This window comes from Neopsephotus bourkii, unplaced genomic scaffold (genome assembly GCF_033783945.1).
Source record: "Neopsephotus bourkii isolate Nb327-2 ecotype Australia unplaced genomic scaffold, CSIRO-AGI_Nbou_v1 NB_611, whole genome shotgun sequence".
In the NCBI taxonomy this organism is placed as follows: domain Eukaryota; kingdom Metazoa; phylum Chordata; class Aves; order Psittaciformes; family Psittacidae; genus Neopsephotus; species Neopsephotus bourkii.
In genome coordinates this window covers 28,422-141,097 of record NW_026901111.1, presented here as the reverse complement: position 1 = coordinate 141,097, position 112,676 = coordinate 28,422, and the positions used below count along the sequence as shown (strand labels likewise).

The 112,676-nt window shown below is 45.8% G+C and overlaps 4 protein-coding genes across 9 annotated transcripts; 1 reads left to right on the top strand and 3 right to left on the bottom strand.

The window, feature by feature from the left end:
- Positions 1–4,483: 4,483 nt before the first annotated feature.
- Positions 4,484–11,882, bottom strand: CLEC3B (C-type lectin domain family 3 member B). Its single transcript, XM_061351851.1, has 3 exons — positions 11,560–11,882; positions 7,965–8,063; positions 4,484–6,368 (listed from the first exon to the last, which is right to left on the bottom strand). Exons 1-3 carry the CDS (start codon positions 11,663–11,665, stop codon positions 5,968–5,970), a joined length of 606 nt encoding a protein of 201 aa, XP_061207835.1. The 5' UTR covers positions 11,666–11,882; the 3' UTR covers positions 4,484–5,967.
- Positions 11,883–19,902: 8,020 nt separating this feature from the next.
- EXOSC7 (exosome component 7) lies at positions 19,903–42,437 on the bottom strand. Of its 2 annotated transcripts, none has more exons than XM_061351850.1 (8): positions 42,319–42,437; positions 40,972–41,073; positions 40,213–40,307; positions 33,019–33,184; positions 29,429–29,499; positions 24,748–24,871; positions 23,647–23,816; positions 19,903–20,487 (listed from the first exon to the last, which is right to left on the bottom strand). In XM_061351850.1, exons 1-8 carry the CDS (start codon positions 42,373–42,375, stop codon positions 20,445–20,447), a joined length of 828 nt encoding a protein of 275 aa, XP_061207834.1. In that variant the 5' UTR covers positions 42,376–42,437; the 3' UTR covers positions 19,903–20,444. The 2 variants fall into 2 exon arrangements, with proteins under 2 accessions (XP_061207834.1, XP_061207833.1); XM_061351849.1 differs by having other exon boundaries at positions 19,903–20,500; positions 23,661–23,816.
- A 77-nt stretch (positions 42,438–42,514) lies between these two features.
- ZDHHC3 (zinc finger DHHC-type palmitoyltransferase 3) lies at positions 42,515–77,326 on the top strand. 4 transcript variants are annotated; one of them, XM_061351847.1, is made up of 8 exons: positions 42,515–42,704; positions 44,197–44,548; positions 56,584–56,914; positions 59,954–60,078; positions 63,249–63,345; positions 65,187–65,268; positions 67,200–67,330; positions 76,443–77,326. In XM_061351847.1, the coding sequence occupies exons 3-8, from the start codon at positions 56,609–56,611 to the stop codon at positions 76,683–76,685; spliced, it is 984 nt and encodes a 327-aa protein (XP_061207831.1). In that variant the 5' UTR covers positions 42,515–42,704; positions 44,197–44,548; positions 56,584–56,608; the 3' UTR covers positions 76,686–77,326. The 4 variants fall into 4 exon arrangements, with proteins under 4 accessions (XP_061207831.1, XP_061207830.1, XP_061207829.1 ...); XM_061351846.1 differs by lacking the exon at positions 44,197–44,548 and having other exon boundaries at positions 56,585–56,914; XM_061351845.1 differs by lacking the exons at positions 42,515–42,704; positions 44,197–44,548 and adding an exon at positions 44,732–44,868 and having other exon boundaries at positions 56,585–56,914.
- Positions 77,327–80,986: 3,660 nt separating this feature from the next.
- On the bottom strand, positions 80,987–98,190 carry TGM4 (transglutaminase 4). 2 transcript variants are annotated; one of them, XM_061351843.1, is made up of 15 exons: positions 97,916–98,190; positions 96,003–96,187; positions 90,650–90,838; positions 90,437–90,543; positions 89,992–90,121; positions 89,116–89,234; positions 87,621–87,728; positions 86,957–87,131; positions 86,601–86,739; positions 86,247–86,350; positions 85,212–85,463; positions 83,728–84,075; positions 82,613–82,782; positions 82,139–82,275; positions 80,987–81,323 (listed from the first exon to the last, which is right to left on the bottom strand). In XM_061351843.1, exons 2-15 carry the CDS (start codon positions 96,016–96,018, stop codon positions 81,182–81,184), a joined length of 2,136 nt encoding a protein of 711 aa, XP_061207827.1. In that variant the 5' UTR covers positions 96,019–96,187; positions 97,916–98,190; the 3' UTR covers positions 80,987–81,181. The 2 variants fall into 2 exon arrangements, with proteins under 2 accessions (XP_061207827.1, XP_061207828.1); XM_061351844.1 differs by lacking the exon at positions 97,916–98,190 and having other exon boundaries at positions 96,003–96,197.
- Positions 98,191–112,676: the final 14,486 nt, after the last annotated feature.

The following is a 112,676-nucleotide window of genomic DNA, read 5'->3' as shown; positions in this document are numbered from 1 at the left end:
TAAGTTTGAGCTTGGGCTCTTCTAGTTCAGAAGTAGAGTTATGGGTTTTCTCTCATTTCCAGCTGACTTTGTTATACGGGGTTAGCCTGCACCAAAGCCTGTTTCTCTGAAATGCAAAGAATGAGAGTGAATCCATAAGGAAAGCCTTGATTGTTTAATTAGGGTTTTGTTTAATCAGTGTGGATTTAACAACTGTGCTGAAATGATGGTGGGAACAGCTCTTGATTTCTAGTGGGACTTACACTTAGGGTGTCTGGCTGCCTTTGACAAGCACCTCTTGAACTCAGGTAAACCACAGGTCTCATTTATAAGTGCTGTACTTAGGATGCCACTGGGTGTCTGTGCCTTTTAACACTTGAGGGTCAGGTCTTTGTGCATAGGATTACGGGTACATGAATAAAGTTGCCTTTTACATAGAGACACCTGGCTTGTCCAGCTGTGCAGTTCCTGAGGATGTTTGCCATTCTGCATGCAGCACTAGACCCAAGGAGTTCTCTCCAGATGTCTTCTTATGACTGTTTCTTGCCTAGTGATACACAGTGGTGCCATAAAACTTTTAGTGTTGCATGCAATAATGTTCAACATATATTGATGTCTAAAATGAGAATGTCCTTACTAGATACCTTATTGTTTACATGTTTTACAATGTGGATTTCTTCCTGTGTTAACGATGCTGGCATTGCAGATTGCCTATTTATTTGGTGAAGTGTGTGTATTTTAAGTGTGTGCTATTATACTGCTTGGACCGCTATAACATTCACTATAATGTTGTATCTGGCTCAGTTTTGTGTAGCATATAGCAAACCACGTGCCAGCTAAAAGTGCCTTTTAATTGTTTCATGTATTTTCATGCTTATCATTTTTAATAGAGAAGTATGTATTCCTAAATCTCTGGCAAGTCACTGGGAACCACGCATTTCAAAGTGTACTGGGTCATTTTAATGCCATTTGAGAACTGAAAAAGAGATTTCTGCAATACTGGCATCTGTTTTTCTCAGGTAACTGAATTGCCACAGTGCATTTTGATCAGAGTAGTCCAGTTGTGCCTTTGTCTGCTCAGTGTTTCTCACTTTTATTGAAAAGGAATAAGCGTAAGAGCAATTCAGGGCTGTCTCATCCCTCTGGCTCGGTTTCTGCAGTTGCTTAGACGGACATTCTCCTTCTAACCAACAGAAGAAATCGTAATGGAGGTCAGGCTTGTGTTCACAGCATCTTCGTCTCTGAAGGAAGAGCATGATGCTTGTTGGCTGGTGGTTTTATGTGTTGTATTTTAACTCATCGTCCGGTACGGCAGTATGAACCTTAGTTTACGGGTGTTTCCAGTCTAAGGTTGACTTTCACTGTGCTCATTTTGGTTAGAGTGAGAGTTCAGGCACAAATCCCCCCCAGTTTGCTTTTCATTAAGTTGTGACTTGGGTTTATTTTTAATAAATATATAAAACACAATGATACTGCCAGCTGGAATAAGTAGTGCATGTCTCATGTGTGTGTAAACTCAGCCTTGGGTATTTTGATGCTTGACTGTCGGTAGCTGCACCATCGATGATGGAAGATACCGCTGACCGTGTGTGTCCTTTTTCTCCCATAGCCTACTATAACCTGCTATTAATTGCTGGTTTTAGAGGCATGTGTTTAGATCACTGGGGAGAAGGGGTTTAAGGTATTTGAAGCTTTCATTTAAACATAAATGGTTCAGTGGCTTCTTGGCAGGGTCACGATGCCGGTAATTCATTCAACTGACACACACAATTGAATTCCAAATTCATTTCCTTTCAGGGATAATAGCATAAAAGCGCATTTTATGATCAGTCCTTCAGCCCAAGAGAGATCCTTATGAGAATGATCCTTATGAAGCCCTTTTTTGTTCATACCACAACACGTTGTGGCCAGTATAGAAACTGGAGGGAGGGTCCAGGAGCCACCGATGGCTGCTTGGGATGGGCTCAGTATCGGTCAGTGGGCTGTGAGCAGTTGTGTTGTGCATCACTTGTCTGTCTTGGGTTTTATTCCTCTCTCTAGCTGTCCTTATTTCCTTATTTCCTGTATCTCAGTTATTACACTGTTCTTATCTCAACCCATGCATTTTATCTTTTCCAGTTCTCATCCCACCAAGGGGGGTGAGAAGATGCATGTAAGCCAGTAGCTGCGTGGTACTTAAGTTACCAGCTGGGGTGAAACCACAGAAGTATGTTTGCCCTTTATTCATTTCCTTAAATTAGTGAGAGTTTATTTAATAAGTGTTAAACCCTAAAATGTAAGCAAAGGCATAATGAAACCTTTTAGTATGGTTGTTTGGTGAACATTTTATAGCTTATTCTTGCTGAGCACATAGAAGGCAGCAAGCCTTAGATCTTCTTCCCTAATTTCTTTTATTTGGATTAACAGAGAGTAAGCTTCTAAATACCTTAAACCAGCTGGCAACACAGATGATTTCATGCCTATGTCTGATACCCCTGAAGACAATTCAGTGGTTTTCCTTCCCAGTGAAGACTCAAAGGCTCAAAACCAGCTTTTGACTCGTGAGTCCCAGATTCTCACCCACTTTTGCCTATCTGGCCCTTCTACTGAAGCCCAAAGCAAGCTGGGTGCTAGCTGGGTGCTGAGGTGTGTTAACAGTGTGCTGCTGTGGCCCTTGCTCTGAGGGATGCTTCAGAAAGGTATTATCTATGGTAAACCACTTCTAGCCACTTGGTCTGTACTTGGTAGACAGGGAGGTGAGTGCATTAGCCTAGCTCTGTGGATAGGGTAATACTGGGGTGACTCCTTCAGTGGGCTCACCCAGTAACCTTCCTTCATTTATATAAACAGATGCACATTTCATGCCTCACCTTTCTTCTGCTGCGTTACAGAGCCACAGGCAGCTGGGCAGCACCAGCAGTGGCACCAGGATCTTACACATCTCCTGTTTCAATAGCACGGGGTTCATTTGCTATTGCAGGTGTCGCAATACGTTGGTTCAGGCCTGATCACTTCCACATTCCTTTTTTTGGGGGGAAAAGCTGAGATTTCTTCCCATTATCCTGTGTGCCTTCGGTTGGGACTGCACTATGTGAGCAGCAGATGTTTCTCTCTGGCTTGAGTGCCAAAAGGATTTAATGGAGGATCCAAAAAGTGATGCTTGTGCCAGCCCCCAGCAGATGGACCACATCCCACAGCTGGATGGACCACAGTTCCCTCTGGAGTAGGGGCAGCCACAGACAAAGAGTGCTGTGGTAAGCAAGGATGAGGAATCTTCTTGAGCTTCTTCTTTGGCTTTTAAAAGGGGGTTTGTAGTTCATAACATAGCGCAGGGAGCAGCGTGTTGAGTAATACTAAACTCGTAAATGCAACCATGGAAGTGCAAGGCCAGTTTTGGCAGCCTGGATCCAACAACTACAGCGGGAACAAAGCCACCCTTTCCCTGTGCTCCTCCCAGCTCCAGAAGAGGAAAACAGCTATGAAGGGTGGTGCTGGCAGGGAGGTGGCTGAGTGGAAATAGGGAGCAAGAGAGATGCAAGTAAGAAGTCTGCTAGATTTCAACAGATTGACTCTTTAATATCCTATCTGGGAATATCCTTTGGCATCCCTCTCCCTGGCTGTTTTCCAGGTTCACATTCCATGTAGGGATGGCCCAGCTACAGCACCCCCATCTTCCCCAAAGCTCAGCATCACCAGGAGCCATGGCTTTTGCATTGTTCCTCTTTAGTTCTTGGGCTCCCATAAAAGCCCTCTATTTCTCTGACCACACATTTGTGTTTTAAGGCTTTGTGGTTTATGACCAGTCAGGATCAAAGCCAGCAACGCTTCCAGCTCCTCAACACATGGAGGGATCGTCTGCCAAGGGAACTGGAGGGTTTATATAGAGACAAGCTGGTTTGTAGGGTGTAACCATGACCTACAGCAAAGAGCCTTGGAAACCTTGTGGATTAGGGTCTAGATTAAAGTTTGGCAAAGGGCTGACCTCTTATGCAAAACAGACCTAATTCCATGTGCAGTTCTGCAGCACTTGAACCCTCCCAGCCTGCTTTGGAGCTGTGTCCTCCTCATGTATGGTCTCTCCCCTGCAGGATGCTGAGGAGGAGGATGAGGAGGGGGAAGCCATCACCACCTTAGGGAGGGAAGGAGTGGGATGCTCTGCTTGTTGTGGAGGAGGTGGGAGGCAGCCTGGGACCCAAGATGCCACCTCCCCCAGCACTGCTACCACTGCCAAGCAGGGGTGAGGGAAGGACCTTTCTTATGGGGTGGCTTTTATTTCAGTATGAAATTCCCCAACAGCAAGGGGAGGGGAGGAAGGGAATCTTATTTTCCTATGTGTATCCCATACGTATGGCATGTGACGAGGATGATAACAGGGAAGCGGGGTTATCCTACAAACCATCGCACAGCGGAGGAGGCTCTCCCTTTCTGCTTTCCCCCTCTGCCTTTGATATCTCTGACCTGAGAGATCCCTGGAGCTGCTCTGAAGGGAAATGCAAGGAGAAAAAAGCACTCTGACCACGCTGACTCAACTCCATTCCTTCAGCAAGCTCTATAAGTATCTTTATTTTATAGTCATTTGAACAGCGGAGAGGTTGGCAATAGTGACAGCCTTGGAAGTGTGCACTCTGTGTTTGTGTGTCTGTTTTGATCCCTCCAGCTTGGTTCCCACTTATGTCCTGGAAGACCCACAATCGAGCTGCTTTTACACAAAGCAGCACATGGAAATACCTCTCCCATGGGCTCCCCAAAGCATCATGCCTCAACACCCCCAATTTGGACTGGAGGGGTAATACCAAGCACGGGACTGCAAAGAACCACTGCTACCTTCCAGCCAACAGCCCTCCAAGCTTCATTACACTGCTGGTGTAGCCGTCACCTCTTTCCCATCATTGCTGGTTCTTTGGTTTTTATTGTCTTTAACCTTCTTCTCAGCAAAAAAAACTGCCTTCAGGTTTATATTTGCTGAGGACTGTGCATGGCCCAACAAAGACAGGAATATTTCAGCTGGTTTTCTATCCCTTAAAGGGGTTAGATGATTCCTAAAGCTGGAAAAGTGAGTTGTCCTGGAGTTTGTTTTCAATACACAGTTGTTTTTCATAAGGCAGAGTATTCCCTAATAGCATTAAGTTTCTGTTTATTTACGTAATGCTTTCATCTTCTGTTTCCATTAATATAGTTGACTGACTATACTGCAAGTCATCACTGCTTCCCCCATGATGCTGGAGCATAAATAAAGCTTCCAGTGGGTCTGGCAGTGGGTCTTGCTCTCCCACAGGAATCAGTGAAACTGGCTTCTGGCTGATGAGAAAAGGACCAGGAAAGCAGGGAATGCTTCTGGAAAGGACACCCACCTTCTCAGTAAGTCAATGGTAAGTAATGAATGAATTAGTAAGAACCATGCCTGGTACTTGCTATTTCATTCATGCACATAACTGGACTAGTCGGACAACCCATTGAGCAGCTGCTACTCAGCCAATAAGCCCAATTGTATCTCTTATGCAAAGCAGGAGTAACTCCCTCTGCTTAAGACAGGACCTCCATCCCCAGGAGCCTGTGGTACTGTGAGGAACACAGAGCTCCCATGGGTTTCTGCCAGGGCTTATGGGGAACCAAAACAAGAGAAGAAGGCAGGAACTAGCCATGCTGGTGTCCCAGCAAAGCTCAGCAAGATGGGAGCGACAGCCTTAACTGGTTGCTGGACTGCTGCACTGGTTCTTTGCCAAAACAGCCGAGTCTATATAGTCCTAATAAATTCCCTGTGTAAAAAAATATATCTATAGATCGTGCCTTAGGAAGAACGCTGCAGCTGCTAACGGGGCTGGATGTGGCCAAACGGAATGCTCTAACGCTCTCTAATTCCACATGGAGCTGTGACAACTCTCTTTGCAAAGAGTGGCTCTACTCAAACATGTGTGTGTGCAAACATACATGTACACACACACATATACACATACCTACAGCTTTATAATCCCAGGGGGAAGGCCATGGGTTGTGGGGGGCCCCAAACCGCTACACGATCATGAACTGGCAGACATAGGGCAGCTGCTCTTTGCACCTCTTGTCGAACCACTTCCCGATGGCAGCTCCCGACAAGGCCGCGCAGTTTTCCAGCTTGCCGCCGTCGGGCTGGGTGGTGATTTCAGTCTCCCAGTTCTTGTAGCGGATGGGGCCACCCGTCATGTCGACCCACTTGCCCTCCATGGCCATGTCGTTGAGGCCCAGCCAGATCTCGGTCTCGGAGCCGATGCTCTTGCGCATGTAGTCGTAGAGAGCATCGTTCTCCTCGCCGCCCTGCGGGGTGCTGAGCGTGCCGCCCTGCGAGATGCAGTTCTCACTGGCCTCGTGGTAGGTCTTGGCCTCTGGGAATGCCAGGAAGCATTTTAGGTGGATTTTGGTGCCTTTCAGGCAAACTGAGAGGTCACGGCGCGAACAGAGCAAAAAAAGAAGACAGAAAAGGGAATTGGGGTTAAAACCAGTGCACGGGAAGAGGCAGCGGTAGCAAATGTAGTGGCCAGACTAGAGAGTTCGTTTCTTAGGCTGTGCAGTGACCCTCAGCAGCACGGGAGTCCCAGGGCCCTGTTGCTCCTTTGCAGGACACAGCTACCAGAGATGAAACTCTTCATCAGGGACTAGAGATAGGGCAAGGGGTGATGGGTTCAAACTGAAACAGGGGAAGTTCAGGTTAGATCTAAGGCAGAAGCTCTTCCCTGTGAGGGTGCTGAGGCGCTGGCACAGGGTGCCCAGAGAAGCTGTGGCTGCCCCATCCCTGGCAGTGTTCAAGGCCAGGTTGGACACAGGGGCTTGGAGAAAGCTGGTCTGGTGTGAGGTGTCCTTGCCCATGGCAGGGGGTTGGAACTGGATGAGCTTTAAGGTCCTTTCCAACCCAAACCAGTCTGGGATTCTGTGATTCTATGAACTGGGGGGATGTGGCCCCCCTGTCTGCAAACCACTGGGATAAATAGATCTTGAGGTGCCCCTTCTGCCCTCCTGGGCTCTGCCAGAGCAGAGGCACAGCCTGGTCCTCCTGCCCTGGCCATGCTCTTCCCCAGCTTTCTCTGATGCGTTTGCTGGAGGCATGGTGTGTGATGGGTATTGCTGAGGGTCTGGGGAACAAGTCTGCAATGCCAGTTACATCACCTTAAGTAGGCAAGATGAAGAAAGTGTCTTTTTCAGTAAGCTTTGCTCAGCAGCATTGTGCTTGCATCGCTTGAGGCCTTCAGAGGGAATTTGTTTGCCTCTGACTTTATTGTTAGGGGTAGCAATTTGTTTTGCTTTCCTTTCAAGCTCTAAACCTTGGCAGCGCAGGGTACTGTGGCCAAACAAGAACTAATCAGAGCCACACATTAATATCCAAACCGCCTTCATCTTAATGAATATGAGCTTGGATCTAAAACCTTGATTTTGCTTGTGTTGCTTTTCTGTGAAGGAGAAAGTTCTCCTTGACTTGTATTTTCATCTCATTTCTGTTTCGTGTTCTGTAAGTCCTTCTCCTATTGATGTCAGTGGTGTTTGTGGAAAGTAACTGCGAGGCATGGCTGGAAGATGGACATTTTGGGACTGTCCTCTGTACATGTTCAATGAAGCACAATGGGATTGAGCTCTAGTGAGCTTGGTATATATAAGAGACCAGGTCACCATTTCACTGGAGTCAGACAAAAAAGCAAGCTACATTTGACTAAAGCACAGACTAATCCATTATTCATCCCTCTAACTCATAAAGGAAAATGAACATCTAGCTTAGTGTCATCAGAGTGCCACAGCTTTACAATGTAAAGCTCTAGTAACATCAAGAGGGGGACTTCATGCCATTAACTGCCTGAGGGGTTTCATCTGCTTGGAGGAACTGCATTTTGATACCCCAACCTCTCCCTGTGATGGACTCTGTCCATCTTCGCATCTTGGGTGTCTGGGCATCTCTTGTCAAAATGTGTGGAGCAATTATAGCCACCTTATAAGCAGCTCCTCTCTCAAAGCAAAAGCCATGCCTTCTTCAGCAAGTCCTTTACCTGTCTGGAGGGCTTGCTTTTCCTTCAGTAGAGCAACCTCCTGAGAGATGTTGTCAATCATGGCCTTCAGGTCTTCAATCATTTTGAGGTTCACAACATCTGGTGGGGAAATCAAGGGAGGAACATAAATATTGGTTGCATGCCCAGGGGAGGAACAAAGCCATTTCTATCATCAATACTTTCTCTGCCTGCCTGCAGAGAATGACAAACAAAAGGAATCCACAGTGTCAACACCCAGGCCCCCTTGCACATCCATCAGAGGGATCATCATGTGCTCTCTAGCCTGGTTCCACCATCAACCCAGTTTCCCTAGTTTGGGTTTCAGGGCTTTGCACCCCATGGAGCTTCCTACCACAGAGGTGCTCCTTAGGCTGCTGCTGTGGTGGGATGGGGTCACACACACAAGCATCACAAGGTGCAGGCTCATGTCTGGAGCTCCTGTCTATGGCACTTGCCTGGAGTGCTGATCTGATGGTGCTGCCACGTGTGAATGCTTTGTGGGGAACTTAAGGCTGATGATGAACAGCTCCTTGGCCAGTTGCAGCCTTTTAAAGCCCATGTCTTGCTAGGTATGTTGCCTCTGCAGTGGATCTAAGCAGCTATTAATCACTACTTGGATTTCTCCTACCTAAGAGCAAAAGGTGGTGGGACATCAGATGCTGAGGCAGAGGCACCAAGCGGGGAAGCAGCTTAGATGGCGATCAAACCTACCAGCTTGAAGACTACATGGTGCCACGGGTATGAAAAGCCAGACACATCAGGAGGAGGGCATTGGGCTGCTTTACTTATTGCTTCATTAACTTTAATAGGTTCACTTAACACTGAGGCACTAGTTATTATTCTTCTGCCTTTGATGAAAACACTGTGGGAAACAGCTGATTAAAGCCATTTATTGTGGGGTTTTTTTCTCATGCAAGCCTGTCTTGCAGCAGAACAAATGTCACTTTCAGGTTTAAGTAACATCCAAGGGCCACAGCAGGAAACTGCCAAGGAATCTTTATATTTAAATATCTCTTTATATAGTTCCAGCCAGGTTTCCTGGTGGGTTCCCATCAAGGTGACACATCTCCTTGATAACTACCTAAGCACCCTGTCCCATATATATATACCCATATATGTTATACCACCTTCTGTCCAAATCCTGGGCCACAAGATGCTGCTACAGCAGCACGTTCAGCAGGACATCACAGTGAGACTGGTGACTGTAGCACTCCAGCTACAAAGGGAGCACTGTGGCTCCATCACCAGACACCGAGTTCCTATTTTATTGCCAGAGGGTTTTGCTCTCTGTGCTGTCATTTCCCTGAGGCTCTCCTTCCTGAAGCAAGGCTATTTATGGCTTGAGTCTGTGGAAGGTGTCCCTGCCCATGGCAGGGGCTGGAACTGGATGAGCATCAAGGTCCCTTCATCCCAAACCAGTCTGGGATTCCATGATTTTCAGGGAAGAGCACCCAGACTACAAGATTACACCAAAATTCTGGGCAGCATCAGGAGTGGACCCCAAATCGGTCCCTATCCACTGATTTAAGCATCCAGACTCCAGTTTCCATCTCTATTTACCTTCAAAACACATGTGAGAGCTACACAGAGACGTTTCCTCCTTGTGCCCCCAGCAACATCACTGCAGCTCCTACCAAGGCCTGTGTCCCCATGTGGAGGGGTGCCATTGCCCACCTCCCCTGGGCACCCTTGTGGGCAAGTCCCACTTGTCTCCAAGACACTGGGGTTCAGGGATTGTTTCCTGAATCCCTGTGCCTGGAAAAATCACTGGGGAGCAATTTGAGGGGACCCCCCCCCTCCCCAACAGCAGGCCAAGTGAATGTGCTGTCTCAGTGTTTTCTACATGCTATGGTTTGGCTTTTTCATGTTGAAACAGCAGCATTTTCATCCTGAAACAGATCCAAATGTAAGCAATAATTACCAAAAAAGAAAAGAAGAAGAAAAAAAGGAAAAATGCAGATAAAGAAATGAAAAGCTTGGCTCGAATCAGCGCTTTCTTTTCTAACATTTGTGGTTTGGCTGCACAGATTGAAAAGAAAGAAAACCAGGCAGAAAACCCCGACCCTCCAGTGGCTTCACCCTGCCTGAACCTCCCTGGGAAAGAGTAAGGGGTGAGCAGGGATGGGGCAGTGGAGGCCAGGGATGGGATGGGATGGGATGGGACGGGATGGGGCCATCCTCGCCCCTGCAGCGGGTGGGCATCTGCAGGCTTGGATGTGGCAAGGGGTTGGGGACAAAGAGGAGCCTCACGGGGGTGTTTTAGCCCTTTCCTCCTTCTTTTCCCACCCCCTGGCATGGACAAAAGTCCAAGGAATGTTAGCCAAGGGACACTGGAAGTTTCCAGTAAAGGCAGTGCAGCTGATGTGGCTGCCCAAAACATGCCAAGTTGTTGGGTGTTTTCCTTTTCCCCCACAGAAAACTTGACTTTGAAAAGGAGCTCTGAAGCTCCCAGTAAAAGCTGCCAGCAGAGGATTGGATTTGCAGGACAAACCTGCAAATGGTTTTAAATCAGAGCCCGATTTTCCTGTCAAAAAGGTGATTTCTCTCCCACCTTCTTGTCACCAATGGGTGACTTACTTAGAGAAAACCAGGATTTCTCTAAGTAATCTCTCTCCTGGTGCCTCCAGTGAGTTCCATGCACTTCTGTGCCCAGTATGAAGCCACGGGGGTATTTTTTGCTCTAGAGAACGACCACGCACCAAGATCTAGAATAAGCAGCTATGCCATGATTCCATAGAGAAATCTAATGGGAGAGAAAGGAAAAACTTCTCAAGGATCCAAGATCTATGATGAAAACAGCCCCTGGGTGAGCAGAGAGCAGCCAGGCCAAGCAAATTCCTGGGATGCTTCTCCCTTGCTCCCTGCTTCATTCCAAGCAGGAAAGCGCTTGCCAGAAGTGGTCCAAGTCAGACACAGCAGGCAGGTTCTCACGCCACTGGGATGGATGCAAGCTGCTTCCTTACCTGCCTTCTAGGATTAATATGCATTGAGCTGGAGGGAATAAGAGTGGGACAGTGGCAAAAGAGGAGAAGAGAGGGAAAAACCAAACACACAAGGGAAAACTTCAGCATCTTTTCATGTTCATTGCCCTCTGGTAAGCGTGAGAGGTCGGAGTTTGTGTACAGTTTGACATGCACCAGGGGTAAGTGTTTAAAAACCAAGATCCATGTTGCTGTTTAAGGGATTCTGTATGATCTGCCTACTCCTGTCTCCAAATCTACAACAGTTTTCTGTCATCTGCCACTTGGTTCTGAAAACAAATGAATGAGGGGTAGGGGGTGTAGAAATGGAGAGTTTAATAGACAAGAAGTTTGGGGAGAAGCACAGATAACATGGAAAAGGGGTTGCCCTCTGGAATTCAGACCAAGCCGTCCCACCACTTATTTAAGGTAGGAACCCACCTAAAATACTTCACTGTGTTACAGAAGAGCTTCACAATCATCCGACAGGAGGGGAAAATAACTCTCTGTTAGGGTTTTAGCTGCTTACTTGAAAGCTTCATTAAAGCACTGTAAAATCCCCAAACACCGGAGCCAACAGCATCCCCCCAAGCCCCGCAAGGTTTCCCACAGGGAACACGCCAAAGCTCCTTTACCTTTCCTGGAAGGTGCTGGTTTCTGCCGGGCTTTCCCGTTTTGCTGGCTGGAGATGTGGGCAAGGGAGAGGAGGCAGAGGAGCAGGCAGGCTCCCCGCAGCGCCATGCCGAGCAGGGCTGCAGTGGCTCTGCTCTGCCCTCACACAGCCGGCTTGGATCCCAAAGCACTGTCCCACAGAGCCGCCCGCTGAGCTGCAGCCAGAGGCAGCCTCCTGGCCCCGGGGGGGGCTCAGCGGCTCCAGCCAAGGCTGGGAGCATCCCAGAGGGGTTGTGTTTCTTAGCACATTGCTTGGGTTTGCTTAGAAATAAAAGGGGATGAATACGCTGAGAGTCTGCTAAGCTAAACATAAAGAAAGGCTGGGAGTAAAGTGGAAATGATTTCCTATGGCTTTTTAGTGAAATAAATAGCATGAGTTTGGGAATTGGAGTCACCATCCCTGGAAGTGCTCACAAACTATATAAATGAGGCCCTCAGTGACATGGGTTAGTGGTGGCCTTGGCAGTGCTGGGATAAGGGTCACGATCTTAAGGGTCTCTTCTGACCTGGTCGAGTCTATGATTCTATGTGTCACAACATGAAGTGTGAAATGGTGTTTGGGTGGCCAAGGAGCAGAAAGGGGCCCAGGCAGCCCTGCAGGGGATGCTGCCTGCAGGAATGCTGCCTGCAAGGGATGCTGTCCGCAAGAGATGCTGTCAGCAAGGGATGCTGCCTGCAAGGGATGCTGTCCGCAAGAGATGCTGTCCGCAAGGAATGTTGCCTGAAGGAATGCTGTCTGCAAGAGATGCTGAACACAAGGGATGTTGCCTGCAAGGGATGCTGTCCGAAAGGGATGTTGCCTGCAGGAATGCTGTCTGCAAGGGATTCTGCCAGTGGAACAGGGGCAGAGGCAGCAAACAGGAGGATGCGAGGCCCTGCATGGAGATTCCTGGTTTATCCCCACTGCAAGGGGCTGCTGTGGTCCCCCCAGCCTGTGTGCAGCCACAGGGAGAGCAGAATGGGGAGAATGTGTTCCACAAAAAGCCCCCTGTCCCTGAGGCCACCTTGCAGGGTCCCAGCATGACTTCTTGAAGCAGTTGGGCTGTGCTGAGCAGCCCTGAAGCCTAAACCAAGGCCTCTGCCTGATGGTTTTGGGTGCTACAGCACAAGCAGGTGAGTCCTTCCTGCAGGAGGAACAGGAACAACCTGAGCAAGTGGAGGAAAATTCATGCAGAGAAAGGAGAGGAGGGGAAATGGGCATTTGGGAGAACAAAGTGTTCTTTGTTGGATATTGGCCATTAACCTCAAATCTTTCCTGAAGAACCAGGGCAAGATGCCACCCAGCACAAGGTGAACCACTGAAGTCCTAGGAGCATAAAAGGTCTGAGATAAACAGGGGTGTAGCTGGGAAAAGAACGCTGTTGATTTAGTTTGGCCACAGCTGCGTTACCCTGCCTTGCACCTCTGCTGAATAAGGGAAACCTTGCCCTTATATCCTATCTGAATAGAGCTCCCTTGCATTCGCAGCCCAAACTTTTGAAGCCAAGGAGAAATGGGTTTGATTTTCACTCCCCTTCACCACACACACCCAAACCCACTCAGGTGCAGGCCAAAGGATATGTATTTTGAGGATTTACTGTTCTCCTGCCTGGACTATCCCCAAATGGGATGGAGCTCAAAGAGATGCCAAACACCTACATACATGTTCCCTTCTCCTGGCATTTAAGTAGCATTTACTTACCCAAAGTACTTTGGTAACTCAGCACCTCCCAGTTTTCCTTGGCTCCAGATCTGCTCGCCTGCCTTTGCTTTGATTCATGTCCTGCCACGCTGGGGACAAAACCAAAAAGCTCCTTTTGCTGCTGTGTGTGAAATGGATGGATCTGGCATGGAGTCTGACAGCAATCCCTAACCACAGGTTTCTGGGTAGCTGGGATTCTCCAGAACATTGCATTTCTCCAGTTCCTCAGCTGAAATGAGGAGGGCAGCTTTCCATTAACACCATAGGACAGGTCTGCAACCAAGGGGCCTCTCCCTGTACCAGCCAGCAGGTCCTGTGCTAAACACCACCATCACTTGAAAAGAAGAAAAATGGAAAGAAGCAGACTCAAAACACCTGTATCTGGCTGTAACCACTGTTCACAGGGGGCTTTGCTCCAGTTCTGCCCTATGTAGATTGAAAATAAATCCTTCATATTATAGAAGTTCATAAACCCCTGCAAATGCACCCAACAGGAGCAAGCTGAAGTGTTGCTGCAATCAGCCCTGAACAGGGATGTTACAGGGCACGGCCACCTAAAGGCAGGAAGGTGCATCCCTGACTGGTTTGTGTTGGAAGGCACCGTAAAGCTCCTCCAGTTCCAACCCCTGCCATGGGCAGGGACACCTTCCACTGGAGCAGCTTGCTCCAAACCCCAGCCTTGAACACTGCCAGGGATGGGGCAGCCACAGCTTCTCTGGGCACCCTGTGCCAGCGCCTCAGCACCCTCACACTTCTTCCTTTGATCTAACCTGAACTTCCCCTGTTTCAGTTCGAACCCATTATCCATACCCAGCCCATCCCCTGCCTGGGCTCCTGCTGATGCCTGAGGCTGCAGTTCCAGTTAAATAATGGGGTCTCAAAGGTCCTTTGTAATGTGGCTTTTTGAGCAGACATCATGCTTTTGAGGTCCTGATGATTCACACTTCTTGATTCACAGCTGGAGGGCTCATTAGGCACACACAGCCCATCAGAGAGAAACAGCAGGCACAGGGGGAAAGAGAGCAACAGCTAATTCATGGAAGGGTTAATGGGAAGCAGAAAGACTGTAATTACACGAAGCAACCAGGGGTTTGTCCATGATTGTTTTAAATCTGGCCAATTACAGATTCTACTTCTCTATAAAAGCACTTTACTCCCTGGTTTCAAGCCTGGTCTCCTGCTCAGACAGAGAGTAGCTCCTGCTAGCTGTAAAAAACTAATTCAAGATGAAAAGAAGAGGGCAGAAGAACCTATGCTTACAGAAACTGCCCCAGCACCTTTACATGGCTTTGGGAATGATGCTGAATTTCGAAGGCTTTCAGTTAGTAAAACAGTGGCTGGAATAAGCCCACAAAAGGAAGCTGGATGCTCCTGGCAGTAACGCAGACCTGTGATTTCATGCCCAGCTAGGCAAGGAAATGGGCAGGGAGATCAGAGGCTGTTGATTCAGCTCCTAGGAAATAAGCAGGTATCGCCAAGCCAAGAAATGAGGCAGTGCCACCACACAATGGCTGGAAAGTGGAAGGGTGGACTAGAAAACAGCATTCACACAGTTATTATCAAGATCAGCAGTTACCAGAGCTGGCTTTTCAAGGCTCAGTTACTAGTTCAAAGACAGGCCATCACTATGGTGAATGGTGCCTGCCCTTTGCCTGCAGCCCTTCTTCTCTAGGGAGGCCCCAGCCTTCCTCACTGGTAACAACAGCAGGAGAGCAAAGGGAGACCCAAAACCATAGAATCACAAAATCATAGAACCAACCAGGTTGGAAAAGCCCTTTAAGCTCACCCAGTCCAACCGTTCCCAGCACTGCCAAGGCCACCACTAACCCATGGCACTGAGGCCTCGTCTCCACGCTGTGTGAACACTTGCAGGGACGGTGACTGCAGCCCTGCCCTGGGCAGCCTGTTCCAATGCCTGAGCACCCTCTGGGGAAGGAATTGTTCCTCAGCTCCATCTAAACCTCCTTCCATGTGGGACTGTGCAGCTTGGTGGTTTGACCCATGGCTGGGGCAGCATTCTGGGTTTCATTCCTCTGCTGCCTCGACCAAATCTGCTCTGCAGGAGGAGGATCTGTCTCTCAGCCACATCACAGCAACCTCAAAGAGGAATAGGAGAGAAAGGGGGTGGACAATAAAATACATGCTGTGAGGAAGTGGGGTGAGCAGAAAAAACCTCTCTGATATTAATTAGCTGCTGCCCAAACTCGTGCTGGCATCATTCCTGCTTTCCACCAGCATAAACAACATCACAACAGGTTAAAATGGAAAAAGGCAAATCTGTGCATCATTGTTTTTGAGACCAATGGAGAAGAAATGCCATAATAGCTCAGGAAAGGGTGGTTTTCCTAAGCACAATGATAGGGAAAACCAAAGAGTCAGCACTTTGCCAAAATGTTATCCTCAGCACCAACATCAGGAAACTGGCTCTGAGCCTAAGGAAGGAGCACTCCAATCACATCCCACTGCAAGCACGGCTCGCATCCCTACCCCACAGTCACCCAGGGTCCCAGCACAGAAGGATCTGTGCTATCAGAGACCCTCAGGCCTTAAACCTGACCCAAAAGTAGAGAACTTGAGTTCAAGTGCTATCAGCTACTCAAAATCCTCCCATTTCCAAAAGGAGCTGCACTGAAGGACTCACCCCTCCCTTCTGTTCACAGCATCCATGTGGGTTAGGGGTGTATCCATCTGTCTTCACTGTTTTCCTTTTCTGCCTGTCATCCATGTTCCAAAGCCCAACCAGCCAAAGGAAAAGAGGAGTCAAGAACCTAAATCTAACACCAAAACTCTGGAGACAATCTTAATTGTGCAGGTTCACTGAGCAGGCTGCACAAAATCCATCTTGGCATCAGCTCAAGGGAAGTCATGGTTGAAATTGAAGTCAGTATTTTAGGCAAGAAGATGGTGGTTTTGCCAGTTTATGATCTTGTTGCGTGTTGTTCTCACCTTTGAGTGACTGGTTTGCTTCCATAGGGGTATGGACGCTGAATTGGGGAAAGAATTTTAATGTCAGCCTCATGAATTCCTTCATTTTATAATTTAGAGAAACATGATCAGACAGCAGAAAGCAAGCAATCCACGCCTTGAAAAGCCTCATCAGATTAAAGCTGGTCTCTCTCTAGTGGGAAAGAAGAGAGGTAGGGCTTAAATCATTACTTTTCAACCCACAGGTTTCTATGGAAATATCAAAACTTACCAAAACACAGTGGGAACACGTAGTGAGAGAGCTCCTCTGGAAGGGAGGTCCTGCAGGCTGGTGGCTCCAACACCCAAGCACAACTGGCTTGGTTGCAGTCTCCTCCATGCTGTCTTGGTGCACAACACCTCTGTACAGCTGAGGCTTCATTTCCTTTTTCCTCTCTGAAGGTATCAGTTTGGGGCCACAGTAATTATGATCTTCTCAAGTCTGAATCAGGGAGATCAAATCTCACCTACAAACAGTGTGACGTGAAAACTCAGGTGTGCCTGTGCTGCTGTTCTTATCCTCATCTTGAGGAGAGCAAGAGATCTTCAAAGAGCTTGGAAGATAACCACAGCCTTATTAAAGTGTTCCAGCCGATGAAATTGAGGTTGAAGCCATCACCAAGAAGTCATTAACAGCAGCATGTCTGAGATCCTAAAATGGTCTTATTTTTACCTTGGATCAACTGCATTTCTGGCTATACAGTAACAGAGGCACCACAGTCTCTCCGTGGGGAGATGGGTACCAAAGTGCCCTGCTACGGCCAAGCACTATCCCTGGGAGTCAGGGACACTACCAAAGGGAAAGGAATGAGGGACCAGGCATTTAAAGCACCAGCCTGACTGCAGGTGGCACAGTACCTCCTCCCCACTGCTTCCACTCCCACCCCCAGGGCAGAACAAGCTCCCTTCTCTTCCCCAAACCACACAGCTGCAAGGTTGAACCACTACTGTAGGTGCAAAACACTGGCTGATGGGATCCTTGCGCTTGGTAAATCTGCTGTACATCACCCTGAGTGCAAACACAGATCTGGAGGAACATGAGTACAAACCAGACAGATCCAGCCCTGCTCTAAGGGACGTGCCCCTGTCAAACAGGCCTTTCAGCTGGGATACACAGGGGAAGACAAAAAACCCAAATAGGTAAATTGCAGCTGGGTGCTTTTCAGGCAACACAAGCAGAAGCCTAGCAGAAGCTGCTAGATTCCTCATCTCTAGTGCACAGCTTTCAGCCTCTCGACACTCCCAGCAGAAGCAATTAATTTCTGGGACAAACAGAGAGCTATCCTGCTCCGCAGATGTTTCCTCTTAGTGGCACTGGACTCCAGTCAATGAAAACGTGGCAATATCTGCACAGCAACACATGGAACTTTCCACCAGCCCAGATGGGAACAGGAGCAGGCTCAGTTGAAGGCTCTGTTAAAAATCTAACTGCTATTTTTGCTTGGAATGGAAGGGAGGGGTTAAAGAGAGTTACGAAAATAGAAATGGGCAGCATAGCCCTTAGCATGCCTGAGAACCACAGATCTCAAAGATTCCTTGGCAGATGCTCTATCAGCTGGGAGAGCTGCAGGCCCTTTTACCCCTCTCAGAGCTTTGTTTATCCATCTGGGATGTGAGCTGGTAGCAACAAACCTCCAGGGGCAGCTGAGATCAACTAGCAGCTGTATAATACTTCTGGCCAAGCTCATTATTTATATTTCAGGGGTAGAAGCAGCCCCAGTCTGAACTGGGGTTGCACTCCACCCCGCTGCTTTGCCATGCCAACAGATGGGAGGTAGCAAGTGTGGAAGGAACAGGACCCCTTGAAGACCCCCAATTCATTCCATGCCTAGCTACATAGCTACAGAAGACCTGGGGGAAGGACATGCATGGTTAGAAGAAGCACTGCAGATACTTGCACTGTATTAACTTACAGGGATGCTCTCAAAGTCCTTGGAGTCAAGTATTTGGTGACCAAGTTAGCCAATTTTGTACACACAGATGCTCAGGTACCAAGAGTTTGCTTTATAGGTATCTTGAGCATAGCCGAGATCTCAGATGGTGGGCTAAGTATTTTCTACCCTTAGTAAGAAGTGGAGAGGGAATGAGCATACATTCACCTCCACAAAGGAGTCAGTTAACATGCTTGCAACATAAGTTTCTCTCCCATTGCCAGCTCTCATAGCAATCAATTGAAAATTAAAAGGCTCTGGAGAGGTGACAAGCAGCACCTTAAATGATGTAACTTGCAAAACACTTGGAGATCCTTCAGCTGGAAGGCTACGTAGACATACACTATTATTATCATGTTATAAAATTCAGCCTGGAAGTAATTCTGGGCAGCCCTTTGGTATCCAACCACTAATCTGTAATAAAACAAGCAACAACTATTCAGCTGTGGTCTGACTTGCAATCCTCATAGGGATGAAGCATTTCTGAAATGTTAAACAACACATGACCAAACAAATACTGCCTGTGGTTAAGTCTAGGACAGTGTAAATGTTTACTCTCCCTTCAGTCTTCTTTCTACATTTTTTTACCTAGCTCTGTGCTGCAAGGACTTTGGATCACAGCAAGGAATGTGGATCACAGCTGCTGCAAGCTGATGGCAAGTTAACCTTTGCCTCACATAGAATAACTCTACTGGAGTGATTAAAGATATATATATATATAAAGCTATGTATAATGATTGGCACTACTTGGTGTGTTACTACATGGCACTATCACAACCTACCTTACTTAAGGTACTGAAAAAAATCCCACCTTTTCAAAATAGATATCTTGGGCAAATTTTGTGGGACTTTTTTAATGCATTTTTTATTTGAACCTGCCTGCTCCTTGTAGTAGTAGCTACACATACTGAAATACACAGTAGTACTGTACCTTGAATGGTTATGAGAGTCAGCTCCAGAAAAAGGGCTGATTGAACCTGCCTGCTCCTTGTAGTAGTAGCTACACATACTGAAATACACAGTAGTACTGTACTTTGAATAGTCATGAGAGTGAGCTCCAGGCAAAGGGCTGAAGCCACTTGGGAACCTTAAATACACTATACATTTTCATGTGATCATGACTATTTGTTTTGAGTTTTGTCCTGTATCTACAGCTCTTCCACACAAAAGCCTTCCCTTTCTTCTAACTAGACATGTTCAGGTCAAAAGAATGTTCTTATTCTGGTATTAGGAAATGAAACCAGAAAACACTGCCTGAGTAAGATCTAAATGATTCCTGGGATATGGTAGTAAATTTTAACATAATGTTTGTTCAAAACAGTCCTAACACAGCTAAAATACCACCTTCTTGAAAATCAACCTTTTCCTTTGACTTCTTCCATCTGTTGTCTCTTTCTACCCTGCCAAATAAACATTCTTATTCTTTGCTGGGCCAGCCAATTGATGTAAGGAGAGAATGCACTGCTTTGAAGACCTGGAGATACAATTTGATTGCCTACCTTATTTGCCATCTTCTGTCTTTCCCTGGAAAGGATTATTACTGACAGCCACTATGCTTTTCCAGCTGAATTATCAAACTCCTACAAATTCACTTATTTTTCCCTTCTCCTTAGCCACCATGAGAGGTTTTGGCTAGGTTACTGTTGTACCTGTTGGCAAAAGGGATAAGCAGAGCTCTAGTGAGTAAAGAAATCTTGGTTTAAAATACAAATTGGAAACTTGGAACCATGTTGTATTTATAGTAAAATCTAACCATGTTTTATTCAATGAAAAGTAAGATAACTTGATGAAAGAATTCCACCAAATGCTGTTCTCATCTGGCTGGTGAACAAAAAACCAAAGTCAAAAGGCCCAAAACCTGGCTTGTGCTGTACCAAGGACAACCCCATACACACTCTAGAACACAGGAGCTGGTCTGGAGAAGTGGAACACATTGAAACAGAATTAAGTGGAACCTCCACCAGTCACTCTTGAAAACAGACTCAAGCACTTCCCAGGCAACTGCATCAATTGCTGGTAGCGCATCTTCTATGTGCAGACAGTTACTCACACAAAAAGCATCTCAGATTTGCTTATTCACATTGAACTGTAGCCTTCTTTTCTTGGGAACATTTTAAAAGCCTCTTAGCCAGAAGGATAAAGGTACTGAAGCAAAAAATACTATATACAAACTGACAAGATTGGACCACCAGTTAAAACCAGTTTTGAACATTTAATAAAAACTCATCCTAGAAATCCAACTTTCTGCCGTGACGTCCCCAAACTCTCTTCTTCATCCAGAATCTTCTGAAGGGCCACGTGCAACGCCTTGCCTACTTTCTTCCCCGTCTGCAATGCAAAAGCAGCAAACCAAATCTGAGACATATGCTTATTAACAGGAAGGCAAGTCTCACAGAACACTTCCTTTTGACAAATAGCTTCCCTTTAATGATTCATACGCACCAGCTGGTGTAACAAAAATATGCTTTTAATTAAGAAAAATAATGGCAGTGGAAGTTTCATTTTAATTTGATTCAGATTCAGAAAAATCTACACATAAAAGCAGTGCTCACGCTGATCAGAAAAGTGTTCCCTGATCATTAATATTGGATCTGTGCGGTGCCTGATCACTCAGGAATACGAATTAAATCGCATCAAGCACAAGCACACATTCAAACTAGGCAGCACATGTGCAGAAGGACTTGGGGGTGCTGATCAATGAGAAACTAAACATGAGCCACTTCAGTGTGCACCTGAGCCCAGAAACCCCCTGTCTGCTGGGCTGTATCAAAAGCAGTGTGAGCAGCAGGTCAAGGGAGGTGATCCTGCCCCTCTGCTCTGCTCTTGTGAGACCCCACTTGCAGCACTGTGTGCAGATCTGGTGTCCGCAGCATAAGAAGGACATGGAGCTGTTGGAGCAAGTCCAGAGGAGGCCATGAGGATGCTCAGGGGCTGGAGCACCTCCTGTATGGAGACAGGTTGAGAACATTGGAGCTGTTCAGCCTGGAGAAGAGAAGCTGCGTGGAGACCTCAGAGCAGCTTCCAGTGTCTGAAGGGGGCTACAAGGATGCTGGAGAGGGACTCTTCATCAGGGACTGTAGCAATAGGACAAGGGGTGATGGGTTCAAACTGAAACAGGGGAAGTTCAGGTTAGATCTAAGGAAGAAGTTCTTCCCTGTGAGGGTGGTGAGGATTAGCTCCAATACCAGCCTCTTCCCACATACACGTACTGTGGAAGCTACAGGATAAGAAACCATTGGGCAATGAAGAAATGAAGATCTTATGGCAGTGCCTATAAGGCCTTTCCAAGGGTTTCCCTGAATGATGTGAAATAGTGACTCCATATGGAGATGAAGAGAACCCAGCTCTCCCTAAAGAGCTACAGATTAAAGTAAATCTGTGTTTATTAGCTCCTGATGTATGCAACAAAGCCTGTGCCTGCCATACAAATGACCACAAAGCTCTGTGTCATCTCTTGATGACAACTGCCAACACCATGAGCACACAGACCTTAAAGTAAGGTACATTTCTCATCGAAGAATCAGGTGACAGAATACAGCCCAGACTTTGGACAGATTATGGCCAAAGGAAAATGGCAAGAGCTTTGATGCAGCTGGGTAGCTGCCTAGCTTAGACACTCTGAGTCATGCTAAATAAAGGGGAGAACATGGAAGCACTGCTACAGCTCTGCACTGGGACAATGATCACAACAGCAGTCTGGAGTCCTGAGAGGTCATACACTTTATGCACTCTTCTCCTCAAAGGCAGGACAACATCACTCACCCCAGGTCAAAGTGAATGGGAACTGGGCAGAGCTTTGGTATCGACATAACGCTGTTGCCATCTTATTCCTACTTGCCTCCCTTATGGCTTGGATCATGAACTCAGTAATGCTGCCAGCTTCCCAAACTTTCCCATGAAGCTGCCTTCCTAAGAGATTCGTCCTAGAACATCTGTTCACCACCAGGCAGGGAGGGCTGAACACCCTCTGACATGCAGCCAAATCCTTATGGAATGGAGGTGTCAAGCAAGGGTTACACAGCTCCTCCACTGGACATTCCCAGGCCTTTTTGTTTTTCTTGGTATCCTAACCAGGATGTGGAGTTTTGAGGCAGGGCCAAACAGATAATGTTTGACCTCCCAGAAAGCATCTTGTTTTATCCCTCACTCCTTCAAGCTGCTTAACAGCCAGGAGGGAAGACTTCTTCCAAAGCAAGTGAGAGACATCACAACTCAGCTTAAGCTTCTAACTCCTTGCACCAGAGGTAGGGACAAGTTCACTAAAGCTCTCCAGCAGAGTAGGGCAGTTTCAAGATTTCCCATGGTTACCATCTGCAAGCATCTGATCAGTGTTTAGATCAGAGCATCACAGAATCCCAAGCACAGCCTTTGGGGGCAGGCTACACAAGGGAACTGCACAAGTTTATTTCCTATTTAGGGCTCAGTACAGAGCAAAATTAGTAATCAGTTGGCTCTGATCAAAGCAGCCATCTCAACCTCAAGTCTTCTAAGACACTGAGTTAGAACTGGATTTGAAATCCATTAAGGAAGAGAAATCAGATGTCCATGGGAAGTTTGGTTTCTTTAGGATGCCAGATTAATGATAACAACTCTACCAAGCTAAAGGGGTGACATCTCTGAATGCAAATAAAAAGCCCACTGGTACTACCAAGATTAGCACTCTGATCTCATGAAACAGTTGAAGTGCCACATACTCAGCATGTAATTTCCACTTGAGATCAATTGTTTTCAAACTTGGCTCCAATTTCTGCATTCCTCAATGCAGCCGTGCTGAAACTAGCTCTGGATCTTTAGGAAACAGAGCCAGTTTGAAGTGCTTAGTTTTCATTCTTACTCCAAGTTCAAACCCCACTTCTGTCTCATGTTCAAGGCCAAACATGAGAATTTATACTGGAGAACAGATTCAAAAAGAGCCAGAAAAGAGGTTTAAAATGGAACTTCTATGTGGATGTGAACAACATCCAGGTACTAATATTTTCATGGAGTGGGGGCAGATTAGAAACCCAGTAAAGGAGCAAAGAAAAATAACAGTAAGATGAGAACAGTAAGTTTATCACAAAAATAACTGAGTTGTGCTAGGAGAGAATACCATGCACTGGCAATTCAAAGTACCACTCTACTCTAAAGAGACTACTTCTATAAAGATTTCACCATGTTAGAAGGTTTGCTCTTTCTGTCTTAAGGGAAACAATGAGAGAGGGAACATGCTCTTTAAAAATACTCTTAAAGTTTATCAACTTAAGCTTTACAGTCTTACAGCTGTGAAGTACTTATCTGAAACAAATGTGAGCATCATACGTTTCAGGTATCTAAAAGTTCTGGCTAACACCCATTCATAGTAGATTCTGTTTCATAGGGTCTGCGACCTTCAGCATGTCCCTTGTGCACTTAATCAAAGCATAAAGATCTCTGCTCTTTAAGGCCTTGCTGCAGCTTTTCATATACACAAGTTCCAGTTCATCCAAGACAGTAACTGCTCAAAACTTACCTCCATCATTTCAAAGATACTCTCAGGCTCCAGGCTGCCCCTGCCCACTTTCTTTATAGAAGTCAGGGCACCTTTACTGGTCACAGAAACAAGCAGGCTAGCCAAAGAACAGGCTTCTTCCTCAAGGGTAGCATCCACCACATGCCTATAGCCAATCTGTAAGTTAGTGACAAGATGACATAGATGACATATTAGTTTGCAACTGTCTAAGCTCTTTATTAAGATGTTAAACTGTGAGTGGCAGCTCTGTTATCTATAGCCTCCCATCCTAATATCATGTGGCCTCTAGCAGCTGTCAGAGACTGACTTGACAGCAGAGTATTTAAACAGCCTCTGACCTCAAACTGTGTACGTACATAAGAGAGGTGAGATAAGCACGCCACTATTTCACACTGGTTTTCTATCTGACCATCCTTTCATCTATTCCTTTCCTCCCCCAACTCCAAGCCCAGACTTTCCTCTCCTTTAAGTGAAAACTGTACATCCTAACACCCAGGTGAGCCCTCACTTCAGTGATGGCTTTTCTACTATTTAGGCAGCGTGCTTAAAAGAAACATCAAACTTTCAGGTAACTAAGCAAATGGCTCACTCTTGCAATGGAAAATGCAGCATCCAGCAAACCAACTGTATTAGCTGTGTGCTATGTACGGAGAAGGGAAACAAAAACCCGTTTAAAGGACAGTAATGCACCCATGAAAATGGAGCTCTCTCCCCAGAAACAAACACTCGTCGTGTAACTCCAGGCAGATCACACAACCTCTGCCCCTTGCAACAATGACCATTTGTTTTACCATACTAGAGGATCTGCTGCTCTGGGTACTGAGCAAGAATCAGATGAAAAATAATCAACAATTCTTCTGCATGCAAGAAGATGCATCAAGTAAAAACTGCAAATCTCTGACTGCAAGTCAGAGATGGGGAAAAATAAAACCTTATTCAGTTCTTCTTAATTAGGAAGCTCGAGATGAACAAATGCGTACACAGTGGACACTGACTGCATCTGTGATACAAGTTTTATCTCCAGGGAGAAAAATAAACAGCAGGTGAAGTTAACAGAAACTGTAGGTCAGGAATTTGTTCGGCTTACTTTGCTTAATGTGACAATTAAGGGCACATTCTCCACATTAAGTCGAATGCAATCGTAAGGGTCATCGGAGAGCTCAATCTCTTTAGAGCCCTCTTCATCCTCCATAACACGCACTTTGGGTATTCTGTGGAAACAAAACATGCACAATCACTGCCAGAACAGGTAAGGAATGTGGTTGTCACTCATCTCAACTCCAGGAAGTGCCCTTTCCTCTAAATGAGGCTAAGTGTTTAGGAACAATATCCATAAAGTTATCAAAGTATTAACAACTCAAACCCTGAGACTAGGAAGAAAACACTGGAAGTGGGAAGATCTCTAGGATAAGAGCATCAGATTTACATCAATCAAACCTCTGGAATATGAATTGGGTTTAACACTAATATATGGGGAAATATATGATGCACAAATCAATTCTGAACAATTCTTTATCCATCTACCTGGATGTACAAGAGAGAAATTACCAAGATTGAATCCTTTCACACTGTGGTTCCCAACCTTGCAGACAACAGTAAAGTTGTCAGAATTACAGCAACTGCCCTGCTTGCCAAAGCTGTGACATCAATACTAAATACAACTAGTGAAGCTGTTCAGGAAAGAATGACACTAACTAAGGAGACTTGGGCTAAAGGGGAAAGATGACATTAGTAATATCCTATTTCTTTAGTGAGATGGGAAGACTGGCAAGATATTCTCATTCTTTAAGAGGCATAGACTCTACTGTTCTAAGGACAGATACACACAAGCAATAACCAGGGCTAAAAAACCCAGGCAGAAATCCAAGAGATGCTTTCCTTTCAATTGTGAGTGATGAGCTCTTGTGCAAATGAGCTTGTCAGACTCCTTACCAGCGGTACATATATTGTATTGGTGATAGCCACTTAATGGGAGTTTTATAGGATGATTTAATGCAGCTTTCTTAGCACAATGAGTAAAGCAATTTAAACCAATTTACTACAAGATGGTATCTCAAGTAGCCAAGAATGTCAGCATCTCATATACTCTCATTTATCCAGGTGCTCACTAGGATGGAGTACTGACTGAGAGACTTGGCTGTACCAGCCAGTAAAACCTACACGCCATAATACTCTCACTCTTACACATTTGCACTTGGAAACAGAATGTATTTCAAGCCTAGCAAGCTAACCTCAGTAACCATGTGGAATGTAACCACAATCTGGTTTCATATTAGTATTTTTACAGTCGTGCTGTGTTTTATAACTACACTCTGGAGGTTACATTGGTTTACGCATTCTGTATCAAATCTCTTTTAAAGGAGGAGGAGGCAGGGACTGATTTAGTGAACATTCCCCCCTCAACACAAAGTGGTTTTTTGCTGTTCCCTGGAAGAGTATTTTAGCTATTTGTTGCTGAAAGTCCTAGAGGCAAGTCTTCATAACAGCTAAGCCTGCCTCGGTGCGAACAAATTGCCTACAAGCCTGAGCCAAGCTAAAACTATAACTTTCAGTAAGCAGAACAACTCTAATGTGTTCTTTTTCCTGAGATGAAACTCGGAATGCTTTGAAGCTCATTGGAAATGCATCAAAGCCTATTTTCAAGTTTAAAATACCCCATTAAAACCTGATGAAATAAAGTTACAAGTTGACTAACTCTCAAGCTGCCCAGAACAATGGACAACATTGGACAACAGCCTAGACAAGAAGTGGATATGCCAGAGCAGCATTTAAAAAAGAAGGAGTATTTCAGGAAAACCTCTGAGATCAAGCAATTTTTAACTCCATCCTAAACCAGCTGTGACACCAGAGCAATGTTTGGTGTGCAAGAAAAAGCTGCTAGAATTAATACCTGAAAAAAGCCTGCAAGGAGCTGTTTGGCCAAGAACAGATGAAAGAAGTACAAATTTGAACTACTACAGAAGCAAGACAAATGATCCAACACAATATCACAGTTACATAAAAAGGGGGTGTATACATACACATAAAAACTAACATAGAGAGTGTAGCACAAAGCACTTCCAAAAGACAGATTTTCTCCCCCAGCTTCTGAAGACTTCCCTTAAGAACCAGCTGGACACATTTACATTGCAAAAGATGGCAATGGAGCTGGTGCAGGGCCTGGAGCACAAGTGTGATGGGGAACGGCTGAGGGACCTGGGGGGTTCAGTCTGGAGAAGAGAAGGCTCAGGGGGGACCTGATGGCTCCCTACAAGTGCCTGACAGGAGGTTGGAGTGAGGTGGGGTCGGTCTCTGCTCCCAAGGAACAAGGGACAGGACAAGAGGAAACGGCCTCAAGCTGCACCAGGGCAGGTTTAGATGGAGCTGAGGAACAATTCCTTCCCCAGAGGGTGCTCAGGCATTGGAACAGGCTGCCCAGGGCAGGGCTGCAGTCACCGTCCCTGCAAGTGTTCACACAGCGTGGAGGCTACGCCTCAGTCCCATGGGTTAGTGGTGGCCTTGGAGTGCTGGGGAATGGCTGGACTTGATGATCTTGAAGGTCTTTTCCAACCTGGTTGATGCTGATTCTGTTTACTTTTCTATTTTGATTCCTGCAACTAATTAGGGCAGAAATCTGTACAGCAGGACTTAAGTCACATAATGAACACTGCAGATCCAGGTTTCACAACTATAAAACCAGTTCTCCTCTTGGAAGTAGGTATTAGTTCTGCTTCTACCATGCTGCCTGGCAATCTGCAAAGCTATTGTGTTAGAAACTAGCTTTTGTAACTTGCTTGCTTTCTGTTGCCTTGGTTGCAAGTAGGCACATTCCACAGGATCAAGATTAATGCTAAATCCTAACTTAGCTACTTGCACATTTTGCAATATCTGGCAGATAAATCTAGCCTCAAGCACCTTGGAGACACAGAAAAGAAGAAAGTTTGATATCTGCTACCTTTTGCATGCAATCCTGAAATGTATTTTTTATAACACAATGAACAATACAAAACTTTGAGGAGTAAATGTTCCCCCCAAAACAGTCGTATCTGTTGTAGACAGATTATGAAAGGCAAGTAAGTCTCAGAAGCAAACACATGTGAAGTCCAGAACACTTAATCCAAAGTGATCTTCAAACTGACATCTTGTCTCACTTGGACAGTAATATTTCATGGAGAGTGGGCAGCTACTTTAAGCAACCTTGTGTTAATCCAAATAAAATTTAGTAGGTACCAAGGGAAAGGAAGCAGGAGTGTGAATGAGGACAACAGGTTTTCACTTTGAATTTCACCCCTTGACTTTCTGAGGTCATACGAGATGAGATGTACTGCATTCCCTGCTCACGCCAACAGATGGGATTTATACAGGTGAAAGATCAACAGGCTCTGCATTGTGTCATGTTGTACCACATTCTGATTTGATACCTTCCAAAAGACACTGGATGCTTGCCCATAGATCAGATTATATGAAGGCTACAGTTGTCAGAAGAATGAAAATAAAGGAGAATCATGAAAATTATTTCTGGGAACATGTTGCCCATGTTCCCAAGGCAACAGGTTTTCTTTATTTATTTAATTACTTTCATATGATCCCTCTCTTTATCCAGAACCAGGATTCTGGCTGATGTAAGGAAAAAAAAAACCTATTTATCTTGTAAATAAAGCACATGCCTTGGATCTGCAAAACAACTCACATGGGAGCAACTATTTTTACTGTATGACTTTTGCATCCTGGCAGACACAGGCATTTCTGAATTTCAGTGCATTGTCAACCGTGCTGTTGACAGTGAAAAGTTACTGCTGAGAACTTGATTAACATGGGAAGTTTCTCAGCAATATGCACAAGCTGTAGTCTCAGATGGATTCTCCCTTATTCCCTTTTAAAGTGTTTCTAACCTGATATACTGCCTGCCTTCAAAAGTGTATTTTCCTCTTCTTGCATGTACTTTTCCAGCTCTAGTACCGTATGCTAAGTCCCTGATGAATAACCCAGAACTATAGAAGATCTCTAATTTACAGCTGAAGAACCATTTCAAAACACTTTCAAACCAATATATATTATTGAATATTATATTACTGAATGTTCTCAATATAGATATTAAAAATGTTATTGAATGTTTTCATTAACACACACACAGAGCACTTGCATCATTCATTCTACCAGATTTTCTTTCATTCTCCGAATTAAAATGCATGGGGTAATGTTCTTTTAAAGACAAATCATTTCCCTCTCCTCACAATCTCTCGCTACCATTTTTTCCTTCTTAGTTTTAAAAGAACTCTAGACTAACAGTTAATGAGAAAGAACATCAGAAGTGAGAAATCACACTTTTTATAGCTACAAATCACACCTTTTTTTAGTTACAAATGAGTAGTCACACTGACAGAGGGCTTCTTACTCAGGAGCATCACACATCAGTAAATCCTTCTTGTTTTAAACCTACAAGGCATCCACACAAAGGCCTCCAATGACTTGCAACTAAACCATATGGTCAAAGACAATTTTTGGTGGATCTGGCTACAGATATATACAGGTATACTGTGAGCCTAATTGTGTATATAATGCAATATAACACTTGATTCATTTTCTAATAACATTAGTTCCTGTTACTTGCATGCAAATGGACTGCCTTGTATCTGAATAAAAGTTGCCTTGTATCTGAATAAAAGTTGCCTTGTGCATTTCTTATTTAAATACTTAAGCATCAAAAACTATTAGCTCACAGAGTAAGTGATTAGCTCTTCCCATTCCCATGACACTTCTGTTCACATGAAAGGAGATCTGTGCTTTACCTTGTGTTAAAGAGAGCTGCCTTCACTGCGATAGAGATTGCATCAAAGAGGTTCCCACCACATACCAATAACTGGGGAAGAAAAAAAAGAGTCTCTTTAAAAGAAAATCAGGCTAGTGCCTTTAAACCAAGTCTTTATTTTACTTCAGCCTACTTGAAAAGGCACAAAATTAAGAACCAGAGCAGATTTTGAATACACAAAGTTGTCTTTAAAGCCTGTCTATGAAAAGAAACAGATAGGAAATTAAGATTTCAGCTAACTGTATTACACATGCAAAATAGAAGAGTTAATGCACTTCATAATAAAATTCATGATAAAATTTAATAATAGAAGCTGAAATGAAACCACTGCTGTTCTTACTCTTCTTGTGCTAAGGCTCTGCTCTAGACTATGACCAAAATACTCGTTATCAACCCACGCAATTCATTCTTTAATGTTAAATCAAGCCAATCCACTTTCTGTCCTTTATTTCAAAGAGGAATAGTTTTAAAATATCAACTGGAAAACCAATTGGTAGAACTGTTTCTGAAGAAGCAATGCAAATTGTCACCCACAACATGGCATAAAAAAAATAGATACTGAAGGTCTAGTCAGGATGGCACATCATGATTTATCCTCTATTCTTTATGGAAATGGAGTCATCAGCAGGTTTGCCTTGCAGCTGAAAAAGATCTAAGGAAATCTTGATGTCACATTCTACTTGTTTGTAGCACTGTCATTTGAATCAAAGTGTGCGGAGGCCAGCTTCTTCTCATGAAGATCAGGAGAACAACAACTAGAACAGCAGCACTGCACACTATATAAGAATGGAGGGCTCCCATAACCACTAATACCATCTCTAGCCTGACTTATACCTCAAAGATGTACGTAGCCATAGCCTAGCGCTAGATGTCTGCAAAGCTCCAGTCTCAGCTGCCAGTACTATTCTACAAACACACACACATCCCCACCAAGCATTTGAGACTACTTCAGCAAGAAGATACAGGTGCTTCTACATTACATCAAGCTATGTTGTATGAGATCAAAACAAGTTTTGCAACATTGATTTCATTGACTGACTTTCAAAATCTACTTAAGAATGAGATAAGCTCCCATGCTGGGAGCAAATCACAAATCAGATATTCTGGAAAGACAGTTTATTTTTATGAATACAGACTGAACTGTGTAAAAAGAATGACAAAAAGTTGGGATAGAAAACTAAATACAAAGGTGATCAGATTATTTCTCTGCAAACAGCTGCAGGATACAGAGAGGTTAACTTGCCACTTTCAGTTATTATTGGATTTTACTGGCTAACACAATAAGCCCCACAGTATCTTTGTTATTAAAACACAATCATGGGATGTGCCTGCACTGTTGCTAGGCTTATGTTCAGGTTGCTATTCTAAAGCCTCATTTGTATTACAGTGGCACCTACAGGCTAAGAACACAGCCTGTATCAAGCATGGTTATGACCATTCCTCCCAAGAAGAAGTGAACACTCTTTTCTCAGCTGAAGCATCTTGTACTGAGAGCCCACACTTCTTTAATTTATTCTTTTTAAGAGCTAAGAAAATCTGCATAACTGTGAGTTATGGGAAGCAAAGGAGTCTTTAGAAGACTGCTTTTAATTTACTGATATGCAAATGAAAACATTAGTTGGGATGGGGAAAAAGGAAACATTCTAGATCTTGCCTTATTCTAAGAAGCTTCTCCTCCAAAAGGACAGATTTCTAATAGTTTTTTTTTCCCAACTGGGAGGAAATAGAAAAGATGAGGAAATCCTGTAAGGGATGCTCAGCAGTGAACTGCTAAAATTCCAACTAAACCTAAGGCACCCCCTCAATACACAATGTACTGTGATTGGGTATGGAGTGAAGAGATTGGAGAGATTGCACACTTTGATTTTCCTTGTGCAGCACAGCAAGCTGCTGGGGCAAATTACATGGAGAAGGCTACATACATATATAAACATATTTATATATATATATATATATATATAAAATACATTTCTATATATCACACCATCAAAAATGCCTAAAAGCTTATCTCTGACATCAGTGGCTTAGAAGGGAAAAGAAATGGAAGGAAAGACAGAGAGGGGGAGAACACACTTCAGAGTTTTGCAGTACTGTGTATCTCCACATTCATGAGCTGTTCTTTGGAAGTGGAATGCCTTCTATTGTTAAGAATGAATCCATTTTGAAAGGTCAAAGTATATATTCTTGACCTCTGATACGTGTGTCCTTATGTCTGCATCTTTGCGGTACCTATAGTTGAAGTTATTTTCATAAAAATGCCAAGACTTTCTTTCTCTGTGGCTGTGGATAATCAACAAATTTGCCCAGGAAGAATCAAATACTGACCAGTTATACCTCATACAAAAGCTATACAGAACTACTTCTGCAGCAGCCAGCTTTATGGAAGTCTTTGTTTATGCAGGGTTTATGCAATGTTAAGTAATGTGTTCCTTAAATAAGCACAGCATTTAATATTCTGTACCTCTGCTTGTAATTACCTAGTAACTAAAGGCCCCAGTGTGATTTCCCAGAACTAACACTTCATTCTCTATTAAACTATGCCAAGCTCCCAATAAGCCAGTGACTAGAACTGTTAAAGCACTCAGCAGTGGTACATATTTGATCATTCTGTATGTGCATTAAGTCACACATGGTGGTCTGTACCATATCTACTATAATTAGGCTAATGCTACTGCTTTTAAACACCTAATGGACTAGTTTTCACATTCATTTAAGTCTTAGTCTAAATGTACCTGTTTTGTTAAACAAACCCCAGTATTTGTTTTTCCAGTACAGCTTAGCATTCTGCAAATCATTTCATAGATGTTAATGGATTCCTGTGAATAAAATCCCTTGACATATTTTCAGTTACAAATTTGAGAAACAGAAACTCAACTTTGGACCAATAGGACTTGGCAATAATGCTCAGGAGAGTCTGACTTGCAGACTTCTATTAAATTTCCATGACAGAGTGCTTTAGATACAGCATAGTTTGGAAATTAAGCTGCTGCATGCACAAGATTTATATGCATACCATTCAGGTTCCATTTTTTAAATGAGAACAAATACTCAGTTTCTCTTCTACATTCAATACATGTACACAACTTCCACCAGAAAGTGCCTACCAAATGCTAACTTCTGCCAGAGAAGTTTCTATTGCACTTCATGGAATTAGTACTGATAGTAGTGCAAGGAGGTAGAGAGGATGGATGATTATGTTAGGGCTAACATACACCCATGCTAAATTACACCCATTGGAACAATACATTTGCTGTTCTATCTAGCTTGGAAAACAGTTTAGCTTTCTTTAGTGGCAATTTCCTTGTCAGTTTAAGATTACTGATTTTTATGAGACAGATCTGGAGTATTCAGTAGTTTATTAGCTCTGCAGTGGAGCAGCAGCATTAAGAAAAGAATAAAAGAGCAAGCTAGAGGTAGTGATTATATCTAGAATCACAAGAAAATGGCCATCCATGCTGTGAAGCATTATATCATAATATGACTTTTTATATGAAAATATACATGGTTATGACAAGTCAATCAGTGCTTTGAAAAACCTCCTTCAATCTTAGTTTTTATTCCCTTACTTACCAACACATCAACGTAGAGAACCCAGCAGTGCTCTCTGGGATTAATACAAAGTGATTTCAAGTCTACAGTGTTCTCGCTGCTAAATACCGTGTAGAATGTACTTGTTATCTCTGCGCCAAGTTCTTCTCCTCCCCGGCCTTCAAATTCAGGAGTAGCATTTGCAGAACTAGATAAAGAAAGAAAACATACTTTCACTTCTGAAGCAGCCAATATGCAAAGAACATTCCTTAAATATAAAACACTGGACATATCTAAGGATTTCTTTGTACAATAAGCACCCTATCTGTGAAGAAATTGTTTCTATTTTCCATAAGAAAATGTCTTGAGGCAGATAATATACCTACATTTTGCTACAAACTCTGATGCTAATTAAATTCCACTATCTTCAGTTTAGGTTACAATATTGAAGTTGGTGAATCCTCTCAGGGATTATTTCTTAAGCCCTGTCATCTTCTGTCACCTCAGCCCTTTCAAAAATAAAGAAGTGAGAGAAATCTGGATGAAGTTCAGAACAGCTAACAAGACAGCCTGTTAGAGCTGAATGTTACATTAATAAGAGGGTGGCTAAGAGGAGAAAGATGTGATGATGTGACAAGTAGGACATGCTTTATTTTCCAAGCTCCATGACTGTCTGACCTTAAATGGTAATTTCTTTACTGAGTGTACTCTCTGCTATCAAGCTCATTATTTTCAGCAACTGCAGCTTAGGGAGAGCAGCAGCTAAAAACCATTTTTTCCAGAAGGGATCTGGCAAAAGTGAGTGCTTTGCACTTCCCTGATTCCAACATAATAACAAACTTTGTTTATGAGCAGTCATGCAAGAAAGCCCTTCAGTGCTGGGCCTTGTACACAGCTAAGAGCAAAACAGAACAATTAACAATAAAAGGTAACAGGCTTATAAAACAAAGTTTCCATCACCAAGTCACAGTACAATAGAGCAGAAACGTGCAGAAGTGCATATATAGCAAATTAACAAATATTCTGAACTCAAACCTCTGATTTATAGCGAGGGCAAAAGCATTCTCAAGCAGTGGACCTATGACACACACAGCAGATCCTGGTTTTAAATAAACTAGTCAGACCTCCCCAAATCAATTTCTCATTACAGAACATAGGAAAGGTAGTTATTCCATAGGAGTAGTTATGATGGGTTCAAAATCTAGAATAGCAAAGCCTTGTATTCTCCTGGCTGGGCAACTCCCAGTGCCAGTTTCTCATGTACATATTCTCTACACATGATGATACACAATTTTAGCTCTTCCAACAGGCAGGCTGCAGGAACACACACATACAGTATAAAACAAAGTCTTAGAATATAATCCCTTAGAAAAACCCCACAACTAAAGATCCACATTACCTAGGTATGACTTAATCCATCACGTGAACTGTATCAACAAGACTGGGTTTAAACTTAAACAGGGGAAGTTCAGTTTAGATATAAGGAAGAAGTTCTTCCCTGAGGGTGCCGGCACAGGTTGCCCAGAGAAGCTGTGGCTGCCTCATCCCTGGCAGTGTTCAAGGCCAGGTTGGACAGGGCTTGGAGCAATCTGCTCTAGTGTAAGGTGTCCCTGCCTACGGCATGGGTTTGGAACTAGATGATCTTATGGTCCTTTCCAACCCAAATCATCCTATGAGTCTATGTCTGCAGAGCCTATATAATTACCTATTATTATTCTTACCTCACAGTATTTCTCCCAACTTGTTCTTTTGCAGAACTGATGAAAACTCAGAATGCCAAGAAGAGCTACTGGATTTTACAGAAATTATATGCTGCGACTATAAACAGACAGCATTATACATGCTTTTTAAACAAATAAATTACTGCCAATCAACCACTGATCTCTGCTTCCAGACAACACTTGCAACTCAAATAGGCATTACAAGTGTGACACACAATATCGGACACCAATTTTGTAAGACAGGACCATATCTAAGTATAACTTAATTCTGGAAGCATGCCCAGTCAGGTCTTCAGGTTACATTAAACAAGCACTTATCCACAGAAGTAGCTTTTATGCAAGTTATTCTGTTTACAGTACAGTTACATAAGCATTATGATTCCTATAAACTGAAAATAATTATACAAACCTCAAGCTATACCTCATTATTATTTCTAAACAGAAATTATTCTTTCTAAGCAAAGTTAAAAGTTGTATTTTTGAATTATAAAGAAATGATTTCTTTGACAGTTAAAGGAAGAACATAAGACTCAATTGGAATATCACTGCAAATGCACCTTAATTCCATTATCCTTTTAACACTTCAGTTCCTTGCAATCCAAGTGAAATAAAAAAGGAGGGTACTATTATATTGACTATATGGTAAATACTGCCACCTAATGCTGACAGACTCTTGCAGTAATTTACACTGGATAAATCTAGCACACTAGTAAGAGAAAAAGACAACACATTTGTTTTATGGCGCACAGAAAGAATTTAGTAGTGGCCAGACAGAGCACAGAATTTCTGCTCCTACACAGAATGTAATTTTAAATACTTTCAAAACCATTTCAGTGTCACACTGCAGAACAATTAAGACTCTTCAAGCATAATGATGCTTCTATCACAGATCTCTACTGAATTTCAAAACTGATGATGTTACAGCCAAAACCTTCCTCTTACAGTAGTTAAGTACTCCCTATTTGTTGCTCAGGACATTAGAAAATCACAGGATCAATCATTAGGGCTGGAATGGACCTCTGGAGATCACCTAGTCCAACCTCCACCAAGGCATGTTACAGAGGAACATATCCAGAAGGGTTTGGAATGTCTCCAGAGACAGAGACTCCACAACCCCACTGGGCAGCCTGTTCCAGGGCTCTGCCAGCCTGAGTGTAAAAAAGTTCTTCCTCATGTTGAAATGAAACTTGTGTTTCAGTTTATGGCCACTGCTTCTTGTCCTGTTACTGGGCACCACTGGAAAGTCTGGCACCATCCTCCTGGCATCCACCTCTGAGAATACTGATCTGCATTGACTGGTATCCCCTCTCAGTCTGCTCTTCTCTAGACTATCCAGGCCCAGCTCCTGCAATCTCTCCTCAGAAGACAGATGCTCCAGACCCCTGATCATCCTTATGGCGTCCACTGGACCCTCTCCAGTAGCCCCTCATCTTCTTTGTACCAAAGAGCCCAGAACTGGACAATGAGGCCTCAACAGATTGAGTAGAGAGAGAGGATCACCCCCCTGACCTGCTGGCCACACTCCCCCTGATGCAGAGAGATGGGGAAACAGAAGCTGTCACGTCACTGCCTGAAGAGAGCAGTCAGGTAATCCAATCTACCCTCACGAAAAACGTTCTTTACTATGTTCAAGTCAACTTTGTTAAGATACCATTAAGCATCAGCCTGGGGTATGTCATTACTAAAAAAAACAGGAAAAATCTATCTTCTGGGTAGGAGAGGGTTAGAAAAATATGAGAACACACACAATATAAATAGCTCTTGTTCAATCAAATAATATGGCATAAAAAAACATTGAGGAGATTATGTTGATCATTCTCAACTATGGTGGTATCAGCTGTACCCATCTCATTCCTCATGGAAGTCAGTCCAACCTTTGACCTCTGCAGCAACTTTCAATCACTGCTGACATACGAAATTAGTGTTTCCAACATGCACTATCAGTCTCCTTTGCTGAGTTTTAACCCCATTTTTTCTGGTTCTGTCCATAGAGGACATGAGGAACATATCCTGTATCTCTCTGTAGCAGCCTTAACATATTTGAACATTATTATCATGCCTCCCTTCAGTTGTCTCCCTACCAAACAACTGAAATCTCACAGGTTGCATCTTCCAGTCTTCTGGTGATACCTGCTGCTTACTTATGAAAATATTACTATTGAGATACTATAATCTACAAGGTAAGTAATCATAATAGAGATAAAACAGTTACTGAAACAAAACTTGCAGCTATTTTCCTGGTGTACAAGGGCTTCCTTACACAGAGGATATTCTTCACTTAAAGCCATATTTACTTCTATCAACCAATATCAGATTTCTATTTTTCTACTAAAAGAAACATACTATCATTCTAAACAAGAAGGCAGGTTCACCGTTTTAGACTAGCATTAAGTTAGCCACCTCACTAATACTCCTCTCTTCCAGAAATCAGCCACAAAACATCACAGTTATGAAACATCTGAACTGCCAAGACAGTCCCAAAACCAGACCTGAATTCAGGTCCAGATGCTGTCTAACGGTATGGATATGATTATGGTGACATTCAAGCTCATGACACTACAAAGAACCAGGCTAACAAGGGTCTGGATTTAGTCTAGTCAAACTGTTAACTCTACCAATATGGATATACTGATTCAGGTCTTTGCCTAGTTAAGCGCTGCCACCACACTTCCCATCCAAAAGAACATCTGCTTATAGAGTTTGAAACAGTTTTACTTAAGCCAAGCACCAGATAGTGTTTCTCTCTGAAAACTGAGCTCAATCCCATTCAGTAGAGAATACATATTTAGTGGACGAATTATCCTAAAAAAACTGTAAAGACAATTCTTTCAAAACTCATTAGTTTGCATCTACAAAGAAAAGTTGCTATGATAATGGGCTTATGGTAGGAGGGAAGGAGTAAAGGTTTCTCTTCTGCAGCCACCATTCAAGTGATACCTTCAGCAACTGCTCTGAAATTTGTTTTAAGTTGACATTTTCCCCACAAAACGCAATGGAACAGTATCTGAGGATCACTTAAGAGCATGCTGACGTGGTTGTTCTGCAATACTGTCATCTCTTATGATTTGGAGAACCACTTTCCAGCTATCCTTATCTGATCCAGACTCCCATGCAGGCATCCCAAATAGGCCCACTCTCCCAGCTTCAATAAAAGCATTTCTAGCCTTCAGAGCGGAGAAACTGCCACACTTGGACAAATAAATTCCTTGTTGTCCTAATTCCACAAACAATAACTAATACTCTAAAGGAATTCTGAGGTCTGGTTTTTATTTCTGTTGTTGGTATTTCTCACACTTTGAAAATTATAAATCCTTGCCTCAGTCAAAAAAAGTTAGTATTAGAAGAGCCCCAAAATTCTAACGTGACAAAAGCAGACACAGGAGTCTTTCAACATCAACGGCCAGGATGACCGCCTTCTCCAGGGAGGTAAGGACATCTCACAGGACAAAGACTACTTGTTTTATGACAATTAGTTTCTAGTATCACAAATCAGTGCCCCAAAAATCACCTCTTCCAGAGACTTGCATTAAAGTCTCTCTCAAAATGAGACTAAATGTGATTCTAGGTTAAGGATGGAATTTTGGGGCAGAGAATTATATACATGATCCAGCAAGTGATTATTTTCAGCACTACAAGAAACTGAAAGTTTCAGGAAAGAAGCATTTTAAGACAGCAAACACTGCAGTCCAAGTTTTGTTATTAATTCCAACAATATAAAAGCCAAGCAGAACGTAGCGGAAATCTCGCCAGAAGAATGTAGTGTATCAAACTCTGCTCAGTTACTACCACCCAGTGGCAGCCTAGAAAAGCATCTGAGTACTGACAGCACCCATTTCCCTTTACAGAGAACAAGTTGCTGGCACTTCACATTCCGTCTTTTGGATCTTTCTGGAGGTTAGAAGTCACCCTTCCCTGACAACATAAGTATGAAAGAAGTGACTACCCTTCTTTAAAATATAGGCTTTTGGCCTGTGTTGTCACAAGAAGTAAGGATTACCTATTTCTAGAACTGACAAGATCCATCTTGCACAATATTGCTGCACATCCCCATCCCATCTTCTCATGGAGCAAAGATTAACAGTTAGAAAACACAATCTAACATTAATCTACTGAGTTAGTTTTTCTAACATTTATTTATGTAAGAAAAGTGTCACAGAATTGCAACATCCCCACAGATCACTTGTTTTAGTAAGGAGATATGCCTGGTGTCCGTGGACTTTCTTCATGTAGAAACCATCAGAAGAAAGTCAGTGCTGCTTAGGATATTTCATACATGGGTGTTATAAAGCAGTCAAGCGCAGATCCCCTCTAACAGCAGGACTACATTTGAGAAGGTCATTTTCCTGTCTGATATTTTTTAAACAGTAATCACAGACAAACAACTCATAGGCGAGTGCTTCCCTCTCCAAGTTTCCACAGTTAGATAGGATCTCATGATATATAGAAGCAGGCTCAGGTAAGGCTGCATAATGCGAGAGATACAAATGTCAAGGCAGATACAGCTAGTTAAGTCAGAGAAATTACCAGAGATGCAGTTACTGAGTAACTCTCATACCTTAGCTTTACCAATGGTGTATTGATTTAGCATCAGAGTAGCAACATTTTTCACTTTTAATACAAAAACCTCAAAACACGCAACGGGCTAACTTGACAGTGCCAAGGCTTTTATGAGAGGTTCCAAAGCACCTTGTTTCATGAAAAACAGTTTTAGGAAGTCTGCAAGACATGCATACTGTAGTTTCAAAGAGCAGACAGCCTGGAGTAACACTGAGATATCACTATGCTACCTCAGAGCAACCTGAACATGAGAACTCTCAGTTTTCTTCTAGCTTCCTTTATGATTTGTGCACTATGAAGACTGCAAGGCCAAATAACAGTCCTCTTGTAGCACAAAACCACAAATATGATTTAAAACTCATTCAATTTTAGTTAATGAAAGACTGATTCACCAATAAATACTATATCCAAATTTTTTAATTCATTTTATATCTGAAGTTTACAGTGAGAATTTTTCTTCTTTTAAAACAAATGGACCTGTAAAAAAACCACTTCAAACTTTTTCTGCTGCTTTCATAGACAAAGTAAACCTTTAAGTACAGTTATAGTACAGTCTGTAACAGTCAATTCTTTCCTTCTGGAATACTTCACTTTTGAACGAGATTTTCTGTACGCTATCACTGTAAAAAGACAACTGCCACTGTAGTCATGAAGTCATGTTAAATGCATGTGTAACTGAACCCTTACTCCTTTCCAGTTGCAGTGATGTTCTGCAATGTACTTTTTTTTTTAACTTTTTTTTTACTCTTTAACTCCTACTACTTTGCTTATTTTGGGTCTGCAGAACCAGCAGAAAGCTTCTGAACCTTCACCGCTGTTGAAAGATTAAATTAACTTGTTTCTGTTACTCAGTTCCTTACAGAAGGTTAGTGGAATGAAGGTATAATCTTCAGACGAATGGAATTACTCATTTATTCCAAATATTAGAGATCTATTTCCTCTCGTTTAGTATACTAACCAGTCAACGCAGAATTCCAGGTAGCCTTCATCTGGCTTCTCTATCTTTGGTGTCCCCATTTCAGCTTTTACTCCTACCAAGATATCAGTGTTTCCCTGTTAAAAAAAAAAAACAACACCACAACACATTGCACAACCAGAATTACAGTCACAGAACTACTCAATTTAAATGCCTAAACTGATATTTCTACCTTTTAGTTATCTACACTGATAATTCTATCAGAATGAACTAAAAATAAGTTTAGGTTTTGAAAAAAGAAGAGGCTTTAGAAGGACAATGTTGAGCCTAAGAAGACTCTTCAAATATTAGCTTTCTCTAGGTTAAAAAGACACTCTTACTTGTTCTGGAAACAGCTATTTCTGCATAACCTTTATAATACTGCACAGTTTATTTATCTTCTTCACATTCAACACACATCAGAATTAGTTTTGCTTCACTCTAAATGAATAGAATTTTTTTCCAGGGATAAGGCTCAATAGCAATTTCAGTTTTCAAGATTAAATGCTAAACTAGTTCAGACTGAAGGCTTTCCAGCTACTTCATACTCAATGTAGCTCAAGCAGGTTAAGCCAGCTCAAATGAATTATATAGCCTGGCGTTATTTCCTTAACCCAAGAGCTTCAGTTAGTGTTATACACACACACCATTACACACACATACAGAAACCCACCTACAAATAGCCTCATCTTATCTTAAAACTAGTCACATAAACCAGAAATTTCATCAGCAAAGTACACAATCTCTAAGGAATTTACCTACCAGCTTTACTCTTGCAGACCCACTTGTGTTTGATACAACATCTGTTTCTACTTCTGCACATCTGTAGTCTTCACAGCCACGACCATCTACACGAAGATCCTCCTATGTATGACAATCAATACATTGTGCTTAAGGGAATCAGTAATGAAAAGAAACAAAAGAAATGATGAAAAGAAACAAAAGAAAGAACCCGTGCTTTTAAAGTTTCTTTTTCCTATGCCAAACACAGCAGTAAAAAGGATATAAAAGCAATAGCTGTAGCTTCTCACTTAGGAACACAAGAGAACCAACTGCATGTTTCCATTTAAATCTCATTTATCCAGAGCTTGCAACAGGTTCTCTGCAGACGGACATGAACTCCTGCATTAAGTCACTTTAATACCAAAAGAAAGCTTCAGACTGCAAAACTGTAAAAGTCTCGGCTTTAAAACATACTTTTACCTAATACCACATGTGTTTTTCCCAGGACACCAAGTTCTGTACTTTTATATCTGTAATTAGGACCCAGCAAACAAAAATAACCCACCAGCCTTCCAAATGTTTTCATTTGTTTGTATTTCAAAAACGGTATTTCACATGCTCAGAAACTATATAGCTCATTCCCATTAAAATAGTTTTACTTGCAGTAAAATACACTTTCTGTCCTTTGCAAAGAGTCCTTTTATCTTTAGTATTGCTCCCCACGTGTCCTTCACTTTTCCTCCTCAGTCCACACACTGTTCCTTAGCTCAGTGACAGGCTAAAACGCTACACAACAGCAAAAAAACTTCAGAAAGAGCACTGGAAGTGGGGGAGGAGAACAAAACACGAAAAAATAACCCCCCCGTCCTGCTCGCAGCCTGCTTCCCGTCCCGATGCCCCGTTCTCAGTGCGCTTGGGTAATTCTACACCTTTTTACAAGGCCTGTAGTTACCGGACAAGGGGGAATGGCTTTAACCTGCCAGAGGGGAGACTTGAGATGAGCTCTTAGGCAGAAGCTCTTCCCTGTGAGGGTGCTGAGGCACTGGCACAGGGTGCCCAAAGAAGCTGTGGTTGCCCCATTCAAAGCAGTGTTCAAGGCCACGTTGGCTTGGAGCAACCTGGGCTAGTGTGAGGTGTCCCTGCCCGAAGCTTTAAGGTCCCTTCAAACCCAAACCATTCTATAATTATCACCGTAGAGATTCCCCGTCCAAACACCGAGAGCTCCCTCCCTGCTTCCCATTCCACACAGGGAGCAAACACGGGGAGCGGATGGGCCTCGCCCACGCCTCCCAGGACAACAATACCGACAGGAACAATCCGAAGATCACCCCGCTCGGAGGGGCACAGGCTACGGCCTCCCACACCTCCCGCCGCCGCCATCACTACCTGTACGCCGTGCACGATGTAGATCTTCTCCGGCTCGCTCAGCACCACAGCCGCCATACTGCCGGCTTCCTCCCGCCGCCGCACCGCGTCACGCCCTTCCGCTTCCGGCGCCCGCGCGCCGCCGCGCTGAGGGGAGGGGGGAAGCACTGAGACGCCATTGTTGCCCCTCCGCCCGCAGAGTGGGGGGTTCTCTCCTCATGGACAAAGCGCATCCTGCAGCCCGTAAATCCCCCTCAGTAAGGCTTTCATAGGGAGCAGACGAATCGTTCTCAAACGCGGTGCCCGCAGAGCACCCCGCGTCCCCGAATAAACGCTTCCTCCGAGGAGCTGATCAGTCATCATAAACCAAAGGGGCAGCGGCCGCTTGCTGCCTGCCCTGTGCTGAGGTAAAACCTGCTGAAAGGGGCTGCGGAAGTACCTCTCTGCTTAGGAAGGGCTCCCGTAGGGGTAAACCCCGCGAGAGAAATAGGGAAACGGAGAGGTTTTTAGCTCGGAGGAATGGACCAAGCGAGGCGGGTTGGTGCGGGAGCAGAGAAGAGACCAAGTGCTTCGGTTAGGAGAGCGCTGTTGGTCCTGTGCCACATATCCCTGGGAAAGGAGAATGGGAAGTGTAATTAACACCACATACAATAAAACAATAATTAAGGCTGGGTTTCTTTTGACAGCCTTAATTCGAAGTTTTGGAGCAGTGAGTGGTTAATGTAAGTTTAACTCTTTGTTTGTTTTACATGGCTCTTGGGCATAATTGTAAAAGTTGCTATCTGACTTGATGCTGATGCTTCCTTGGGTGAGAACGACCCATGGCTCATGAGGCCTGCACAATGTGTTGCTGGAGTTTATCCAGGCATTTCTAGCTCTCTGAGACTCCTTAATAAAGCATACAGGACCACAGGCAGGGACACCTCACACTGGAGCAGCTTGCTCCAACCCCTGTGTCCAACCTGGCCTTTAACACTGCCAGGGATGGGGCAGCCACAGCTTCTCTGGGCACCCTGTGCCAGCGCCTCAGCACCCTCACAGGGAAGAGCTTCTGCCTAAGAGCTCATCTCAGTCTCCCCTCTGGCAGCTTCAAGCCATTCCCCTTGGCCTGTCCCTACATGCCCTTGTCCAAAGCCCCTCTGCAGGTTTCTTGTAGCCCCTTAGGCACTGGAAGCTGCTCTAAGGTCTCCTCAGTGCTTTTTGTTCTCCAGGCAGAAGAAGCCTGGAACAAGAAGTTTCGGAGGTTTCAGTTTGGGTTAGCTCTGGTCCTGTTAGTAAGCTGCGCATCTGTTACCAGTCAGATCAGAGTGGATGCTTTCTGAGATGCATTCTGTGGTTTTCCTGCTTGTAAAAGGAGTCAAGTTTATGAACACTGGGGTTATTTGGGGGTTGCTCACGACTGCTCAGTGGGAGAGCAGCAGTGGAACCTGACCAAGTCTGGTTAGCTCATACTCTTTGGGGAGTACCAGGCGAAGGCAGTGCCCTATGGGAAAGGGGCCTGGTTTGTGTGTCCTTGAGCAGCATCTGCAGTGCTGCACCTGTGCTGGACCCATTGTCTGCCCCACACAGCGGTTTTTGTGTCCTCACGTTCCCCAGCATGAACCAAACTACTGTAAGGAGAAATTTAAAACTGCCTTGCAGGAGTGAATTCCTGATCCAAAATAAAGCATCCATGCAGGTACACCATTTGATTCCCACTGAGAGCACGGGGAAAGGGGGTTCCCTCCCAGTCCTGTCTGTCTCATGGCTTAGCTGGCAGCTCCAGCTGCAAGGAATAAGTGGTTTATTATTTTACATTACTTTTGTATTCCCCCTTCTGCCACCCCAACCTGGAGCCTACCTAACACAAGTGGAATTCTTGCACAGCCCAGAGGCTCAGCTAGCACATCTCCATTACAGCTACAGACAGCTGTTTTCCAGAGGTGCAGAAAGCCTAGGCCTGGCTCGTTTTTTGTCTGGGAGGGCGGAAGGCATCCCCTTGCCCTGAAGAGGACTTCCAAGGACATTGGCGTTCCCTTTAATGTGCTGCACCAGTGGAGGCTGTCAGGCAAAACCGATGTCAGCTGTGTTTTCTTCTGCAAGGGCAAAGCAATGCGTTTTCCTCTAACCTTGTAAACAGATGACATGCTGAAGTAAAGCCAGCCTAAGGGAACCACCTGGAATGTCAGAATTCCCACTGCGTCATTAACTAACGCCTGCCGAGGATGTCCAGCCTGGAAGCGATGGCTCGACACCGGGAGCCTCAAGCAAAAGGTGAGCCACCGCTTGTGTGCCGATACCTGCCAACCAGGTATCCAACCCGCCCGGCGCGGGGAGCCGTTCCCCCCGGAAAACAAACGCCCCCAAAAGCTTATTTTCTCTTCACAAAACCCGCATTCCACCACCACCCCCTGCACATAAACACGCCCCGGCCTCCCGGGGCCCCGCCACCGCTCACTTCCTGGTTCCTGTCGGCCCCACCTCCCCGCCGAACACAGCGTAAGGGGCGGCGGCGGCGGCGGGGCCGTGCCGGTGCTCCGCGGGGCGGATGGGGCGCGGCGCTGTGCGGCGGCATTGGCGGAGGCCTGTGGGGTAGGTGACAGAGGGAAGGGAGCGGGGGGAGAACGGGAGCGGGTCGCCCACCGGGGCGGATCGGCCAACCCGCTCCCGGGGCTGAGGCGGGTGGAGCGCCCGCCGCCTGCACCGCAACCAGGGAGCACCTCTCGGCCCTCCGCCCGCTCCCCGCGCCGTGCGGGAGCCCGCTTAAGGGCCGCTCCGTGCACCCTCTTCCCTCCGGCGGGGCCCCGGGCACGGGCGGGTCGCGTCCTGTCCCGCAGCGGCGTCTCCTGGAGCTTTTAACATCGGTTGGAAATCGGGAGGTGGGCTGCTGCTCACCCCTTTGGTACGCCGGCTTCCAGCGCTGGGTTTCAAATACTGGGAGGCTGAATGCGTTAAATAATACTGGGCTGGTCTGCTTTGGAGGGTCCTTAGAGCAGCGTAATATCTCCACGGCCTGAAAAATAAACTGTGAGCCTCCAGCAATTTCGTCGGGGGCCTGTGGTCTGTTACTGGGATTGAGTGGTGAAATGGGGTCCTGTAACTTGTCAGTGATGAAATGGGCTTGCTGGTGAGCACCTGGACAGTGTTGATGGTCTACTTCAGAGGTGGCTATGGTCACTCGGTGTCTAGCTGCGGCTGTCTGAGGGTACTGTTGTGACTTCAGGGACAGGAGTAATCTGTGTTGAGACCATGGCACAGTGTTGTGGTGGGGTTAGTTGAGGTGGGTGGTGAGTTACATGTTAGTAGGAAGTAATTTGGGCTGTTTTTAAGCAACAGCTTCTAAGTATTACTGGAGTACTTCAGGAAAGTAATTTTTTAGAAGAAGCAAGAACTCACAATGGTTCATTAGGAAGCAGTCTTCAAGAAAACGCATGCTCAGGTGAGGAGGAGGCAGCACTCTGGTCTCTGCTGAGCTCTCCTGCTGCCTGAGTGCCAGTGAGGGATGCTCTGGACACCAGAGCTCATTTAGATTTCTTCCCTTTGGTCCCAATTCCAAAAAGATAACCTATGTTTTCCTAGCATGCGAAAGAGAGACTGTGTGCCAGCCTCCTGAGATAGCAAAGGTGCACAGTGTCAAATGTGTAGGAAAGGAGCTTAGATTCAAACTTGCTCCGATACAGTGGAATCACAGAGAAGGGCTGGAGGCCTGCACTGAGTGACTGCCTCCAATGTCTGGTGGTGTAGATAGCAAGGCTTGAGCAAGTACTGTTGTTCTTCACTTAGTGAAACCAACAAGTCTTTTGCTTAGTGTTGCAGGGTGTTTTGGTGATAAGAATCGTTATAACATGAGCCACATGTTAATTCATATGCCTTTAAAATGCAGCCCCACATACAATGAAGATTCAGTCCTTCAACCATGAGGACTCTGTCAGCGTAACTCTTAGTGCTGTCTCACTGACGCAAAACAGTATTTGGCATGCCAATGGGAGCTGCTCGTGGTAGTAAGTTGTGTCTGACTGAATGCTCATTGAGAATTAGAAAGTGTGACCCAGCAGCTTTGTGCAGTTGTAGGTTTGTAAAAGGAAAAATGTAAGGTCTGCCTAAAAGTTAAGGAATTTGTGGCAACATTTAACACCTATTGGGTATTTTTGTATATGTCTCGGTTTCATTTAGTTTTCATTTTGGGTGGTATAGTTACAGAGTGTGTAGTTTGGTTTGAAATTTCTTGTTTAGTAGTAGACAAAAATGTAATTCAATCAAACTACTTGGAGCAGGTTGCAAGAAGATGAATGCTTAATTCTTCAGCATATGATGGTCTGCTGCACCCAAGTATTTGTATGTCTTTTGGGGATGTTTTCCTTTGTGTCTGCAAAGGAGAGCAGTGTGTGTGTAACCTGGGCAGTGGCAGCTCTGCTTTGGTGAGTCTCTTTTTTCCATATCTAATACTAACTTACATTTCTTCGTGGGTGAGATGGTGTGCACCTCCAACAGAACAGGAGCTGGCAGCATGTACAGTCAATGCAAGTTAAACCCATGTGTTGCATTATTTCAGGAAAACTTGCTTGTGAAGCCATTAAGCTTGTGCAGACAGCATATATCTGTTATAGGGTATCTCTCATGTAGAGATTACAGTGTAGGTGATGAGCATCCACAGTGGTGAAAACGGCTTGCTGTAGCTCAGCCAGTCTCTACAGATATTAATTGACTGAGCTTATGACTTCCTCTGCTCCCTCTGCAGTGTAAACATGACCTTTTTCTCAGAGTGATACCCTGGAATACAGTTTTTCTGCCTTTCTCGAAGAAGACAGCAGGTAATATAAAATATGACAAGGTAGAGAGGCTTGTTGTCAGTTTGAATTTTCCCCGCGCTGGTTGCAGCAACCCAGATGTGATTGATGGTACCCAGAACATCACATTTGACTTATGCACATAACTAATCTGAATCTTAAGGTTGCATTAGAGGAAAAAATGAGAAATTAAAGCTTTTCTCATTAGAGCTGCGTATTTCCTGGGTTGTACGGGCGATAAGAAAAAAACATAGCTTGTAACTTGACTGGAGCTGCAGTGCAGCAAGGCTGCCAGTAACACTTTATACGGTGTCCTTTACAGAGGGAATCCAAAAGAGTGAGCCAGCTTGCCTCTGCAGGCTCTGGGTGCCAAACACCTCATCATACAGCAGTTCCCAGCAAGTGAGGTGCAACGTGTTACAGGCAAGGTACAGCTAGGTCCTGGGTCTTACTCTGCAGGAGCACTGGTGTGTTAGCTTCTTTTGCTTGCTTCTGGCTGTGCCTGCAGGGAGGGGGTTGCTTGGAGGTGCTTCTGGAAACTGGAGAGAGATCTGTCTAGGTTTATAGCCTAGTATCTATGTAACCCACCAGGTTACAAGGTGACCATAGAGAGCTGGTACTGTTATGGAAGAAGGAGTAGAGTGCAAAGAGGAAGGGGAGGGGGCTTGGGGGGGGAGGAGGAGCAGGGAGTAAAAGCAGATGATGGATGGAAAAGTAAGGAAATTAGAAGGAAGGCTACAGCAGCAGAGTTCAGCTGGAAAAATGTTGGGAATCACTGTTCCAGGAGCTATAATAGCAAGTAAAACAAGAACACAGAAAACTCAGTGTTAATGCCCTTGGACAACAGAGGAATGTTGAACAGGAGGAAATGCAAGGCTTGTGTTGATGTGTTTGCTGCCAGGCTGGTGGTGGATGGCATGTTTGTGAAGCTCAGCTGGGAGTTTTGCAATACTGCACAACTGACAGGGGTGACCAATCTTAAACATGGTGCAGCATGCAAAAGTTAAACCAAATGGGGTCAAACTGAAACATTAAGAGTGAATAAAGGTAGCATCAAGAGCTATGCTATTAAAACGAAACAGATAAAAAAAGACTGCAGAACATCTACAGGCCTGGTGGGAAGGCAGCAGTACCATATCATAGATACAGAGAAGGCTATAGCAAGTGATAAAGGGAGATAGTAATGTGGTGTACATCTTCGTTCTTTACACTGACTACGTGAATTACTAATGTCCAATACAGCATAGAATATATAAGCAATGTACTGTCGGTCACAGTTAGCCTGGGCTCTAACTCTCAGTGTTTCAAAGAACAACAAAATTAATGTTTCCATACAGAAATTGTATGGGGATTTTTTATGGAGATAGGGATCCCTTGTGGATGTGAAAGCAACAGCAAGCAAAACAAGAAACACACAGTTTGCCAGCTCAGGAGTTCTTTATTTCAAAAGCTTTAACGTACAGCCACTTTGAACCTGCAGGTTTTTCCAGTTCTCTGAGGTAGCATCATATGTTTCCTCTAGGCCAACTCTTAATATCACAAAGGTGGATCATAACAGTTGTGATTTTAACTTCAGGCCTTTTCAGGATAGAGGTGTTAATTCTTTGGTCCCTGTGTCATTAATTTGCTATTTTTATGTGTGCCCTATGTGTTTTCTGTATTTGGTTTAGTTACCTCCTTAGGTGTAGTATTTAGATTTAAAATCTAAATGCCTTCCAGTCTTCATACCGGTATCTTCTCTACCCTGTATGGTAGGGAAGAAGTGTAGACTACAAGTGGGGGAATAAAATACAGAGAGGTTGAGTGACTTGTTCACGCTTGTGAAGGGGCGTTGTAGCAGGCGCAGGTGAGAGCCAAATCCTGGGTTAGACAGTCTGTGTGAAAGGATATGTCTCGTAAAGTGCGCTTTCTGCCTGGAAAGATAATGTGCAGACTATTTTTTAGACTAGGATGGTTCTGCCAGCTTCTTACTATGATTCAGACTTTAAAGCTGAAACTGTCTCCTGCTGCTGTTCAAAATGTATTCCTTATGCCATGAAAGCAGTGTGGTTTTTCAGATAGGTACTACAAATAGTACCAGTTGTATAGACAAACTTCCCCTCTTTAATATTTTGTCTTTCCTTTTTGTTTTTCTTCTGTTAGAAGTTGACATAGGGCAAATTGAGAATTTAAATTCCCTCAATCCAGTGGCTTGTTGTTTTAAATCCTGAGTCAGCATCAAAATTCCAAAGCTGTCTGGAAGACCAGGACAGATTCTTCTGTTCTGTCCGTCATAAGGCTGTCTATTCAGGATAACTGCAGTGCTGTAGGAAAGCAGGACACCCCGTTTGTTGTGTTATGTTTCCTAGCACAGGCCCTTCTTGCAGGTCTGCCCTTTCTATACTTACTCCAGATAGGTGGCAATGAGACAAAAGTGATTTGTATTTGTATGTTCAGGATGAATACTTCTCTTTTATGTAAGCTAGGTAGCTCGTGTGTATTCAGTCTGTGAGGAAACTGTAAGATTGAAGTGACAGAATTTCTCTGTTGCAGCTCTGTCAGTTTAAAAGTTATCCTAAGTTATTTTGTAATGGCCCATACTTAGTGCCACTTTTATAAAACACCTTCCATTTCTGATGAAAAGCTTACCAAGATCAGTAACGTTGCCATCAGATTAAGCCTGAACTTAGCCTCTGTTGCCCTTGGGACTTGTGTCCTGTGCCTAGATGTTGCCCTAATTTTGTCTCTTCTCCATAGTACTGCAGCATTGATGTACCTTGGACAGTAACTACATTGTCTTGGTCTTCTCTCCTTGGCTCAGACCAGCAGCTGACAGGCCCTGTAGGAGGGCTGCAGTCACTTGCAGGATAACTCTTATGTCAGTCTTTATCATGTTATAACTTATTTATATGATACATATCCATTAGTTAAACAGAAATGATATAGACATTAACCAGGAAGCTGTTACCATCTGTCCTGAGAGATTACATACCACAAACATGAGGATAGGAAACCCTCCATGTTTTTAATTGAGAAAATGTGGTCTTATTTTCCTTACGCTTCTACTAATGGAATTCCTCTGGCACTGTTCTTGTTTACACTGATGTAAATGAGAACAAAACTGTGAGGTTTCTGCCTTATGTGGCTGTGTCTCTTTTGAGCCTGACACTCTCATACTGATCTTGGCCCTCAGGATGGAGTTTCTAGATCTGGCAGATGTCTTCAGGGTAGTCCCTTCCCCTTCTTTCTTATGGAGAAGTTCCCTCTATGTTTTCATACTCCTGTACAAATGTGTTCTTCAGAAATGCATGACTTCAGTTAAATCTTCCCCTCTAATGAAGTGCTTCTAATAAAAATAATGAAAGTATGATCCATTTTTGCTAAGGTCTGGTTCACACGTGGCCTCTTCAAAATCATTCCTAAATAAAAAATAGTAAGACTCATCAAAATAGTGGTATAAACAGTTTCTAAACCATTACTATAAAGCAGCATTGAAGTATAGCCACTTTCTCCCTTCATATATAGAAAAATGTTATAACTGGGTTACCATCTGGTTTTGTGTGCTCTTTCCTCCTTTCCAAGGCAAAGTAATCCAAGCCTGTGTAAGTAGCCTCAGAAAACACAGATTTGTTTTAAGCCTTGTAAATTATTCAGATTATTTTTAATGTATTCACTGTAATTTGCATTCTGATTTCTTTATGCCATTTGTCTTCAGTATGGGAACTGAAACTGTAGAAATAGCATGACTTCAGTAGCCAAAGGCTTCGGGGGAATCAGGGATGTTTGAGCCTCTTGCTAAAAGCAAACACATAGTTGGCAATGTAGTACTTAGACTGAAAGTCTACTCCTTATAATATGGCCCGAAATTCCAGAGGAAAAATGACAAATTAGCTGTGCTAGGCATAACCCCATTACCTGCTCTTGGTGTGGCTGGAGTAGGACTAGGCTAGGCTTTGCCTTGGGACATTTTGATCCGAGTCATAGAATGTCCTTTCGGTGCAATGTTAAGCTCTGTGCCTGATCCTTCCCCATTGTTTTTGCCATTTTAACCCAAAAGAGTAGGTTTTGGCCTGTGTTTTGTTGGGGTTGGGTTTATTTTGTTGGTTGTTTGGGATTCCACACATGTACTTCCAATGGAAGTACAGCTCTCTGGCAAATTAAGCCTGCTAATAATAGGCTTGCTTTTTTTAGCTGCCTTTCACAGACCTGTGAGATATGTCCCATTGGCCCTCCAGGGTTTTGTAAACCAGGGGTTGGAAACTGCCATACTGATGGGTATCTGGATGAATCTGCAGTCAGCCAAAAATTCTCAGCATAGCTGAACTGCTTGTTCCACTCCTGCAGATCAGTTAAAGCTTTTTAGGCCTTGCAGGAGCTATTAGGAAAACATACATGAATACTGATATTTCCTTATTACCCCTGCTAGAAATTGCTTTGGCAAGTCTTCACAGGCTTCTTGTTAGATTTGAGCTGTATGAAAGTATGGCACGAAAAGGTAAATATCCTGTTAGTTAGAAAACACTTTCTCTACTTTCTGTTGCAAAGGAAGATTAAATATCCAGTGTTTTAATTGATGCAGTTTTATGTACAGAAAAATGGAATACACGTCAAAATTACTTCTCTTGCAGTTTCTAGCTGGAGTTTATTGGGTTTGTTTCAAGGGACATCCTGTCCTGTGGATCTAGATCACTTAGTTCAGCTGTCATGACTATAACCTGACTGATAATGTATGTATGATTCCTTTTGGTGACAATAAAAGGTTAATGTTAATGTTGTTTGTCAGCTCTCAGTGTACCCTTAGTATATTCTGGGTGTGTCATAAAATCTGTTAAGTATCTCCTTAAAGTACATAAAAACCCAAGCTGGAAACCTCAACAAAATGCCCATGATAGGCCCTGGTTGCATTTCTTGGGTTTTTATTTTTTATTTTTCAGAATTGCTTTCATGTAATTGGCAGGACTTGAACTTCACTTAGTTCATGTGATAAAACGTAACTTTCCCAAAGTTCAGTGTTAAGGAACTAGATGACTTTTGAGGTCCCTTTTAACCCAAGCCATTCTGTAAGTCTGTGATTCTAATAGTGGAAATGGTTCCAGTGTACAGAGTAATGCTGTAGTTTTGCAAGTCATACCCATGTGCTCGACTTCACTAGCGTGAGTAATTCCATTTAAATCAGCAGCATTATGATGCCGTTAAGCTTGGTGTAAGTTTTAGAACATCAGAACCTCAGGTAGCTTTCACGTACACATTGGGTGGAAGGCCCACATCATTCCTTAGTTCATTCTAAACACGTTCTTTGGCCACAGGCCATTAAAAAATAGATTTTTTGTATCACTTATGTCAAAAGACAGTTACTTAATTTTCATAGGGTGTAATAGCGTATTTTAAGTGTTTTTGTAGCGGGAAGTGGATTTTAATTTGTTTCATTTAAATTTCTCATTAGTATATTACGTGGTTTCTCGATTATTCCTGTAATGCCAAATGCCTTCCAGATAAAAAAGAAGACAAGGTCTTTCCTCTGACATGTCCTTAAGCTAAATTGATGTGTGCATTGTCACTGTATCTCACACTTATCTTGTGGCCCCACTTGTAGCTTGATACCGTGATTCAGTCCTTAAGCCCTTTGCCTTCATCATTAACATTGTTTGCTCCAGAGCAGGAGGGACTGGCGTATTCCATCTGTGTGTTATGAATTAAGTTCATATGCAGCATGATTAGGGCAACTTGCTGTTTTCTCCTCCCCACTCCCCTGCAATCTTTGTTTTAATTGTTATTATTCATAGGAAAATACTAGGTTGCCAACATAAAAACAAACAGATGCTTGTGTATGTAAGAGAAGAACACAACTGGGTCATGTAGAAGAGAAGTTGAGACTGTTAAGCTCCTGTAACTTGACTCTTAAGATAGTGTACACTAGAACACATACATTTCTCAACTAATGTATGGTGTTTATGTACTGATTAGTGATTATTTTTTTCTCTTGAAGCCTTATGATGCCTCATAACATTAAATAACAAATTTGTTCTTCAGCCAGAAGGCAGAATTGAAGGCCTTTGCTGTATCCTCTTAACTGCTTCCTCAGTGCACTGCAGAAACAAGTCCCCAGACTCTCACACTGAGGTGCCTCAAGGCTCCTTCCATTTTCTCCTTAATTACACAGCAATAGCTTCTCCCTGTCCCCCAGTTCAGCTCAGTGCTATTTCTGAGAGACAGCTGTAAAACTCTTACTGGAGTGAAATCACTTCCTGCATTCATTTGCAAGAGCAGTAGATTTTTATTTGACTGCTGAAGTGTGCTGTTTAAGACTTAACCCACAGTTTTAATCACTATGTATTTGTCTAGCTTTCAGTCAGTTTCTACTAATACTGACTTTACAGTAACTTGCCGAACTAATCCTTCTGTTAGATAGGAGTTGGCTTTTCCTGTGACTTTTTCATTACTTTACTTTGGGAAACAGAATCTCAGGGTGTAGAGGAAGAAAAAGTCTAGGCAAAAGATCCTGGAAGTCTGTGTTCAGGACTAGACAAGATGTTACTGCACCTGATGCGTCAATTCTAAGACTTCTGTTGGAAAACTGACCACCTAAATTACTGTTTCCTTATTTTTTTAATGCAATAGGATATTACTGACAACTAAACATTGTTGTGAGGTGGGTGGTGAGGCACTGGCACAGGTTGCCCAAAGAAGTGATGAATGCCCCGTTCCTGGCAGTGTTCAAGGCCAGGTTGGACAGAGCCTTGGGTGACATGGTCTAGTGTGAGGTGTCTCTGCCCATGGCAGGGGGTTGGAACTGGATGACCTTAAGGTACTTTCCAACCCAAACCATTCTGTGATTTTACAGTTCTTTAATGAAGTCAGCTTTGAGTTGGCAAACCAGTGTAACAGCTTTAATATGATTATCAAATAATGCAGGGAAGATTAACCTGTTTCCTTGAAGGAGAGACTGAGGCTTTAAGATATTCCTGCATTCACAGCATATACAAGTATTCTCACAAAAATTGTGGCAACCTGGGGAAAAGGTATGGATTTACTCGTAGGGATAGATTTATCTGAACTTAGACCACCAGATTGTTTAGGTCATCACTGTTTCTCACTAAATATCAGGAGTTATGAGGCTAAATTATAGCTGTGGTTAAAATACAAAGTAATTGCAACGTGGTATATGAATTTTGTGAATGGGGAGGAGAGGTTGGGTGACTTTTGGGTTTGTTTTGGTTTTTTCACCGAAGTAAATGAGCTCCTCATGGGCTCATTTTCATCTTGATTTTTCTGTTTTGTGTTGATGTATTTATACATATGACTGTGCTTTAACATTATCCATGTGACTTTCTTCACATTCATAAAATACTTAAATTCTCTCACTTGGCAGCATACTAAGTGCTCAGAACAGGCATATAAGCAACTACCTAACTCTCCTGGTTTTAGCTAGAAAACAAATGCTGTAAGTGGTCTGGCTCACCCATTTCTGTGCACCTAGTAGAAACTTTCTGGTCCTGGCTTTTCCCTCTCACTGTGCCAACAACAGTTCCAGTCACCTCTGTTCCATGTCACTCGCACTAACACACGCGAGCTCATCACTTCTGTGCTTCAATGTAATCGTCCTGCTCATTCACAACCTTCCTTTTTGGCTGTGAAAGACTAATTGTCCTCTTATGAATTTGGTCCTCTTCAAATAACAACTAGAAGGCAAATAGGATCTCCCTGCTCATCGCAGGGGGTTGGACTAGATGACCTTTGAAAGTCCCTTCCAATCTCAACTATTCTATGATCTCCTTTCCTGTCTAGGTAGGGGCAGTAGCACCTCTGTTTAGGTTGATGTTATGCCAAATAGAGCTTTTCCCTGGTACTTGACAGAACTTTGCCATAAAAGAGATTGAGAGATGTTTAAGGTCATAGGTACTTCTGTGATCCTCTCACTATGTTTGCTGCAAGATTTTCCCGTTTTCTATAGGCAACAGTGTCACTTTTTTAACAGTTGAACATAAAAATAGCTTCAGTAGAACTGTTGGGGCAGGAAGCATAATTACTGGCGAGCACTGTTTCCCTTTCTCTGAAGTAAAACAGGAAAATGCACTCTTTTTTTGCAAAGCAGAATAATCCTCATGGGTTGAGATGGGAGGAGGCTGAACCCTTCTATTCAGGTATACGTGATTTGGTGTATTTGGTAGTAGTTATTGTAGCCATTTTGCATAGAAGGTGAGTCTTATATGTAGAGGTTGGAGTGGTTTAGAGGGTTGTGCAAATACTCCATGAAGAAGTGTCTTCGGAAGAACTTGCTGGGTGTATAAAGAGCCACTTTCAAGGCATAGCATTGTCGGTATGCTGTTACATTGAGTGGTGTATGTTCACAGGGCAGTTTGATTGATCCCCTGCCAATATCTTACAAGTACTTTTCTTGTTTTCTCAAATGTCTACTTTAGGTAGGCACTGAAAGAGACGTGCATACCTGGAGCAGTGCAGTTTCTGGCTCCAGGGTCATTGGAATCATAGGATCAGCTAGTTTGGACCTTACCTTCTGGATTGACAAATCCTCTTGCAGAGATGGTGAGGACAGAGCAATGGCTGCAAATGTCATGTTAATGCCCTTATTACAGTGGACTGGGGTTAACTAGAAGTGCTAAAGGGGAGGTAAACCAAATGCTGTTAGGGGATGCCATTAAAGGCCAGGTTGTACTGGACTTGGAGCAACGTGGTCTAGTGGAAGGTGTCCCTGCCTATGGCAGGGAGTTGGAACTGGATGAGCTTTAAGATCCTTTCCAACCCAAACCATTCTATGATTCTGTGATGGAGTGAAGCTGGTGGGAGAAGCACGGCAAAACAGAAGACTTACAAGGGACATAAGGTCAAAAGAGGAGGTGAGAGTGGGAGATAGCTGTTGTTTGGGAAGAGCATCCTCTAGCCAAGACTAGAAATGTATGTCAAGATCTTCACTTGTGTTGCTTCTTCAGCAGTTCCTGCCACTGCAACTTTGCAGTGGTTTGGTTTTGCACTTTTACCCCAAAGCTGTGAGTCAGTGCATAAGGAAAAAGGAAATTTTTTCCACTTGCTAAGCTTCCCAGTATCTGTAGGAGAGACTTTTCTCTTCCCCAGGTCCGAGGCAGGAAAAAAGGGACCCTGCCAGCTGTGCCAGGTCTTTCCTTTTTACCTCGCATAAAGTGTCCAGGTCTTGCTTCAGTTCCTGCAGCTGAACAGGCAGCTCCTGTTGGCACCTACCTGATCACTTTCTTTTCACTTGTTGTGTTTCCTCTCGGGGAGTGGAGGTGACACATGGGTGGACTTCATGTGTAATTAAACAAACACTTAATTAAAAAAGGTTAATTTCTTAAAAGCACTTAGAAAATCTTCTGAGTAAGAAGTGTTCTGATAAGCACAGGAGTCTGCTTTCCAAGTTCCTTATTTTGTGCTTCATTTATTTACCTTTTTTTGCTTTTTCAACTCCCTTTCTGCAATGTGGCATTTCCCACATGATCCCCGTGCCATTATGCGAACAGAGGTCTGCATGTCTTGCAAAGCAGTGACCGCTGTTTCTGACTCTCTTTCAGATGCAAGTATGGACATAATAGCCTATGATGCTTACTCCAGTCCACCGCTTCCGAGATATTGAAAGGAAACCTGAATACCTCCAGCCAGAAAAGTGTGTCCCACCTCCTAGCCACGCTTCCCTGGGAACAATGTGGTTTATTCGAGATGGCTGTGGTATTGCATGTGCTGTCGTTACCTGGATGCTGGTGTTCTATGCCGACTTTGTAGTCCTCCTTGTTATGCTAGTTCCATCAAGAGATTATGTTTATAGCGTCATCAATGGCACACTGTTCAACACCTTGGCTTTCCTCGCTTTGGCTTCACATTTTCGTGCTATGCTGACAGATCCAGTAAGTATATCTCTCTCTGTAATGTCTGGGGAAAAAGCAGGCAATGTTTTTCTTGTCTGCTACATGTTGGGGAACTCAGTTGCTTGAGTGAGTGGCAGATTTAAATAACTTTTGTGTGTCACCCTACAGATTGAGGCTGCTGATGTGGTATGCTAATTTGTCCTCCCACTCAAGTGAGATGCAAAGGACTCAGCTTTAGATTCTCATTGTGCAAGCAGCTCCTCTCTCTTTGCCCTGGGAAGGAGAGTGTTTCTCTCTGACACTTGTTTTTCCCCAGTAGCAGATCTGGGAGGTGTGTGTGTGTGTGTGTGTGTGGCTTGTCCTGTCTTGACAAACACGCAAACTGGAAAAGCTGGTTTTGATTGTCTGCCTTGGCAAGTATTGCTTCACCAGAAGGGAGCAGGATGCATATTGGTTTGAAAAGCCATGTTACCATCTCTCATACTGGTGATTTAGTTGAGTGTATTGGACCATGGTGAAATAAATACTGTGTGACCATACTAAAGAGCTGACAGTTCTAGGTGAGTGGGAAGCACACGAGTTCTAAGACCCTCTAGGATGTCTCTGTAGGAAACTGCTTTTTGAGAGAGGTGTTCTGCTCCTTTCTTGCCTTTCAGCTAGTAAGAAGATAGAGTTTAGTATTGGAACACTTACTCTGACTGGCCTGTGATGGTGTAGCTGCTTAATAACCACTGGTGAGTAGGTTCAGCTCAAAACCCCATCTCTGCTAGTCAGTGGAAGGAAAACCAAGCTTAGACTCCTCTTGGCCCCTTCCTCCTGAGTGTTCTTGATGCTATTGTGAATAGCGTGTGCCTCTGATACTCTTAATTATTCCTTCCAAACATCATTTGCTACTTGAAACTTTATTAGATGCCATTAAAACTTCAGTGTCATCATTGTTTCTTAGTTTCCAGCAATCCCAGAAGCCACAGCACTGCATAAATGGCTTGCTTTGGGGTAATTTCACAGTTTATAGTAGACTGATGACCTGCACAGCACTGCTGCTGGGCAGAACTGTAAGCAGTAGTTGAGGCTCTGAAAGTGCTGGTTGTCGGACTTTGGTATAGAGGGTTGCAGCAATTTGTGATACAGTTTGTACCCTGGGGGTTCTTTCTTGTTGTTAATTATTGTATATTGTGTAGCTTTAATGCCTGGGGACCTTCAAGTCACTGGAATTATTCTGCAGTTAGCAGGAACTCTGCTGAAACAAAAGCTGTATTCTGAAGCAGGCTGGGCAAACAGTGTTGGAGCAGCAGATACAATCTCTATGCAGAGTAATTGGGAAAAGAGATGTGAATTCCTAAAGTGTGGTGGAATTTGTGTGGGGATGGTGAGAAGCAGTGGGATTCTGATTTTTTTAATGAGGCTATCTGCTAAAAAATACAGAGGAGGGAAGATAAAGTGAGGGGGGGCAGCAACATCTATCAGACAGTGTGAGTCAGGGATGAAGGATGCTGACGGGACATGGGGAACCAGGGGCATGTCTAAGATCAAAATGAAACAGCCACTGCTGAGGCAAACAAGTACAATTCTAATTATAAATAAGTGAACACCTGATAGCCCGTGGCATGCTTTTCAGGAACTGCTTCCTGTGATGTCTTGCTAAAACATTCCTAAGGTTCTGAGTTTTGCTGCATACAGCTACCTGACAGGAGGATGGAGAAAGGAGGTGGCTGATGTCCCAGGTAACAAGCAATAGGATAAGAGGAACCAGTCTCAAGCTGTGACAGGGGAGGTTTAGACTGGAGCTGAGGAACAATTCCTTCCCCAGAGGGTGCTCAGGCATTGGAACAGGCTGCCCAGGGCAGGGCTGCAGTCACCGTCCCTGCAAGTGTTCACACAGCGTGGAGACGAGGCCTCAGTGCCATGGGTTAGGGGTGGCCTTGGCAGTGCTGGGGAATGGTTGACTTGATCTGAAAGGCCTTTTCTCGCCTAGTTCATTTTATGGTTCTGTACTAAAGACAGAGCATCCGAGTTGTAGCATTTTATAGAAATGGGTCTTGGTAATTTTTAAACTGGCTGGGCCTGTTGGGAGGTTTTTGTGGCAAAGCCCAGAGACTGCTCAAGAAAGCCTTATGGTACCTGTTTAATGTGCAGTTCTTTCATTGCTGTGTATTATTCCTGTTGTTGCTGTTAGGTCATACAGATGTGTTAAAAAGAGACATCAGAAACCTGTTAAAATATTACATCCCTGATTTTGTTTCAGTATAAAAGCCTTGCATCCACAGAGGTGCATTTGTGCCAGTGTACCAGTACTGATCTCATACAGCACATTTCATGACTTTCAGGGGGATTTGGGGGGGGGCTTGGGGGCAGGGGTGGTGGGGTTTGTGGCTTTGGGGGTGTGCGTGTATGGTTTTGGGGTGTTTCTTTAGCTAATACACAGTCCTAGAAACTCTGGAAACTCTTGAAGCCAGACTCTAGCAACAGCAACGCATAACCTGTTTAAAGACACACATTTTAAAGTGGGAATTGCACACCCTGAGAATGTTTTACCTAGTCGTATTCAGGTGGGAGGATTCTTAATGTTCACTGCTTGAATGTTAAACCCTCATTTAAATAACAAATACCCCATGGAAGCATAGCTATAAATACATAAGGTGTTTACCAGCAACTCTTAGTGCACACAATGATACTTCAGAAGTAGCTGTTTCTACTGGAATAAAATACCTGCAGCTTCCAGTTTGTGATATGAAGCACTGGCATGATGGATTTATTGATGGATGTGAAGAGAGGGACGAGGATGCTTAAATATTCTAAGGTTATTATAGGACTGCAAAAGACTAATTGCTTAAGTGAGGATTTACTGATGTTTAAACCAAAACTATGTTGAAGTATGTGGTTTCATGAATTAGGAGCTGATTTTAATTTCTTTTCTGAATATTCTTGCTCTTCTTGAAACTCTGTTGATCTTAGGGAAGTTTTTATTCTTCCTTTTCCGTCTCCTCCCATAGTTTTAAGTCATCCTTTTGTTCACAGCACTTACAACATTACAACAGGTTAATCTTCTGGTTTGTTCTGTTTCTTTTCTTTCTGCAGGGTGCTGTACCCAAAGGTAATGCCACAAAGGAGTTCATTGAGAGTTTACAGCTAAAGCCAGGACAGGTGGTTTACAAGTGCCCAAAGTGTTGTAGCATCAAACCTGACAGAGCACATCACTGCAGGTAAAGGCTTTTCTGAGGACTGCTCAGGAATTACCCAGTGGGCCTTGATCTTAATTGTTTTTGGAGTCTGAGACTGGAGTTACTGAATTGAGAGATTGGTATCCAGATTCTGTTGCCTATAGTGCCAGACACTGGAAAAATTCTCAGGCCTTCTCTGACAAATTTTCATCTAGAGCAGCCTGGGGCTGCTTCTTGCAAAGTGAGAAGCACTCAAATGCTGCCTTGACTCCAGACCTGTGATTGACATTCCATACATTTACATGTAAAGGTGACTTAAAAAGAGACATTCTATACCAGAATGCATAGAAACCTGTAAAATGTAATGTCTCTCAAAGGTCAGTGTCCTTTCTATGTTTGTTTTTATTCACCTCTTTAACTTGTAGGTTCTATTCAGGAGTGAGGTTTTAGTTCAGGTAACTAAAGTTTGTGTAACTGTGTATCTCTTAAGAGTTCTGACTTACACATTTCTATTAGGTAGTGTTACTTTGTGCTTTGTGATGGATTAGTAGCTACTGATGTATCATGTCCTTTCTTTTTCTGGTAGGATAAACTTCCCTGAAGACAGTAACTGGTAATAAGCTTTTTACTCGTAAAGGCAGTGAACAAAAAGAATTAACTACTTCCTAAAATTCTCTTCTGCTTGTAAAGCAAGTGAACTTGCTTTTAAGTAAGCAGTCAATGAGTTTGCAGTGATGTCATTTCCTTACTTCCTCTAAAACCAATACATGCTGAGAGAGCTCCTCTCGGGCTTACTGCTCATTTGTGCAGGTGTCTTCTGAGGAGGGGAATACATGGTACTGAGCTGAACAAACATGTGATGCTGTTTGCATTTTTCATGTTTATTTTCAGAGCTTTAGTTTACAAATGGAGTTTTTTGGTTTTTTTTTTTCATCAAAATCAGGAGTTGGTTCTTCAGCAGGAGCAATACGATCATGTCTATCACTTATTAATGCTGCTGTAAAATCCCCTCTGCCACTTGTTCAATTATGAATGAAACTTTGCATCTAAAATGCTGGCTTGCTGATGCCTTGCAGCCTAACACGAGCACAAAACCTCATCTCCATGGTCCTTTTTAATATGCTTTAAGAAAACTTTGTAGACATTAAGATTTGGGAAACCGATCCACTGAGCACTGGTGCTGTTGAGAATCAAACATCTTCTTTGTGGAGTAGGGGGATTTATTGTTTTTTCACACGTCAGAGTTGTGCATATACATCAGCAGGTGATCCTGCTAGCTGTATGCCTCAGGGGCCAGGGTGCTTTTTGATCCATGTGCTATATTGAGTCCCCCATGTCCAGCAAACTGCTCCTGACAGCATTTGGAAGCTGGCTGGTTGCAGTGGGGGAGAGTGTCTTGAGTATGGGCAATCCCCAATTGTTTTCAGTCTTTGTTTCTGTATCTCCTTTTCCCCCAGTTACTTTCATATTTTGCCTGTCATCCAACTGCTGTTGGTATGGACACATGGAATAAAACCTCTCAGCCTTGGCTACCTCCTTCATGGAGGTCTCTTTTGGCTCCACTGCTTCAGATTGATCCACTGGGGAACTAGGAGCAATTGGAGGGTTTGTTTGGGTATTTCCATGGTTCAGAACCCATGGGAAGTGTGTGCACATCTGCACACAGTAAATTAGACCACAGGGAGGCATCCTCCTGCTGCCTTCTGCATCTTCCTGCTTTATACCGCCTGCCCTGTCCTTCCTCCTTTTTGTGTTTTTAAACCAGGAATTGATATTTGTCATATGAAGTATGACATTATCTGACAGATGAATTATTTTTACTGTGCCAGCTGATTTCAGTCCCCATGTAGCTTGAAAATAATTCCAAGCTTCTTATCCTGGCAAAACCAGGCTTTTCCTGTTTTCTACCTCACCTGGGGCTGGAAGGTAATAGGGTATCCAGTCTGCCTGAGGAGAAGCAGCTCCTGATCTGGCTGTACACTGGGAGGCTGGGATCTGCCTCTCCAGCCTTTCTTCTAAGATCAGGGCTATAGCAACTCATTTGTTTGTCAGGCATGGCTGTATCCTTGGGGATTACCCCCTCCTGCCTCACAGAGCAAGTGCAAGGCTGTTCTGACAGAGAGGTTTTTATTATTTATTCATATGCCCTCATAAGAGCATGTTTATGTTTTTGTCTGTTTCCCTTAAGCTTTTGGCTGTGGAAGTTTATTGGTTATATTAAGATCAAAATATTTTTTGTTATAAGAAGAAAACCAACACTAGCAGAGCTTAATGTCGAGACTGTTTGAGTGCTGCCAGAATTGTTCTGGAATGGCTGTTTCCTTTCTTGGTTTGGTTTGGGGGTTTGGTGGTGTTTTCATATTTGATTTCTGTGCTTGTTTGTGCAATGTGGTATCAGGAGACTGCCTTTGTCTCCTATCATATGAGAAAGCAGCAGAGAAAAAGACTTCCTTTATTATAGGAGTTAAAGCAGTTACTGACGAAGCAAGGGGATGATGTTCACACAGAATCATAACCTTTGAATTCTTTGACTTGGAGCCACAACGTGCATTCTGGCAAGAATTTGAATTTAGGTGTTATTAGTCTGGTTTTGTCAAGGGCTTTAACACCACATTTTACCTTAAATGTATATTGTGATACTGGCTTCCTGACTAGCTGCCAAAGCTGTTTGCTGCTAGTATGTGGCTTACCTTGATGTCAACACTCTTTCCTAATGCTGTATTTAACTTTCTTTTTGGCAAGTTCCTGCAAAGGGCTAATGTTGGTAAATAAACCTTAGTGTGTTATTAGCAACTCTGAAAAAGGTCTTTATTCATTATGGCTTGTCCTGTGTTTCTGTTTTTTGTTTGGTTTTAATCTATGGACCTATTCACAGACCAAATAGGTTAAAGCTAAACTAAATCACAGATCTTTTTTTTTCCCTCTGCCTGAATGCATTGTTGAAAGCATGTTGTGGCAGAAGTACTTATGTGAATATTGTGTTAAGGTGTCTTACTTGGCATTTGTGTGGTGATTTGGTATTGTGTGGTTCATTTTGAACAGACATAGTCAAGTGAGCAAACCAAAAAGATGAACGTGATGACTAATGCATTTATTAAAGTTCAGATTTCGCCTCTGATTCTTTCCTTTAATCTCTGTGTGCCCCAAACCCCTGTGAAATGTTGTGTTCCTGGAATGAAATGTGCTAGAAATAAAGACCTGTATTCTTTCAGTGTTTGCAAGAGGTGTATTCGGAAAATGGATCATCACTGCCCGTGGGTCAATAACTGTGTAGGAGAGAATAACCAGAAGTACTTTGTACTGTTTACAGTAAGTATTTTGCCAGTGGTGTTTGTGGTTGGCCAGTGGGCAGCGCTGAAAGGCTTTGTTAGTCTCTGAAACAGCTCCCATGGTTGGATTTCTTCCCCCAAGGTTGGACTTACAGGGAACTGCGGCAGACTTTGGTTTCAGTAACTAGGGAACATACACAACAAGGGGAAAAAGGCATCACAGGAAGTATTTGCCAGGGTGTTGTGAGGTTTGTGTTGACAGTTGTTCAGCAGCACCTATTTTGAACGTGAGTAGCTTACTGTGGCATTGAGCTCCTTGAGGCGTGGGCTCTGCTTTTAAAATGTGTTGTGCCTGGTAGGGTCCCAGGCCATAGGCAGGGTTCCTAACTGTTGTAGTTGTATGAGTACCTGTGTGGGATCATACAATAAGAGCTGTTGCCACATCTTAAGCAAGGAGTGGGAAGTCTGCAGTCTCCTTGGCAAGAATTATCCATCTTTTACTTGCAAGTGATTTATTTTCATACTTGAAAACCAAGGACGTGTTTGACTTTTTGTACTATATCTGTGGCATCACGAATGAAAAGAGGAGTACAGACTTGAGTACTACATATTTCTGGAGGGGTTGAAATCTGTTTCATCAAAGTGAACTGCAGATACCTTGTGGGTGTAGTGTGAACATTACAAGTCTGGGTTTCAGTGATGCTCTGCTGTATTAATAAATCTTTTGAGACATCTGTAGGTTTGAGGAGGAATGTTGTTATAATACGAAGTACGAGGGGAAGATTTTCAGTTAAATGGAAAGGTTTACTGTTGTGTGGTTTACTTTGTTAGGATGTGAATTGCAGAACAAAACAAATCCCATTTCTTTCTCTTGAACAAGGCTTTTTCTCACCATGAGGAATGAGCTAGGTGTTTTAATCCTATCAAAAGGATTTCTGTTTCTGCTCAAACTGACATCTACTTTTAAGCAGGCTATATTAAACACTTCATGTAGTTGAGAGAAACAAATCAAAGGTGGCTGGTTTTGTTCATGTTTACTTTTGAGACCTGAGGAGGTGAAAGAATGGCAGCACATTCAATCTGCAAGATAAACCAAAATGCTCTCCTAGCACCTTTTACTGCTTCCACAGGGGGTTCTTGTAGCAAGATCTCTCGCACATCTCTGCTGGCCCTTGTCAGAGTCTATAGGTTCAGGAGAGTCAACTTTTTAGCCCTGTCTTGGTAAATTGTAGTGTATGTGTAGCATTGAATATAGTTTAAATCTTTTTGTTACAAAGCTAAGACCTAATTTAAACCAGAAAGGGTTAAATACAAAGTATTAAAGCTTGAAAGAAACTTTCTGTGCCAGTGTCTGCCTCAGGGGAAAATACTTGTTAAAATAAAAGAAGATACAAAAATTCTGAAACTCATGCTGGAAAATAGATAAAGTGCTTAAAGTGGCATTTTGTGGTTAAAGCAGATTAGCTGTTGTTTCTCTGGGAAGCTATAGAGCTCTCAAGGATAAAGATGTAAGCTCTGAAAGCATGATGCCTTGATGTCAGTGTTGCTTTTCTCTGAAGGCTGTGCTGTGCTCAGCAGAGATAAAGACAAGTTACCTGTGCGAAGGCTGTACTGGGGTGCAGGAGCTGGGTTTGGGTCCAACTGGTTTGAGTTAAGCAGTCTCCCTCTTGTTCACTGTTTTAAGGCTGTTAGTAAAGGCAGAATGAATCTGTATAGTCTTGGCCAGCTTCAGGATGTTTGTTAGGGGAGATGGGAGGGCTTGGTGGGGTTTGGGTTGTTTTTTAAATTGTAACACTTTTGCTTTATTTAAAGTGTTTGGAAGATTTAGCATTTTAGTCTTTAAACTTACCTGATGCCTATATTACCTCCTTTATTTTTCAGATGTATATAGCACTGATTTCCCTGCATGCTCTAATCATGGTGGGATTTCACTTCTTGTATTGCTTTGAAGAAGACTGGACAAGTGAGTACTAACAAAACACCTCATTAAAATACCAGATGCAGTTTGCTTGTAATGCAACCCCTTTTTAAGCTGGTTTCAGAAGAATGCTATGAGGGCTCTGCTATGCAACTTGGTTTATGATCAGTCTTGGAACTTCATAATTCTTTCTGACATGCTGGGGTGTCTGTCCTGAAAAGTCCTGTTTCCACTTAAGCCCAATACTGCCTGGGAAGAAGGTGAGATATAAACACACCGAGATAGTATATGGAATCATAGAATGGTTTGGGTTGGAAGGGCCCTTAAGATCATCCAGTTCCAGCCCCCTGCCATGGGCAGGGACACCTCACATTAGAGCAGGTTGCTCCAAGCCCTGTCCAACCTGGCCTTGAACACTGCCAGGAATGGGGCATTTCCCGCTTCTTTGGGCAACCTGTGTCAATTCCTGACAATGTCCAATAATCACCTGTGTCATGAACTCAGCACTGATTTCCTGAATGCTAGAACAAGATAAGAAGAATGTGTCTGCTTTTTTACAAGGGGAATGTGAATCATTCTTACAAGACTACCAGAAAAACATGCTAACTCAGATCCAAAATCCATGCTCGTAAGAACAAATAATTCCCTTCCATAGGAAAATGGAGAATTAAAAAAACAAACAAAACAACCCAAATAACTGAATAAAAATGGCACAGACAAAGAAAAATCCCAACCCTCTCTCTGGAGCAGCCAGCGAGGAAATGCTCACAAAGCCAGTTAAGATGTTTTGAAAAACACAAATGGATGTAGGAAATCGTCTAGGTAATGCTGAATCAAGCGGGAGGCTGTCAAGGAGTATGTGTGCAGCTGCATGTGCTGCTTGTGGATTGTTTTGGAAAAGCATTGGCTTTGTTTTTCTTGGAATCTCAGTCATGTCATTCAGCCTAATGACTGCTTTTGGTTTATCATACTGGAGAGGATGGGTACATTTATACATAGGAACTGAATTCGACAAGGTGGTTCAGTAGTTCAGAACTTGGTAAAACAGCTGCCAGCTGTCACTGAGAACATCTGGATTTGACTACAGTGGCTACAGGGGAAGGATACATCAAAGGATAATTTCCTTTGCCTGCTTTCCCAGAGCTTGTGTCTATGAGGGAAGCAGTTTCCCACCTGGTCCAAGTTTAGAGGGCAGAACAGAGCTGTTATGAGAGACAGGTTTGCTGTTCCAGCTGCCTTGGATTTGTGTTGGCTATATTGGCCCCTGATTCTGGTGTATCTGTTAAAGCTTAACATGAGAAAAACAGGAGCGTTTGGTGATACTCATTCTTGGATTTCAGAGGTGTTCTGATATTTAGAACACTCAGCACAACACTGCCCTGTAATGCATTCCTTCCCATTCCTCTCTTCTGTTCCCCTTTCATAGCTGCCTTCTCAGATATTTTTGCAGCTCTTACTTTAGTTTGCACTATAGAGAATGAAGAAAAACAAGAATTTGGCTTAGTCTGCCCTTCTTTAGGCTACAACAGAGCAGTTACAAAAGGAGGTGTGCTCTGGGTTTATGTTGGTGCTCAGAAATAATTACCCTGGAAATTTTTAATTGACTTTATCACTGTGGAAAATCCATGAATATTAAGGTTTTTAAGAGAGAAGCTACATGTGCAATGGAGTAGGCTGGAGTCCTGGCAAGTGTGCTGGGGCAAACATTTAAAGGCAGAAGAAGTTGCATTCTTGAAAGTGTTACAGGGTTGGTTTTTTTGTTGGTTTTGTTTTCTTTCTAAACTTGCAGGACTGATGATTTCAGTGTTGAATATCCTGAAGAATATCAGAGCTTCCCCATGAACCTTTCTGAGAGTAGTGCTCATATCATTTATTATGACTGTTTGAGTATGGAAAACTCATGGTTTAGCATGTGTTTTGCAGCTGCTGCATTACCTGACCTCTTCCCTTCCAACTCTGTTGCTTTGTCTTCACAGAATGCAGTTCCTTCTCTCCGCCAACTACAGTGATTCTTCTCATCCTCTTGTGTTTTGAGGCTCTCCTATTCCTCATCTTCACCTCGGTTATGTTTGGGACCCAAGTACACTCCATCTGCACTGATGAAACGGTGGGTGTCTCACGCACTCCTTTACCCTATCTCTCACCATTTGTAGAAACAGTGAAGGGCTAAAACACCTAGATGAGGCCCTCAGTGACATGGTTTAGTGGTGGACTTGGCAGTGCTGAGGAACTGTTGGATTTGATGATCTTAAAGGTCTTTTCCAACCTTAATGATTTTATGATTCTACTTTGTTGCACAAGGAGTTAATGTATGTGTACCCTTTGAGGAAAGATCCAGTGTAATAAACTGAGCTGGCCTAGTGCTGGATCATGCTCTGTAAAGGTTGCTGTGAGAGGTAGTGTACACCTGTGTACTGGCTGGAATGCTGTGTTGACAGTACCTCTGACTACTATAGGTAGTATGTGTCCCTGTGGAATCAAGAACCTTTTTCCTTTAATTACACTCTTTTTCATTGGTGTTGTCTCAAATTCAGCTGTGTTTCCCCTGGTGTCACTATTTACAGCTTTATGTGCTGCAAAGCCAAGATAAGTAGGTGGGGGAGGGAGATATATGTATGTGTGTGTGTATATATATATATATGCACACATATAAGCACACACACCCCCCCACACACACACTTCTTTTAGTCCAGAAGACTACCATTTCTTTCCATATTAAGCAGTTGAAAAACACTTACCAGAGTGAAGAAGAAAAGGAGTGGAGTAGGCTCATGGAAGCCTGGTGGGTACAGTCTGCTGTCATTCCCAGTCCTGCAATGGCACAGTAGAGGTTACATAGCAGTGTTGTGGTCCATTGCATATCCCTGCGTTTGTCCTGTTCCGTAAAGATGGAGCTGGTGACTCCTGGGGATGTTCCCACTCTTGTGGTTACTGCCAACCTTCACCAAGCATGCTCAGACACCTGCAGTGGTTGAAGAGAAGTGGTAGTCTGAAAAGAGTGACAACTCTTCCTCCCCTGCCTCCTTCAGTTTTCTTTCCCCTTCACTTGATTGCCCATGGCCAGTTGAAGCTAGAATAGGTATTTTTGCTGCCAGTGGAGAGATGTGACTGGCATTATAGACTGCAGGAACCCATCACTCCCAAGTCTTTTTTGCAGTTCTTTTCTTAATGCTTGGCTTCTGCAAGAGGCTGATGTTCACACTGTGGCTCTTGTGTGTTCAGAGAAAGACTTCAGAACAAGAAAGACTTGTTCTTTCTGCTGGGGAGAGCCCCAGGAAGAAGTATAGGGTCATACAGAACAACAGGATCCTGCCAAGCTTGAGTGTATCAGTAAGGGTGTAAATTAGCAATGCTGCCTGTGAAATCATCATTGGAATTTTCTTTCTTTGAAACCTCTTGAGAACTTTCAGAAGCTGCTTCCTACAGCTGGGCAGTAAGTCCCCTGATGTTCACCTTCCCCTCAAATTCGGGATCTCACAGATGTTAAAGGAACACCACCACATTCTAATATAGACATGAAGTATGGTCTGCCCCTGTTGGTTGTGGGGTTTCATTTTTGGTTTCAATATATACTAGTGATTTTGCTCTGTAGAATGTGTTATTGTTGATTTGCTAGCATTGAGCTAGCTGTGTCTGGCAAGCAATCAGTTTTAAGGAGAGGAATATTTCCAGGTGAAATTCTTTTTGGTGTGGTCTCTTGCAGTGTTTTACTTCACATTTTAGAACCAGTGCTGTGTCTTGCCCTTCCTCACCTTTATTTTCCCCATCTTATGTATGCTTTCCCACAGGGATTGTTCCTTTCTGCCCGAAAGGACCCAGAACCACATTATTTTCCTGCTGTCTCTAGAGGTGACATTACCAGGGATCAGCACAACTTGCAGATGACCCATGTTGTTTTCTGCAGAGCTCCCAGAATCAGTAATTTGAGACACACAGATGTATTACAGTGCATTAATCTATAACAGGGGAGAGACATGTAGGTCAGGAGAAGCTTACCTTGCAAAAGATCTGCAGTTACGGAACAGAGTGATCTTCCTGGTGCTGCTGTCCATGGAAGAGTGATGCTCTTCAGTGACTGCATTCATTCTGCTTCTGTGGCAGCCAGGCATAGCTTCTCTGAAAGACCAAACTCATGGTTTTTAGACACAATACGGGTAACTTTTACATTTTCTTAATGATTAACTAGGGAATGTTTCACCTGGCTGCTTCATGGTTTGTTTTTGTTCTCCCTCTAACCTTTACTAAACAATGCCAGTGGTTTCTCTCAAATCAGTATCTTATTTAACCTCTTCTCCCAGCTGTCAGCCCATGCATGGTTTAGCAGTGGCTCTAATGAAACATTAAGAGGCACCAGGTAGACTCAGCTACACTGAGCCATGGGCACTTCCTGAACTTGCTTGGTGAACCTGGGAGCATTAAAGAGATTGTCTTTGGGTTTGGGGTTTTTTTGTCTGCAAGCTTACGATGGTTTCCTCTCAAACTTTTCCATCTGGTTAGTACACAATGTTCAGCCATTAAAGCACATCCTTTTTGGTTGAGTTTCGGTGGTGGGGTCTTTCAAATTGACATGGGGGCAATTGGATGGCAGATTTTGAAAGGTTTATGAAACAGCTAAGCTGGAACAAGATGAAAATAATTTTATTTCTGAGGAATACTTTCTATCCTTACTATTTTTTTTTTAGTATAAAACAATGAAAAGAAAAGGAAAGGCAGGATAGATGCCTTATTTTACTTACTCCAGCCTTTGGATCAAAAGGGGTAACTGAGAGTAGACCTTTCCCCAAATCCAGAACTACCAAAATCTGAGTGTTTGACTGAAAATGTGATATTTCTGTTTTCAGGGAATAGAACAGTTGAAAAAGGAAGAGAGAAGATGGGCTAAAAAAACAAAATGGATGAACATGAAAGCAGTATTTGGCCATCCGTTCTCTATAGCATGGCTTAGCCCATTCGCAACACCAGACCAAGGAAAAGCAGACCCGTACCAGTATGTGGTCTGAGGAATTCCTGACCAGCATTTCCACTAAGATAGAAACATATTACAGCACTACTGCTACAAATTTTCCATGAATGTTTCAAACAAAAAGCAAAACAAACTTTTTTATGTCTATTCAATGGCTGATAATTGCAGAGTCAAAAAAAACAAAGGGCCCTGTATTTCACAATATCAATTGGAGATCTCTGGCTGAAAGTGCTGCTGCTTTTCTTACCCCCCCCTTCCCTTCTTTTTCTTTCTCTCTTTTTTTTTCCCCCTTTTTTTTTTTTTTTATATTTTAATTTTGTTAACTTCCCTGGCATTTGTTTCTCTCTGCTTTCTGTATGGCATAACTAATGTGAAGGGGATCCTCTTTCTCTGTTGTGCCCCACCTCTTCTGAGTGGATTCTCATGCTGTCCTCCTGACTGTGATGAGCTCTTTGGAAGACATATGAGTGCCAACAGCCCTTCACAGATACCTTTGGACTTCCTGAAGGAGCACATTGCTCTTTCATAAGTGAACTTGATCGGGGCAGCAGACACTTCACTTACCAAAAGGTGCAAGACAAGAACGCAGCACTGCAAGAGGGCCAGTTGACCTGGTGATCACATACAGTACTTAACATATTGCCAACACCAGTTCCCACCCCACCCTCCTTTTTCCTTCCAGGCACAGAACTGATTCCATCTTTCTGCATTGTTTTGTCTGTTCCCTCCCTGGTGTGCAGGAAATTGTTGCCCTCTTAGGATAATGGTGGCAGATTTAGAAGACTCTTTGGATTATTAAATGCCTTACACTTTGCAGGAAAGAAAGAAATCTAATTTCCAAGTGTTTAGAATAGCAGAATCATGTTTGTGTGTGTTTGTCTTGGTAATGACTTGTTAGAGCAATGCCTGCTAAACAGTGTTAACGTGAAAAACTGACCTGAATGCCTAGATTACTATAAAGACTGATACTGATGGGATGTGTAGGTGTCCTGGGGTGATGGATTCTATACTCTCAGCGTTGCCCTGGTTTAGAGCTTTGTAAATCTTTTCTCATACTTGTGCATACATGTGTAGGTGTGTAAGCACGCACATGTATGTGTGAGTGTTTTAAATTGGGAAATAGTTATGGTAAGGAGCATGCATACCCTTATGAGCTGTGTGGTGATGCAAGTGGGAGGGACAGAAGGCATTCCAAAACCAGGTAGAGCTAACCCATTCTTAACTACAGCTGACAGTTTGTGTTCAGGCAGGAGCTCTATTATAGTTTTGGATCGTGATTCCTGTGGGCTCATCAAATGAATTGCAAGCAAAGGAAAAATACAACTCAGCTGTGTCCATGACTTCCAAGGAATCTTTGCTTTCCTTGGTTTAAGATGAAATGGGATTTTTTTTGTTTAGATTGCTTCAAAGCCATGGGGGAAGGGAGGGAAATCAGGGAAGGAGAAACCGAATGGATGTCTCATTTTGGAAGTAATGTGAATGCTGCATCTTTTCAATCTGTCAATGCTTCCATATGGAAAACAAATGCAATAAAACTTTTCCAAAAACTTGTTTGCTTGTTCTTACTTTTTCTTCCCTTCCAATGTTGGCAAAAGTCTGTCGTGATTTTCTGAGCTTTCACTTCTGTGCACAAGCAGGCACATAAAGGTTAACTGAGTAGTCAACTTTTATGTTTAAAAGTGGGTTAATCACTAGTACACTGATCTGTTCATCAGTGGGTTTATTTCAGCACTTGGAAGAGGCTGTTAGTAACTGCTCTGCTGTGTAAGAGGGCTGTTTCTACAGTCCTTGCTCAGGGTACATCAGGAGTAGGTTGTCATGTCTGCTGCAGGACTGCGTGGAACATGGAAGGAACCACAGGCTGCACTTGCACCTTGGTGGGAAGAGCCACGTGAAGGAAACGTGGCTTTTCATACGTGTTCCCTTCACAAAGAGAAGTTCAGGAAGAGTTTAGGTGTAATCTCAACTGAAAGACATGCAGGTGGCAACTTGAACTGGTAGAGTCCAGCCCTAAAGCTGCCTTGACGCAAAATCAAGGCTTTAGTCACCCAGGCCATTACAAGTGAATGCATCTCTGTACCCGTCATTGCTTTAAAACTTGTTTTGATTATGAATTCCACTTGTGCACATTCCAGTTTTGGTTTATTTTAATCACCCTTATTCACTGTGTAGTCCGGAGGAAGGTTGGTTGTTCTAGCATCTTGACTGTTGTGAAAAAGTATGTAATTACTGTCTTTCTTGCTTCAAACAGCTGCAGATTCTTAAACAGCATTATATAGTATGGATATTTTCAGTCAAACTGCTTTCATTGTAAGTGAAGCATCATCTCAGCTTGCAGAAATGTCCATTGGTATCTGGTGTGTGTGTGAGTAACTGGGGGTCCTCAGTTTTACTTGCACTGTATGACTTGGTGGTACAATTTGGTGGGATTTGAATGATACTAAGTGCAAGTATTACTATGAGCAAGGCAGACTTACCCATCTGCTCATGAAAAGCTTTTCCTTGGGGAGGGCTCCTTAATTTCAGGTGCTAGTTCTGATTTAACATGGCCAAAAATTGAAGGATAAACTCAGTCAGAGGCAAGTGACTTCTTTTGCAAAGCTAAATGATGCTTCAAGCAGAAAAGAGTAAGGGAACTGCTGTAGGAAAAGTCTGCCTTAACCATGATTCCTGCTGGCAATGCTGCTTGTGTCTTCCCCTTAACAGACAAATTGTTACTGTGCTTTGCCTTTTCTCTTTGCTCTTTCCTGTTGGTTTTTCTCTTAAAATGAACTAACACATCTCTTCTAACATGCAAGAGCTGTTCTGCAGATCGCTTCGGGGCAGGCCACGCAGCCCGGCTTCCTCCTCTGGCACTGCAGGAGCTGATACTGAGGGCAGTAGTGGGAGAAACAGGGTCTATCCGACAGCATCACAGTGGTAACAAGTCAACCTTGTCCTACTGTCCCCGTGGTTGCAATGGTGTGTCTCTTACTGAAATGGGAGCGTTTAGTATTTTATAGTTCTTGATGTATGTCTTCTCTTTTCAGTATTTGTTCAAAAATATGTAATTGGGAAGAGCAAAAGATGACCGGACGAGGGGTGATGGGCTCAAATTGAAACAGTTCAGGTTAGATCTAAGGCAGAAGATCTTCCCTATGAGGGTGCTGAGGCGCTGGCACAGGGTGCCCAGAGAAGCTGTGGCTACCCCATCCCTGGCAGTGTTCAAGGCCAGGTTGGACACAGGGGCTTGGAGCAAGCTGCTGTGGTGGAAAGGGTCCCTGCCTGTGGCAGGAGGTTGGAACTGGATGATTTTAAGGTCCTTTCCAACCCAAACCAGTCTGGGTTTCTGTGATTTCTGAGCCCTTGGGTTTTTTTTAATGCAAAGCTGCGAAACAGGTGTCACTTTCATTTGAAATACAAAATTATCACTTTCTAAAATAATGGTGAGAGATTCTGGGTAAATGTATCTTAAAAAAGAAAAAAGGCTTTCATTAACCAGTCACGAAATGCCTGCAGCAGTTGTGCATTCCTTCCACCCCCCCGCTTTGGTTTATATTTATGGCAAAACCTCACACCCTACTGACCGTGGGGCAAGCAGCCAAAACTAGATCAGGATGCAACTTTGAATACTTCTGCTTGGTTTTCGTATGTGCTGTGAAGGGATTAGTGAGGTCAGGCTGGGAGAGAGAAAGTATGTCCCTGCCTAATCCGGCATTAGTACAACCTCAGTCTGACCTTGCCTTGCTTAGGACATGCTCTTTGGAGGAGGTGAATGATGGTTGTTTTGGGAGGGAAGAACAGGATTGCTGCCCGGAAGTCATTAAAATCCTTATTCCCAATCTAGACACCAGTGTGGATTGAAATGGGTTACACACATGACTGACAGCAGAGTTAAAGCTTGTGCTAATGGGGAAGGGTTTAAGTGTGTGGTGTCTGTTTCTCCTCCTGCCCTGTGCTGCTTGTTTTCCTTCTCTCTAGATACTCACACCGTAAGCGCTGCAGCCTCCGTGCCGGGTTGTTACTAACGCATTAGAAACCGCTAAGGAACAGCTGACAGCCAAAGGTGGTCTCCTGCTTCGAGCTGCAGAAGCATCTCCCTCTTGGTTGCAAAGCTGCAGGGTGCTGGAGGAGGAGCATCCTGAAGGGAAAACACATGGTAGTGCTAAAATGCTTTGTCAAAGCTCTGCTGTGCTGTGCACCAAGCATTGCAACCCAAGGGGCCAGAGGCTGCAAGAGATGTTCCCAGTGGAAAGTGCACATTGGCGATCTTGGGAGCAGAGCCAAGGGACACGTGCCTGTGCTTAGCGATGCAAGATGCGTGTTTGTCCTTTGGGACTGGAATTTCTGCAACTCTGAAGGCTGCAGTTTTGGTCTTGCCACGTTTATTTCTGCAGGTTCACTGCTGGATTTCATGGGGTGATGGGTTCAAACTGGAACACGGGCAGTTCAGGTTAGATCTAAGGCAGAAGCTCTTCCCTGTGAGGGTGCTGAGGCGCTGGCACAGGGTGCCCAGAGGAGCTGTGGCTGCCCCATCCCTGGCAGTGTTCAAGGCCAGGTTGGACACAGGGGCTTGGAGCAAGCTGCTCTGGTGTGAGGTGTCCCTGCCCATGGCAGGGGTTGGAACTGGGTGAGCTTTAAGTTCCTTCCCAACCCAAACCAGTCTGGGATTCTACAATTTCTCCTAAGTCAGCACAAGAAACGGGGCATGAATGGAGCTCACAAAGGCTTTGCATGCAAGTCTTAGATCGTTGCTCATGCTGACTCCCTGTTTTTGCAAACCCAAGCTGCTGCTCTATTGAAATGTGTTATTTCTAAGGCCCGCTGTGATGCCACTGAGCTGCTGCATGTATTCATTTCCCATCTCTGTGAAGCTTTGGAATGTTCTGTGGGTTGTTAGGGAAAATAGGCAGAAATAGAACATGGGAAGTGTCATTTTCATCCAGCTCTTCTAAAACTGCTCCTTTAAATGGTTTTAACTGAATTTCCTCATTTTATCTTCCCTGAGTGTCTCAAGACTTGGATCCAGTGTTCTTGCTTCTCTAAGAACAGTGTTTCTATGTGATCATTTGCATATCATCATGGGCATATCTTATGTAGATCTGACTCCCCTCTTACATGATACAGCTGATGGGCATACTGCCCATAGCAGTAGCCTTAGAAAAGTAGAGAGAACTTCTTAGTTCCTTGTTTCTACATGGAGAAGACAAGCAGAAAAACCTGTCACTGCCCAAATTTGATGGACCTGTTACTTAAACAGCATCACAATGTTTGCTGTACTGAGAGTGATGTTCTTGGAGGGAGAATGAGTCAGGATATTGACTGGTCTCAGTTTGACAGCTCCACTGCCACCCGTACAGTCTTGCTCACCTCCCAGAGGGTGCCCAGCCTGTGGTGTGATTTGTCTTTGACAGTTTGTTAAGTGGAAATGGTGTTCTTAAATATCTGCTCTAAATTGGCACACTGTATCCGCTTGTTCTTGTGTCAGCTTCTAGTGACAGGCCTAGATATGGCTGTGATAAATCCCTGAATACTGGAAAACATCACAGTGTTCTGCCTGTATCTGAACTATTGTAAGAATACCCAGAGAAGGTGAAATGTTCAGTTGTATTTTACTACTCCTTGGAGGAATTCAAAACCCATGCCTCCTAAAAGGATGGCTTTTAAGAAGCCATCTCTTGACCATAAAAATCAATAGCCACTGATACCAAGGTCACCACGATTCAGATTGTCCATGAATTTGGTCTTGGTTTGGGGTTTTGTTGTTAAATTTGGGGCCTACAAGGATGCTGGAGAGGGACTCTTCATCAGGGAGTGTAGCGACAGGACAAGGGGTGATGGGTTCAAACTGAAACAGGGGAAGTTCAGGTTAGATCTAAGGAAGAAGTTCTTTATTGTGAGGGTGCTGAGGCGCTGGCACAGGGTGCCCAGAGAAGCTGTGGCTGCCCCATCCCTGGCAGTGTTCAAGGCCAGGTTGGACACAGGGGCTTGGAGCAACCTGGTGTGGTGTGAGGTGTCCCTGCCTGTAGCAGGGGGTTGGAACTGGATGACTTTAAGGTCCTTTCCAACCCAAACCAGTCTGGGATTCTATAATGAAACTCTCTGTTACCTAGGACATCCGTCTTCATTGTTAACTAAAACTAGAATGACATGCTGGCTAGAGGTAGGATAGTTAGGAATATATATATATATAGATATTTTTGCACCTGCTACAGCAGTTGATGCCCAAATACCTGCTATAAACATGAAACAACCCAGAACTCTTCTCTTCTTGCAGGGTATTGAGCGTCTCAAGAATCAGAAGCCAACCTGGGAGAGGACCAGCGGCTGGGAAGGAATGAAGCTGGCGTTCGGTGGTGCCTTCTCCTTGGGTTGGTTCAACCCCTTTTCACACCTGAACTGCAAGAGCCCAGCACCAGCCGAAGCGGTGGCACCAGCTCCTGCATCTGCAATAATGACCCAAGAAGAAATCGAGCAGTTTCTCGCTCGGGACGTTGCCGTCCAAGTGTTACATGAATAAGCAAAGCATCCTCCACTGTGTCAGGAGCATCTTCTGGGTGGTTTCTGTTTCAGTAACTACTTGTGCCGGAGATTCAAAGGTTTGGGGTTTTTAACAGGCTTTTGGTGCATTAAGAAATTCAGGGGTGTTTCTCTGGAAGCCAGGTACAGCACTCGTGGTGAGCTCCTTCCCAGACCTGCGTCCACTCCGTTATTGATCTTCTCTTACTTGGCCTGTAAGGAAAGCGTGTCAGTGTTGGATGGATTGGTCCCAGCTCCCAGAGGTGTGCAGTCCTCAGGAGTCTGGTTAATCTTTTGTTCTCACAGCCTTTTGGACAGCTAAATGATAAGCTCTGTTTATCATTTGCTGAGATTAGACAGATTAGCGCAGCTCCAAAGGTTTTCCTGAAAAACACATCCTTTTTAGCTCATCCCATGGATGCTGCCTCTGGATTATGCAAACCGCTGGTGCTCAGGTTTTAGCAGAGGTGGGATATGGGATTGTGGTTGCAGCAAATGGGTGACCTGTCACCGGGAGTAATTCCTTTGGGCTCTGGAATATCTCCAGGGGTGAATTCTTAACCCTCTGTGCTCGTGGGCTGCCCAAGGCTGGTTGGTGGTGCTTGCTTGAGCAGTGGTGGTGGTGGTGGTCCAGGAGAGCAGGAATGTTTGCCCACGAAGCAAAGAGTGGGTAAATACTGGCTGAGTCATGGAGCTGCTGGTGGGGGGAAAGTTTCCACCCTGGGGCTGTGGTTCATTAGCACATAGGACACATGGAATGAATGGGAGCAGCCCGGAACGCAGGCACATGGTCTAGGCCAAGCACCAGGACTGTTTCTGTGGTCAAAGGAGAGAGGGAGACATGGGCATTGTGCTGCTGGAGGTACTGGCTCTCTCCATTTGACTTGTCTAATTTAATCTGTTTCTTTTCTTGGTAGCTGCTTAGTTGAGACTGAATATCACCTCTTAACCTTACTGGTGTTTAACCTTGTCCTGTTGGGTTTTGCCAGCAGGGTTTCCTTACACTCATTTTACAGTCAGCTCCTGGTGAACACTGGTAAACCCGTGGATGAATCCTGTATTGCTCAAGGAAGGTGGCAATATTTGCAGCAGAATCATGCAGAGGTGACACCAGCCTCTGCATCCAAATCAAGCTACAAACACTCGGCGTGCTCCAGATGTCAATGCAGCTTTAATTGACACTGTTCTTCACTTTTAGTTTGCTGTCTCCCTTAGCATCATTGTCAGTACATTTTGCAGGGTATCAGAAATGTGATCCTGGTTTTCCCCCCACAGGACATCCGTCTCCCCCTCCCCTGCAACATGGACCAAAGATAATTCTTCCCCTTGAACATAAGAGAAAGGAGTCTGGGGGTTGAGAGCTTGGTACCTATATGAAGGTCTTACTACTAACCAAGGTTGGATAAAGCCTTGGGTGATACGGTTTAGTGTGAGGTGTCCCTGCCCATGGCAGGGGGTTGGAACTGGGTGATCTTAAGGTCCTTTCCAACCCTAACTGTTCTATGATTCTAACTGAAGCCACACCAAATGGGATTTGTGCAAGACTTTTTTTCTATCCCCTTTCTCCCTTTCCAAAAAAGCATCTTAAAATCTATTAATGGACGGGTTGGACAGTGCCTTGAGTGGCATGGTCCAGTGCGAGGTGTCCCTGCCCATAGCAGGGGGTTGGAACTGGGTGATCTTAAGGTCCTTTCCAACCCAGACCATTCTATGGTTCTATGACATTCAGGGCTACTGTGCAGGGGTGAGATTCATTCCTGGCCTTGTCCTCTGCCCCAGCAATCCCTTCTTCTAGCAAAGGGACTGGGAGCAAGCAGGATGCTGTGGCTGTTAGGAGCACAGCTTGGTGAAAACCCAAGGGGTGTTTCCAAACAGTCATCCCATTCCCTGTCCCCTCTGGATGTCTCCTCTTTGTCAATGCAAAATAGACTTAGAAAAAATCATTAGGAATATAATGTGTATTTATAAAAACCTTTATAAAGGGAAACACTGCATCTGGGGGCAGCTGAGGCGTCCTCTCATGTTGTTTGGACCTGAGGTCTTGAATGTCTTTGCTCTGTGCAGCAGTGGGGTAGTGAGGGAAGAAGCTCTCCTGCTTTTGCACCAGCCTACATCCCTCCCTGTCAGCATCCCACAGGAAAGGGACATCAGGAACCTAGATCTTTAAGGGATTTCCTACACAGAGAAATAGGGATGTTGAAGGAGGAAGAGTGTCCTTTTTACCTCATGTTTTCTAATTCTGGCTTTGCATCCAGTTAACTTCCCTGCCTCCAGTGCATGTCTGCAGTGGGAATGGTACCTCAGGGTCCTGGGGAGAGAAAGTGGGGAATGGCTGATGCTCACCTTGAGGCAGGCATGGGGGGACATCAGCTTGATGATGGTGATGGTCTTTCTGTAGAGATCCCTTTGATCTGGTTCTAGGTCAGCTTGGCTCCTGTTTGCTTCTCTCCTGCTCTTGTTGGAGTGCGTATTTTGGTGATGCTTCTAAGGATGCAGATCCCACTTACGTGGCTTTGGGAAGGCATGGATGGAGGTAGCATGTTTCCTCCTCCCCTTTCAAACCGGCTTCACCTCGTCAGGAGAACAAGCATCCTTCACTTCTGTTTCCCACCTCTCATGTTCTTCCTCAGGTGCTGGCATTTCTGGGTTGGGATTTTTAATATCTCAAACAGAAAAGCAGGGTGAAGAGGAGGCTGAAAGCCACAAGAACGCTTTTCCCTCCTCCAACATCATGGTTATAGTCTGAGATGGAGACATATCCATGTGCCTTATTGCAGAGCCATAAGCAGCCCTGGCTCTGATGCCCCCCCAACCCTGATATGAAGGGGTGACTTCCTGCATCCCCCAAGTCAGTTTTTCTGCTGTCTGTTGGCTGTCAGTCTCCCTTGGCCCCTTGTTCTTTCTCCCTCACCAAGTCCCTGTTACCCCTTGGTGCATCTCTTCTGTCTCGGTATAGGGCAACCATTGAAAATGACAAAGTCCTTACAAGCTGGAAGAATCTGGTTTATCCCCAGCTCTATCATCAGTCGTCCTTAATGATTACCTGGTAGCTGGACACCAAAAGCAATATTCATGACACTGAAACCAACCCTGCCGTTGTCCTTCCCTCCACATAACTCCTTGCCCCTTGGTTAATTGTGCCTTCATCTCCAGGCCATGCTGCTGTGGTCCAGGCTGGCTCACTGGGCCCTGGGGAAGGTGCTCCTTGAGATCATGCTGGTGGTGCCACCAATGTGGGGAGCCAGAGAGGATGCTCCCCATGCTGCTCAGTGCAACATCATCTGCTGGAGATCCCTGTTCTGGTGTGAGATGTTAATAGGTGACGGACAGGGTTGTGGCAGACCTTGTGCTTTTTATCTGGTGTCTTCTACAGGGGTTTTCTACGCAAGTAAAGAATTTACATCTCTTGACAATAGAGATGCGTTGCTGTTTGTAACTCCTTTTTATGCCTCCCGTCGCTCTTGTACTGATTAAAGATCTAATACTTCAACTGCCAAGGACCTCCTGCTCTTCCCTTTCCCAGAGGCACCACACACATGGACCCTGCACCACTCACCAACATGCCACTGCAGGAGGTGGCCTTGCAGGGACCCAGGATGCTATGGGCACAGGGGCTGAGGCAGCCTGACCACCTTCTGGAGCCCAACAGGTGCCTGGGTGCTCCTCCAGGGGTTCCCAAGTCTTTGACACACAAGAGAAGGTCAAACCCCTTCTTTTGCCTGTTTTCTCCTCCCTTTTCTTCTCCTAATCCCTTTTTATAAGCTGGCACATAAAATGATTGACTATTTTGTCTATGCTCACACACCACATAGACAAGGCCTTCAGTGACATGGGTTAGCGGTGGCCTTGGCACTGATGGGCAATGGTTCAACTGGGTGAGCTTAATTCAGTGGTTCTCTGATGACACGTTTCTAGGGAAGTACTGGTAACGCTGCTGCAGATTGTCCTGCTTCCAAAACATGCTCCAAACCACCCCCCCATGGAAGAATTGGGTGGGACAGGAAGAGGATAAATGAGAAATGGGGTTTGGAGAGACTGTGCCAGGTTTGCTCTTTTTGTTATCTAAAGACAGGAAAGGTACATGCCAGTGCGTGCCCAGCTGGGAGCGAGAGGGAATCACACAGGAGGGATGTGCTTAAAGCATCTTTGAGCTGCCCACGGTGCAGTGATCTCCAATGTAGGACCACAGCCAAGTGGCTGCAGAGCATCCCTGGGCTCCTACTCACCATGGCTGACGCTGGCACCTCCATGAGTTCCAATCCCTGGCCTGAAGCGGGAGCCATACGACCCAATCACGCCATCGATTTTAACATCTTTATTGAATCACAACTGCAATCAACACAATTGTGCCCTTTCAATCAGTTTAGTTCACTTCATGGGATTTTTGCTTTTTACTTTGACAGTGCTATCCAGCAAAGAAGGAGGCAGGAAATGTCTGACACATGCAGCTCGGTTAGAAAAGGCCTTTAGTGAGGCCACCCCACGGAGGCACCCATCCTACTCAACAATGGTGATGGCCTTCTCTGTGGAGATCGCTTTGATCTGGTTCGAGGTGAGCTTGGCTACTATTTTCTTCTCTCCCAGTCTGGTTGGAGTGCAGATTATTTCAGACTTAATGATCCTGCCAGGGTTCACATCCCTAAGGACAAAGGAAAAACAAGTAGTCCCAACATGTCTGAAGGGGGCTACAAGGATGCTGGAGAGGGACTGTTCATCAGGGACTGTAGTGATAGGACAAGGGGTGATGGGTTCAAACTGAAACAGGGGAAGTTCAGGTTAGATCTAAGGCAGAAGCTCTTCCCTGTGAGGGTGCTGAGGCGCTGGCACAGGGTGCCCAGAGAAGCTGTGGCTGCCCCATCCCTGGCAGTGTTCAAGGCCAGGTTGGACACAGGGGCTTGGAGCAACCTGGTCTGGTGTGAGGTGTCCCTGCCCATGGCAGGGGGTTGGAACTGGATGATCTTGAGGTCCTTTCCAACCCAAACCAGTCTGGGATTCTGTGATTCTATGAGTTACGGTTCTTATTTACTGCTTTCAAACCATTTCACTTAAACAACCAGCCGCTGCCTGTATTCAGGCTGTTTCCCTTCTCCCAGCACCAAGGTGCAGCAGGAGGGTCTCAGCACAGTGGTGCTGGCTGTTGGTCCCAGTGATCCTGGGGATCTTTCCCAGACCTCCCAGAGACCTGATTTAGGGCTTCTGAAGGAAGCAGCTGTGTTCACAGCGGCTGGGCAGCACCCAGCATCACAGCAGGAGCACAGGGTGAGCCCTGTTGTGCCCAAACACTCTGAGCACATCGACCCCTGTGTGGGTCTTTCTACTGCACCCAAATGTGGTTCAGATTCAAATGCAGAGGGGCTGCTTACTCCCAATCCCCCAACTGCTTCTTCAAAGGAGTTTAAAACAGAAGAAACAGAGTCCTGACATACTCATTTCATGCTGGAGTCATCTCCTTACCCCTGATCAAACATTGCCATCTTAAATATGCCCAAGCCCTCCACCAGCAGCTTGCAGTTGTCCAAGGGCATGTTCAGCTTGTTCTTGAAGATGAAGGCACAGGTGAACTCCTTGTTCAGTTTGGCTGTTTCTGGCATCTGGCAGAGGAGGAAAGAAACAACCCCAAATACCAGGGATGAGAGGGGTAATAAGGATGCTGGAGCTGATGTAGGATTGCTCCTCACCACCAATATGGTGGAGGACAACCACTCATATCCTTTCCACCCTCCCAAGGCATCGTGTCCTCTGGGAATGTTAACATCACCATGGTGTTACAGTGAGCCCAGCTTTACCCCTCATCCCTGAGGAGCCTGGCTGGTGGCTGCTCCTCTCTGGAGACAATCCAAACCCACCTGGACACATTCCTGTGTGACCTGCCCTGGATGATCTTCAGAGATCCCTTCCAACCCTAATGGTTCTGGGGTTCTGCCTCACCTGGACAGTGATGGGGGGGTACTCAAAGCTCATCGTCGTCTCCTTGGTGAGTTTGTCATCTGTCCCTTGGACCTCGGCAATGGCAGTGATGTGGATGAGCACTTCATCTTCCACCGATGCCAGTGTCTTCATGTATGTGTCAGCTGCAATGTTCAGAGGGACCTGCACCTCTGCAGAGAAGAAAACACAGCTTGGTGGCTTCATCACTCACAGTTTGGGTGGCAAAGTCAGCTCTGGTGGTGGGTGTGGAATGAGATGTAGTCATAGAATCATAGACTGGTTTGGGTTGGAAAGGACCTTAACATTGTCCAGTTGCAAGCCCCTGCCATGGGCAGGGACACCACACACTGGTCCTGGGGTAACGGTTGGACTTGATCTTAAAGGTCTTTTCCAACCTGGCTGATTCTATGATTCTAAATCTCCCCCGTTTCAGTTTAAACCCATTACTCCTTGTCCTATGTATGTATGAGAGCACTCAGCAACCACCAGCAGCAAAGACTTCTTTTTGTGAGTGACTCACGCTTGAAATGACCAACTGCTGTTCATTATTCCCACTCATTAGCCTCCTGTTTAGCAAATCTCAATCACAGTGCTGGGGACCAGGAATGCAATGCAGGCCACTCAAAGATCCGCAAGGAACAGCAAACAGCCCTTGGGATCAGCCAGGAGGTTGACATTCCTATGGATTCAGACAGTAACACTCAGCAGCACCACCACCAGCTCATCTATGTCAGAGTGGCAAGAGCAAGAACAAGCTGCATTTTCCAGCCATCTAAATCCTGTGAGGTACCCGATGCATACACGTACACCCAAAGCCTGGGATGGCATCTTTGAAGCTCACACAGTGGGAATGGGATGTAGATGCTCCAGCATATCCCACCCACACTGGTGTATTTCTAACCATCTCATTGAAGCTGCAGCAGAGACATGGTTTGGTCCCTGCTATGGTGGGATCCCAGGGCTCCCAAATGCAGTAACAAGAGAGCTAGGTGGCAATTTCTGCTCTTTGTGCCCATCTCTGCTCAAATAAGGAAGCTATTATGAACAAACTCAAGTGAAGCCCCAGCCTGCCACAGTAAAGAGTCCATAGAACACAGCAAGCTTTCTGTGCCTACCAGATTTGCCTTCAAGCTTGACGGTCTCCTTGACATGTCCAAGGCTGGCCTCAACTTTCCCAGTATAGGACTGCAGCTGACAGGAGCTGGCGAGATCAATGGTCCAGGTCCCAGGAGTTGAGGTCTTCACGATGATGGCCAGTTCAAAGGGGTTGCCAGGATACAGAGGTGCTTTACTGGTTATCTCAAGCTGGAGCCCACACTTGGAGACTGTCTCCTGCAGGACTGTAGGCTTGGGGCCCACAGGACCCGCGGGGAAAGATGAAGCGAAGCGTGCGCGAGGTACTATTCCTGAAGGGCGGATGAAGGAGGAAGCTTTCTGCATGGATTTCCTCTCCTCTTCAGAGCCTGGATGAAGGAAAAAGATGGGTAACAGCTTTATTTGGGTGCCAAAGAGGGACTCTTCATCAGGGACTGTAGTGATAGCACAAGGGGTAATGGGTTCAAACTGAAACGGGGGAAGTTCAGGTTAGATCTAAGGCAGAAGCTCTTCCCTGTGAGGGTGCTGAGGCGCTGGTACAGGGTGCCCAGAGAAGCTGTGGCTGCCCCATCCCTGGCAGTGTTCAAGGCCAGGTTGGACACAGGGGCTTGGAGCAACCTGGTCTGGTGTGAGGTGTCCCTGTCCATGGCAGGGGGCTGGAACTGGATGAGCTTGAGGTCCTTTCCAACCCAAACCAGACTAGAATCCTGTATCTCAGTCTAATACAAAACCACCTTCTCTTTATTTATGCTTCTGCTGCTGAGCAGGGAGGATGTCAAGGCATCTCCAGCTCAAAGACCCTCTTGGTTTATGCTACCACCAGATCAAACTAGCATTTTGGAATGGAAGAGTGTCCTAAAGGAGACACTTTTTGAGGATGGATGCTCTTAATTTTTTCAGCCTAAGGTTTTCCTTCTCCTCACTAGGAAGGGTTTAACAGTCGAGCCCAACGTGGCTGGATCTGAGAACCGTGGGGAGGGAATGTGGGGTTTTCTGTTTCCAGTATGGTTTGGGGAATGGAAAGACAAGAAGAAGAACAATGAAGAAATGAAGCAGCGGTAAGTCCAACCACTAGGGTGGTCACTCAGCCCATTACTTTCACTGCCTGCAAGCTTGCCTATAGGTTCACTCTGGGCATGAAGACACACAGGAGCAATGCTGCCTCTCTCCAGGTCTTATACACAGGGCTTGCCATTGCAGCTGCCACTGTAGGTGTTTTCTGGAGAAAGGCCAGAGGTCTGCTCTTTGGCACTATATGGGAGGTTTAGATGGAGCTGAGGAACAATTCCTTCCCCAGAGGGTGCTCAGGCATTGGAACAGGCTGCCCAGGGCAGGGCTGCAGTCACCGTCCCTGCAAGTGTTCACACAGCGTGGAGACGAGGCCTCAGTGCCATGGGTTAGTGGTGGCCTTGGCAGTGATGGGAACGGTTGGACTGGGTGAGCTTAAAGGGCTTTTCCACCCTGGTTGATTCTGTGACTCTATTTTAGATGATGGAGCAGTTACCTTCAGGGAACTTGTACTGCCAGGTGATGTCTTCCCGCTTGTCCTGCCCCACAGCTTTTGTGCTGATGTTCATGCCGATGCCTCGGGTCTCTGTGTTAATCCTGATGTACTTATCCTTGCCGTTCACCTTCTTGACCACCCAGTAGACTTTGTCAGCGTTCACTTCTGCATACACAAACTTGCTGTCGAAGGGCAGATACACATCCCCTTCTCGGATAGCCTTCAGCGGGCAGGGACCACACTGGAAAATGCCTAGAGAGTGCATTCAACAACACTTACTTTTCCAAATACGAGCAAAGCCTCCAGTTTGTGTTCCAACCATCAGACCGTCTCAAGCTGGAATCTGTGGCCATGGCTCTTAGTAGTAAATACTCCTCCAATTCAGTCGTGAACTCCAAGAGCCCCCATGTATCCCATAGCTGTTTGGGCTTTTTTATAGGTGACCAAGGTCTACTAAGAGCTTTTATACGTTTCCCCCAATTATTTAAGTTTAAGGTTTGAAAGTCATGGCTTGGTGATGAGCCAATCGAGTCTAGCCACTTGTATTTGATCTGGCAATACCCCACTTTCTGCACAGCCTTGAGGATTCATGTTGTCTTTCCCACCTCCAAATTCCCTCTGCCTGTGCAGGGAGGGTAGTCACCAGTTTTGGCAGTGGCCCCTTTCATTTACCAATGAACTAACTCATTACTTCCACAAGAAAGCTCTACAGAAAGCATCTTTACTGGAGAAAGCTGTGTCACCTCCTACTACAGATCACTCTGAGTCCTCAGCTTCACCTGTCAGAGGATGGTGGAAAGAGAAATCAGCTCTGATTTTCCACCTAACCTCTGTTAGCTCAGTGTGTGTGTGCTCCCACCTCTGAAATAACATTCTCCTACAGCTCCTGTATGCTCCACAGCTTCTTACAAGGCTGGTTTTCTGCCTACTGAGATGCTCTTCCTCCCGTGCCAGGCTGAGACAAGAGGATGGGGACCTCCAGCTTTAGGATGTTGATGCCCACGTACGTGAAGAGCCTCTCTAGGCAAACCCTACCTTGACTTTGCTCCTGAGGGGTTGAGTCGATTGCCTGCCAGCCATCAAACCCCGCTGGCAGGTCTGTCCGCTTCATCCAGACGTCATTCCACACGTGGAAGTTCCTGCGTGCATTTGGGTTGGAAAGGAAAGGAGTGAGATGGAAAACCCACAGTCTTCTCCCTTAATTCTTAAGTAAGGGTAGGTTTAATGGGGGTTTGTGTGTAACCCTGTGAAACCCCAGGCTTTCTCTCCATCTCCCAGGCAGCAAACCCAAAACAGTAGGGAAATTCCTGAGGGAACTGCTGAGGCTGGGAAATGAGGTGCATTGGGATGGAGGGGGGGGTAAGAAGCATCAATCCCTTTTGTCGGTACCAGACAGAGTCGAGGGACATCCCATTCAGCTTCTCTCCCAGTTCATTCAGGTAAATGTCCACTCTCAGGTTCTCCTCCGTGTCGTGTGCTGAGTTGAAGTTGCTCACGCAGCGGGATGGGATCCCCAGGCAGCGCATCACTGCAGCACAAAGCACAGCATCACCAAATCACTCGGGCTGGTGTGAGCCTCTGCTTTAGTAGGAGGTGTCCCTGCCCTTGGCAGGGGGTTGGAACTGGATGAGCCTTAAGGTCCTTTCCAACCCAAACCACGCTGGGATTCTATGATGGTGTTCAGAGGCACGGTAATTTGGCTTATTAGCACAGTAATTAGAGAAGGGAGACAGGTCACTACTTACCTGTAGTGAGGACTCCTGAGAAGACCCAACATTGACCGTAAAGGACCGGCTGCTTTGTTTTGTAATACTTCTGCAAAATAGAGACACTCCCGATCCAATCCAGAGGGGATGTCCCCTTGCTGTAATTCCCTGACCAGTTCCCCAGCAGGACACCGCTGTCATCGTTGGCGTTAACCTGTGGCAGCACAGATGCAAAGGAGAACGATGCTGAAGGAGGCTTAAACGCAGGGTCTCTGCTCCACAGCCCTGGGGCAGCCAGCAAGGCTGGTTGGAAACCCTCCACCTGGATTATCCAGGCAAAGGTGCCACCACTGCTCAGGGAAGCCAAAATGCACCCTGCATCTTGCATCTGAAACCCTAGGGCTCCAAGAAGGGTCCCACCACAGAGAGCTGTAACCCCCCAAGATACAACCTTTGTGTTGGCCCTCCCTGAAGAGGGACAACCACTTGGGGCAGCAGCAAGCTGTATCTGTGTCGATGGGGTGATGCTGTCTATCACTCCCTCCTCCCTCCACCCAAAATGGCTTTCTCTTTGCAGTTTCCCAAAGGAACCCATCTCAGGTGCATCCTGAAATGGTGTTCAAGGCCCCAGGGGAAGAAGAGCAAGTGAGAAGTAGGAGGGAAAGCTGGAGGGGGGCAAAGCGCTTCCACAAGAGATGCGTACCAAAGCAGACATGGCTCTGGACACGAACATAGGATCCCTCCTATTGCTCAGCTTGAGCTTGCTTTTGTCCAGCAGATACATGCAGGCGTCCAAGACGAACTCCTCAAACTGTTTTGGAGAGAAAATGGAGACATGTTTATAAGCTGCTCTAAACCAGGATTTGCTCAAGTTTATCCAAGCACGTGGAGGGAATTGTCTGACCAGTTCTAAACGTCCTTTATGATATGGAATTTCCAAGCCTACAGGGCTTCCAAAAGGCACTCTCTCCAAAGGAGGGCTTAAATGACCCCCCCATGGCCAGAAGACAAAAGCATCGTGTGTCTTGCAAACACAGCTGGAACCTGACCCAGCGATCTTTACTCCTGTGAGTAGCCCTATGTCACTAACGTCATCTCCCTGCAAATTGCTCACAAGAGTAATGAAAGTTTAAGAGCACTATGGATTTGCAGTCTATTGACACAGGTATGGAATGAACCCTGGGGATAGGAGAAAAAGATGCCAAATGGAGATTATTATAGCAAAAGCTTCCTAACTAGCAGTTGCTGATAAAGCTCCCTGAGGTTCAAGTCATAGAGATGTGAAACATCTGATCCAATGAAGCTAGGCAGAATATCAATCTCAGTATCAATATGAATTCCCATTGCTTAACAGCAGAATAAATATTAGGATAGGAACTGCAGTGTGGCCAGTGCCCTTTGGCCCTTCGTGGAAAAGGCATCAGTGTGAGCACTTTTGCTGGGCTCTCTGTATCCTGCAGCTTGAAATCACAGACTTATACAATGATATGAAATAATTAAAAACAAATAAAGAAACCCCAAGCAAACAGATCCCAACATTGTTTGGTGGGAATTCTGTGCGGATAGAGTGTAAGATGCTCTGTTTGGGTGCCTGTGTGCTTCCTATGGGGTGCAAATAAACCTGCTCCGGCATCTCCCTCTTATCTCTACCCTGACTGCGTTTGTCATTGTGCTCTATGGAGTTATCTCAGAGGCAGCATGAGGAACACCCTTCCTGGGAGGGCGGGATGCTTGTGTCCTGCATCCAACAGCTCACCTCGAGGCCAGGGAAGGCACCACTTGAATGATGACAACCTCAGCCATTGCTTTTCCCCCTGTTTTTTCCCCATCATGATGCAACAAGTAATTAATAGGATTGGTTTGCCCTCCCCATGTCTCATGAGCTGGTTCCCAACAGCTCCTGTGTTGCATGGGAGAGGGGAGGACTCCTTCTGGGAATGTCTTCAACCAGAAATGCTCTGTTTGCACATCATTTGACAGGGGGTTTGTATTCTGACTGTTACCATGCCATTGAACCCCATTCTCCAGCTGTGGATGGGGAAAACACTGAAGCACACAGGTTACTCCAAGCAGATGAAGCTGGCAGGGCTGCTCAAGCACTTTAAGCTACTCATGGGATTAAACTGTTTATAGCTCTGATTCACTGAACTGAATGACAGAGCAAATAAGGGTAATAGCACTGACAAGTGCTGCTTTACCTGCCCGAAGTTCCATGGTCTATTGTAAATGCTGTATGCAGACCCAACGTAGATGTAGCCCGTGTCGTTGAGCACGTACTCGTTTCTCTGTGCCTCATCAGCCATGAAAACAACATCATCTGGAGGAAAAGAACCCTTGGTGTTAGGTGGTTTGCTCACAGTAGTCAAAGCTCTCCTTGGAATGCTAACTGGAAGAGCTGGTGGTCTGGGACCTTCACACAAAGGATGACCAGGCAGCACTCACATCTCTTTTTCCTATCATGGACAGTTTTCCTCTAAGACTACCCTTTCATTTACTCCTGTAGGTCTATTGCTATGTGACCAGTGTTTTGTTTTAGCAAAGAGCTTCCAAACACTTCAGTTGACCAAGCTGGCAGCAGAGACCTTGGGGACTGATGCCAACCAGCAGCACACTTTTTTGTCCCGTTACTTTTTTATCTGGATTTTAAGCCAATGCAGTCATAGAATCACAGAATCCCAGACTGGTTTGGGTTGGAAAATACCTTGGGATCATCCAGCTCCAACCCCTGCCACAGACAGGGACACCTCACACCAGACCAGGTTGCTCCAAGCCCCTGTGTCCAACCTGGCCTTGAACACTGCCAGGGATGGGGCAGCCACAGCTTCTCTGGGCACCCTGTGCCAGCGCCTCAGCACCCTCACAGGGAAGAGCTTCTGCCTTAGATCTATCCTGAACTTCCCCTGTTTCAGTTTGAACCCATCACCCCCTGTCCTATCGCTACAGTCCCTGATGAAGTCTCTTTGGCACCCAAATAAAGCTGTTACCCATCTTTTTTGGGGAAAGAGAGCAGGAAAAAGGTGAGGAAAAGCTCCCAAGGGAGCAGTGATTATCACTGTGGTTGCAGGACCACTCACCTTCACACCAAGGATTGAACAAAAGGTAGATTTCACCGTTTTCGGGCTTGTAAATGTTATTTCCAGTCTTTACATTCAGGGTGTATTTTCCCACTGGGGCCATGGGTGAGCTGGTGACAGACAGTAGGCACTGGGGAGGCAACAAAAGAGACAGCATGATGGACCCTCCATCCCAGCCACAGGCCTGCAGGATCAGCAGAAGTGCCAAAGCTGGTAGCCAAGGGCATCTGGGCAAGGAGAGAGGGGAAGGATGGGATGAGTGCATCCTGCGTGTGCAGTGGGGGAGCAATGGGTTAAACAGGATAAAACAAGGCAAGGCTTCTGCCCACCCAAAGTGATAGGGCTAAAGGAAAGCAGGGCAGGGGGAGGAGAAGGATTTGCTCTGTAGCTCCCAACAGGCTTGGCATTGCTGCTTCCATGCGGAAATGCTCCCCATGGGCTCTACCTCATTGCCGCTGCTCTTGACGATGGAGATTTGCCAACTGCTGAGATCCTCCTCCCGCCTGGGGTTCAGCGACATCAGGGTGCCCCTGGATCTCATTGGGTTTTCACCTGGAAGCAAACCCAGCACAGGATGCAGGAGGGCAGCAGGGGTCTGCAGTGACCGGACAGCGGCTGCCAGTGGAGCATCTCCTGAGGGCCGTGGAGGAGCACTCACCGATGCCGAAGCGCAGCGAGAGCTTGTCGGGGGCCTGCAGCTCCCTGCTGAAGGTGAGCTGCAGCAGGAAGGGCTGCCCGCGCCGCACCACCAGGTTGCTGATGTTGTACCCATCCGTGTGGTGCTGGCGGCAGTTCTGGCTCTTGAGGAAGTCAAGCCCAGTGACCTTCAGGTCGCTCCCTGGAAAGCCTTCAGCAGGAAGGGAGAGGGGAAAGGAGAGAGATTGGTGGTGAATTGCTCAGCAAAGACAGTTTCCTTCTTAATGGAGCCCCATGAGGTGCCAAGACATCTGAGTGTCAAGTGACATTTCAATGGTACAGCTGTTTATATATACATATATACACATAAATAGTACGGTATCATATTGTATGCTATGCTGTACTACACTATACTGCACTACAATGTACTATACTGCACAATATTACACTACACTGTACTAATATAATAGGATAGAATGTGTTATGATATAACAAAATGTAATGTAATGTATGATGTAATATGATGTATTACGTATATGTAACCTACAATGTAATATGATGTGTACATTTATGCAATATATGATGGAATATGATGTGTTACATATATGTAGTATATGATGTAATATGATGTAACATAGTTATATAGCCTTATAATATAAGGCTTTGAACAACCTGGCCTAGTGGAAGGTGTCCCTGCCCATGGCAGGTTGGGGGTTAAAACTAGATAATCATTAAGGTCCATTCCAACCCAAACCATTCTCTGATTCTCTTATGATCATATCATTTTGTATCATTGATAACATAACATATAACACATAACATAACCACTACTTCATATATGTATATAGAGATACAGAGACCGTTGTGTTGCTGGGATGGGTTACAGAGGCAGGCAGTGGTGAGTGCTGCAGCAATCCACCTGGATTGAGGGATGCCTGACCTCTGCATCAGCCCTGGGCAAGTGGGGAATGAGTGACCTGAGGAAGGTGGAGGCAGCATGAGCATCTCTGCCCTTGCTGCAGCCAAGCATTCAGCCAGGCATCCCAGCACTGCTGTGCTCCCTGGGGCTGCTTCCTCAGAGATGGGAACTCACTGGTTTGGCAACCCATGTCTGCTGACTCACTGCCTACCCCTGCATACTGCAGCAGCCAGGTCCACAGGACAGCCAGATGCATGACAGCACGTCTTGTTGTGATACTGGAAGTCCTGCTTCTGTCAAAGTCTTGCTTCTCCCTCAAAACCAGAGCAGGGAAATCACATCTGCATCCCTCAGCATCTCACACCTCCAGAGGTCCTGACCACCACAACATCTCTGCCCATGGTCCTAGCCACATCCCTGAGCTCTCTCCTTCATCTACTCAGCTGCTTTGCTGGTGGCACCTTGTCAAAGCCAGGGCTGTGACAGCAGCTTCTGTTTGCTGCTTGCTGCATGTCTGTGCTGTGCTGAACGCATGGAGCATCAGCTTTCTGAGTGTTACAAATGATTCGTTGCTATTGCAGGTACTAAAACAAGTAGTAGTAGTAGTAGTAGTAGTAGTAGTAGTAGTAGTAGTAGTAGTAGTAGTAAAGACAGATGGAGAAAGTGCTGCTTGCCAATGCACATTCAGAGGTGATGCTCCCAAGCATAAGAGAGCAGCTTAAAAATTAAACCTCACCGTTGGGGCTTTAATCTCAGTGTAATCCCCTCTGGTCAAAGATCAGCCTTATAGTAGCACTGAATGTATTATTTATGATTAGCAAATAATAGCTAACAGTAGCTTTAGCTGCTCCTTACAAAACACAGCACATCATAGAGTCAAGCTGGGAGTAAACTAAGTGTTCCAAAATTCAGCTCCCCTCAGCTGCTGAGATCCCCAACATCTCAGGATGCCAAAAGCCTGGAAAAGGGGTCTCTTCAAGACACTGAAGTTGATGTTTTATATTTCCACCCCAAAAGTTAATCCCAAGTCATATAACAACAGTCACCGACCAACCTCGCATGGAAGTCTGAATACATGGATCTTTGCAACTTGGTTTCTCCTGCAATCCAGGTAACCAAAGGAGGGTTTGGAGCTGTGCTGGAGAAATGCTACCTGCCTGGAAGATGCTAAACATGGGGGGCAGAGCTCTATAAAGTATAGTATGGTATGGTATAGTATGGTGTGGTATATGGAACACGTCTCCTATGGAGCCAGGCTGAGAGAGCTGGGCTGGGTCAGCCTGGAGAAGAGAAGGCTCCTGAAGGGGAGACCTTAGAGCAGCTCCAGTGCCTAAAGGGGCTGCAGGAAACCTGGAGAGGGGCTTGGGACAAGGGCCTGTAGGGACAGGGCAAGGGGAATGGCTTGAACCTGCCAGAGGGGAGACTGAGCTGAGCTCTTAGGCAGAAGCTCTTCCCTGTGAGGGTGCTGAGGCGCTGGCACAGGGTGCCCAGAGAAGCTGTGGCTGCCCCATCCCTGGCAGTGTTCAAGGCCAGGTTGGACACAGGGGCTTGGAGCAACCTGGTCTGGTGTGAGGTGTCCCTGCCCATGGCAGGGGTTGGAACTGGATGAGCTGGATGGGAGCAAGGCCAGGAAAAGCCCCACCACCTCGTGCCCAGCAGCTCCTGGCTCAGGGCTGTGTCCATAGGAGTGGGGCTCCAAGAGGCACAACCTGGTGCTACACTGGAGCAAAGAGAAAGACCTCATCTTTCAACGCTGGCCTAAGGCTTTGGGAGCTTGCCCTGGGAGGTGTGACAGGGAAAGCCGGAGCATGCCGGAACGTGGCTGAGCTGTATGTCTTTGGGAGTGTCTGAGCTGTCTTGTACCTGCCCATTAAACACCCTTAAAGGATAAATTCCGTGTAAACAGCGGGGAGTAACAATACCGCAAGAGCAATTGGCTCAGGAGTGATTCAGATGAAGATCTGGGAGAGTCAGGAAATTCAAACCCACTTACGTTAACCCATAAATTAGCAAATCAAAGGCATAATGGTGGAAGGGATTAATGCAGCAGATGCCATGACAGATTCACACGGCATCAGGCAGCCCTGTGAGGCTGAGCTCAACAAGAGCCATCCATAGGGAAGGCTGCAATCTGCTGCGGCACGAGAGATGGGGCAGGCTGGAATCACTGGCACGCGTGCCACTGACACCTGGAAGGCAGCAGCCTTGAGTGAAGCAAACCAATGGACCCCCACTGGGTTACTACCTCCATGTATTTCTTCTTAGGAGCTATATAAACCATATTTATCTTCATTACTTAACAGTTATCAGTGGTACAGCAGATACAGACTAAAAACTGGCCATCACCTTCTAAGTGATTTTGTTTCTGCTTGCTTGCTGCCTGACAGATGCCAACATCTGGCTGATGTTTTGCACGATGAAGTGTGTGTGTGGGGGATATCTGTGTCTGTATTAATGTCAAGAAACTTCAGCTGAAATAATTGCTTAACCTTCTTGAGAAGGATGAAGGGGAAGTGCCTCTTCCTCAGCATTGACAAATCTCCAGCTACCAAAGCTGCTCAACTGTGCTCCCTATGGAAACACTGGTGCCAGGGTGAGAAGCTCCCAAAACCAGCCCTGGTGATGGGAGAGGGCTATAGAGGGATGTGGGAGCTGAATGCATAAGATGGCTGTGGGAAAGGGCTCTGGGAAATCTGTCTTTACAGCATTTCCTAACTTAGGGAGTGCATTTCCATCCCCTGTTTCTGGACACTACCGATGTTGAGGATGCACAGATTAACACCATGGACAACAGCTGCCTTGGAACACAAAGCATGTTAAGATCCTTTCCAATCCTAACCATTCTATGGTTCTATGGTGTAGTGATGAGCTGGCAGCCCTAAGGTAACGGCTGGACGTGGTCTTTAAGGTCTTTTCCAAGCTGGCTGATGCTATGATTCTATTCCCTGATTCTATGCCCTAAGAGCGCAGAGCGCGGTGCCAAAGACCTATCCCAGCTGCACTGCACTGATTCCTGTGCAAACACACACGTGGTACCCGGTGATCCGAGGGGCTGGGCTGCAGCCAAGCTCCCCGGGCAGCCCCTGTGTGCCACTTGCAGCTTCCTGCCCTGCCTCCTGCCTGGAGCACGCTGAGAACACGTTGCAAGAGGCTGCGCTCGCTCCTAGGGCAAGCCAGAAGCAAACCCAAACCTCAACTGTTCTCAAATGATTTTGTTTCCTTTCTTTAAGCAGAAGTTTCAAGGCAGTGATTTTACTTTCATCTCCTCGTTCCATGATTTATCCCTTATGGAGCTCCTTTCTGCACTACCCTGCTGGCCCCATCGCATTGCTATCTGCCTGGGAAGATGTTCGGAGCATCAAGGGATCACCCAGGACAAAAGCAGGGACACGAGGACTTTGCACTGGTAAGAACCTGAAGCCTTTTTTCCATGAGGATGAGGTGATGTGGCTTTAAAAAGTATATTAATGCAGAGCAGATTCAGTGGGAATAAGGGAGGACAGGATGGAAGTGGGAAGAGAACTGTAGTTTTACAAGAGAGAGCAAAATCTGGACACCTGCATTTACTCCCTATCCTTACCCAGCCCCCAGGAAAACACTCTCACAGTGATGTGAATTCACATCCCAGAGAGGCTGCTGTCCAAGACTTCCTGGGGAACTTCAGCTCATCCATACCCAGAGTAGCAAGGCATGAACCGGAGGGGATCGGAGCAGTGTCAGGACATCATTCCCCTATTGATGCTGTGGAGACCTGCTCCTGGCTCCCTAGATGAGGGGTTCTGAGCAGTGTCAGGACATCATTCCCCTATTGATGCTGTGGAGACCTGCTCCTGGCTCACTAGATGAGGGGTTCAGAGCATCCTGGGTCTGGCTCCAGGAGCACAACCAGTGGTGGTGGCTCTGCAGTGCTGAAGGAGTGACTCAGGCACCTTTCTAGGTAGGTACAGGATGTGCTGACAATAGGCCAAAGCTCACATCCAAATAAATCCTCTTTCCAGTTACTCTAAAACATCTGTCAGATGGTATCAGCCACCACTGAAGAGTAATAATCTCCACGATTAAGTACCCTGAATCAAAGGCATTCCTTTCACCTTGACACAGGACAAGTTTAAAGAAGCTGCATGAATTGTCCATTACCGCTGATGGATAGAACCAGATGTTGATGAAAAGTGAGTTGCATTTCGCAGCTGGTTCACCTCATCTGCCACGATGTAAAGGTCTTTTCCAGCCTAGTGAATTCTATGACTCTAAAATCAGAACTTGCACAGCCACAGCAAACCCACCCCCCTTGAGCAGCGGTGGTACCAAAACACCTTCCCACAAGCTGGAGTACCACTGATAACATGTTCCCCATGGCAGTCAGAGGGGTGAGAACTCTCCACCTCCACTGGAACTGCCTACTGGAGACCTGCCAAAGTGCACATCAAACACAGGGGTACGGAGCAGTGAAACTCACCAGTGCTGTTGCTCATGGTTCCTGACAGCGTTCCGACCCGAGATGCTGGTCCCGAGCTCCTGAGTAGCCTGTGCCACTTGCTGCTGAGCGTGGAGGAGGAAGGCAGGCTGCCCTTTTATCAGTGTCTTGCTCTGAGGTGTCAGCAGGGCCACTGCCAAGGGGAGGTGTTTAGAGAAAGGAAGTGCCTATGGAAAAAAAACCATGACTGCAACTCCCTGAGCACATAGTCAGAGCCTGGAAAACAGCGAAACCCAAAGCCCGACTCACATGGAAGGTGGATTTGCACAATCAGATGACAAGTGGACAGACCCTTCCCTGACAAACGGTAAAATCATGGGCTAGATGAGTAACAGGAATGCGCCTGTGCCCCAGCATCCAGGTTACTGGGGCTCAAACACAAGGGCTAACTTTGCAAGGAAGCCCACACTTAATCCATAGGAAAACAAAGCTCCCCATTGGGACCAGTTTCATTTTCTTTGAAGACAGTGAGACTTTTTTCACTGCATTTGGGACAGAAGCACTTGAAGTTGTGGGTTAAAAGCACAGAATGGTTTGGGTTGGAAAGGACCTTAAATCTCATCCAGTTCCAACCCCCTGCCATGGGCAGGGACACCTCACACCAGACCAGGTTGCTCCAAGCCCCTGTGTCCAACCTGGCCTTGAACACTGCCAGGGATGGGGCAGCCACAGCTTCTCTGGGCACCCTGTGCCAGCGCCTCAGCACCCTCACAGGGAAGAGCTTCTGCCTTAGCTCTAACCTGAACTTCCCCTGTTTCAGTTTGAACCCATCACCCCTTGTCCTATCACTACAGTCCCTGATGAAGAGTCCCTCTCCAGCATCCTTGTAGCCCCCTTCAGACATGTTGGGACTACTTGTTTTTCCTTTGTCCTTAGGGACGTGAAGCCTGGCAGGATCATTAAGTCTGAAATACAGCACCTTCCGTATGGAGACAGGCTGAGAACATCGGGGCTGCTCAGCCTGGAGAAGAGAAGCTGCATGGAGACCTCAGAGCAGCTTCCAGTGTCTGAAGGGGGCTACAAGGATGCTGGAGAGGGACTCTTCATCAGGGACTGTAGTGATAGGACAAGGGGTGATGGGTTCAGACTGAAACAGGGGAAGTTCAGGTTAGATCTAAGGCAGAAGCTCTTCGCTGTGAGGGTGCTGAGGCGCTGGCACAGGGTGCCCAGAGGAGCTGTGGCTGCCCCATCCCTGGCAGTGTTCAAGGTCAGACACTGGAAGTCCAGCATTTACATGTGTGAGGTGGAAAGCCCAGGATCATGGCACTGGCTGTCGCCTCCTGGGGTCAAACAGACACCCAGGGAGATTGGGTGGGAAAGGAGAAACAGACCATGTCCAGGAGGAGCAAGAAACATGGTGGAGCATGAGCAGTTTCCTGGCTGCTCTTTGCTACAGCTTCACCAAAGGTCTCTGCCCAGGAGGTGCCTGTATCCCATGTGCCCCACTGCCACCGTGGTCCTCAGGATGACTGACGATGGAGAGATGAGTCTACCCCACAGAGGGGAGAGCTGGTGGTACACAGGCCACCAGCCACCTGGGCACAGAGACTAGAAAGAGGTACAAACACCCCAAATACACCAAAGTGTAGAGGTGTCTCAGCCATGGGAGCAGCCTCAGCCCCATGATGCCTCCCTCCATGGCAGCAGACCCTCAGTCTGGCCCACCAAGGTAGGATCAGTCTGTGAGCCTCATGCACCTAAAGGTAGGATCTTCCTAAACAAGACCTCGCTGTGGAAGCCTTCAAAGGCACCGACATTTCTCCATCAATTCACGTGTTTACTTTGACTGTTTCATCTGGTGCCGCGATGTCGGTGCAAGCTGGGTGCTGAGTTAGCACATCCCACCCTTGGAGCATGTCAGTGCTTGCTGGCGGGTGTATGTTGGGTGTCCTTACCTGAGAGCATGACTAGAGCATCACAGGGCATCCGGGGCTCAGTGTGCAGATGTAATCTCACAGGACATCTCCATGAGCATCTGAACCACCGCGTTCTCAAGAGACAGAGCATCGCTCACTGGTCAGCACCAGACAATGCGCTGGCAATCGGGTATTTCACTATTGCAAATACCCACTACAACCCCAATTCACCTTTCAGTGTTGCTTTTACTCTGCTTTTCTTTTCCTCCTGCAAGGTGAAGGGGTTCTGTTTAGAAACAGCATGGGATGAGGTAAGGCATACATGGAATGTCAGTACAATAACATAACCAGTAGTACATGCAACCTGAACGTTTACGATGTGCATTACTGGATTCCACTTAATTGCAGCAACAGTGTAATCCACTTAACACTGACAGTAGCTTTGTAACCCAGTCTCAACCTGTTATAGATATATATATCTTTATCACTCCATGCTTGGTTGGAGGCAGCTTAAATAGCGTTGACACAGTAGCCCTACAGCAAAACCTACAGATTTCTGCCAACAGGAACTGGTTCATGTTGGTAACGCTCCCCTCCTGAGATCATTTGGTTAGGTGCGTGCTGGAGGGTCAGTGGTGCAGTCAGGGCATGCATTCACCCAGGACAGTCCCATTTCCAGCACTATAGGATATTGCAAAAGGCTGATTTCAACAGTGTGCATGTTCTGACCCTCGACCTGAACCTCAGAGTTCGAGGAAAGATGTAGAAGTGCAATGTGTGGGGGTCCTGCCCTGCCATGAACTTACTCCACCTTGGAGAGTGGTTGGCCTTTTCACTGTCTACAAGACTCCTTGGGTTATGCCAGCAGACAGCACTGAGTTTTCAGTTCTGCTTTCACTTTGTGCAGCTGCTGGTCTTGCCTGCTCCCATTATCCTCTTCAGACTGGTAGCATCTCAATGCAACGGCACTAAACTTGGTATATGGCACAACGCTCCTACATGAGATTCCTCCCCTGGCTCGTACAAGCTTGCCCTGTCAAGACAGGCCATTGCACTGTGATACCCTCCAAGGCAGCTGTTGGCAAGCTCTGAGAAAGAGGCTATCAGCCAAAACTGCAGGAACTTCCCTCAAAGCCATGGTTTAAGCTCACTTTGTGTTTGAATCCTGTCCTTCCTACGGGCAAATCTCCTCCTGTCTCTGCTGGTGTGAGTGGCTGGCTGGGGTTCAGCAGCATGGCTTTGTTTCCTCCTCCCTGGTGAAGCTATGAGAAACAGCAGCCCTTTTGCACATTCCCCCCCTCCAGTTCCAACACTCACTTCCATCTGGTTCATAAAGGTATATTCTTGCACTGAACACAAGCAGGAGACCCTATCTTTTTCACAAGCCATCTCCAGTCTATTACCAGGAACTTCAGCAACTCACTTCCCAGCTTGCAAAATCAACCACCAGAGGCTATCAGCCTTATCTGCCCCTATCTGCTGCAAGGTAAGTCACCTTATTAGCTGGTATTAAAACACAAATAAGATCAGGATTCCGCAGTGGCTGCTCCCCTGTTTACAAGCTTGCCCTTTGTCTCAGGTTCTGTTTAGTCTGTGTATCAAAAATGACCAGAACAAGTCAAATGACCACAAGTATCAATGCCAGGTAGGAAGGACATAAATTGTAACCCAATCCTTAGCTTTATGTTTTTATTCCCTTGCAACCCCGTGTCTAGTCATGCCTTTTGTAACAGCCATGTATGGATTTACATGTTTGATCACTGTTTGAGGTTTCAGGTTGCTTCTGTTTTGTCTTCTTCTCCCCTTTGTCCAGTCAGAGTTTACAGTCAAAATAAAACACAGATCAAAAGCACCACAGGTTTCCTTTATGGCATTCTGGAAAGGTGAACTCATCCTCTCTGCCTCCCCATGGGGTTACCCTGAGGTGCATCTGCCAATGTACATGCACACGGCCCATGAATGGGTCCTTAGGGGCACCACAGCAAGAAGGTGCCTTCCATGGACCACAGCAGGCCTGTGTCCCACATCCAGTGCGTGTTAAGTCCTTCCTGAGTCAAAGCCTGGGAAAGGGTAAATGATGAGGAATCCTGGGGGGATAAAAAGAGCAAAAATCCACACAGACGGAAAACAGCTGAGGATCTGGTCCATTTCTTTTGAGCTGGACCTTATTTGAGGAGCTCTGAAGGTTCTCCCCTCCCCATTTCATTAGGCTTAGAGTCACAGAATCCCAGCCTGGTTTGGGTTGGAAAGGACCTTAAGATCATCCAGTTCCAACCCCCTGCCATGGGCAAGGACACCTCACACCAGACCAGGTTGCTCCAAGCCTCTGTGTCCAACCTGGCCTTGAACACTGCCAGGGATGGGGCAGCCACAGCTTCTCTGGGCACCCTGTGCCAGCGCCTCAGCACCCTCACAGGGAAGAGCTTCTGCCTTAGATCTAACCTGAACTTCCCCTGTTTCAGTTTGAACCCATCACCCCTTGTCCTATCGCTACAGTCCCTGATGAAGAGTCCCTCTCCAGCATCCTTGTAGCCCCCTTCAGACACTGGAAGCTGCTCTGAGGTCTCCACGCAGCTTCTCTTCTCCAGGCTGAACAGCCCCAATGTTCTCAGCCTGTCTCCATACAGGAGGTGCTCCAGCCCCTGAGCATCCTCGTGGCCTCCTCTGGAGTTGCTCCAACAAGGCTTGCATCTCAGTCATTAGGAATTTCCCAGCAGTGAGACACATCTCATCCACGTAATGATCCTGACGTGCTCGTGCTGCTGTTACCCTGAAAGGAGAGTTGATTCGATCACTTCTCACCCATGTTCACCAACTATGGGCCATGACAGTGGCCTGTCAGCTGCACCCCCAGGGCATCCCATGATACCAGCAGGCAGATTCTCTTCTAATCTTACATGAGCCAACTTGCGCCAGGCAGTTGGATGTCAGGGGTTGATGCAAGATGGCCAAGCCCAGATCTTAACTGATTCCATGTCTTCTGACCAAAACCTGGCAATGAGTTTCTCACAGGCAAATACCAGAGAAGTGACTGATGCCAACAAAATTACTACGGAAATTCCATTGTTTCCTTCACACTGAACCTTGAAAGAGGGGATTTGGACCTGAAGTTCAGGATGTAGGTGACTAGATTTGGGCATTTACCTCCAGAAGGAGTGAATACGGGATTAATCTATGCCCAACCCAGCACCACCCAGGCAGCCTGCTCCCAAAGAAGGTAAAGACAGGGATAAAACAGAGACCACAACTATATATATACCATAGATAGACTTATGGCTACTCAGGCAAAGAGCTAGTGTAGCACTGACAGAGAAGTCCTTTGGTCATCCTAAGAAACTGAGGTTTTAGGCCAAACCACCTTGGAAAAATAACAGGAAATCAAAATGCTATAATGTCAGAATACCTTTTCTGGGTATTTTTCAATATTCCTTTCCCCTTCCCTGGCTGAGGTGCAAGAGGCAAAACTGCAAAATCAACCTAAAAATAGGAAGCAACCATGCGTGGAGGTTGAACTTGGGATTCTACCAAAGAGATACCATGACCCTCAGCTTTGGTATAACTGTGGCAGTGGAGACACCAAAACAAGCATGTCCCAGTGCTAAGGGGATTAAGTTAGGCACTGGACTACAGTGATGCAGTTGAAGATGTTCCTGCTCATTGCAGGGGGGATGGACCAGATGAGCATCGAAAGGTCCCTTCCAAATTGCTCTATGATTCTATGACTCAGGATAAGGCACTTCTGCTTTTCAGCACGTTTTGTGCTGGAAATAACGAAAAAGACATCTCCGTCGTGTCACTGCTTCCCGTTACCAGCTTTGGGTTTTCCTGCAATTGCTCCCTTTTTGAACCCGAGCAAGGCACAACTTCTGCTGCTTCCTGTGGGTGGGAGCGCGCCAGCTCCATGACACACTGTGGGGAGGAAGAAGCTCCTCTGGCTTTGAAGCAGCCAACAGCCATCCCAGCTGACCTTTCTCCATGCAACCCATGGTCTTCTCAGCCCCCATTACGAAACGCCCCCATCTCCTTTCCCCACTGAATGGTCCTAGCCTGCTAACTCACCCTTCACACCCCACTCAGATGGGGAGAAGGACCTCCCTGCTGTGCCATCCCATAGCCCGCAGTGTGTGCTTGGAAAGGCTCCAGTGGGTGCAGTTACTCCAGGGCTGTATCCACCCTCCTGCCACTGACCCATGAACCAGCTTGGAGTGTGCATGTCTGACCACGCTGGCTGCAGTGTGAACACGTATCCATAGACTACACCTAAAGCAAACAACACGAGAAGGTACGAGGAAAAATAAAGCAGAAGAAGGCTGCAAAAAGCCTAAATGGTAAGGGCAAGGAAATCAACAGCACAAATATTGAATCAGGGATAAAACAGTTTATCCATGTATTAAAAAGCAGCCTCCGAGAACAAAGAAAATACTGACAGGATACTCTCCCACCTCCAGGATATGTGTTTGGTTGCACATGTCTAGGTGAGAAAACAGAAACTCACTTGCCAGTGTCTTCCAGTAACACTTTGCTCTGCAGGGGTGGTAGAACAGCTTCACCCATCTGCCCATGGGGGTCTGCATGTTCGTACACATACCCATACACACAGGCTACAGGCAGCAGGTCAGGCTATGCCTTGTCACATCCCAGCATCCAGAACACGGCTGAAATCACTGCGTGGTGGGGATGAACCAGGAGGATTGGCAGGAAGAACTGGTCCCACACAGCACTGGGGATCCGGCCATTGCACTGCATGGGACCAGACCCAAGGCACAGCGGGTGCAAGGGGTTTGGCCCACCCCTGGACATGTGGATGTCACATCAGGAGGTTGGCAGCCTGCTTGGTATGGTGGGAGCAATGGAGGGCAGGGATCTGTGGAGGCTGGGGGAGCTGCGTGGAGAGCTCAGAGCAGCTTCCAGTGTCTGAAGGGGGCTACAAGGATGCTGGAGAGGGACTCTTCATCAGGGACTGTAGTGATAGGACAAGGGGTGATGGGTTCAAACTGAAACAGGGGAAGTTCAGGTTAGATCTAAGGCAGAAGCTCTTCCCTGTGAGGGTGCTGAGGCGCTGGCACAGGGTGCCCAGAGAAGCTGTGGCTGCCCCATCCCTGTCAGTGTTCAAGGCCAGGTTGGACACAGGGGCTTGGAGCAAGTTGCTCCAGTGTGAGGTGTCCCTGCCCATGGCAGGGGGTTGGAACCAATGAGCTTTAAGGTCCCTTCAAACCCAAACCAGGCTGGGATTCTATGGTTCTAGGAACTGATTTGGCCATTTGAACCTGTGCTGGTTGGGGAGGTCAATGCAGCCCAGCTGCAGCACCAACCAAAGAACTGGGAAACCAGGACCTTGCATCACTCCATCCCATAGCTGCACACAGCACTGAAGTAACCCACATCCAGTAGCAGCACTTGGCATACACAGGGCACTTTTTTGCCCAGCTGAGCAAACAACCAGCCACTCTACTTGCCCTCTAAGCACACTTTTTGGTTCCTGACTGCTCAATAACAGCCTTACCTCTTTCAATTTCCCCTCAGGGTTTAAGGAAGAGTGCTTGTGAATGGCTTCACTAATTGCCAAGGCTTCCTAAGAAGCTCCTCGGGCTACAGCATCCCCTTGAAGTCCTGAGGGCTTGCTGGTGCTGCCTTAGTGCTTCCATTTGCTGCATGGAGATGATGCTCACCTGGTTCAACCCTGCATGGGTCTTGCGTGGTGCAGAGGCTCCACTGCATGCTGCAGGGATAAAGCCACGACAAAGGAAACAAGTAGGAGGGAAGGGCAGCAGTAAGTGGGGTGGATGGTGCCAGCACTTTTGGGAAGGGCATGACTTGAACCCATCGCTTAACCTCACTTGGCTCAGAGGTCACTATGAGCTGGGGATGGGGCTTGGCCATGGGAACAGCTCATGTCCTCCCCTGACACAGCGAGCATAGACTCATAGGATGGTTTGGGTGGGAAAGGACCTGAGGATCCTCCAGTTCCAACCCACTGCCATCTCTGCTTCTGCAGTGAGAGTTCAGAGTCAAACCACGCTTCCAGCCTGGCACCTGACCTGCTCTCCTACATGTGCAGGGCTTGAACATCAGCCAGGGCTTTGAACCTAATGGTTTTTGGTGAGTTAAAGCAACACTTCGAGAGAAATGAGCACTGCCCCAGGGAAGGATCAGGCATTACAAATGCCGCATGTGCTGCTGCCAAGCACTGCTTCCTCATGCAGAGAGGAGGTATGTTGAATGACTCTTCAGGACACTCCCGAGTTAGGCAACTCACAGGCATGGCTCTGCTGGGAAGCTGTGCTGCACAAAAACGCTCCCTATAAGTGCCTGACAGGAGGTTGTAGTGAGGTGGGGTCGGTCTCTGCTCCCAAGGAACAAGGGACAGGACAAGAGGAAACGGCCTCAAGCTGCACCAGGGCACGTTTAGATGGAGCTGAGGAACAATTCCTTCCCCAGAGGGTGCTCAGGCATTGGAACAGGCTGCCCAGGGCAGGGCTGCAGTCACCGTCCCTGCAAGTGTTCACACAGCGTGGAGACGAGGCCTCAGTGCCATGGGTTAGTGGTGGCCTTGGAGTGCTGGGAATGGTTGGACTGGGTGAGCTTGAAGGGCTTTTCCAACCTGGTTCATTCTATGTGCTTGGAGAGGATTTACAGCAGAGCCAAGCTTCACTCCATAGAAACAGCCAGTACAAGGAGTAACAAGCACAGGTTGTCTCCTGGGAGCTTCAAGCTGGCCATAAAGGAAAAGAACGGCATGAGGATGTTAACTGCCCAGAGAGGCAGCAGAGCCTCCTCCATGGAGGTTTCAAGGCTCCTCTCCTCACTACTATCACATTAGCCTGAGCCTCCCCATCTCCAACAAGCCCACATCCATCAGCCTCTCCTTGTATGCCCCTACTTGGTATCCATTCCCAATGGAAGATGGGGTCCAGCACTGGAAACAACACATTGATTACATCATGTCCCTGAGGACATCACTAGGACTGACTGCCTCTGCCAACCCATATGGACATGTTTTCCACTCTGCCCATGAGCCAAGACTCCATTTCAGATACTAGAGGCAAGTCACTAAACTTCTTTTGGGTGTTAGAGTATTGAGAACCAGCCTCACCTCAGAAAGGGCATGGAAACACCTAACCCAACAGCCACCTTCCACCTGATGCTTTGCAGTCTAAAATACTCTGTTCCTTCCTTGGGACCACATGTTCAGAAACACTGTGTTCTTGCAACCCTTTCCTTTCAAATACCATGGGTTTCTTAGAGGCAAACTCATGGCTTTCCTGGAAAGGCTTTTACCACTGACGTGAGGTCACCCCAGATTTTCCTCTGATGAAACAGAGTAAAAAGGAGTTCTGGTACCACGAGCACAACAGGATGAGTTCATTTGCTCATAACTTCATGTTTTTATCGTGCCAGCCAAGGTCAGAGCCACAGCACCACAAATGACTTCCTTCTTCAGAAACACCCCAGCACTTGCAATGGTTTAGTGGAATCGAGTGTGTGACACCCTTGCAACAGGATCAGTATTTAAGGTCTCGGAAGGGTCAACACAGGGCACTGAATCAAATGCCTTGAAAACTGCAAATATACCAAGCTTGGCAAAGTAAGCCACTGATCTTAGTGATTGCATCTACTTCTACTACTTAACACCCAGGCAAACACATCCTCCTTCAAGTTATATTGATATCCCCTGTGAGCAATCCTCCCAGTTTCAGCTGCCCATTGTCAGTGACAACAGGGGCATTTCTCAGGTTTTATGCATAGCTCCTTATCTAATCCAACTAAACTTCAAGGTTCAACTGCAACTCCCATTTCATTTGGCTTTGTTCTTGTAAAGGTATCCAAGCTATTATTTACCTTAGAATACAATACTTTTGGGCCTTGTTTATGCAACAGATATTTCAAATGTTTCCCACCATTAAGCCAAGAATACTTCAACCCTCATGAGTGACATTGTGAGTGTTGCTGTTAACCTGTACTGAGCACTACTGCTCCTGGACTGCTTGAAGGGTGACAGGGTATAGCCCTGCTTGAGGAAAAACATAGAACCAGAGAATGGTTTAAGTTGGAAAGGACATAAACATCATCCAGTTAGAACCCCCTGCCATGGGCAGGGACACCTCACACAAGACCAGGTTGCTCCAAGCCCCTGTGTCCAACCTGGCCTTGAACACTGCCAGGGATGAGGCAGCCACAGCTTCTCTGGGCACCCTGTGCCAGCGCCTCAGCACCCTCACAGGGAAGAGCTTCTGCCTTAGATCTAACCTGAACTTCCCCTGTTTCAGTTTGAACCCATCACCCCTTGTCCTATCACTACAGTCCCTGATGAAGAGTCCCTCTCCAGCATCCTTGTAGCCCCCTTCAGACACTGGAAGCTGCTCTGAGGTCTCCATGCAGCTTCTCTTCTCCAGGCTGAACAAGATGGTGAGAAATTAGGGTTGTGTTTCAGAAGGAGGGGAAGCTGCAGGGGAAGCTCCTTACAGCCAGCACCTAAGAGACAAAAGGGTATTTTGTAAATGCTGTCACCCCTTTCTGAGACCACCTCCAGCTGCATTCTGGATGGCCACACATGGACCCATGAAGCACAGCAATCACAGCCTTCCTTGCAGCCCTGTCACTGACAAGCAACACTGGCAGATGTGCTAGAACCCTGTGTACATACAGGGGAGACTTTCCACCTTCCAGTATTTACGACAGTGAATTTACAGCTCCAGAGTATGTTCTTCCACCTTAAAAGCGAGCATCACAAAGTAAACCACTGCCAACACTTGCATGTGTGCAAACATCTCCTAGACCTTGATCTCCAACAAAGGCTATAATAAAGAAATACCAGTGTTGAGAGAGCCCATGTTAAAAACCTTTCTGAAAGGTTCGTTAGGAGGAGGAGCAATAGCCAAGTTAACCAGGAGGAGCAATAGCCAAGTTAACCAGAGAGGGGAGAGTCTGGGTCATTTTCCTGCTGTTCACATGAAGGCAGCCACAGCTTAGTGCCAGAAGGGAGTTAATAACAAGGGCAAACAAACCAGGCTTGCAGCCTTCATTGTTTCTCCATCATATACAAAGGTCTAAGGAGACTTGATGCACTTAGAAACGCACAGGTCCTGGTCATCATCCTGCAGACCTATGAGGGATGGTGATTCATCACATCAAGTCCCAGCTTCCCAGGCAGCCAGACACAGAACCATAGAATGAACCAGGCTGGGAAAGCCCTTTAAGCTCACCCAGTCCAACCGTTCCCAGCACTCCAAGGCCACCACTAACCCATGGCACTGAGGCCTCGTCTCCACGCTGTGTGAACACTTGCAGGGACGGTGACTGCAGCCCTGCCCTGGGCAGCCTGTTCCAATGCCTGAGCACCCTCTGGGGAAGGAATTGTTCCTCAGCTCCATCTAAACCTGCCCTGGTGCAGCTTGAGGCCGTTTCCTCTTGTCCTGTCCCTTGGGAGCAGAGACATGTCCCACTCTATCACTGCTGGTACCCAAAAAGCTCCCCGGTGCAAAGACCCTTGTTGGTAAGGAGGAAAGCACTCTGCCCTCTTCCCCACCACACCTGCAGCTCCTCTCTTTGGAGGAGAAGACTTATGAACACACTGAACAGAGAGGCAAAGGCTTTGTACCATGTACCTCTTGGTACGTGGCTGCTGGATATGATGAGCTAGGATGGTCTCCTGAAGCAGGGCACTTGGAGCAAACAGCTCCCGGGCTCTTCCAGGGGCAGTGACTTCACATCTTTCTAATGCAAAGGAAAAGGCACAAACCCAACTCCAGTGGCATTTCCACCCCAAGTCTATTTTTACGCTCCTGCTGGACACGGCACCAGTCTGCCAGTCCTGATAAACCTGACAGGTTCTGATACAGAGGCTGGCAGAAATGTGTCCTTAGGTTCTCTGCACATGCCACAGCCATTACTCACTTTCTGTGGTTACAAGAAGACAACCTGGCAAGCCCAGAGCAAACAAGTGATATCACCAGCGTGATGCACACATTTACAGGCATCGTTAGAATGTTTCTCAATTAGGATTGCGACTGGAGCTTCCAAGCAAAACAAGATGTGTGGCCAGAGAGAAGAATTCAGGACCTTAGAAATGGTGATGCGTGACACATGCGCTGTGTCAGCACATGAACACAGGTGCACTCACCCCAAACTGATGTGTGGGTACCCGATCGCCCCGATGGGAATCAGCATCACCTACAGCTATGAAGGAAAACGTTGCTTGAGAAACTCCATTTCACCAACAATTAGAGCGATTCCCAAGTGAAGTGGAGAGAGGGATGTGTTGAACATGGATTTACTCACAGTGTCCCAAAACTGGAGTTGGACCTACACACAGCAGGAATGGTGATCAAAACCCCATCGTGGTGAAGAGTTTAAAGGAAAGCACAGCGACCCTGCAGTGTGTAACATCAGGAATTATGGGTTGGAGTGGGAATTAGAGGCCTTGGGTACAGATAACAAGTTAAAAGGTGTATGTGGCTGATGGGAAACTGAAGGGATTAATGAAAGGCTGCAGGGCAGGCATGGAGCCATTTCAAGAGGAAAACCAGGAACAGCAGGGCAGAAACATCAGCTGCCTTCTGCGCCTGATTGCTTTTCTATTTCGGGATGGGTCCTCTTATGGAAAACTACTGATGCACAGGCACCTTCCACAGTTTACCTTCAGCCTTCCCTGAACTGGGAAAGCTTGCAGCCACAGGGTGTGAAGAGGAACAGAGGCTGATAAGCCCATGGCTGTGATTACCACCAATCCTGACTCAGAGCAGAGCAGCTCCCTCCGAGGCTGTCACTGCCACCACGCCATAGCCGATGTGCCAGGAAAGATGCCACCAGCGTGACTTTGCAAGTCAGCAAGTGAGTAGATGTTAGCAGGTCCATGTACAGAGTGGATGGAATGGGCTGGGAATGTGATTAGGAGGCAGGCTGGTGAGGGGTGGCACAGCACAGCACCATGTCCCCTCCAGCAGCCATCACTCCCCCTCCATTGGGTGCTGTACCAGCCAGAGCACAGCAGCACGAGGCCGCAGAGCATCATTGTGAGGCCAGCTCAGCACAGAGGTGTCCATGTCTCCCCTAAGAGAAACTTAGCAAGTATGGCCTTAAAGGCAAAGACAGAGAGAAAGGTTTGCTGGGATGAGCCACCCCAAAGCCTCCTGCGCCGCCGGAGCTATGAGGAATAGTGTTGGGAGAGCTGCCCCTGGAAAAACCCTGCATGAGGGACTCCTGCTGGGACCACCAACAGGAAAAAGAGCTGCTGTGGGTGATGCTGAGATCACAGAATGCCAGACTGGTTTGGGTTGGAAGGGACCTTAAAGCTCACCCAGTTCCAGCCCCCTGCCATGGGCAGGGACACCTTCCACTGGAGCAGCTTGCTCCAAGCCCCTGCGTCCAACCTGGCCTTGAACACTGCCAGGGATGGGGCAGCCACAGCTTCTCTGGGCACCCTGTGCCAGTGCCTCAGCACCCTCACAGGGAAGAGCTTCTGCCTAAGGTCAAATCTAAATGTCCATTCTTTCACCTTAAAGCCATTCCCCAATGTCCTATCATTACATGCCCTTGTCAAAAGCCCCTCTCCTGATTTCTCTGTAGGTCCTGGATGGCTGCTCTTGCTGTCAGCACAGGCGGTTCATCTTCACACCCAGCCAGGGCGGCTTTGCCTTGTCACGGGTGACAAAGGCAAAGCAAACCAAAGCAAAGCTCCCAGCTCCGGCTCTCACTGGCAATTAGAGTTCAGTAAACTGAGCAAGGCACTGCCCTGGGCAGCAGCTCCCTTCCTCCTGCACCACCCAGGGAAGTCCCACAGCCTCTGACGTGAACAGCAGTCAGAGCAGTTGAGACCTCGTATTCAGCTTCTACCTGTAATTCCCCCTCTGTGGCCAGTGATGTGGGTTATGGGATGAGCTGCCACCGCTCGCATCCACTGTGACCATCACATTAGAATGAGCCAGGTTGGAAAAGCCCTTCAAGCTCACCCAGTCCAACCGTTCCCAGCACTCCAAGGCCACCACTAACCCATGGCACTGAGGCCTCGTCTCCACGCTGTGTGAACACTTGCAGGGACGGTGACTGCAGCCCTGCCCTGGGCAGCCTGTTCCAATGCCTGAGCACCCTCTGGGGAAGGAATTGTTCCTCAGCTCCATCTAAACCTGCCCTGGTGCAGCTTGAGGCCGGTTCCTCTTGTCCTGTCCCTTGTTCCTTGGGAGCAGAGACCGACCCCACCTCACTCCAACCTCCTGTCAGGCACTTGTAGAGTGATAACTTCAGCGCCTGGGTAAGGGATCTGCTCGTGGAAGAGATGAATCTGGAGGCTCTCGTAGTCACAGAGGCAGTGGCGAAGGAGGAGTAAAGTTGCAGGGCTCTTGCAAAGACCATCCACATCACTGTGCTGCATGCAAACAGTAAACCAACACAGCTGATGCGAAGCAGCACAGGCAGCTGTAGGACAGAAGGGAAAACCCCATGTATTTCACTGAGCACCCATGCACACTCAGTTCATGGGTGCGTTGGAGCAACACTCAACAGCATGGGCTTTTGAAGCTGAACTACAGCTGGTGTCATGTGAAGATGAGGGGCTCTTCATCAGGGACTGTAGTGCTAGGACAAGGGGTGATGGGTTCAAGCTGAAACAGGGGAAGTTCAGGTTAGATCTAAGGGAGAAGCTCTTCCCTGTGAGGGTGCTGAGGCACTGGCACAGGGTGCCCAGAGAAGCTGTGGCTGCCCCATCCCTGGCAGTGTTCAAGGCCAGGTTGGACACAGGGGCTTGGAGCAAGCTGGTCTGGTGTGAGGTGTCCCTGCCCATGGCAGGGGGTTGGAACTGGATGATCTTACAGTCCTTTCCAACCCAAACCAGTCTGGGATTCTGTGATTCCATAGAATCACAGAAGGAAACAGAAGTAAGGAAACAGCCCTGAACAAAGCGTGACCGTAGCATGTCCTGCCTTAAATCCAAACTACAAAGCTGAGTCAAACAAACAAAGTCAATGTACAAGCTGAGAAGTACCAGGACAACGCACAGCAGGTGCCATGCCAGAAGCCAGACTCCAGAAAGCTCTCCTGCTTGCAATGTGGTGCACAAGCAATGCAGTGAAATGCCCTTCACTCTTTGCTAGATGTATGCAAAAGGGTCAAATTCAGCCCTGCTAGAGACAAACACCAAAGTTGCTCATGCCAGTGATGCATTTGGTCCAGGACCCATCAGCTGCGGGCTGAGATCAGTGTGGCCATCAGCACCTCCTCTAAGCTGCCTTACTGCTGCAGTGAGGGCAAAGCAGGGTCCTCTGCAAGGCAACAGAGCTGAGGAGCTTCATGCCTGACTTTGCACACTCCAGCATGTAGCAGCAAGAAAACCACCTCTTCCAGGGCCTTCAAGGCCAAACTAGGTTCTTAAGGTCTCCCTCCTTAGACATCCTGACAAGCTATGCAGCAGCCTCAGGGCACAGCTTTGCCTAAAAAGCCTTCACCATTTAGTCTCCCCCCACAGCCACAGTTTTTGCTGCTGCAGCCACCCCCCTAGCCCCCATGTACCAGGTACTTGATGTGAAGACACCAAGGGAGGAGATCACAGGCACATCTTGACTCTTACAAGCACCCAGGGCAAAGGAAAGCCAGGTTTTCCCTAAGCTCATAGTGATCGTGCCTTCCTAGCCCATCACCTTTCCGTCCATGGTGGAATCCACCTTGAAGCAGATAGAAATGGAGGTGTGAAGTCACAGAGGTTGAGGAGTTTGGCCTCACTTAGCCCCACTTGTGGCAAAGGTCTCCAACTTTATCAAGGCAATGGTAAACAACCCAAAAGGATTCCTACCAGTGAAGCACTTTGCTTTCCCATCATCACCTTAGCAAACCCTGTGGAGAGGAAGAAGAGGGACAACCAAGCCCAGTCAACCTTCTACTACGGCTCACCATGGGATGGGGTTTGCCTCCCACCTTCACTCTGCCTCTGCCAAGGCAGTTTTACCTGCTCTGGGTAGTCTTGTGCATCCACACTCCCCTCTTCCAGTGGGTAGGCAGATCTGGGAGTAAAGAGATGAGAAGGGAAACTGATTTAGGTGTTTCACCTAAATGCAGTGTATTTACAGGTCAGAAAGAGTGTAACCAAGGTGCACTGCTGGGGAAAAATAAAGCCTTAAGGAAGAGACCTTGTTATTCTCCCTAACCATCTGCTTGAGGGTGTGGAGAGGATGGAGCCCAGGCTCCTCGCCAGGGTGCATGGGGTTATGACAAGAGGCAGCAAGTTTGGAACAAGTGAAATTCCCATCTAATCCAAGGAAAAACAAGTGATCAAACACTAGAGACAGAAGCCATGGGCTCTCCAGACTTGGGGAGAGGAGAAGGCCCTTGGAGAGACCTGTTGCAGAGCAGGGGTTGGACTAGAGACCTCCAGATGTCTTGCCTGACTTGAGTTAGTCTGTGGGTCTATGAGTGATGGAGCAAAGCTGGTACCCACCACCATAACAACTGTGATCTTCAAAAGCAACCCTGAACTCGATGGGCTGTTCTTACCTTCCTCTGTGGCAGAGCCAGGGAAATCAGCTGCAGGGTGGCATTGTGCCCAATAGGAAGGTTTTCCAGTGAAAGGTTAAGTCCTTCTTCGTCCTGGGCAGAGGAATGGTCATCGCAATGGCATCCAGGCAGAGATAGGAACATCCCCAGGTGTTCCCCACAAGGAAGGAGAGAGGTAGAAATTTCTCCCCTGCCAAGGGCTCAGCCGAGCCAGCCCAGTGAGTCAAGGATTACTGTTCTGATTGCCTTTCCAAGAGATTAATTTCAGTGTACACTTCAGATAATCCAGAATCACTCCTGAAGTGGCAGAAGTAATTGTAGA

Excerpts from the sequence above, each read along its gene's own strand:
- CLEC3B (XM_061351851.1), bottom strand. The coding sequence starts at position 11,665 with ATGGCGCTGCGGGGAGCCTGCCTGCTCCTCTGCCTCCTCTCCCTTGCC. Across the intron at positions 8,064-11,559 it reads ACCAGCACCTTCCAGGAAAG|ATGTTGTGAACCTCAAAATG; the intron begins GTAAAGGAGCTT and ends TTTCCCCACCAG. Across the intron at positions 6,369-7,964 it reads AAAGCAAGCCCTCCAGACAG|TTTGCCTGAAAGGCACCAAA; the intron begins GTAAAGGACTTG and ends GTGACCTCTCAG.
- EXOSC7 (XM_061351849.1), bottom strand. The coding sequence starts at position 42,375 with ATGGCGGCTGTGGTGCTGAGCGAGCCGGAGAAGATCTACATCGTGCAC. Across the intron at positions 29,500-33,018 it reads TTCTCTACGTTGATGTGTTG|TTATTGGTATGTGGTGGGAA; the intron begins GTAAGTAAGGGA and ends TTTCTTCCCCAG. Across the intron at positions 24,872-29,428 it reads GCAGCTCTCTTTAACACAAG|AATACCCAAAGTGCGTGTTA; the intron begins GTAAAGCACAGA and ends TTGTTTCCACAG.
- ZDHHC3 (XM_061351846.1), top strand. The coding sequence starts at position 56,609 with ATGATGCTTACTCCAGTCCACCGCTTCCGAGATATTGAAAGGAAACCT. Across the intron at positions 60,079-63,248 it reads GACAGAGCACATCACTGCAG|TGTTTGCAAGAGGTGTATTC; the intron begins GTAAAGGCTTTT and ends GTATTCTTTCAG. Across the intron at positions 65,269-67,199 it reads CTTTGAAGAAGACTGGACAA|AATGCAGTTCCTTCTCTCCG; the intron begins GTGAGTACTAAC and ends TTGTCTTCACAG.
- TGM4 (XM_061351843.1), bottom strand. Across the intron at positions 90,544-90,649 it reads CTCGCTGCGCTTCGGCATCG|GTGAAAACCCAATGAGATCC; the intron begins GTGAGTGCTCCT and ends GTTTGCTTCCAG. Across the intron at positions 81,324-82,138 it reads ATGGCAATGTTTGATCAGGG|GGATGTGAACCCTGGCAGGA; the intron begins GTAAGGAGATGA and ends CTTTGTCCTTAG.